The sequence below is a fragment of the Dermacentor andersoni genome, chromosome 2 (genome assembly GCF_023375885.2).
Source record: "Dermacentor andersoni chromosome 2, qqDerAnde1_hic_scaffold, whole genome shotgun sequence".
Classification (NCBI taxonomy): Eukaryota; Metazoa; Arthropoda; class Arachnida; order Ixodida; family Ixodidae; genus Dermacentor; species Dermacentor andersoni.
The window spans coordinates 218,176,672-218,320,850 of NC_092815.1; the positions used below are offsets into that span (position 1 = coordinate 218,176,672).

General features: G+C 45.7%; 1 protein-coding gene and 2 pseudogenes across 2 annotated transcripts; 1 reads left to right on the plus strand and 2 right to left on the minus strand.

Moving 5' to 3' along the window:
- Positions 1-20,868: 20,868 nt before the first annotated feature.
- On the minus strand, positions 20,869-111,673 carry LOC126540009 (COMM domain-containing protein 8-like). Of its 2 annotated transcripts, none has more exons than XM_050186830.3 (5): positions 111,326-111,649; positions 101,790-101,933; positions 93,234-93,380; positions 76,630-76,776; positions 20,869-21,016 (listed from the first exon to the last, which is right to left on the minus strand). In XM_050186830.3, exons 1-5 carry the CDS (start codon positions 111,392-111,394, stop codon positions 20,993-20,995), a joined length of 531 nt encoding a protein of 176 aa, XP_050042787.2. In that variant the 5' UTR covers positions 111,395-111,649; the 3' UTR covers positions 20,869-20,992. The 2 variants fall into 2 exon arrangements, with proteins under 2 accessions (XP_050042787.2, XP_054931760.2); XM_055075785.2 differs by lacking the exon at positions 20,869-21,016 and adding an exon at positions 77,251-77,374 and having other exon boundaries at positions 76,673-76,776; positions 111,326-111,673.
- Positions 24,782-26,806, plus strand: LOC140216199 (uncharacterized; annotated as a pseudogene).
- LOC140216200 (piggyBac transposable element-derived protein 4-like) lies at positions 70,549-71,430 on the minus strand (annotated as a pseudogene).
- Positions 111,674-144,179: the final 32,506 nt, after the last annotated feature.

A 144,179-nucleotide genomic window follows, 5' to 3' on the forward strand; every position in this document is an offset into this window, starting at 1 on the left:
GTGCGTGGCACGAAAGAATGAGAAAAACTCTATTGTTGTGCGTGGCACAAATGAATGAGAGAAACTCTATAGTTGTGCGTGGCACGAAAGAACGAGAGAAACTCTATAATTGAGTATAGCACGATTTAATGAGAGAAACTGTATAGTTGTATGTGGCACGAAAGAATGAGAAAAACTCTATAGTTGTGCGTGGCACGAACGCATGAGAGAAACTCTATAGTTGTGCGTTGCACGAAAGAATGAGAGAAACTCTATATTTGTGCGTAACACGAAAGAATGAGAGAAACTCTATATTTGTGCGTAGCACGAAAGAATGAGAGAAACTCTATAGTTGTGCTTGGCACGAAAGAATGAGAGAAACTCTATAGTTGTCCGTTGCACGAAAGCATGAGAAACTCTATAGTTGTGCGTGGCACGAAAGCATGAGAGAAACTCCATAGTTGTGCGTGATACGAAAGCATGAGAGAAACTGTTTAGTTGTGCTTGGCACGAAAGAATGAGAGAAACTCTATAGTTGTGTGTCGCACGAAAGCCTGAGAGAAACTCTAAAGTTTAGCGTGGCTCGAAACAATGAGAGAAACTCTATAGTTGTGCTTGGCACGAAAGAATGAAACTCTATAGATGTGCGCCGCACGAAAGCATGGGAGAAACTCTATAGTTGTACGTGGCACGAAAGCATGAGAGAAAATATAGTTGTGCGTGATACGAAAGCATGAGATAAACTATATTTGTGCGTGGTACGAAAGAAAGAGAGAAACTCTATAGTTGTGTGTGGCACGAAAGAATGAGAGAAACTTTATAGTTGTGCGTGGCACGAAAGAATGTGGGAAACTCTGTAGTTGTGCATGTCACGAAAGAATGGGAGAAACTCAATAGTTGCGCTTTGCACGAAAGAATGAGAAAAACTCTATAGTTGTGCGTGACACAAAACCATGAGAGAAAATATATACTTGTGCGTGGTACAAAAGAATGAGATAACCGGTATAGTTGTGCGTGGCACGAAAGAAGGAGAGAAATTCTATAATTGCGTAGAGCACGATTTAATGAGAGAAACCCTATAGTTGTGCGTGGCACGAAAGTATAAGAGAAACTCTATGGTTGCATGTAGCACAATAGAATGAGAGAAACTCTATAGTTGTGCGTGGAACGATCGAATGGGCGAAACTCTATCATTGTGCTTGAAACGAAACAATGAGAGAAACTCTATAGTTGTGCATCGCGCGAAAGCATGAGAGAAACTCTATAGTTCTGCATCGCGCGAAAGCATGAGAAATACTCTATAGTTGCGCACGGCACGAAAGAATGAGAGAAACTCCATAGTTGTGCGTGCCACAAAAGAATGAGAGAAACTCCATAGTTGTGCGTGGCACGAAAGCAAGAGGGAAACTCTATAGTCTTGCGTGGCACGAAAGCATGAGAGAAATTCTATAGTTGTGCGTGGCTCGAACGAATGAGACAAACTCTATGGTTGTGCTTGGCACGAAAGAATCAAAGAAATTCTATAGTTGTGCGTGGCACGAAAGCATGAGAGAAACTCTATAGTTCGGCGTGGCACGAAAGCATGAGCGAAACTCTATAGTCTTGCGTGGCACCAAAGCATGAGAGAAACTGTATAGTTGTGCGTGGCACGAAAGAATGAGAGAACCTCTTTAGTTGTGCGTGGCACGAAAGCCGGAGATAAATTCTATAGTTGTGCGTGGCTCGAAAGAATGAGAGAAACTCTATACTTGTGCTTGGCACAAACGAGAGAAAATCTATAGTTTTGCGTGGCACGAAAGCATGAGAAAAACTCTATAGTCTTGCGTGGCACGAAAGCATGAGAGAAACTATAGTTGTGCGTGGCACGAAAAAATGAGAAAAACTCTATTGTTGTGCGTGGCACAAATGAATGAGAGAAACTCTATAGTGGGGCGTGGCACGAAAGACCGAGAGAAACTCTATAATTGAGTATAGCACGATTTAATGAGAGAAACTGTATAGTTGTATGTGGCACGAAAGAATGAGAAAAACTCTATAGTTGTGCGTGGCACGAACTCATTAGAGAAACTCTATAGTTGTCCGTGGCACGAAAGCATGAGAGAAACTCTATAGTTGTGCGTGGCACGAAAGAACGAGAGAAACTCTATAGTTGTGTGTAGCACGAATGAATGAGAGAAACTCTATTGTTGTGCTTGACACGAAAGAATGAGAGAAACTCTATAGTTTTGCGTGGCACGAAAGGCTGATAGAAACTCTAAAGTTGAGCGTGGCTCGAAAGAATGAGAGAAACTATAGTTGTGCTTGGCACAAAAGAATGAGAGAAACTCTATACTTGTGCGTGGAACGAAAGCATGGGAAAAACTCTATTGTTGTGCGTGGCACGAAAGAATGAGAGAAACTCTTTAGTTTTGTGTGGCACGAAAAAATGAGAGAAACTCTATAGTTGTGCTTGGCACGAAAAATGAGAGAAACTCTATAGTTTTGCGTGGCACGAAAGGCTGATAGAAACTCTAAAGTTGAGCGTGGCTCGAAAGAATGAGAGAAACTATAGTTGTGCTTGGCACAAAAGAATGAGAGAAACTCTATACTTGTGCGTGGAACGAAAGCATGGGAAAAACTCTATTGTTGTGCGTGGCACGAAAGAATGAGAGAAACTCTTTAGTTTTGTGTGGCACGAAAAAATGAGAGAAACTCTATAGTTGTGCTTGGCACGAAAAATGAGAGAAACTCTATAGTTTTGCGTGGCACGAATGCCTGAGAGAAACTCCAAAGTTGAGCGTGGCTCGAAAGAATGAGAGAAACTCTATAGGTGTGCATGGCACTAACGAGAGAAAATCTATAGTTGTGCGTGGCACTAAAGCATGAGAGAAACTCTATAGTTGTGCATGGCAAGAAATAATGAGAGAAACTCTATAGTTGTACTTTGCATGAAAGAATGAGAGAAACTTTTTAGTTGTGCGTGGCACGAAAGCATGAGAGAAACTCTATAGTCTTGCGTGGCACGAAAGCATGAGAAAAACTATAGTTGTGCATGGCACGAAAGAATGAGAAAAACTCTATTGTTGTGCGTGGCACAAATGAATGAGAGAAACTGTATAGTTGTGCGTGGCACGAAAGAACGAGAGAAACTCTATAATTGAGTATAGCACGATTTCGTGGGAGAAACTCTATAGTTGTGTGTGGCACGAAAGAATGAGAGAAACTCTATGGTAGCGTGTAGCAATATAGGATGTGAGAAACTCTATAGTATTGCGTGGAACGATAGAATAGGTCAAACTCCATGATTGTGCTTGAAACAAAAGAATGAGAGAAACTCTATTGTTGTGCGTGGCACAAGAAATGAGAGAAACCCTATAGTTGTGCATGGCACTAAAAATGAGACAAACTCTATAGTTGTGCATTGCACGAAACAACGAGAGAAACTCTATAGTTGTGCGTGGCACGAAAGAATGAGAGAAACTCTATAGTTGTGCGTGGCACGAACGCATGAGAGAAATTCTATAGTTGTGCTTGGCACGAAGGAATGGGAGAAACTCTATAGTTTTGCGTGGCACAAAAGGCTGAGAGAAACTCTAAAGTTGAGCGTGGCTCGAAAGAATGAGAGAAACTCTATACTTGTGCGTGGAACGAAAGCATGGGAAAAACTCTATTGTTGTGCGTGGCACGAAAGAATGAGAGAAACTCTATAGTTGTGTGTGGCACGAAAGAATGAGAGAAACTCTATAGTTGTGCTTGGCACGAAAGAATGAGAGAAACTCTATAGTTTTGCGTGGCACGAACGAGAGAAAATCTATAGTTGTGCGTGGCAACGAAAGCATGAGAGAAACTCTATAGTCTTGCGTGGCACGAAAGCATGAGAGAAACTATAGTTGTGCATGGCACGAAAGAATGAGAAAAACTCTATTGTTGTGCGTGGCACAAATGAATGAGAGAAACTCTATAGTTGTGCGTGGCACGAAAGAGCGAGAAAAACTCTATAATTGAGTATAGCACGATTTAATGAGAAAGACTGTATAGTTGTATGTGGCACGAAAGAATGAGAAAAACTCTATAGTTGTGCGTGGCACGAACGCACGAGAGAAACTCTATAGTTGTGCGTTGCACGAAAGAATGAGAGAAACTCTATATTTGTGCATAGCACGAAAGAATGAGAGAAACTCTATAGTTGTGCTTGGCACGAAAGAATGAGACAAACCCTATAGTTGTGCTTGGCACGAAAGAATGAGAGATACTCTATAGTTGTGCGTGGCACGAAGAAGGAGAGAAACTCTATAATTGCGTATAGCACGATTTCGTGGGAGAAACTCTATAGTTGTGTGTGGCACGAAAGAATGAGAGAAACTCTATGGTTGCGTGTAGCAATATAGGATGTGAGAAACTCTATAGTTGTGCGTAGAACGATAGAATAGGTCAAACTCCATCATTGTGCTTGAAACGAAAGAATGAGAGAAACTCTATTGTTGTGCGTGGCACAAAAAATGAGAGAAACCCTATAGTTGAGCGTGGCTCGAAATAATGAGAGAAACTCTATAGTTGTTCTTGGCACAAAAGAATGAGAGAAACTCTATACTCGTGCGTGGAACGAAAGCATGGGAAAAACTCCATTGTTGTGTGTGGCACGAAAGAATGAGAGAAACTCTATAGTTTTGCGTGGCACGAAAGCCTGAGAGAAACTCTAAAGTTGAGCGTGGCACGAAAGAATGAGAAAAACTATTGTTGTGCGTGGCACTAACGAGAGAAAATCTATAGTTGTGCGTGGCACGAAAGCTTGAGAGAAACTCTATAGTTGTGCATGGCACGAAATAATGAGAGAAACTCTATAGTTGTACTTTGCATGAAAGAATGAGAGAAACTTTTTAGTTGTGCGTGGCACGAAAGCATGAGAGAAACTATAGTTGTGCATGGCACGAAAGAATAAGAAAAACTCTATTGTTGTGCGTGGCACAAATGAATGAGAGAAACTCTATAGTTGTGTGTGGCACGAAATAACGAGAGAAACTCTATAATTGAGTATAGCACGATTTAATGAGAAAAACTGTATAGTTGTATGTGGCACGAAAGAATGAGAAATACTCCATAGTTGTGCGTGGCACAAACGCATGAGAGAAACTCTATAGTTGTGCGTTGCACGAAAGAATGAGAGAAACTCTATATTTGTGCGTAGCACGAAAGAATGAGAGAAACTCTATAGTTGTGCTTGGCACGAAAGAATGAGAGAAACCCTATAGTTGTGCTTGGCACGAAAGAATGAGAGATACTTTATAGTTGTGCGTGGCACGAAAGAAGGAGAGAAACTCTATAATTGCGTATAGCACGATTTCGTGGGAGAAACTCTATAGTTGTGTGTGGCACGAAAGAATGAGAGAAACTCTATGGTTGCGTGTAGCAATATAGGATGTGAGAAACTCTATAGTTGTGCGTAGAACGATAGAATAGGTTAAACTCCATCATTGCGCTTGAAACGAAAGAATGAGAGAAACTCTATTGTTGTGCGTGGCACAAAAAATGAGAGAAACCCTATAGTTTAGCGTGGCTCGAAACAATGAGAGAAACTCTATAGTTGTGCGTGGCACGAAAGAACGAGAGAAACTCTATAGTTGTGTGTGGCACGAAAGAATGAGAGAAGCTCTATAGTTGTGCTTGGCACGAAAGAATGAGAGAAACTCTATAGTTTTGCGTGGCACGAAAGGCTGAGAGAAACTCTAAAGTTGAGCGTGGCTCGAAAGAATGAGAGAAACTCTATAGTTGTGCTTGGCACAAAAGAATGAGAGAAACTCTATACTTGTGCGTGGAACGAAAGCATGGGAAAAACTCTATTGTTGTACGTGGCACGAAAGAATGAAAGAAACTCGTTAGTTGTGTGTGGCACGAAAAAATGAGAGAAACTCTATAGTTGTGCTTGGCACGAAAAGTGAGAGAAACTCTATAGTTTTGCGTGGCACGAATGCCTGAGAGAAACTCCAAAGTTGAGCGTGGCTCGAAAGAATGAGAGAAACTCTATAGGTGTGCGTGGCACTAACGAGAGAAAATCTATAGTTGTGCGTGGCACTAAAGCATGAGAGAAACTCTATAGTTGTGCATGGCAAGAAATAATGAGAAAAACTCAATAGTTGTATTTGCATGAAAGAATGAGAGAAACTTTTTAGTTGTGCGTGGCACGAAAGCATGAGAGAAACTCTATAGTCTTGCGTGGCACGAAAGCATGAGAGAAACTACAGTTGTGCGTGGTACGAAAGAATGAGAAAAACTCTATTGTTGTGCGTGGCACAAATGAATGAGAGAAACTCTATAGTTGTGCGTGGCACGAAAGAACGAGAGAAACTCTATAATTGAGTATAGCACGATTTAATGAGAAAAACTGCATAGTTGTATGTGGCACGAAAGAATGAGAAAAACTCTATAGTTGTGCGTGGCACGAACGCATGAGAGAAACTCTATAGTTGTGCGTTGCACGAAAGAATGAGAGAAACTCTATAATTGCGTATAGCACGATTTCGTGGGAGAAACTCTATAGTTGTGTGTGGCACGAAAGAATGAGAGAAACTCTATGGTTGCGTGTAGCAATATAGGATGTGAGAAACTCTATAGTATTGCGTGGAACGATAGAATAGGTCAAACTCCATCATCGTGCTTGAAACGAAAGAATGAGAGAAACTCTATTGTTGTGCGTGGCACAAAAAATGAGAGAACCCTATAGTTGTGCATGGCACGAAAGAATGAGACAAACTATTGTTGTGCGTGGCACAAATGAATCAGAGAAACTCCATAGTTGTGCATGGTACGAAAGAACGAGAGAAACTCTATAATTGAGTATAGCACGATTTAATGAGAGAAACTCTATAGTTGTATGTGGCACGAAAGAATGAGAAAAACTCTATAGTTGTGCGTGGCACGATAGCATGAGAGAAACTCTATATTTGTGCGTTGCACGAAAGAATGAGAGAAACTCTATATTTGTGCGTAGCACGAAAGAATGAGAGCAACTCTATAGTTGTCCGTTGCACGAAAGCATGAGAGAAACTCTATAGTTGTGCGTGGCACGAAAGCATAAGAAAAACTCCATAGCTGTGCCTGATACGAAAGCATGAGAGAAACTGTATAGTTGTGCGTGGTACGTAAGAATGAGAGAAACTCTATAGTTGTGTGTGGCACGAAAGAATGAGAGAAACTCTATAGTTGTGCTTCGCACGAAAGAATGAGAGAAACTCTATAGTTGTGCGTGGCACGAAAGCCTGAGAGAAACTCTAAAGTTTAGCGTGGCTCGAAACAATGAGAGAAACTCTATAGTTGTGCTTGGCACGAAAGAATGAAACTCTATAGATGTGCGCCGCACGAAAGCATGGGAGAAACTCTATAGTTGTACGTGGCAGGAAAGCATGAGAGAAACCCTGTAGTTGTGCGTGATACGAAAGCATGAGATCAACTGTATAGTTGGGCGTGGTACGAAAGAAAGAAACTCTATAGTTGTGTGTGGCACGAAAGAATGAGAGAAACTCTATAGTTGTGCTTGGCACGAAAGAATGAGAGAAACTCTATAGTTTTGCTTGGCACGAAAGGCTGAGAGAAACTCTAAAGTTGAGCGTGGCTCGAAAGAATGAGAGAAAGTCTATAGTTCTGCTTGGCACAAAAGAATGAGAGAAACTCTATACTTGTGCGTGGAACGAAAGCATGGGAAAAACTCTATCGTTGTGCATGGCACGAAAGAATGAGAGAAACTCTATAGTTGTGTGTGGCACGAAAGAATAACAGAAACTCTATAGTTGTGCTTGGCACGAAAGAATGAGAGAAACTCTATAGTTGTGCGTGGCACGAACGAGAGAAAATCTATATTTGTGCGTAGCACGAAAGCATGAGAGAAACTCTTTAGTTGTGCGTGGCACGAAAGCATGAGAGAAACTCGATAGTCTTGGGTGGCACGAAAGCACGAGAGAAACTATAGTTGTGCGTGGCACGAAAGAATGAGAAAAACTCTATTGTTGTGCGTGGCACAAATGAATGAGAGAAACTCTATAGTTGTGCGTGGCACGAAAGAGCGAGAAAAACTCTATAATTGAGTATAGCACGATTTAATGAGAAAAACTGTATAGTTGTATGTGGCACGAAAGAATGAGAAAAACTCTATAGTTGTGCGTGGCACGAACGCACGAGAGAAACTCTATAGTTGTGCGTTGCACGAAAGAATGAGAGAAACTCTATATTTGTGCATAGCACGAAAGAATGAGAGAAACTCTATAGTTGTGCTTGGCACGAAAGAATGAGACAAACCCTATAGTTGTGCTTGGCACGAAAGAATGAGAGATACTCTATAGTTGTGCGTGGCACGAAGAAGGAGAGAAACTCTATAATTGCGTATAGCACGATTTCGTGGGAGAAACTCTATAGTTGTGTGTGGCACGAAAGAATGAGAGAAACTCTATGGTTGCGTGTAGCAATATAGGATGTGAGAAACTCTATAGTTGTGCGTAGAACGATAGAATAGGTCAAACTCCATCATTGTGCTTGAAACGAAAGAATGAGAGAAACTCTATTGTTGTGCGTGGCACAAAAAATGAGAGAAACCCTATAGTTGAGCGTGGCTCGAAATAATGAGAGAAACTCTATAGTTGTTCTTGGCACAAAAGAATGAGAGAAACTCTATACTTGTGCGTGGAACGAAAGCATGGGAAAAACTCCATTGTTGTGTGTGGCACGAAAGAATGAGAGAAACTCTATAGTTTTGCGTGGCACGAAAGCCTGAGAGAAACTCTAAAGTTGAGCGTGGCACGAAAGAATGAGAAAAACTATTGTTGTGCGTGGCACTAACGAGAGAAAATCTATAGTTGTGCGTGGCACGAAAGCTTGAGAGAAACTCTATAGTTGTGCATGGCACGAAATAATGAGAGAAACTCTATAGTTGTACTTTGCATGAAAGAATGAGAGAAACTTTTTAGTTGTGCGTGGCACGAAAGCATGAGAGAAACTATAGTTGTGCATGGCACGAAAGAATAAGAAAAACTCTATTGTTGTGCGTGGCACAAATGAATGAGAGAAACTCTATAGTTGTGTGTGGCACGAAATAACGAGAGAAACTCTATAATTGAGTATAGCACGATTTAATGAGAAAAACTGTATAGTTGTATGTGGCACGAAAGAATGAGAAATACTCCATAGTTGTGCGTGGCACAAACGCATGAGAGAAACTCTATAGTTGTGCGTTGCACGAAAGAATGAGAGAAACTCTATATTTGTGCGTAGCACGAAAGAATGAGAGAAACTCTATAGTTGTGCTTGGCACGAAAGAATGAGAGAAACCCTATAGTTGTGCTTGGCACGAAAGAATGAGAGATACTTTATAGTTGTGCGTGGCACGAAAGAAGGAGAGAAACTCTATAATTGCGTATAGCACGATTTCGTGGGAGAAACTCTATAGTTGTGTGTGGCACGAAAGAATGAGAGAAACTCTATGGTTGCGTGTAGCAATATAGGATGTGAGAAACTCTATAGTTGTGCGTAGAACGATAGAATAGGTTAAACTCCATCATTGCGCTTGAAACGAAAGAATGAGAGAAACTCTATTGTTGTGCGTGGCACAAAAAATGAGAGAAACCCTATAGTTTAGCGTGGCTCGAAACAATGAGAGAAACTCTATAGTTGTGCGTGGCACGAAAGAACGAGAGAAACTCTATAGTTGTGTGTGGCACGAAAGAATGAGAGAAACTCTATAGTTGTGCTTGGCACGAAAGAATGAGAGAAACTCTATAGTTTTGCGTGGCACGAAAGGCTGAGAGAAACTCTAAAGTTGAGCGTGGCTCGAAAGAATGAGAGAAACTCTATAGTTGTGCTTGGCAGAAAAGAATGAGAGAAACTCTATACTTGTGCGTGGAACGAAAGCATGGGAAAAACTCTATTGTTGTACGTGGCACGAAAGAATGAAAGAAACTCGTTAGTTGTGTGTGGCACGAAAAAATGAGAGAAACTCTATAGTTGTGCTTGGCACGAAAAGTGAGAGAAACTCTATAGTTTTGCGTGGCACGAATGCCTGAGAGAAACTCCAAAGTTGAGCGTGGCTCGAAAGAATGAGAGAAACTCTATAGGTGTGCGTGGCACTAACGAGAGAAAATCTATAGTTGTGCGTGGCACTAAAGCATGAGAGAAACTCTATAGTTGTGCATGGCAAGAAATAATGAGAAAAACTCAATAGTTGTATTTGCATGAAAGAATGAGAGAAACTTTTTAGTTGTGCGTGGCACGAAAGCATGAGAGAAACTCTATAGTCTTGCGTGGCACGAAAGCATGAGAGAAACTACAGTTGTGCGTGGTACGAAAGAATGAGAAAAACTCTATTGTTGTGCGTGGCACAAATGAATGAGAGAAACTCTATAGTTGTGCGTGGCACGAAAGAACGAGAGAAACTCTATAATTGAGTATAGCACGATTTAATGAGAAAAACTGCATAGTTGTATGTGGCACGAAAGAATGAGAAAAACTCTATAGTTGTGCGTGGCACGAACGCATGAGAGAAACTCTATAGTTGTGCGTTGCACGAAAGAATGAGAGAAACTCTATAATTGCGTATAGCACGATTTCGTGGGAGAAACTCTATAGTTGTGTGTGGCACGAAAGAATGAGAGAAACTCTATGGTTGCGTGTAGCAATATAGGATGTGAGAAACTCTATAGTATTGCGTGGAACGATAGAATAGGTCAAACTCCATCATCGTGCTTGAAACGAAAGAATGAGAGAAACTCTATTGTTGTGCGTGGCACAAAAAATGAGAGAACCCTATAGTTGTGCATGGCACGAAAGAATGAGACAAACTATTGTTGTGCGTGGCACAAATGAATCAGAGAAACTCCATAGTTGTGCATGGTACGAAAGAACGAGAGAAACTCTATAATTGAGTATAGCACGATTTAATGAGAGAAACTCTATAGTTGTATGTGGCACGAAAGAATGAGAAAAACTCTATAGTTGTGCGTGGCACGATAGCATGAGAGAAACTCTATATTTGTGCGTTGCACGAAAGAATGAGAGAAACTCTATATTTGTGCGTAGCACGAAAGAATGAGAGCAACTCTATAGTTGTCCGTTGCACGAAAGCATGAGAGAAACTCTATAGTTGTGCGTGGCACGAAAGCATAAGAGAAACTCCATAGCTGTGCCTGATACGAAAGCATGAGAGAAACTGTATAGTTGTGCGTGGTACGTAAGAATGAGAGAAACTCTATAGTTGTGTGTGGCACGAAAGAATGAGAGAAACTCTATAGTTGTGCTTCGCACGAAAGAATGAGAGAAACTCTATAGTTGTGCGTGGCACGAAAGCCTGAGAGAAACTCTAAAGTTTAGCGTGGCTCGAAACAATGAGAGAAACTCTATAGTTGTGCTTGGCACGAAAGAATGAAACTCTATAGATGTGCGCCGCACGAAAGCATGGGAGAAACTCTATAGTTGTACGTGGCAGGAAAGCATGAGAGAAACCCTGTAGTTGTGCGTGATACGAAAGCATGAGATCAACTGTATAGTTGGGCGTGGTACGAAAGAAAGAAACTCTATAGTTGTGTGTGGCACGAAAGAATGAGAGAAACTCTATAGTTGTGCTTGGCACGAAAGAATGAGAGAAACTCTATACTTTTGCTTGGCACGAAAGGCTGAGAGAAACTCTAAAGTTGAGCGTGGCTCGAAAGAATGAGAGAAAGTCTATAGTTCTGCTTGGCACAAAAGAATGAGAGAAACTCTATACTTGTGCGTGGAACGAAAGCATGGGAAAAACTCTATCGTTGTGCATGGCACGAAAGAATGAGAGAAACTCTATAGTTGTGTGTGGCACGAAAGAATAACAGAAACTCTATAGTTGTGCTTGGCACGAAAGAATGAGAGAAACTCTATAGTTGTGCGTGGCACGAACGAGAGAAAATCTATATTTGTGCGTAGCACGAAAGCATGAGAGAAACTCTTTAGTTGTGCGTGGCACGAAAGCATGAGAGAAACTCGATAGTCTTGGGTGGCACGAAAGCACGAGAGAAACTATAGTTGTGCGTGGCACGAAAGAATGAGAAAAACTCTATTGTTGTGCGTGGCACAAATGAATGAGAGAAACTCTATAGTTGTGCGTGGCACGAAAGAACGAGAGAAACTCTATAATTGAGTATAGCACGATTTAATGAGAGAAACTGTATAGTTGTATGTGGCACGAAAGAATGAGAAAAACTCTATAGTTGTGCGTGGCACGAACGCATGAGAGAAACTCTATAGTTGTGCGTTGCACGAAAGAATGAGAGAAACTCTATATTTGTGCGTAACACGAAAGAATGAGAGAAACTCTATATTTGTGCGTAGCACGAAAGAATGAGAGAAACTCTATAGTTGTGCTTGGCACGAAAGAATGAGAGAAACTCTATAGTTGTCCGTTGCACGAAAGCATGAGAAACTCTATAGTTGTGCGTGGCACGAAAGCATGAGAGAAACTCCATAGTTGTGCGTGATACGAAAGCATGAGAGAAACTGTTTAGTTGTGCTTGGCACGAAAGAATGAGAGAAACTCTATAGTTGTGTGTCGCACGAAAGCCTGAGAGAAACTCTAAAGTTTAGCGTGGCTCGAAACAATGAGAGAAACTCTATAGTTGTGCTTGGCACGAAAGAATGAAACTCTATAGATGTGCGCCGCACGAAAGCATGGGAGAAACTCTATAGTTGTACGTGGCACGAAAGCATGAGAGAAACTATAGTTGTGCGTGATACGAAAGCATGAGATAAACTATATCTGTGCGCGGTACGAAAGAAAGAGAGAAACTCTATAGTTGTGTGTGGCACGAAAGAATGAGAGAAACTTTATAGTTGTGCGTGGCACGAAAGAATGTGGGAAACTCTGTAGTTGTGCATGTCACGAAAGAATGGGAGAAACTCAATAGTTGCGCTTTGCACGAAAGAATGAGAAAAACTCTATAGTTGTGCGTGACACAAAACCATGAGAGAAACTCTATAGTTGTACGTGGCACGAAAAATGAGAGACACTCTATAGTTGTGCGTGGCACGAAACCATGAAAGAAAATATATACTTGTGCGTGGTACAAAAGAATGAGATAACCGGTATAGTTGTGCGTGGCACGAAAGAAGGAGAGAAATTCTATAATTGCGTAGAGCACGATTTAATGAGAGAAACCCTATAGTTGTGCGTGGCACGAAAGTATAAGAGAAACTCTATGGTTGCATGTAGCACAATAGAATGAGAGAAACTCTATAGTTGTGCGTGGAACGATCGAATGGGCGAAACTCTATCATTGTGCTTGAAACGAAACAATGAGAGAAACTCTATAGTTGTGCATCGCGCGAAAGCATGAGAGAAACTCTATAGTTCTGCATCGCGCGAAAGCATGAGAAATACTCTATAGTTGCGCACGGCACGAAAGAATGAGAGAAACTCCATAGTTGTGCGTGGCACGAAAGCAAGAGGGAAACTCTATAGTCTTGCGTGGCACGAAAGCATGAGAGAAATTCTATAGTTGTGCGTGGCTCGAACGAATGAGACAAACTCTATGGTTGTGCTTGGCACGAAAGAATCAAAGAAATTCTATAGTTGTGCGTGGCACGAAAGCATGAGAGAAACTCTATAGTTCGGCGTGGCACGAAAGCATGAGCGAAACTCTATAGTCTTGCGTGGCACCAAAGCATGAGAGAAACTGTATAGTTGTGCGTGGCACGAAAGAATGAGAGAACCTCTTTAGTTGTGCGTGGCACGAAAGCCGGAGATAAATTCTATAGTTGTGCGTGGCTCGAAAGAATGAGAGAAACTCTATACTTGTGCTTGGCACAAACGAGAGAAAATCTATAGTTTTGCGTGGCACGAAAGCATGAGAAAAACTCTATAGTCTTGCGTGGCACGAAAGCATGAGAGAAACTATAGTTGTGCGTGGCACGAAAAAATGAGAAAAACTCTATTGTTGTGCGTGGCACAAATGAATGAGAGAAACTCTATAGTGGGGCGTGGCACGAAAGACCGAGAGAAACTCTATAATTGAGTATAGCACGATTTAATGAGAGAAACTGTATAGTTGTATGTGGCACGAAAGAATGAGAAAAACTCTATAGTTGTGCGTGGCACGAACTCATTAGAGAAACTCTATAGTTGTCCGTGGCACGAAAGCATGAGAGAAACTCTATAGTTGTGCGTGGCACGAAAGAACGAGAGAAACTCTATAGTTGTGTGTAGCACGAATGAATGAGAGAAACTCTATTGTTGTGCTTGACACGAAAGAATGAGAGAAACTCTATAGTTTTGCGTGGCACGAAAGGCTGATAGAAACTCTAAAGTTGAGCGTGGCTCGAAAGAATGAGAGAAACTATAGTTGTGCTTGGCACAAAAGAATGAGAGAAACTCTATACTTGTGCGTGGAACGAAAGCATGGGAAAAACTCTATTGTTGTGCGTGGCACGAAAGAATGAGAGAAACTCTTTAGTTTTGTGTGGCACGAAAAAATGAGAGAAACTCTATAGTTGTGCTTGGCACGAAAAATGAGAGAAACTCTATAGTTTTGCGTGGCACGAAAGGCTGATAGAAACTCTAAAGTTGAGCGTGGCTCGAAAGAATGAGAGAAACTATAGTTGTGCTTGGCACAAAAGAATGAGAGAAACTCTATACTTGTGCGTGGAACGAAAGCATGGGAAAAACTCTATTGTTGTGCGTGGCACGAAAGAATGAGAGAAACTCTTTAGTTTTGTGTGGCACGAAAAAATGAGAGAAACTCTATAGTTGTGCTTGGCACGAAAAATGAGAGAAACTCTATAGTTTTGCGTGGCACGAATGCCTGAGAGAAACTCCAAAGTTGAGCGTGGCTCGAAAGAATGAGAGAAACTCTATAGGTGTGCATGGCACTAACGAGAGAAAATCTATAGTTGTGCGTGGCACTAAAGCATGAGAGAAACTCTATAGTTGTGCATGGCAAGAAATAATGAGAGAAACTCTATAGTTGTACTTTGCATGAAAGAATGAGAGAAACTTTTTAGTTGTGCGTGGAACGAAAGCATGAGAGAAACTCTATAGTCTTGCGTGGCACGAAAGCATGAGAAAAACTATAGTTGTGCATGGCACGAAAGAATGAGAAAAACTCTATTGTTGTGCGTGGCACAAATGAATGAGAGAAACTGTATAGTTGTGCGTGGCACGAAAGAACGAGAGAAACTCTATAATTGAGTATAGCACGATTTCGTGGGAGAAACTCTATAGTTGTGTGTGGCACGAAAGAATGAGAGAAACTCTATGGTAGCGTGTAGCAATATAGGATGTGAGAAACTCTATAGTATTGCGTGGAACGATAGAATAGGTCAAACTCCATGATTGTGCTTGAAACAAAAGAATGAGAGAAACTCTATTGTTGTGCGTGGCACAAGAAATGAGAGAAACCCTATAGTTGTGCATGGCACTAAAAATGAGACAAACTCTATAGTTGTGCATTGCACGAAACAACGAGAGAAACTCTATAGTTGTGCGTGGCACGAAAGAATGAGAGAAACTCTATAGTTGTGCGTGGCACGAACGCATGAGAGAAATTCTATAGTTGTGCTTGGCACGAAGGAATGGGAGAAACTCTATAGTTTTGCGTGGCACAAAAGGCTGAGAGAAACTCTAAAGTTGAGCGTGGCTCGAAAGAATGAGAGAAACTCTATACTTGTGCGTGGAACGAAAGCATGGGAAAAACTCTATTGTTGTGCGTGGCACGAAAGAATGAGAGAAACTCTATAGTTGTGTGTGGCACGAAAGAATGAGAGAAACTCTATAGTTGTGCTTGGCACGAAAGAATGAGAGAAACTCTATAGTTTTGCGTGGCACGAACGAGAGAAAATCTATAGTTGTGCGTGGCAACGAAAGCATGAGAGAAACTCTATAGTCTTGCGTGGCACGAAAGCATGAGAGAAACTATAGTTGTGCATGGCACGAAAGAATGAGAAAAACTCTATTGTTGTGCGTGGCACAAATGAATGAGAGAAACTCTATAGTTGTGCGTGGCACGAAAGAGCGAGAAAAACTCTATAATTGAGTATAGCACGATTTAATGAGAAAAACTGTATAGTTGTATGTGGCACGAAAGAATGAGAAAAACTCTATAGTTGTGCGTGGCACGAACGCACGAGAGAAACTCTATAGTTGTGCGTTGCACGAAAGAATGAGAGAAACTCTATATTTGTGCATAGCACGAAAGAATGAGAGAAACTCTATAGTTGTGCTTGGCACGAAAGAATGAGACAAACCCTATAGTTGTGCTTGGCACGAAAGAATGAGAGATACTCTATAGTTGTGCGTGGCACGAAGAAGGAGAGAAACTCTATAATTGCGTATAGCACGATTTCGTGGGAGAAACTCTATAGTTGTGTGTGGCACGAAAGAATGAGAGAAACTCTATGGTTGCGTGTAGCAATATAGGATGTGAGAAACTCTATAGTTGTGCGTAGAACGATAGAATAGGTCAAACTCCATCATTGTGCTTGAAACGAAAGAATGAGAGAAACTCTATTGTTGTGCGTGGCACAAAAAATGAGAGAAACCCTATAGTTGAGCGTGGCTCGAAATAATGAGAGAAACTCTATAGTTGTGCTTGGCACAAAAGAATGAGAGAAACTCTATACTTGTGCGTGGAACGAAAGCATGGGAAAAACTCCATTGTTGTGTGTGGCACGAAAGAATGAGAGAAACTCTATAGTTTTGCGTGGCACGAAAGCCTGAGAGAAACTCTAAAGTTGAGCGTGGCACGAAAGAATGAGAAAAACTATTGTTGTGCGTGGCACTAACGAGAGAAAATCTATAGTTGTGCGTGGCACGAAAGCTTGAGAGAAACTCTATAGTTGTGCATGGCACGAAATAATGAGAGAAACTCTATAGTTGTACTTTGCATGAAAGAATGAGAGAAACTTTTTAGTTGTGCGTGGCACGAAAGCATGAGAGAAACTATAGTTGTGCATGGCACGAAAGAATAAGAAAAACTCTATTGTTGTGCGTGGCACAAATGAATGAGAGAAACTCTATAGTTGTGTGTGGCACGAAATAACGAGAGAAACTCTATAATTGAGTATAGCACGATTTAATGAGAAAAACTGTATAGTTGTATGTGGCACGAAAGAATGAGAAATACTCCATAGTTGTGCGTGGCACAAACGCATGAGAGAAACTCTATAGTTGTGCGTTGCACGAAAGAATGAGAGAAACTCTATATTTGTGCGTAGCACGAAAGAATGAGAGAAACTCTATAGTTGTGCTTGGCACGAAAGAATGAGAGAAACCCTATAGTTGTGCTTGGCACGAAAGAATGAGAGATACTTTATAGTTGTGCGTGGCACGAAAGAAGGAGAGAAACTCTATAATTGCGTATAGCACGATTTCGTGGGAGAAACTCTATAGTTGTGTGTGGCACGAAAGAATGAGAGAAACTCTATGGTTGCGTGTAGCAATATAGGATGTGAGAAACTCTATAGTTGTGCGTAGAACGATAGAATAGGTTAAACTCCATCATTGCGCTTGAAACGAAAGAATGAGAGAAACTCTATTGTTGTGCGTGGCACAAAAAATGAGAGAAACCCTATAGTTTAGCGTGGCTCGAAACAATGAGAGAAACTCTATAGTTGTGCTTGGCACGAAAGAATGCAACTCTATAGATGTGCGCCGCACGAAAGCATGCGAAAAACTCTATAGTTGTACATGGCACGGAAGCATGAGAGAAACCCTATAGTTGTGCGTGATACGAAAGCATGAGATAAACTGTATAGTGCGTGGTACGAAAGAAAGAAACTCTATAGTTGTATGTGGCACGAAAGAATGAGAGAAACTCTATAGTTGTGCTTGGCACGAAAGAATGAGAGAAACTGTATAGTTTTGCGTGGCACGAAAGGCTGAGAGAAACTCTAAAGTTGAGCGTGGCTCGAAAGAATGAGAGAAACTCCATAGTTCTGCTTGGCACAAAAGAATGAGAGAAACTCTATAGTTGTGTGTGGCACGAAAGAATAACAGAAACTCTATAGTTGTGCTTGGCACGAAAGAATTATAGAGTTTCTCTCCTTCTTCGTGCCACGCACAACTATAGAGTATCTCTCATTCTTTCGTGCCACGGACAACTATAGAGTTTCTCTCATTCTTTCGTGCCAAGCACAACTATAGCGTTTCTCTCATTCTATCGTGCTACGCACAAATATAGTTTCTCTCATTCTTGCAACGCACAACTATAGAGTTTCTCTCATGCGTTCGTGCCACGCACAACTATAGAGTTTTTCTCATTCTTTTGTGCCACGTACAACTATACAGTTTCTCTCATTAAATCGTGCTATACTCAATTATAGTTTCTCTCGTTCTTTCGTGCCACGCACAACTATAGAGTTTCTCTCATTCATTTGTACCACGCACAACAATAGAGTTTTTCTCATTATTTCGCGCCACGCACAACTATAGTATCTCTCATGGTTTTGTGCCATGCACAACTATAGAGTTTCTCTCATTCTTTCGTGCAAAGCGCAACTATAGAATTTCTCCCCTTCTTTCGTGCAATGCACAACTATAGAGTTTCTCTCATTCTTTTGTGCCCCGCACTACAATAGAGTTTTTCTCATGCTTTCGTACCACGCACAACTATAGAGTTTATCTCATGCTCTCGTATCACGCACAACTATAGAGTTTCTCTCATGCTTTCGTGCCATGCACAACTATAGAATTACTCTCATGCTTTCGTGCCACGCAAGACTATAGAGTTTATCTCATGCTTTCGTGCCACGCACAACTATGGAGTTTCTCTCATGCTTTCGTGCCACGCACAACTATAGAGTTTCTCTCATTCTTTTGAGCCACGCACTACAATAGTTTTTCTCATGCTTTCGTACCACGCACAACTATAGAGTTTCTCTGATTCTTTCGTGCCAAGCACAACTATAGAGTTTCTCTCATTCTTACGAGCCACGCACAAGTATAGAATTACTCTCATGCTTTCGTGCCACGCAAGACTATAGAGTTTCTCTCATGCTTTCGTGCCACGCACAACTATGGAGTTTCTCTCATGCTTTCGTGCCACGTACTATAGTTTCTCTCATTCTTTCGTGCAAAGTACAACTATAGAGTTTCTCTCATTCTTTCGTGCCATGCACAACTATAGAGTTTCTCTCATTCTTTCGCGCCACGCACAACTATAGAGTTTCTCGCATGCTTTCGCGCGATGCATAACTATTGAGTTTCTCTCATTGTTTCGTTTCAAGCCCAATGATAGAGTTTCGCCCATTTGATCGTTCCACGCACAACTAGAGAGTTTCTCTCATTCTTTTGAGCCACGCACTACAATAGTTTTTCTCCTGCTTTCGTACCACGTACTCTAAAGTTTCTCTTATTCTTTTGTGCCAAGCAGAACTATAGAATTTCTCTCAGTCTTTCGAGCCGCGCACAACTATAGATTTTCTCTCGTTTTTGTGCCACGCACAACTAGAGTTTCTCACATTCTTTCATGCAAAGTACAACTATAGAGTTTCTCATTCTTTCGTGCCATGCACAACTATAGAGTTTCTCTCATGCTTTCGTGCCACGCACAACTATAGAGTTTCTCTGATTCTTTCGTGCCAAACACAACTATAGTTTCTCTCATTCGTTCGAGCCACGCACAACTATAGCATTTCTCTCATTCTCATCAGCCGAACCAAGGCGCAGCCAAGGGTATTGCTTTCGCAATCTTCCAGGCTTAACCAAGCTAAGCCTTCAGCGAATTTTTTAATCTTGGTTCTTATTTTATCAGTTTCACGACATGAAAAAGTGTGCAGAGCTATGGAGTTAGGTAACACACGGTCATTTAACGATAATTTTTATTATCGTCATCATATATTTCATAGTGATCACAACTTGTAATGAAGTAATCACTCATCGCAGTTGCAACCTCAATTACGCAACGACAGCTGCATCAATGTCGGTGGCGATTATGTAGAAAAATAGAGCAAGGTGTATAGTTCATGATGCCATGGCGTAATTTTTTTTCAATGAAGTTCCCGCGTGAAAATAAATCACGATACTTACTTTCGGAACGTCCCTCGCAGTATTCGGATAGGCGGATATCTGTGTTTCTCTATTTGCACCGAAATTACCTCTTTTTCTCTCTTGTATTCTTATATTTGTGGTTATTTTTGCAACTGCTCGTGCAAATACGATAACTGCTCTGCTTAACCTTCCTACCTTTGCTTTCTTCTTGACTTTCGGAATTGCTTTGTACAAATATCATAACATCCGGCTAACGGATTATTTAAATCGGATATCCTGAATATGCATTTCTTGAAATCCGGATAACCGGTTTCAAACCGTACATTTGCCAAGCCAGGCGGAACAAGGGTCGCATGCACGACTGAGGCTTGCGAGGGCACGGTGCTTTCCGGCGCAGCTGGTACGAGTGCACTGAAGGGGCCGGCGAGAATATCTGAAAATTGCCCACTAAATCCGAGGCATTCTTTGCCACTGGAAAGGCCATGGGTAGACGCGCCCAAGCTAGGAAAAACAAGTAAGCAAAAATCAAGCCACAGCAGGGCCAAGCAATGCTTCTCGGAATTTCTCGGAATTTCTGTAGGTTTTTTAAACACGAAGGTTATACGCAAGATTTTCAATTCTGCTTTCTGCAATCGGTATAATTCAGCTTTAAAAATAAAACAAACATCATTAGAATCGGTCCAGCGGTGGTCTAATAAGAGCCTTACTTCTCACATTTAGCCGAGTCGGAAAATATTGAGCTGGCCTCGAACACGCACAAATCGGTACGAACACAAAAACACGGGAAAAAAAGAAGACGCACGATGGGGTCGGCGAAAGGAACGCACACGCTTCGTTGCTCCATTGAATTTCGAAAGAGATCAGGGGCATTACCGTCAATGCAGACAATCGCAAAATTGACGAAGGAACACTCAAATAATAGGTCGTCTGAGTAATATAACGCATTTAGCGATTTTAATAATGAACGTACACCCATGGTTTATTTATTTGGCGGCTTCCCGTGACTTCGGCCTTCAGCACCAAGGTCCAGTTCTCGTGCTTGCAGGCTCATCACAGCCTAAACTGCGTCACAGCCTGCGAAAAAAAAAAAAAAAAAACACGCGCATCTTGAATAGAAACTTCAACAGTGAACCCACTTTGCGGGATAAACTGCTCAAACTGTTGGTGACGCGTCATGCTAGGCCGCTAACCGAGACTCCTGAACACGTACTGCCATCACACCTTATTCACACCGCATCGACAGTGTACATAATCCGAGTTTTCCAAGAATGTATAACGAAAAAACCGTAATATCAACCAGCAGTGAAATCACATGGGCGCTGGTGAGAGAAATCTTAATGATAGGTAGGGAGGTTAGCCGAGCAAAAGGTTTGGCTTGCTACTACAGTTCTATAGTGTACAACAATAGATCAAATAACGAGGAAAGAAAGAACGCAGACCCATGTAATCGCACAAAAACTTGTAAACGGGCAGCAGTAAGCAGCATCATCAATAAACACAACGTCAGACACCTCTGTGATGGAGCCAATAGGGCAAACATGGATAACATCCACATGCATTTTACTTCGCCAGAAAATTGGCCATAGTGCCCCCTCTCATCCGGCCATCAATGTTAAATTTGACCTCTGTTGCGTTCATAGTACTCCCACGGTTACGAACGAAATTCTGCGTTGTTCGTAAAACATAATAAAGCTACAGACCACTTGCATTTGTAATTTAATGCAATGGCCGTAATCAGTTCCAACACTCCGAACTTTGCTTACAAATTACCCGTAACGTGCCCTAAGTTTTCGCCAAATATAAAAAAAAGATGCGTTGTTTAGTTCACCGAGGAAACCGGAGAAACCAACCATACTGATGACACATGAAAACAAGATCAAAACGACGTTTCAGTAATTATTTCCAACCCATGTAATAGGTCCAGGAACGTGAAAATTATGTTACACATAGCACTTAAGTTATGGAGTTTTACGTGCCAAAACCACTTTCTGATTATGCGGCACGCCGTAGTGGAGGACTCCGGAAATTTCGACAACCTGGGGTTTTTTGACGTGCACCTAAATCTAAGTACACAGGTGTTTTCGCATTTCGCCCCCATCGAAATGCGGCGGCCGTCGCCGGGATTCGATCCCGCGACGTCGGGCTGAGCAGCCCAACACCATATAGCCACTGAGCAACCACGGCGGGTGTTACACATTGCACTTACTATGATCTACATTTCCCCTAAATACAACCATGTTCTAACTCACTCTTTTCTCAGTGCATTGGGAAACGTAGCTCATAATGGCTGCGCGACCATTTCAAACACTTGCTAAAAATTTTTTATGCATTTAGTAGCCGTAGTGGCGTAGTGGCATTGCGATGTTAAGCTCGAGAAGGCGGGACGTCTGGGTCGCATTTAGATGGAGGCGAAATGCAAGTTGAACGCACGTGTGTGTTGTGCATAGGGCGCACATTAAAAAAAACCCTAGGTAGTTAAACTTACTCCGGAGTCCCCCACTACGGTATGCCTCATAATCATATCGTGGCTTTGGCAGATAAAACGCCTGAATTTTCTTCAATCAATACGCATTTACCTCTTTCAAGAACTTGTCATGGCGTTCCTACATGTTCGCCAAACTTGACCATGGTGACCGCTGCAGTAGTCTAAATTCTGCGCCGCTCGTAAGGAACACTAATAACGCGCCAGAGCGCTTGCATACGTAATTTATTGCCAAGCGCACATTAGGCCACCGACTTTGAGCCTTGTATAAACATCCCCGTTTACCTCCCTTACTGTCACCAAACAAAGAGAAGCTTCCTCCTTTACTTCACGAAGGACAGCTGGGGGAATTAAGCTCATATCAGGCACGAGAAATGGAGAAAAAAAAAGCGAAGGTTAAGTAATTATTAGCAAAGCTTCCAATGAGGCCAGGAATCTCAACGTTCTGTGACACACTTCACTTATCATGAGCCCCCTTTCCATGAAATAAAATTTGGTGCAGCCAATATTTATCCAGGGACATTGGGAAGCATAGCTCATAGCGGCCATACGACACTTTGTAACAATTCATTTTTTACAAGGCTGTATTTTATCCACAAGCATTTTATTTCACACAGAGATTTGCCATATTCTACGCAGATTCGCAAAATTTGACTTGGGAGTTATTTGTAGTAATGCCAAGGTAGCCGGCTTATTTTTGAGCCGCTCGTAACACACACTCATAACGCTTCGGGGCATTTGTATTGGCAACTTCAGAATCCGTAACTCATGCCGGCAACACTGTCGATATCAAGAAAGATAAAAGACAGCTACGACATCTAAATTCACGGCGGCTCTTTCGCTTGGTGCTGTGCTCAAATTTCTCGTTTGTGGCGTAGAATTAAAGTGTTTCGCCGAAACCGAAAGTGTCCTTGATGGCAACTTTCTTATTCTGATCGGTCTCGGGTATTTCAGCGATGAGACCGCCGAAATTGCTGCGCCGTGCGTGCAAACGTGCCTGGCGGGCAATTTCTTTTTGAAGACCAATTCAAACGAGCCGCACTCCGAAAGGTGCAATCGTTTGTCCGCAGCGTTGCTCCACGATAGTTGACTGTTTTCGATCTTCACAAGCAACTCACTGTGACTCGTGTTACAGTATATTATATATATATATATATATATATAAGCACTAAGTCTGCCGTGCGTTCAGAAGGTAAATATCGATAATGTGCACGATAGAACCAGGCTAAAAACTCATGTTACCAGGTCAGTGTGTCTTGGGATAGAAACAAATGAGAGTTGTTTATGAGTTGGCGTGCACCATTCTCTTTCCATTAGCTCATCATTTTAACAAGGTCGTCTGCGTCTGATGATTGGCGCTTGTTCCTGCTCTTAGTACGCCGTGTTCGAGGTGGGGTCTAGGCTTGGTAACACAGGAGACGCCCGCCACCTGTAGGACTTCTCAAACTCGGGTGAAACTTGACAAGTAAATAACAACCAATCGGAGGAAGTTCCGTTTCATCAAATATGCTTCCAAATGTAGCGAGTTTCTTTTTCAGCAACGTAACATGCATTAGTGTAAATGCATTGACTTGGAAATTGAAGAAGCGTTGTTTGGGACGTGGAGCTCGCCAGCAAGAAGCGACTGCCCCGCGTTGTTGCTCTGATTCGAAGAGTCCCGACTTTCGCTGTGCCCCAGGCGATAAGTCAGCTCGGGCCTACGTGCGAAATGTATTCGCAGTTCCTGGCTTAATGGCTGCCTAAGGTCAACAGCGTGATTCCAGTATTGCCATTCTTATTGCTGGCCCACGGATAGCCTAATGGTAAAAGGGGGGACGCGGCTTTCGCATCGTGAAAAATGACCGAAAAACCGATTTTTCGAAAATCACATTTTCAGTTTTTATAACCCTTTCTCTACCTGATTACAAAATATCTTCCCTGAAAACCGCTTAGAAGTGCTTTAAAAAATTTGTTGTATCAGCCACGGCGACGAGAAGTTTTGCGGAAATCGCAAAAAGACGGTGTTTTTCAAGCCACGATATCTCCGTAACGGCGCAACCGAGCGCCGCCATCTTGGTCGCAACAGAAAGAGCATTTCTTCAGCTTCAAATCTGCCGCCTTCCCGGCCTCCTTCAAGCGAAAACAAACGCAGAAAAAAGCAAAAGTTTCGAGGTCTCGCGGATGTTCCCAATTGGCGGCGCGCGGCCCCGATGGTCTCCGCAGCGGTTGCCCCTAGCAACGGAGGTCGAAGTGCCGCGCGTCGTCTGCTCTTCCCGCAGCTACGTTCTCCATCGCCCGTATCACGAGCCTCCCCATAGTTTCGATAGCAGCTTCGAAGCTCCGTGGCGTAGTTTCGCGTTTGATCTCGGCTCTGATCATGGATCGGCGACGACTCGGACCCGCGACCAAGCACCTCGCGCGTGGATGAAACGCAGTCGAGATTCGGCAGTACAATTCAGGCTCACTTGGAACCGCACTACATATCGATAGAAGCTTCTCGTGGGCGAGCCGAGACAGTGCAAGCATCACTCAGTTCTGTTTCGGCGACCGAGAGAAAAATGAAGCTCACAGGTGAGAGAGGAAGTTGTGCCGATGTGGAGCTGGCGGATGAGTTTTTGGTAGTGCAGGTCACAGCATTGAATGCTTTGTACAAGAATGCCTTGTGCCAAGAATGCTCTCAGCCGGGACTGACTGTTCATTTGGGAACAAGGCACGGATAGGCTGCACGAATGCTACTGACCAGCAATGCCTGCGGCATTGTTTCAAGTGAATGGTCATCGCCGCGAGCAGAGGGTGGTAAGGCTTTTGACGTGAATATGCGTGCAATGCAAGCAATTAAAACCACCGGCAGAGGGGCAATTGCACTGACTGACTTTTGGTCAGTAATGAACGTCTCACACAGAGACTTGCACCATAAGACATTCCAAAGACATTTGAAATCAAAATTCAGGCCTGCTGGTGAGATGGCTGCGGGAAGTCTCTTTTCTGATGCTGTGGCGGCCGTGCGGAAAATTTAGAGCGAAATGGACCTGGCATTCACAAAAAATGTGACGGTAGTCTACGACGGGACATGGATGACACGTGGTCATGCATCCCATATTGGTGTGGGCACAATAATTGAATTTTACACTGGTCTGGTGCTTGACTGCGTTGTGCTCTCGAACAGATGCCATGGATGCACGCTTGGTCCGAAAGAAAACGATGAAGGCTACAGTGAATGGAAAGAGAATCACGTGTGCCAAAAGAACACCGATGCAAACTCAAGCAGAATGGAGGTCGAGGCAGCGTTGATCTTGTTCAGAAGGTCACTGGAAAGGAATGACCTCCGCTTCACATCTATTGTTTGTGATGGGGATAGCCGTACTTTCCAGGCCTTTTGTGAAGACAAGGCTTATGGCTTCATTACATTCAACAAAGAGGACTGTATCAATCACGTGAAAAAGAGGATGGGTACAGCCCTGAGAACACTTGTCTCAAAAAGCAGAAGTAAACCAATTGGAGGGAAGGGTGGCCTGACCCAAGACCTAATAAAAAAGCTCACCAATTATTATGGCATGGCCATACGTAACAATAGTGAAGTAGATGATGCAAAGGGCCATAATGGCAACCTTTTATCACATCACTTCAACAGATAAGGACCCTCATCATGAGCTCTGCCCTCCAGGACCCCTGAGCTGGTGCAGACACCGGGCTGCAGAAGCTGAAGGTAAAGCTCCGCCAGAACATAAGTACAAATTGACAACACATGTTTCAGCTGCGTTGCTGCCTGTGTATCAACGCCTCTCGGATCCTCAGCTACCCAGCCGTTGTCAAGGCAAGAAGACTCAGAATGCAGCTGAGAGTCTTCACTCTGTCATTTGGTCAATTTTACCAAAAGAGCAAAATACTTCATTGATCGCAGCGGAGACAGCTGTCAATGAGGCAGTCTGCAAGTACAACGCCGGAACGCTTCGTGCATACAGACAGTTTTGTGCCTCACTTGGCTTGAAGCCAGGAAAGCATTCCCTTCAAAGAGCTGCAGAAAAGGATGCCCTACGAAAAAAAGAGGCATCGAAAAAACATCAGATGAAAGGCCACATGCCCAAGAAGCCCCGCTGTGCTAAGGACACCAAGGAATACAATCCTGGTGCATTTTAGAAGAGTGGAGGCAAGGCAAAACTTTGAAGGCCTTTTTCTCAAAACTGTGTTTTTGCCTTTCTGCTCAGTTTGCGGAGCTGATTTCTTTGTTACCGTTTGGCCTATTCTGACAGTTTTTTTTTGTCTTGTTCCTTGGGCTACAGTGCAGGTCGTGACATTCTTGCTTTTGGGCCTTGACGTTTTATAAACTTATGATGTGGCTATTCGTTCACCCCGAAAGTGTGCTTGATACGAAGGTAACATAAAAAATGGCACTCCAAAAAATTTGTGTTGAAAAAAAAAGCAAGAATGCCACGACCTTCAGCATGCATTTAGCTATGCAATCACTATTAACAAGCCTTCTATCACGTTTCTTAAGTTCCCCAGGCTCTTCACAAAGTTCGAGGCTGAAACATTCTGCTGAATCAAATTTAATAAAATGTTCTCAAGATATCACTCTGAAACTTTTATGGAAGCATCAGGGAGACATTCTAAACACTTGTGCCAATTTTCATCAAAATCCATGAAGAATAAGGAAGTTGATTTTTAACAGCGTGGTCAGAATATCGGCTACGCTATTCTTAAGGAGATCCAACACTGGCCATGATTACACACGCAGTGAACAATATGTATTAGCACTGTCATGTAACAAGGCAAGAATTATTGGTTCGACATTCCTACGGACTCGCCCACGTGGGTTACTAAGTTGGCTTTCTTGGAACAACACTGCCTGGTAATAAGCTAACTTTTCGATCGTTTTTACTGCTGCCCTGGTACAGGTGTTAGATACTTTTTAAAGAAACAACCAATCTATCCTAAATTCTGGGGTTTCTACATGCCAAAACCAGCTACTTTGACCACCTGGGTTCTTTAAAGCGCACCCAATGTATTAAAGCGCACCAAGCTCTGGCTAGCCCACCGTTATCAGCAGCACCTAGCCCAATTCCTGTCCTCGGGAACCTGCCTAACCCACCGCCATCCACCTAGCTTCAGAGATTGTTTTTGGCACTTGCTTATAAACAAAATGTTTGAAAATAACCCAGCGTAAACCACTTAGCTACACGAAAAATTCCTGCTTGTATTTTACTTGTAACTGTTATAAAACTGTCAGTATACTTCTGTTATTATTTTCATGGATAGGACTCTTGGTTGTTGAACTAATATATTTCTATCACATTTTCTTTTCGCAAAAGTGCCACTGGCAAAAGATTCGCGGTAATAATGGCTGCGTGCTGTAGAGACAGCGTATTTACAGTATCCATCAAGCTGAAGGCGGTGGCCAAAAGCTGGCAGTGGCTGTCCAGTCGGTTTAGGATTTGGAGCAATTTTTGGAGCTGGAAAAATGTCGTTCTGGAGCAGTTTAGGAGCAGCCACATCAGCATTTTGTATCAATTTTGGAGCAAAAAAAAGGGCCTTTCTGGAACACTTGAGTAGTACGGCAGTAATCTAGCCGTTTGGTGAAGCCTGTTGTTACTGTGCAATCAGTAAGCGCTGCTCAACAGTGAAGCAAGACACAAAGCCAACAGCGACCAATTGAGCTTGCCTTCCCACGGACGGTTACCATGCACGGTATGTTGCAAATATTTTTATTTGGGTAGGCAAGAAATTTAATTTTGCGAACAATTAAATAAAATTTTGCAGGCCGAAAAGAACAGATATCCGCCTGGCTGCAAGACAGACATCAAATTATAAATGAGCTAGAACAATTTGCGCCGTCAATTTGACACAAGACAATTCATTTGGTGCAAGACAAAAAGTGATGGCAAATGTGAATTTTAAATGACAAAAATGCTTTGATATGATTTACCACACTAGACGAAAAATGCGCAGTTTCGCCCGAAAGGAGAAGCACCGATTAGCTGCCCAGTAGATAGCTGGGCAAAGTGAGGATAGTAGATTTAGTGTCCCTATAAAATTGTAAACATTCGCTTACTCACTAATAACAATGATAGAATGCGTAAGCGTGACTGAACGAGGACGTAGAAGAAACAGACACACAGAGACAGCGCTGTTTTTGTGTGTCTGCTACTTCCTACGCCCTCATTCAGTCGCGCTTACACATTCCATCATGGATCCAAAAGAAACCAGTCCGCCGACGTGCTTTAACTAAATTGACAAGTACCGTGTCAAGCGCGCACATGTAAACACGAACACATCTCGCTCGATGAGGGCGGAAACTCGCTGTCAAAATGCTGGTGTGAGGAATCGCGGCAGCAGCGAGCCAATTGTCCTCCGTGCACCTCTCGCTTCAACGCAAACGAAACGTCGAAAGCACAGCGCATACGAAGCTACAGGCACTATGCGCACTCTGCAAACATCCCAAATCGCTTTGAAGATGAGGTCCGCGCGGATGCGCACTTTGGCCACGTCGCAGATCGCTTTCAAGACACACGACCGCCGGCAACGCGTCCCTACGACGTGCGCGAAAGGCGTCTGGTACGGCGTCCGCCAATCGTCTGCCCAACGCCGTAGTAGGCATCGCGGTTGTCTCCACTCTGTACGGAGCGGTGGCCGAGGGGGACGTCGAGGCACCCTAGCAGCCGCCTCAGATAAACGCCCTCGCCTGAATGCCTCGTGTGCGACAGGTGAGGAGAGCCTCGCAAGATTGAACCGCTTCGCCGGCTCGTCTTCGCGCGCTTTCACTCGCACATACAGCATGTGGCATTCGACGACGATTTTATCGCCCCTGGACTTTGTGCGGAACCTCACGGCGACGCCGACGACAAAAATGTGTCCTTTCACTCCATCGTCGTCTTGTTCGCGCTGTTCCCATTATGAATGTATACCAACTCTCCAAACTTTCCACTTTAAGACAGAAATGCGCCTGGAGTGTCCATATATTTGTCATCGCAATGAAAAGTGGATTACGCCCAATAATAATGCTAGAAGCTCAAGAGACTATGCGTCCACGAACGGCATCAAGATGTAATGCCGCCGTACAGTGTGCCGCAGAGATGGTGAAGGCGGTGGAGAAACCGTACCAACCCGTACACTCGCTTTCTTTGTGAGGCGGTTTGTCGACTTCCCGTGCCTTATATGGCTTCTGCGAATAAATACGAGTCGATTTGGGGTATCTCGTCGCCAAATAACATTTACAAATAAAATACAAGCAGGAATTTTTCATGTAGCTAAGTGGTTCATGCTGGGTTATTTGAAAACAATTTATAAGCAAGTGCCAAAAGCAATCTCCTGGGAAGCTAGGTGGATGGCGGTGGGTTAGGCAGGTTCCCGAGGACAGGAGTTGGGCTAGATGCTGCTCCCAAGGGCTCCGATCACCACAGGCACATCCGAAATAGCTCTGAAGGCCTATCGCTGCTCGCAATGTGACAGGAGACGGCGGGTGCATACGTGTTTAATTAAAGAGTACAATCTGTGTCCCGTGACAATAGCCTCTTCCCACTCTTGGCATGCTTCATCGCCTAACACTTCTTTGTCGAGCCGCAGCTGACTTTCAGGAACCAGCGTTACGCAGCGCGCCGTGCTTTCCGAGCTTCGAAACTATCGGGTAGGATTATACATAGGTGGAGTCGGCGCCACTGCTAATAGCGGCGAATAGCAAGAAGGCTGGTAGCAAAGGTCGAAGCAGCTAGCCCTAGCCGTGTTGGTGGCTGCAGCCGCCAGCGGATCTGCGTGCAAGTGCGCCTGCTTGCTCGAGACAGCGACAAAAATGTCGTTGGTGGTTCCTTCGATGAACGCTGTTTCGCGCCTGCGGCCATGGCAAAAAGTTCGCAAAAGCAAACAGCGAAGGGTTTTTGCGTCCGAAATTTCAGACGTTCTCATACAATGACTCTATGGGCTACCGTGGAGGTGCCGCGAAGGCGTCCGAATTATCGGGCCTGTCCAAATAATCGGGCGTCCGGAAAGTCGGTTATTGACTGTAGCTGCAAAATCCTACTGAAACTATTGCCTTGCCGTGAAAACGCGAAAATACCGCACTTTCGCGCAGTTCGCGAAAATGGCCCTTGAGTGTGCACAGCCAGCAGCAAACAAGTTGAAATATAGCAACATGGCGCAAATGCGCAATTGGACCACCACTGCTGGCAATGGTATTGACACGTGGACTTCTACGGGTGAGCGCTTTTCACTGTCTAACGAATGTTATCGCTCAGCGCGGAACGCACCCGCATGTATCAGAAGTTTCGGGTGTGTTATCGATGGTGCTGTTGTCTCCGACGCTTGTGTAATCTGATTGCAGGTGCGACGCCAATTGTGTAGAACTTTCTGGAAGACGCGCTGGCACCAGCGATTACTCTGGAAACTTAGATGACTCATGTATTAACTGCGACGCGCTTGACAGGCAGTTGACATTCGACGATCGCCGGCTGTGCTCGGCGCTGTCGCGGTTCTTTGAGTGTAGCCGGTTTACGAGGACAGATTCGCCCGTAAAACGATGATTTCGTCATTCCCAGTTTTGCTGCTTTTTCAACGTCACCGCCACGTGATATCTGGTGGAGGTGCTCGTGCGTTCACGTACAGAAAGCCCCCGCAAAGCCACTATCCAAGCCCGAAACTTCAGGACAACACAAACGTCGCCAATGGCGAGAGAGCTAGCCATAGACACCAAGGACTGCTTCCTGAATACGGCCCTCTTCCAGAGAAGACCAGAGGGAACAAGCCCAAGTTAGAAACAGCAATGGCTGCTCCAGCGTCCCCCATTTTACTGCAACAACCTCGGAACCCACCAACCTTCCATTGATCATCGCATGAAGACCCAGAAACGTGGCTGGAGATTTGCGAAGGAATCGCAACTTTCAATAACTGGTACACCGACAAGCTGCGGCATGTATACTTCGCCTTAGAAGACGCCGCCAGAACGTGGATTGAGAACTGGGAGTTGATCCTGACGACATGGTACCTGTCCCGTAGCGGCTTCCTGCGGACATTTGCGAGCTTCGCGCGACAGGAAAGGGGCGAAGCTATGCTAGAAATCTGAGTACAGCTACTCAACGAGATCATCGCGATTTTCACCGAGGAGACGACGCGTCTGTTCCGCCACGCCAATCCAGATATTTATTTATTTATTATTTATTATTTACCAGCATCGCCCCGTAGGGCATTATAGCAGGGAGGTTACAAACTTGAATGAATACATCAACAAATTATTTCAACGCGTGGAAACAAGCATCATTTTCTGTGATGTATACAATGCTCGATGGCAAACTGTTCCTATCTCGAACAGTTCTAACAAAAAAGGAATAATGGAAGGCGTCACCTCTACAAGAAAATTACCTGACCTTCAAACAGTGGTCAAGTCGGTTAGATATATAGTGTGGTGCCTGGATATATTGTTCGCGGTTTATACCTGTTTTAGAATAATAAACATCGTGGAAAAATTTTAATCTGATATGCCTTCTACGATTCTTCAGCTCTTGCCATATAAGTTTAGGTTTGCTTTCTGTCATGCTAAGCTGCCGGCTATAGTTACCAAGAACACATCTAACTGCCCTATTCTGCCTGAGCAGAAGAAAATTAGGTTCCTCATGCGTGGGGTAAAGCCGTCATTCCTCATGCCTCATGCGTGGGGTAAAACCGTCACTGCCCAAGGCCTAAGACTAAGGCCGGCAGTATCCTGTAAATAAAAAAAAAACTAAAATAATAAGACCTCTTCGCCGGATTGATACGCAACCCGCCCAGGACTGTTGCTGAATTTGTTTCCGAAGCCACAACCATTGAGAATACGCTTCACATGCGGTCAAGGCAATATAACCGCCAAAACCACACCGATGTTCAAAGCACTCGGCAGTGACTACATGCGAGAGACCATCTGAGCCGTTGTTCTCGAGGAACTGCGGAAGCTCTTACGAAGCTCGCAGCCTCAAGTAGCCTCAATGGCCGACATAGTCAAAGAAGAGGTTCAGCGATCACTTGGGGTTATTCTAGTGTAACCGCCACCGCCACAGCCCCATCCGAAAGCGATTACCTACGCTGCCGTCGCCCACCGCCAGATTCCCCCACCACGCCAGGGCCCCATGACCGCCGCCACCTCGCCCACCAGTCGGCCAGCGAAACGCCCCGAGGAAGACAGACATTGGGCAAGCTCCCGACCACCGCGCGCTCTGCTACCATTGCGTCGGCCATGTGTACCGCCGATGCCCATACCGCGACTTGGTACTGTGAGAGTTCGCCGTCAACGCGCCGTGTCCACAGCTTGGAAAGCGCTTTCGTGGAATCGCAGACTAGCTCGCCGCCACTCAGTGGAGTTCTCGACGACCGTCCCGTTCGCCGTCACCAGGCCGCTACCTGTCGCCGCAACGCCGACCATACGCTGGCCAAGCCCGGGGTCGTTCTGCGAGCTCATACCCGGAAAACTAAAAACAGCAGCCGATGGAGATGCGGTTCATCGAACTGACGAAGATACTTGCCACCGCCGAAGACGTCGAAAAGACTATCTCGACGATACTTCAACGAGACGCCCCATGAAGCCTAGAAAGAATATGCCGACAAAAGAAGACCTGACGACGCGACGTTCCAGCCACATGTCAACACGACAAAGCAGCGACCCGACGCCGAGACCTAACTGCAACGCAAGGCAAAGAACTACCCACCTCGACGTGCTCCTCAATGGCCATGCCGTGCCATAGTGGACACAGGAACTGACTAATCCGTGATGAGTCGGTTGAAATCCAGTTTAAATTAAGACTGCATGCGAATGCCCTCAAATCTGGACAGCTGGAGGACACCTAATAACCACACTGCACAGCCAGAATTACGGTTCATGACCGGACCTACCCTGCCACCATCGTTATCCTCCAACAGTGTTCATGAGACGTCATTCTCGACATGGAGTTCCTGAACCAACACGGAGCAATCATCGTCCTGAAGTCAAAGTCGATGACACTGTCGAAAAATCAAGCGATACCGCCGGAGAGCTATCGTAGTCACCACGCCTTGAGTGTCATTATCATTATCATCAACATCATCATCATCATCATAATCAGCCTGGTTACGCCCACTGCAGGGCCAGGGCCTCTCCCATACTTCTCCAACTACCCCGGTCATGTACTAATTGGGGCCATGTTGTCCCTGCAAACTTCTTAATCTCATCCGCCCACCAAACTTTCTGCCGACCCCTGCTATGCTTCCCTTCCCTTCGAATCCAGTCCGTAACCCTTAATGACCATCGGTTATCTACCGTCCTCATGACATGTCCTGCTCATGCCCATTTCTTTTTCTTGATTTCAACTAAGATGTCATTAACTCGCATTTGTTCCCTCACCCAATCTGCTCTTTTCTTATCCCTTAACGCTACACCTATCATTCTTCTTTCTATAGCTCGTTGTGTCGTCCTCAATTTAAGTAGAACCCTTTTCGTAAGCCTCCAGATTTCTGCCCCATACGTGAGTACTGGTAAGACACAGCTGTTATACACTTTTGTCTTGAGGGATAGTGGCAACCTGCTGTTCATGATTTCAGAATGCCTGCCAAACGCACCCCAGCCAATTTTTATTCTTCTGATTATTTCAGTCTCATGATCCGGATCTGCGGTCACTATCTGTCCTAAGTAGATGTGTTCCCTTACCACTTCCAGCGCCTCGCTACCTATCGTAAACTGCTGTTATTTTCCAAAGCTGTTAAACATTACTTCAGTTTTGTGCAGATAAATTTTTAGACCCACCCTTCTGCTTTGCCTCTCCAGGTCAGTGAGCATGCATTGCAATCGGTTCCCTGAGTTTCTAAGCAAGGCAATACCATCAGCGAATCGCAAGTTACTAAGGTATTCTCCATTAACTCTTATCCCCAATTCTTCACAATCCAGGTCTATGGATACCTCCTGTGAAAATGCTGTGAATAGCATTGGAGAGATCGTATGTCCCTGCCTGATGCCTTTCTTTATTGGGATTTTGTTGCTTTCTTTATGGAGAACTACGGTTGCTGTGGAGCCGCTATAGATATCTTTCAGTATTTTTACATACGGCTCGTCTACACCCTGATTCCGCAATGCCTCCATGACTGCTGAGGTTTCAATTGAATCAAACGCTTTCTCGTAATCAATAAAAGCTATATATAAGGGTTGGTTATATCCCGCACATTTTTTGTATCATTTGATTGATAGTGTGAATATGGTCTATTGTTGAGTAGCCTTTAGGAAATCCTGCGTGGCCCTTTGGTTGACAGAAATCTAAGGTGTTCCTGATTCTATTTGCGATTACCTTAGTAAATAGTTTGTAGGCAACTGACAGTAAGCTGATCGGTCTATAATTTTTCAAGTCATTGGCGTGCCCTTTCTTATGGATTAGGATTATGTTAGCGTTCTTCCAAGATTCCGGTACGCTTGAGGTCATGAGGCATTGCGTATACAGGGTGGCCAGTTTTTCTAGGACAATCTGCCCACCATCTTTCAGCAAATCTGCTGTTACCTGATCCTCCCCAACTGCCTTCCCCTTTTGCATATCTCCCAAGGCTTTCTTTAGATCTTCCGGCCTTACTTGTGGGACTTCGAATTCCTCTAGATTATGCTCTCTTCCATTATCGTCGTGGGTGCCACTGGTGCTGTATAAATCTCTATAGAACTCCTCAGCCACTTGAACTATCTCATCCATATTAGTAATGATATTGCCGGCTTTGTCTCTTAACGCATACATCTGATTCTTGCCTATTCCTACTTTCTTCACTGCTTTTAGTCTTCCTCGGTTCCTGAGAGCATGTTCAATTCTATCCATATTATACTTCCTTATGTCAGTTGTCTTGCGCTTGTTGATTAACATGTAAAGTTCTGCCAGTTCCATTCTAGCTGTTGGGTTAGAGGCTTTCATACATTGGCCTTTCTTGATCAGATCTTTCGTCTCCTATGATAGCTTACTGGTATCCTGTCTAACGGAGTTACCACCGACTTCTATTCCACCCTCCTTAATGATGCCCATAAGATTGTCGTTCATCGCTTCAACACTAAGGTCCTCTTCCAGAGTTAAAGCCGAATACCTGTTCTGTAGCTTGATCCGGAATTCCTCTATTTTCCCTCTCACCGCTAACTCATTGATCGGCTTCTTATGTATCAGTTTTTTTCCGTTTTCTCCTCAAGTCTAGGCTAATTCGAGTTCTTACCATCCTATGGTCACTGCAGCGCACCTTGCCGAGCACGTCCACATCTTGTATGATGCCATGGTTAGCGCAGAGTATAAAGTCTATTTCATTTCTAGTCTCGCCATTCAGACTCCTCCACGTCCACTTCCGGCTATCCCGCTTGCGGAAGAAGGTATTCATTATCCGTATATTATTCTGTTCTGCAAACTCTACTAATCCCTGCTATTCCTAGAGCCTATGCCATATTGCCCCACTGCCTCGTCTCCAGCCTGCTTCTTGCCTACCCTGGCATTGAAGTCTCCCATCAGTATAGTGCATTTTGTTTTGACTTTAGCCATCGCGGATTCCACGTCTTCATAAGAGCTTTCGACTTCCTGGTCATCATGATTGGATGTAGAGGCGTAGACCTCTACAACCTTCAATTTGTACCTCTCATTAAGTTTCGCAACAAACCTGCCACCCTCTCGTTAATGCTATTGAATTCCTGTGTGTTACCAGCTATATTCGTATTAACCAGGAATCCGACTCCTAGTTCTCATCTCTCCGCTAAGCCCCGGTAGCACAGGACGTGCCCGCTTTTTGGCACTGTATATGCTTCTTTTGTCCTAACTTCACTGAACCCTATTATATCCCATTTACTGCACTCTAATTTCTCCAACAGCACTGCTAGACTTGCTTCACTAGATAACGTTCTAGCATTAAACGTTGCCAGGTTCTGATTCCAATGGCGGCCTGTTCGGACCCAGGTATTCTTAGCACCCTCTGCTGCGTCACAGGTCTGACTGCCGCCGTGGTCAGTTGCTTCGCAGCAACTTGAGTGTGCTCGATGATTAAGTAAGCATCCCGCCAAGCCCCAGCACTGTTATTCCCGTTGGCAAAGAAACACCCGCAGACGCAGGCGTCATCAACGGTGATCAACGTCTACTCTCGGTCGTGAAATTTGCGTCGCAAGAGGGATCGCTCGGCAGCACGGAGGAAAACCGAAAGTGATGCTAACTAACTTCAGCCAGGAGTTCAAGTACGTCAACAAGGGCACGACGATCGCATACATAGAGGAAATTGAAGAAACCAGCAATGCCTTCGTCCTATCGAATTCTGCCACATTGATCCCGACGATCGTAGTTCCCGAAATCTGTCTTCGACATTGATCCAAGTCTCCCCATGAGTAAGCAGCAACAGCTCAAAAATTTTTATCGACTGCTTTTCTATGTAATCGAGGGTTCGATGAACACCAGCTGCAAAGTACCACATAATCAAAGAGTGCGCTCAACCACTCCGCCAGAGCCCTTACTGAGTTCCGACGCAGGAACGTGAAGCTATAAGGCAACAAGTCGACGAAATGCTGCGCGACGACATCACCCAGCTGTCGAAAAGCCGGTGGGCGTCTCCAGTAGTCTTCATGAAGAAAAAGAATGGAGCCCTGCATTTCTGCGTCGATTATCGTCGACTAAACGAGGTTACAAAGACAGATGTATACCCCCTCCCACGGATAGACAACGCATTTGACCGGCTCTGCAATGCTAAACACTTCTTATCCATGGATCTCAAGACTGCCTACTGGCAAATAGAAGTTGGCAAAAGGGATCGCGAGAAGACCGCCTTCATCACACCAGACGACTTCTATGAATTCAAGGGCATGCCATTCGGATTGTGCTCGGCACCAGCGCCACTCCAGCGCATCATGAACACGGTGTTAGCAGGATTGAAGTGGCAGACCTATCTTGGTTTACTTGGATGACGTCGACGACCGAAAAGGAATGCGTCGCCATTATTTGAGCTACAGAGAAATTCCCCCCCTATATGGCAGGCCGTTCAAAGCCGTCAGCGACCATCATGCGGTCTGTTGGCTGGCGAAATTAAATGACCCTTCAGGACGCTTGGAGCTGTGGAGCCGCTGACTGCAAGAATATGACATCACTGCAATCTCCAAGTCCGGAAGAAAACACTGAGATGCCGATTGCATATCACGCGCCCCCATTGACCCATCCGACGCAAGAAGACGAGGTTGACGTCGCCTTTCTTGGAATAATAGGGGTGGAAAACTTCGCTGAACAGCAACAAGCAGACCTGGAGCTAAAAACATCATCGTGTATTTGGAAGGGAGCACTGACGTTGTCCCTGGGGCACTTAAGCGAGAGCTGTCTTCGTTCTCACTTTAAAACAACCTACTCATAAAGAAGAACTTCTCAATAGTCCGCGCCAACTACATACCTTCTTCTTGTTCCCTCAGCGGTGCGTTCAGAAGCATTGCACGCCCTACATAACGATCCGACCGCTGGGCATCTCGGATTCTCCCGGGTGCTATCGAAGATACAGGAAAGGTATATTATTGGCCACACCTGACCGCTGACCTTGCCCCTTACGTCAAGACATGCCGAGACTGTCAGCGACGCAAGACATCCCGGCAAGGCCAGCAGGATTACTACAGCTGGGGCCCTACAATGCAAAACTATTCCAATATATTTTTATTCCATTCTCCTGACGTCAAATTTGTATAACCGCCTACGCAAGCATCGGGCGGTAACCTGCAGTGTTGTCTGAACAGACCAATCAAACGCTCTCCTCGTTCATAGGTCACCTTTGTTTGCTTCAAAAACGAATAACATTGCCTACACTGAGCGGCTTCTCTGATCTAATTCGCTGACAAGATCACGGTGAGGAGCACGGTCAAGCGGAGAGGGAATCGATGGTGCCGGCGTCTGCGATTGGTCTGCTTTCTCTTGCATAGCTTCCAGTGGCTGGTCGAAAGTCGCGGCGGCATGCAACGGAAGCTTACGAATGACGCTAAAACAGATCCTCAGCAAAGGAGAGTTGACATAACGAGGGCGTAAACACGCTGAAAGTGCTCGAAAATGGCCACGCAAGAAGTTTTATAATACGCAAATAAACCCATGGCTCTCCGGCAGGTGCGAGTAGCCAGTGCTTGAGCGATCAGCGGCAGCCATCTTTTATTATTTTCGGAACCGGGCAGCCTGTGGCTATTAAGAAGAAAATTCTGTTTTGTTCGGCATATTAATGCATCTCTAACGCGTACACGTCACTTTGACGTAGTGAGTTATCGTGGTTTTGTTACGTCGCGTCACAGGCAGGTGAAGTGGGTGCAGCCCTAAAACTTTTAACCAATAGCCGAGGTCTAACGGCGAAAAGGCGTCGAATCTGAAATAACTATTTTTCTTTTGTTCAGTTTAATCATGCATCATCAGTGTGTACGCATCATATTAGATAGGGAGCTATCGCGGTTTTCGTGACGTCGCGTGACAGACAAGCGAAGTGGGAGTGTTTCAAAAAAGTTTTTGACCAATCGTGGAGGCCTGATTGAAGAGTTGGAATACAAAAGTTTGGAATAGTTTTACGTTATAGCCCCCCTGATCAAGCCTCCTTGTCACGATCACTGTTTCAGCAGGTCGGGATGAATTTGTTGGGGCCCTTTCCGACGTCGACATCCGGAAATAAGTGGATCGTCATGGCGACGGACCACCTCACCCGCTTCGCTGAAACGAAAGCTCTACCGAAAGGTAGTGCTGCCGAAGTAGCGAAATTCTTTGTTGAGAACATCCGGCTGCGACATGGCGCCCCAGAAGTCCTCATCACCGACCTTTACAGTGGAGCTAACCCAAGCGATTCTGCAATACAGCAAAAAAAAAAAGAGCCACAGGAGGCCAACTGCCTACCACCCGCAGATGAAGTGTCTTACGGAGCGCCTGAATAAGGCCCTCGCCTACATGCTAGCAATGTACGTCGACGTCAAACACAAGACCAGGGATGCCGTTCTGCCGTACGTAACCTTTGCTTACAACACGACGGTGCAAGAAACACAGATCCCGCTGTTCAAGCTGGTTTACGGCTGGAATCCGATGAAGACTCTCGACGCCGTGCTGCCGCATGTCACCGATGAAAAGAATCTTGACGTCGCCACCTATCTCCAGCGCAGCGAAGCCCGACAGCTCATCCGCCTGTGGATCAAGAACCAGCAGAGGACCGACAGCCGACACTACAACCTTTGACGACGTTATGTCGTGTACCACCTCGGCGACCGCGTTTGGGTTTGGACCCCAATACGCCGACGAGGACTTAGTGAGAACCTTTTACGCCGCTATTTCGGACCTTACAAGTTCATCCTACACATTGGCGCACTCGACTATGAGGTCGTGCCAAACGGCATTTCTCTATCTCAACATCACCACTTACTACCTGAAGTAGTGCGCGGCGCCAAGCCCAGAGTGGGCTTGGCGGCACATCAAAGTTGGTTCATACTTACCAACCGCTCCGTTTTGCCGTACAGTTCATTGGCCTAGCCTCGATCAGTCCCCTAGATTTTGCCCTTGGAAGCCGTGCTGATTCCATTGCTTTGCTGCCGAACAGCGGTGACTTCACATACTCTCCTGGACCCATCCTGTGCTTCGTGCGATGGCCTTCTCTGGTTCACGCCACTGTGCCTGCCGTGTGCGTAATTGTATCAAGCCCTGTAATCAGCCATTGGTGACCTTCCTTCCACCGTGGTATCTCAATCCGGGTTCCTGTTCCGCTTCTGCTACTACGTCATCATTTCCGTTAAGACAACATATATTGCCTCCCCAGCACCACCCCGCTTTCAGTGGACTTGACGGCACGTCATCGATGGTTCATGCTGCTTTTTGCCATGCGGTTCCTAGGTTTGGCGTCGATCAGTCCCCTAAATTTTGCCCTCGGAAGCCGTGCTGATTCCATTACTTTGCTGCAGAACAGCGGTGACTTCATGTACGCTCCTGGACCCATCCCGTACTTTGTGTGACGGCCTTCTCTTGTTCACGCCACTGCGCCTGCCGTGTGCGCAAACAAGATATGTTGCCTCCCCAGCGCCACCTCGCTTTCAGTGGGCTTGCGGCACGTCAACGATGGTTCACACTTACCTACCGCTCCTTTTTGTCATGCAGTTCCAAGGACTGGATTTTGCCCTCGGAAGCCGTGCTGATTCCATTACTTTGCTGCAGAACAGCTGTGACTTCATGTACGCTCCTGGACCCATCCTGTACTTCGTGTGACGGCCTTCTCTTGTTCACACCACTGCACCTGCCGTGTGCGCAAATGTATCAATCAAGCCCTGTCGTCTGCCGTCGGTGATCTTCCTTCCACCGTGGTATCACAACCCGGGTTACTGTTCTGCTTCTGCTACTACGTCATCATTTCTGTCAAGACAGCGCTTGTCCTGTCTAGCCTTTGTAGATCGTCCTTCCCGTGCTATGCTTCCAGTGTAACTATGTATTACCAACGAGCCCAAGCCTATACTCTTCTGGAGACAACATATGTTGCCTCCCCAGAGCCACTCCGCTTTCAGTAAACTTGGCGGCATGTCAACGATGGTTCATGCTTACCAACCGTTCCTTTTTACCATGCAGGTAACTATAGTCGGATACAACTTTAGAAAAAAGGGGAGGCCCCGCCCAGATGACCGAAGCGCGACAGCCGATTGCCTCCACGACTAAAATAGTCCCGCTCGAGAAATCGTCCTCCTGAAACGCGTAATTTTCGGTATAAATAAAGACTTGTATTTTGATGACTGGTTTAGTAGAGCTCCCATGAGCTACAGCACATGCCGGATAGCGACAGAAAAATAACCCCGTGCCTTCTACAACGCTGCCCGTCGTCTGCTCTTTAGCTTCATTGCAAGTGACAGAAGTAGAAAGAGCAGCTCTGCAAGGCTTTTGCGCTTGTTCACATGTACACAGCGTATCTACTACTCGTTTTCCAAGCTTAAAATGAATCAGTTGCTATTGAAAAAGTACTTATATAAAACAATGCATTTATCACCACCATTACAAACCTTGGGCGAGAATACGGTCGAGGAAAGATGGTACAAAAATGCTTCATTCATCGTTTTAAATAAATACTCTTGATTTGAAATAGCATAAAATTTATGTTTTTTGGTTTTGTGTTTTCACAATTTTTTTTCCTTTTCATTATTATTTTTCTTTTTTGCAAGCTTGCAATCTCACTAGTTCGCGCAAGGCATTGCGTGCGAGTTTTCCGCCGTGGAGCCCAGCGACTTCGGACTTTGTTGCCGAACGAGCCTTGTGCCGCCTCGATGTCCACACCACGAAGGAGCCTCGACAAGAACAAGAGTGGCCATATCCTGAATAGCGATTCACGCAACATGATCCTCCACTGCTACACGTATTGGCGTAACAGGGCGCCTGAATATAGCGCGAAGGTCACGACCAAGTTTGTCGCTGGGATGCTCGGTCCGACGAAAACGCAGCGACACAGTACACGAACACACCCACCGCTAATAGCAGGCACCAGTCTTTGGAAAACTTTTATTGCGAAAGCAATACTGCTCGCACTTTCGGCCCATCGGTGGTCGTGGCGCCTCCTTACACAGCTGCGCGTCACGTGACCGTGTGAAGTCACGCCATACCGAGAGACGGGGCCCCAGCTCGCGGCATCGATGGTGGAGGCGAAGCCTTGCGCGCCGCTGCCGCGGCGCTACCGAGAGAGGGCGCTCGCTGGTGTGACGTCACGGGAAGTCAATGCTGGACCTTTGTGAGCAACATAACCTCGTGATTGTAAATACAGGGCCTAAGTGTGAAGGACAGATCACGTGGGAAGTGGGAAACCGGCAACCGACCATTGATTACTGTCTGATGACAGAAGAAATTCATGATAAATTGAGAGAAATGGTCATCGATGAGGAAGGGTTTACCAGCATAGGAGTGACCATAAACGCATCATTTTGAAAATGGTATATGTAGTTGGGAAAGAGAGCAAGGAGAGCGAAATGGCCACTCCAAATTTGAACGCTGAACAAATAGCAAATACAGTCACTAGAGTTGAGGAAGAACTTGCCAAATGGCCAAGAGTGGGAATATGGTGAGCTTCTAAGTGTAATAACGACAGAAATACGGAAAGAGAAACAACATGTTCGTTGGAAAGGAAAAAGGAAACCGAAAAGCTGGTGGAACAAGGAGATACGAGAAGCGATCGCCGAACGACAGAAAGCATCTCGAGAGCACAGGCTGGCAAAGAAGGCGCAGTTGCCACAGGATGAAGTAACCAGTAAATGGGAAATATACCGGGAGAAAATGTCTATGGTTCAAATACTGGTGCAAGCAAAATTAAAAAGTGAAAGTGAACGTTGGTTGTCAGAAATACGTGAGAAAAAGAAGGCCGCACATAGAATATTTTGGAACCACATAAAATTATTAGGCAGGAAGTCAACAACAATACAACAACATATCCTAGACGAAGATGAAAACAGACTGGAAGGAGAAGCGGCAATAAATTACATCCGAAAAATAACAGTCGAATCTTTCCAAGGCAATGACGAGGTTGTACTTGATGAAAAAAAGAGCATGAAAGAGACCCAAGTGAAAAAGGAGCTGGTGCTGACAAATTTAAACTGGAAGAAAGCGGAAGAGAAAATTCCTAAGCGCACAGCCACAGGGCTAGACGAGGTTCCCGTTAGGCTGATAAATGAACTAGGACCACAAAGTAAGGAAGCTCTGGTGAAAGCAGTGGAAAAAAACTTCAAAAGACAGACGAATACCAGACAGTTGGCGACAAAGTAGAATGAATTTAATTTATAAAGGTAAGGGGGAGAAGGACAGAATTCACTCGTATAGACCATATAGATCGGTAATATACAGGCTAGCAATGCAGGCAATCAAATTAAAGCTTCAAGCATGGGCAGAGAATAATGGCATTTTAGGAGAGCTTCAGAATGGCTTCAAAATAGGTAGGCGTTTGGATGATAACTTGTTTGTTCTTACTCAGTGTATTGAAATATCAAAAGCAGAAAGCAGACCGTTGTATGTGGCCTTTTTAGACATTACAGGAGCCTACGACAACGTAGACCGTAACATTTTGTGGAATATTCTGGAAGGGGAAGGCTTGGGCAATGATTGTCTACAGCTTTTGAGAGAGATTTACCTAGAAAATACCGTTTGCGTTGAATGGGAAGGGATGAGGAGCGAGGAGAAAGTTCATATCAACAAGGGACTGAGGCAGGGGTGCCCTTTATCCCCGCTGCTGTTTATGATGTACATAGTGAGGATGGAGAGGGCGCTAGAAGGAAGTAATACCGGGTTTAATCTCTCATACAAACAGGCGGGTACAGTAATAGAGCAGCAACTCCCAGGTTTATTTTATGCGGACGACATTGTGTTGCTAGCTAACAAGCAAAGTGATTTGCAATGTCTGGCTAATATCTGTGGAAAGGAAGGCAACAATTTAGGTTTGAAATTTAGTGTTAGAAAATCAGGTGTTATGGTATTCAATGAAAACAGTGAACAGACAGTGGAGATACAGGGCCAAGAAATACCTCGGGTAACAGAATATAAATACCTTGGTATATGGATAAACGAAGGCAATGGATATATGGAAACAGGAAAAAACCATAACAGTCAAGCGGAAGAGAAATGCAGTCATAATGAAGCACAGAGCGCTATGGGGATACAGTAGGTACGAGGTGCTCCGGGGTATGTGGAAAGGTGCAATGATTTCAGGACTTACTTTTGGAAATGCAGTTGTTGGCTTGGAATCAGGGGTACAATCAGGACTTGACGGGAACCAAAGGTCGGTGGGTCACCTCGCATTGGGTGCTCACGAGAAGACTACAAATGAAGCTGTGCAGGGCGATATGGGCTGGACTAGTTTTGAAGTGAGGGAAGCTCGCAGTAAAATTGAGTATGAAGAACGGCTGAGGAATATGGAAGAAAGTAAATGGGCTGGGAGAGTTTTCAGGTATCTGTACAGGAAAAACATTGATTCACAGTGGAGGAAAAGGACTAGGAAGCTTAGCAGCAAGCATGCGGCCTGTAGGGTGGGCAAGACAGCAACAAAGAAGGTCAAGCGGAAAGTCATAGAGGCTGAAATAATCTCATGGGGGGGGGGGGGGGGGGGCAATGGAAAAGAAACCTGCCATGAGTAACTACTTAAGAGGAAAAAACGAAATCAGGAAAGAAACAATTTATGATAACTCAAAGGGAAGCTCATTACTTTTCGAAGCGAGATCGGTATGCCTTAGAACACGCACCTATAAAGCGAGATATAAGAAGGAAGAAGAAGGATGTGCTTGCTGCGGTAAAGCTAGGGAAACTACGGAGCATGTTTCATTAGAATGTGAGGACGTCTACCCAGCGGTCGATTTAGGCACCACTGGCCTCCTTGAAGCCCTTGGGTTCAGAGGGAGCAGTGGTAAAGCAAACATGTCCGCAATAGACATTAGTAAGAGGCGACTGGAGGATTGGTGGAAGAAAATTAGGGAAACGACAAAAGGCGCAGACGTACAAAAGCACAGTTCGCAATAGGGGATCAGAAAATTTGGGCGTGGTAGTTCAGTGTTTTTTTTTCTTTTTTCATTGTATAACCTAGGTAGGATATTAGGCGGTATAGTAGCAAGAGCTTGGTGGCGCAACCCACCGCCCCGTTCCAAAGGGGACGCTCATATCCATCCGTCCGTCCGTCCGTCCGTCCGTCCGTCCGTCCGTCCGTCCCGTCCCGTCCCGTCCCGTCCCATCCATCCATCCATCCATCACGCCAGACCGAGAGACGGGGCCCCAGCTCGCGGCATCGATGGTGGAGGCGAAATGGATAAATGGGACTACAGCTCGGCTCCTCGCAGTGGTCGGCGCGCTGCCTTGCGCTATGTCGGATGATGTATAGCCATAAGTTGAACAAAGGGCCACCATGTCCACACCATCAGCCGAACCAAGGCGCAGCCAAGGGTATTGCTTTCGCAATCTTCCAGGCTTAACCAAGCTAAGCCTTCAGCCAATTTTTTTCATCGTAACTTCACTCGGGAGCGAAATAAAACAACATGGAGCAAACACGCAGGATGCGTGTTCGTAGCGGTCGCCGCGGGATCCTGTTTTCAGGCAAAGAGTAGCGCAGCGCGCCAGCGATGCTCACTGCAATGTTCCTTCGCCGGATCACGGCTCAGAATAAACGCACACGGCACAAATGCCGCGTCGTAAGCTCGCAGTAATATTTCCGGCATGATAGACCATCACAAACAGTTCTGGAATTCACTCTGACGAGGGGCTGATGCACACAGCTGACGCGACCTCGCCCAGTTCGAAGCGCGGGCGGCCATCTCCGTCGGCGGAGTCACCGGCCATCCGACTCATGACGTTAGTCCAGAGTGCGCGCCCATTGGTGGGTGCTCGTGTGCTTCCGCCTCGGAGGAGCAAACGCCCCCTTTTTTCTAAAGTTGTATCCGACTATAATAGTTACTCTCTTTTTCTGAGCGAACTAGTTTTAGAATGTTGCTCGTGCTGCCGTGCCCACATTCAATTTGCACCACTGTTTATGAGTGTTCTTGCATTCTGTTTGACTTGTTACTAATGTCTGGTGATGTTGAATCGAACCCGGGCCCCTTTCATGCTGCTGATGCGGCAAACTCTGAACTACTTCCCATTTTATGACAGCTTCATTCCGGGCAGTCAGCTATTCTAGACCACCTTAAATCAAGTAACCTTGTCAGACCACGAAAATGATTTCTTGAATTTAACTCTAGATTGGCCAAAATCGAAACTGAATGTACAGCACTCGCAGCTACCAAGGCTGAAATTGACACACTACGTTAGACAACTGCTGCTTGGCTGGCCCATGTGTCTGTTCTGACTGCCCGCGCTGACAACAAATCTCGTCGTTGTAACCTTGTTTTCTATGGGCTAAAAGATTGTCCGAATGAAACCTGGCGAGAGTCCGAAAAACTAATCATTGATCACTGCATCCAGCACCTTCAATCTCCTATTCAACCACGTGAAATTAAACCACTAATTGTTAAATTCGCTCACTTCAAAGATAAAGACCACATCCTTTCACTAGCTAAGAAATTCAGAGGAACAACTTTCAGCATTTTCGAAGATTTTTCCCCCACGGATCACCTAGCTCGTAAGCACCTCACTGAATGCGGACGAACAATATCCCGTTTAATCTGTGTTACGACAAACTTGTCCCCAGTAACAAAACCTACATTTTCGACTAGCAAGCCGATAAGTTAGTTGAATGCAAAGCTTAGCAATTACCTAAGTCGAAGTCTCATTCCACCCCTCCTAGTCCTATTGCTTTTTTGTTCACTAGTATCCGCAGTGTCATTGCAAAGCGTGATTCTTTATGTGGCCTCATCAGCTCATCTTCAAGTAATGTTGTTTGCCTAATAGAAACATGGCTTAATTCATCTGTTCTAGATTCTGGGATCCTGCCCCTCCTTCCCTACTTCGACATATTTCGTAAATATCGAGCCGATGATACTTGTGGTGGTGGTGTCATTATCGCCACGAGTCATCATCTACGTTGCATCCCGGTTACCATATCCTGATCTCTTGAACTACTTTGGCTTTATTGTATCGCATCCTTCCCACGAATCCTTCTGGGCATTTGTTATCGCCCTCCTTCTGCTGACTCTTCATTTTTGCCGCCTTTCCATGATGCCTTATGCAAGATAACTACTTCATATCCTAACACGCCTGGGCTACTATTAGGCGATTTTAACTTCCCATTAATCGATTGGTCTAATCTATCTTCCTCAGTATCAAAAAATAACATGGCTAGCGAGTTCGCGAACACCTCTCACATTTGGATTAACCCAAGTTGTCAGTCATCCCACTCGCACTACAGACCGTTCCTCTAATATCTTGGATTTAATACTAACTTCACACCCTGATAACCTTTCCCCTATCTCGTACCTGAATGGCCTCAGCGACCATAAAATACTGCATGCTTCTTTTTTGTGCTATATATCCAATCAAACAAAAACTAAAAAAGAACACTCACGCTTTACGACAAAGGCAATTATGATGGCATGGTCCGATATATAAAAACTTTTTATGATATATTCACAGGTGATTTCTATCTTTGTTCACTTGAGTCTAACTGGTTACTGGTTAAATCTGAATTCTTGCGTCTGGTTAAAGTGTACATTCCTACCATAACAATTAATGAACGGAAACAATTCCCATGGTTTAACAACGCACTAAAATGACTGAACAACAAGAAAAAACGTCTCTTCCATTCTGCAATCCAAACTTAAGTGAGAGAAATATTACCTTGTGGTCAAACAATATGACACGCAGGTCGCAGAGGCCAAACGTGTTTTTTTTTTTTCAACCACGTTGCCCTCTATGTTGCCCAATAACCCAGAACGTTTCTGGCAATGTATTAATCCCCAGTGGGTCAACACTGTTTTTCTATGTGACAATTCTGGCTCCCCAGTCCCTGAAACCGAGGTCGCTGAAGCATTAAACACTGCATTCTGTTCTGCTTTTACTAGTGACTACCCTGAAATTCTCCCCATATTACCACCTTCGACTTATCCCTCTATGGCAAACATTACTTTTTATGTGAAGGGAATTACTAAAATCATAGATTCCTGAAAAAATTCGTCCTCGTGTGGTGCTGATGGCACTAACTACAAGGTTTTAAAAAGCACTAAGCACATTAGCAGTCTTTTTCTAACGCTAATATTTCAACAGTCTCTCACAACGGGATCAGTCCCCATTGACTGGAAAATTGGCAAAATAATTAGTACCATCTTTAAAAAAGGCGACCTTACAAAGCCTAGCAACTACCATCCAATTTCCCTCACCAGTGTTTGCTCGAAAGTAATGGAGTATGTTATACATTGCCACTTTCCTGTCATCCAATTTCTTTCATTCTAATCAGCATAGATTTCGCAAGCTCATTCTTGCAACACACAACTTCCTCTGTTCCTACATGATTTGCATTCTCATCTCGATCGCAACATCCCCATTGACGGTATCTTTCTGAACTTCGAAAAAGCCTTCCATAAAGTGTCACATATTCTTCTTCTGCATAAACTCTCGCACCTTAATCTTCACCCAGACATCTTTAATTGGATCCATGAATTTTTAACCAAGCGCTTTCACTTTGTTTTCGCTAACTCAATCTCCTCAATCCCATCGCCTGTACTATCTGGTGTGCCCCAAGGCTCTGTTCCTTGGGCCTCTCCTCTTTCTGATTTATATTAATGACCTTCCACTTATCATCCAACATACACCTTTTCGCGGACAATTTCGTTTTATACCGACATATAACTAATACTTTAGGTTACTTCGTTCTTTAGGAAGATCTCCTCCAAATCCAGGCATGGTGCAGCAAATGGTGCACATCCCTCAGTATCAGTAAGTGTTCTCACATGTGCTTTCATCGACGTCTTAATTATGTAGTACCGTCCTACTCCCTAACATCTGCACTTTAAGACAGTGTGAAACATTTAAATACCTAGGTGTGTATATATCTAGTGATTTACCTTGGACCCATCATATTGTCACAGTCGGTAATGTGGGAAGAGGACGCTGATGGTGGCCTTGGAGACGACGAAGAAGAGTTTAGTGTTATCGCTGCTCCACGCTTGCTGGCTCATTCATTAAAAGTCATCTGTGAATAGACGCACGCTTCTTCCTTCCCATAACATTATTGGTGGAGGTGCTGGGTAATCACTTGCGCAAGACGGAGCTCGGCAGCGGATGTAACCTGGCCTCCATGTCATCCGAAGGAGAGAGTTCAACCACGGCCCCATCGTCGCCACCGATGGTCATCCTGGCCCAGCCTCACGGCCCTGGCATGTTTTCCGGGATTGACAACGTTGACGTCGATGACTGGTTGCAGAATTACGAACGTGTCAGCGCACACAACAGGTGGGATAACACGCTTATGCGGGCTAGTTTAATATTCTACCTCAAGAAAACCGCACGGGTCTGGTTCGAAACACACAAAGAAGAGATTACAAGTTGGGACCAGTGCAAACAGGAGCTTAGAGATTTGTTCGGCAAGCCCGTCGGTCGCCAACGTGCTGAAAAGGACCTTGGGACCCATGCACAGACGTCAACTGAATCTTATGTGACATATATCCAGGACGTCCTCGCTCTTTGCCGCAAAGTGGATAACAATATGCCAAAGGCAGACAAAGTCAGCCACGTTTTAAAAGGCATCGCGGACGACGCGTTTAACCTGCTTGTTTACAAGAACGTAACAACGGTCCATGAGATCATTAACGAATGTCGCTGCTTTGAAGACGCGAAGAGTCGCCGCATAGTTCAACAGTTTACGCCTCTACCTAATACTGCAGCTTCATCGACGTGCGAAGACGTTTGTCCACTGCGTGAGCCCACCTCCTGCGAGAACGTCGTACGTATTGTTCGGTGAGCAATCGAAGCAGCGTCTCCTGCCACGCCAGTGACACAGTGCTGTGACAATTCCCGACCGCTTGTCTCTCTCATCCAGTCGGTCATTCGCCAAGAACTTGCCAATGTGGGTCTTCCATCCATCTGCTCCGCCAGCCGTCCTGACTTTGCTTCGTCTGCTGCCTCTGCCCCTGTTCACCGGAGCCAATATGGTCCATATCCGAGCTATCGCAACCCGGCCGAGTGGTGCACACATGACGATAGACCCATCTGCTCTTACTGTGGACGTGTGGGCCACATCTGTCGCCACTGTCGAAATTCCTGGCCAGCCCACTCTCGACCAAGCTTTCCCGCCTACCGCCGCTCCCCACTGAATCCTCGCCCGCGATCACTATCCACCGAGGTTGAAGACCCACCTGACAAGCTCGAGCCACCACGACTAGACGCTCGCCATCACCACATACTCGCCGCTCCCATTCGCTCCAGCTGCGTCGCTCTCCATCCCCAGCTTACCGTCGCCGCTCTACGACGGGAAACTAGCTGAGGCAGCTCCTGGAGGTGATGTTGCTCTAGAACCCCAGCCTGAAATTCCTCTGCTGACCCTGCCTATTAATCGAAACCTTCTGGACGTCGACGTGGATGGTTTGCCCGTTACAGCACTCATCTACACTGGAGCCCAAATTTCCATCATGACTGCGGAGCTTCGAACGCGCTTGAAGAAAGTACTTACTCCTGCTCCGACTCGACTGCTCCAGGTCGCCGACAGTGGAAGTCCGGCTGTGCTTGGAATGTGTACTGCTTGTGTCAGTGTCGCCGGTTGCCACACGTCCATATTGTTTAGTGTGCTCCTACGTTACCCTCACAATGTGATCCTCGGACTCGACTTTTTGGCCGCCCATTCTGCTCTGATTGACTGTTCAGCCGGTGTTGTACAACTTGACCCACCCCTACCTGTTCCCGTTGACCTTCCTGCTCAAGCTCCAACTCAGCTTTGTTCCGCGGATTTTATTTGCCTGCCATCTCTAGATGCAACCTGCATCCCTGTTTTAGCCTGCCCATCTGCCCTTACTCCTGCGATTTCAATCCTGCTTTCTCACAATGTTTCCTTCCCACACCATCTGCCCTTACTCCTGCGATTTCAGTCCTGCTTTCTCACAATGTTTCCTTCCCAAACACCATCGTTTCTGTTGCGGACAATCAGACATGTCTTCCCATTCTATATTTCGGACAGTGCCCACAAGTACTTCCTCAAGGCATGTCTTTTGCCACGTTGTCACCGTCGCACCAATGCCAAATTTGCATTCTATCTGTTTCGCCGTCTTCGACCAATGCCCATTCTGCGCCCTCTGCATTTGCCCCAACCGACCACTTTACAAAATGATTGCACCGGACCTCTCAACCCAACAAGCCGCTGAGCTCCGCGGCCTCCTCGAGTCCTACTCCGACATTTTTTACCTGAACAATCTCCCTTTGTGTCAAACCTGAGTTGTGAAGCATCGTATAAATACCTGCGATGCAGCACCTGTTCGCAGACGCCCGTACCGGGTGTCGCCCTCTGAGCGACAAGTTATCCAGAGTGAGGTTGACAAGATGCTTGCCAAAGGGATTATTGAACACTCTTCCAGCCCGTGGGTGTCCCCTGTTGTACTCATCAAAAAAAAAAAGAAAAAAAAAGAAAGAAGAAAAAAAGCAGGATAACAGCTGGCGATTCTGCGTTGACTATCGTCATCTAAACACAATCACCAAGAAAGATGTATATCCACTTCCCCGCATTGACGATGCTCTGGATTGTCTCCACGGTGCCACTTATTTTTCATCATAGACCTTCGCTCTGGATAATTGCAAATTGCCGTGGATGAAATGGACTATGAAAAGACCGCATTCGTCACACCAGACGACCTATATCAGTTCCGGGTAATGCCCTTTGACTTTCTGCTTGACGTTCTTTGTTGCCATGTTGCTCACCATACTGGCCGCATACTCACTGGTAAGCTTTCCAGTTCTCCTCCACTGTGAATCAATGTTTTTCCTGTACCTGAGCACTCTCCCAGCCCATTTACTTTCTTACATATTTCACAGTCGTTCTTCATAATCAATTTGACCTCACTTCAAAATTTGTCCGGCACAGCTCCACTTGTTCAGTTTCATTGAGTGGTGCCGCGTTGCTCAGCACCGCCTGTGGTGAGCGGTGCGACACTGGAAAGGTGGGAAGACCGCGAAATTTAAACTTCGTGCACACGCTGCCGAAAGCCGCACGTATATCCGTTATTCGCCGTTTTTTGTGTACATGAAGGTACAAGCGCGGTCCTCGGTGACGTCGCAAATACTTTTTGCGGGTTTAGGCATAATAAAGGAATAGGAGAGTACTTTCATGCTGCCGTGTTAACCAGCGGAGACAAGCTGTACGCTACTTCACATGCTCTCTCCGTGAAAGAAGTGGCCGGCCTGAACGCTCACGCGATGTGCCATTCCCAGCAGGGAAAACAACTGTACGAGGTCATCCTGCACGTGAACAAAGCCTACTGTGACCCTAACATTGAAGTCACTAAACAGGCACCCTGAAAACGTTGTGCTTCTGATAGGTTGACCGATTTTTTAATCGACGCCTCGCTGTTGGTGATGCATGCTTCATTTCACTCCAAAGCGCTGTAAGCCACGGCCTATCATTTGATGCCCATGTCACATAGTTACTTTAGATCGCCATACAGCTCAATCCTGGCCGGGTACGGCTGTACGGTCATTTTGGATCGCGATTTTGCTCGATATGCATTCAGTCGATCGCGATCCGTGCATCGAGTTCAAGCTTCATGACTGCGATCGTAGGCTGTTGTCACCATCATGCCAAGTGAGCAAAACTAACTCGATTCGAACTGTTGAACTGCGTAGCAGTGCTGGATCGAATCGAGAAATTTGATCCGGTCGGGCGCGATCTTGACTGAAAGTGACTGTGTGACGTTCTCTGTGCTTCATCGTCTGGCACGACGCCAAATGAAAGCTTTTGCGGTTTTGAAGCAGTTGTAAGCGGTCCGTCATGGCTCACTGCTAAACAGAGAAGCGGGACTTACTTGCCGACGTAATGGGCACAACAAGTCGCTTCGCGCCGCTAGTGAGACAAATGAGCCCTTAGTTATCAGGCCTTTTTATTCGTCAAACTATTCTCGTCAGCTTGCTGCACTTTGTAAACATCCGGAAATAGCGTCGGGTTGCTGTCAGGATGACTTTCGATTGTGCTTTTTTCTCCATTGACGAAATTATTAGAGCATATATCCTGGCATTTGAGACCCATTCGGAGAAATCCACAGCTGAAAAATCATATTTATTAACCAGGATATTAGAAGGTATGATTTCACTTGCAAATTTGTTTGCTTGCTATGCGCTTTGCTTTCTGCAAGGCGATTTTGCAAATGCAAAGTCGCAAGAAAAATCGCATTGTGTGAAACTGCGGCTCTGGCACCAGCAGCTGAAATGAGTATCATCTCTTAATCAGCGCTTGTCAGCATAAAATAAGCTTCCTCGGCACAAAATATTGCACAGCACATACGCCAGTGGTGTCTTGATTAAGGTAGCGCTACACTAAGCAGTTGTCAAATCAGCACAGTCGTGACAAATGTCTCTTAAGTGTTGAGCTATGACCACTGGCGTCGCACAAGCTGCAAAATGTGCACGTGTAGCATGATTAACAAAACAAACCCTTCTCCGAAATATGATGACAGACTTACTTTGCTCTCCTCACATCTGCGATCCATTTCTTTCGCCGTTCTAGTTGCTAAGGCCTGCCAGGAAACATCTACCAATTTATCTCAGGCTGGCCTTCGTGGCTGTGAATCTAATGCAACAGTATCTCCGGTTCCACTCGTTCTTTTTTGTACCTCCGTAATTTTGATGCTTGTCCATGAAGCGCATGCCACTGCACTGCTGCAAGATGTATCAAAAGAAAAAAGCAGGGGGAGGGTTAATCATCAAAGCAAAACGGCCACAACCGTGGCCGACACGAAGTGCAGTGTGCGTGAATACGCGTTGAGCCGGCTGAGACGCAGAGTCACCTTTCCAGAACTGTCGCATCGCTGTGGCAGGTGGCACCAAAGTAGCCACTAACTCGACTGTACGAAGCCTATGGCTTCTTTGTTCCATGGTTTCGCATCTTCTTCCGTGGACTCCGTTAGCTCCACGGTTTCGCGTTTTTGTGCGCTTGCCATACTGCGCTCGCATTTTAACCGAGCACCGTCCACGCTAATGGAGCGTTTCCGCTTCAAGAACCGCAGCCGCCAGGAAGGAGAGACCCTCGGGCAATTCGTTGCTGCGCTACGAGGATTAGCGAGTGCCTGTGCCTTCGGGGACCAACTGGACTCGCTGCTCCGGGACCGTTTCAACTGCGGAATCAACAACCCCGCCATGCAGACGCGACTCATGGAGCTTCCCGACCCGTCGCTGGACGATGCCGTGAAGGCAGCGCTGGCAATGGAAGCTGCCGCCAAGGACGCCGGCAAGATTTCCCGTGCGACTGGCTCACCGTCGGCGGAAGCGGCAGTCAACAAGTTCGCGACAAAGGGCAGTACCTGCGGTCACTGTGGTGGTGCCCACTCCCCTTCACAGTGCCAGTTCTCTCAAGCACAATGCTGAATGAAGTGGGAGGACGAACAGCAAGCAGCAGCCTGATTCAAGCCCAAGTACAACACAAGCCCGCAGCCAGGGTAGCCGTCGCAAGGGTACGCGGCGGAGGCATGCGGCAGCAAGCTCAAGTTCTTCCGCGGCCAGGCTCCACGTCGTGGCCAAGGACCCGCCGATTTTCGGCGGGTCCTCGTCTGTGCCGCCATACATGGTGACCGTCGAAATCTGCGGGCACCCCATTTCCATGGAGCTGGACACGGGGGCCAGCGTGTCTGTAATGGCCGGGAAGCTCTTCAAGCGGACTTTCCCCGGCGTGTCCGTCGAGGCTTCGGGCGTGATGCTGCGCAGCTCCTCCAGGCAACTCTCCCAGGTCTAGGGTCAGGCACAGGTCAGCGTTCGTTTTGGTGACAGGGAGGCAACCCTTCCCCTTTACTTAACGAAGGGGTCGTCGCCGACGCTGCTGGGCCGAAACTGGATTCATGTACTGGGCATTCGTCTGCCAGAGTACCCGGAAGCCAGCCTGCATGTGGTGCAGAGCTGCCAAATCTGCCAGGAGCATCAGCGAGCCTCGCGTCATGTGGAAATCACCCCCTGGCCGTTCCCACAGATTAAATTAAATTATGGGGTTTTAACGTGCCAAAACCACTTTCTGATTATGAGGCACGCCGTAGTGGAGGACTCCGGAAATTTCGACCACCTGGGGTTCTTTAACGTGCGCCTAAATCTAAGTACACGGGTGTTTTCGCATTTCGCCCCCATCGAAATGCGGCCGCCGTGGCCGGGATTCGATCCCGCGACCTCGTGCTCAGCAGCCCAACACCATAGCCACTGAGCAACCACGGCGGGTATTTCCCACAGAGACCCTGGTCCCGCCTACATGTGGATTTTGGGGGACCCTTCAAGGGCCATTACTTCCTGGTGGTGGACGCCTTTTCAAAGTGGGTGGAGGTTACACCCGTCACCACTCCATCAGCAGGCGCGACCATTGCAGCGCTACGACAGATCTTCGCCGCCTAGGGGTTGCCAGATGTCGTGTCCAACAATGGTCCTGCTTTCGCCAGCGCAGAGTACCTGGCTTGGCTGACGAAAAACGGAATCCGCCGGATGATGGTTCCACCGTACCACCCTGCTTCATATGGTGCAGCCGAGCGGGTGGTGCAAACCATCAAAGACAAGCTCAAGAAGAGCCAGACTGGGGATTTCCAGACGCAGATTGCCCGGACACTATTCCAGTACCGGACCACACCTCCCAATGTCACTGGCCGTGCCCCCTGTGAGCTCCTGCTGGGTCGGATGGTCAAGACACCTTTGCACGTCTTGTATCCGGACCTCCGATCCACAGTGCTTTTGAAGCAGCTGAAGCAGAAGCTGGCTGCTGACCAAGGATGCCGTCCCGGGCCTTTGCCAGAGTCGGGAGCTCCAGTTTTCGCCAGGAACTTCCGTCCTGGCACACCCTGGTCTGCCGGACAGGTGGTGTCTCCTGCCAGCGCCTCATCTCTGCTCGTGCGCATGCCAGACGGGGCCATGTAGCACAGACACGCCGACCATGTCAGGCCTCCCCTCGGGACCTGGCCAACACCCCCGACTGCCACTTCTGAGTTCCAGCCCGCAGGAGAACTAGCGGCAGCACCAGTCGCTTCCAGTGGAGTACCACCTACCTCGGAGGCGGCAACCGTAGCCAGTGGTGCGGCACCCGTGGGACCGGTGTCAAGCCCGGCACCACTCGCAAGGCCGACCACTACGGACCCTCCGGATGGAGCGAGGCTGGCCCAGGCAGCACCCGGCATTGCCACACCCGACCCGTCAACACCGGTGCCCAGGCGGAGTACTTGACGGCGGAGGCCACCAGACCGTTACTCGCCTGGGTAGCAGGCACCGTTGACCCAGCTAGGGTGGACGTAGAGCCTCATAGTGTGAACTTGGACGTTTTTTTTTTTATTTAACAAACAAACTGGGGGTAAGGGGTTGTAGCAAGTATGCGACGCCCCCTCGGACATCATCTTGGTTCGCCCGCCAAGCTCGGCGGCCTGCTATAGCTCGGCAGGCAACACTGGTCACCGCACCACAATAAACACCGACGAGCACGGCAGCTCGCCGGTCAGTAATCAGTCAGCACCACCACGCTGCGGAGCGTCTGTCTATCGGAGGGTGCCAGAAGCCCTCCCTTGTTCACGACCTGGGGTGGATCGTGACAGTGGTGTACCACGAAGGATCCAGCTGCAGAGCAGTGCTGGTCGGGCTCGTCACAGCATACGTGAGCGGGTGGAAAACAGCGATCAAAGCTGTGCTTCATTCTGCCCAGGACCTGTACTTGTGGCCTTCGTATTTGTCCCAAGCCTTGGCACCACCTCGAAGCCACCCCGCTGCAACCTGCTACACAGTGTTGTTGGGCCATGCATGGTGAGCACCAAGCATGTTGGCTGCTTCCACCCACAGAATCGAGCCACTGTGAAATCCGTGGAACTCTGGCAGTTCTGAGGCAGCCAAGCATGGCAAAGAAACTGGAGGTGGCTGAAATGATACAGTTCAGCTGCTGCGACAGCGCGAGATGGCTCGTATGACATCCGTCGAGCTGCCAGCTGAGTCGCCTGGTGAGCTAGGGGTGGAACCCGTGCACCATGAGGCGGCGGCAGCGGCCGTAGTACTCAGCGCAGCCAGACCAGTGACCAAGGGAGCATGAACGGCACCCGTTGAGCCAGGGGAGTGCGTACGGCATTTCTTGACGACCCAGAGGTGGATGGGACGTTTAGCTGTTGTGTCAGGATAGACAAAACCCAGGCAAATTCGGTGGTGCAGTCCTGCTGTGAAGTTGCCGTGGAGGCTTGGACGCCGTCCCTGGGTGGTAGTGACTGGGAGCCCGAAAGGATTCGGCCGCTTTGAAGGGTCGCGGACCGGACCGGGACGTATTAAGACCCAATGGCTCCATGTTTCGCAGAGACGAGATAGACACAATACTAGTTCCTTGGGCAAGCTGTCTATTCCTGCTTCATCGTCTTCTCTCTGCCCGCGCCTGCAGTTCGAGCGTGCGACCCCAAGTGCGTCTTTCTCTTCATTACAATATACATATATATGTATACATATAGTGATGTAAAGGAGGGCAAGGAGTGGGAGAAACCCCCCCCCCCCAAATAAATTTCTGGCTACGCCACTGTAGTCCGAGAATACCGACAGTATTGTGTGTAAGGCCGGAATTTCAACAGAATCTCAAGCACGTGGGAAGTCACGTTAAAGAGGCTGCATACAAAGCCTACATAAGGCCATTAATTGAATACTCTTTCCCTGTGTGGAATCCGGCCCATTTTGTGCAAATTAATGAGTTGGAACACATACAGTCCAGCACTGCAAGGTATGTCCTGGGGAGAGACAACCTGTTCAATAGTGCAATGGATATAAAAATAACTCTATGATGAGCTCCTTCAAGGAAATGCCACAAAAACCTTAGTTTGAAGCTCTTTTACACAATATACAAAATCAAACTGGAATCACCGCCCCATCATATTGGTGCTCTCCGTATTACTTATCTACCCAAAGAGACCATATGTTTAATGTTCAGGAGTAGTACAGCCCTCTGGGCCGTTCTTTCTTTCTTTTTTCGAAAGTAGTCCTATTAGGGTTATTATAATTACATGAAGGTATAATTACACGAAGCGCGCACACCACCCTTCCGATGCCTTGAATGCATCGATATGCATCATCGGTGCAAACCTTTCGGCTTGCGCCATGATAAGGGGTCCACTCAATGGCAGATTTGCATTACGCGAGTCGACCACCCACCGAAGCAAAGCCTCTTCCAACTCTGGATGAGCTGCTGTTCGCAGACGCTTTCGTGACGCTCGAAACTTCTCGCTTTCGAACGCCTGAAGAATCTGTTCTTCATTTTTCACATACGTGCTCAAGGTACTTCTTTTCACGTCGTACTTCTTCATGGCTTCTTGTCGAAAGAGTCCGTCCTTCAGGGCCCGCAAAATTTCCACCTTGGTAGCCAAGTCCTTCGCCTCGTATTTCGGCCGCTTCGCCGGCGTTGCCATCGGCGGAGAATGCAGTGACACGGGCGCACAACAAAAAAGCACCAATAAAGTTCAATAACTGAGCTGCGCTAAATCCAGCGGTCCTCGGCAAAACTATGGTGGCTATAAAGGGGAGGTGTGATGACCGCGGTGCCCTTCCCATAGAGAGGGGGGGATCCCATTGTCCGTGACTGCTGCTAGGGCAATACAGAGCGCTGCCGCCTGGGGCGCCGTCAGCTTTTCTGCGGAGAAGGCAACGAGTACGGCTAGACAGCGCTTGGGCGCCGGATTTTCACGGTTTGTTTTGTTGCAGATTGTTGCGTGTGCTGCTTATTTATGACTGCTGTGGGCTGATGAAGATGCCTTCAACTTCAAAGAAAAAAAATCAGAGGTGTTGCTTCTTGCCAGGGTGCGATTCCGGTTACAAATCTTGTTCAGAAAAAGTGTCCCTTTTCCGTGCGCCTACTTGCCAAGAACTGTTTTTGAAGTGGGCCTGTGCCATTCCAAGGGCTGACAAACCGCTGCAGGAGAATTCAGCTGCTTGCGCAAAGCACTTTGACGGAAGGTAAGTAGTTCTAGCATGTTAACGTATGTATAGCCGGCCAAATCTTTAGCTAGCTTATCTAAATGCTGTTTTCTTTTTCTGCTTTCCAGCGCGCTATGACGGAACGAACTTGCGAAACAGTCGATGGTAACTCGTGCTCACAAAGCTCGTGAAGATAGTATAGTCATTTGTTAGGCGCTGGCGCACAGCAAGTTACCGCTTGCGCACGCTAGTTAGAGATTTGGTTGGCTATACCTTACTGCTTTTAAAACACGTGGTACAAACACAAACGATGCTCTACAGCTGAAGTACGAGTGAGAGGCACTCCTGGAAAATGAGAAGCAGGATGATGTATTCCCCATGGAGGCTGTTGAAGTGGCCGTGAACCATGCGGACTATGTTGAAAAACGAAGCGATGCTCGCTTGGTGTACTACATTGCAGGCTACGGGGCCAGGAAGCGTGTTCTCTCAACTAGCTGTGCAGCATGCAGGGATGCCTGCCTTGTGCCAAGAGACTGTGTCCCAAAAGAACTCCCAGCTGATGCCTCCAAAGAGTGGGACTTGGGTGGGCTTCTCTACCCATCGGAGTCATTGTATCGTCTGATTCAAGCTCTTGAAATCAGGCTAACGTATGAATTTAGCAGAACGCGTCTGCATTCTAAAGCTGCTTTCAGCATACTCGAGAAAGTGAGCACAAATGTGCCACAAATTGGTTGTGGGGAACATTGCCTGAAACTTACAAAATCAGTGGTCAGGTTTTTCTGCCTTACCAGAATTCACTTTCTTTTGAAGAGCCTCAACGAGGATATGAATGAGAAAAAAGGCAAAAGAACAAAGCCTTGCGTGATGTGAAACAAGCAGCAGAATTGGTGAAGTACAATCTGCTTTATGCAATAAAGTTTGCTTGTCCAGAAACATGCTGCTTTTGTTTATCTGGTTTTTGAATTGCAGTGAGAATGAAATGACTCCAGGACGTTGCACTACAAGGTATGTCATGGTTTAATGCTGATTTGGCAGGTGTAAACCAACTTAAACGCTTTCGTACTAATAACGCCCACAACTAAAAAAAAAAAAAAAAAAGCTTGTGGCAAGAATAAACATCCCGGGTGATCCTAGCAGTTATCACGCTGACCTCGGAGAAAAAAGAGTACAATTGCACCTAACTCGTGCAAAGAGCATTATATGATAGATAAGCTCCTCGGCTGATTTAGTGGCTTAAATGTGGAATTTCAAAAATGCCTGCTCACTCTCTCCCAGCAGAAAACTCGGTTGTGTTACCCCGTATTCGAAAACAGCATGATAACCGTAGCGCAATACAGTCTTTGCGATGTCTAAAGGACTGCAGTATCAGCTAAAATTTCTAAACATCAGTGAAATGCGTTTCTACTACAGCATTCTCTCTGCACACGCAGAGGACGGCCGCGCGCTGGCGGCGCCCCGACGACAGCGCTGCCCTGCGACATTCACGCGAATGGGGGCCAGTTTTTCCTGGCCGGTCATGACACCTCCTCTTTCTAGACACCATAGGCAAAACAGCGTGCAAGGACGTAGTGCACCAACAGCAACAAAGCGACAAAATGGCCCCATCGATAATGCCGACACTTGCAAAAACAAGGAAAAGCACCCATCCAGCCACAAGTTGAGCCAATTGGATTGGATTGGCCAAGTATCAGCCACTTGATGTCAACGGCGATGCTGCGTTTGGGCAACGAGGCGTTGGTTTGGGTATTACTCTTGTGCCGCGTTTGCCGTATTTTCGTTTTTGAGCCTCAGTGGCTGCCCGAAATCGTCCGAATTATCCGAGGTGGGCTGGAACCCGTCCGAATTAATGAGAGTTTCGTCCCATAGACTCCTATATATAATTGTAGGAACCAGGCGCGAAGGTCGAATTATCGGATTTTCCGAATTAACGGAAGTCGAATTAACGAGCTTTCACTGTGTGTGTGTATATATATATATATATATATATATATATATATATATGTGTGTGTGTATATATATCTTTCTCTTTTCTTTTCGAAAGTAGTCCTATTAGGGTTATTATAATTACACGAAGGTATTTCGCCCTCGTCAGCAGCAGTCCTTGAGATAGTTATTCTGGCTAGCTTCCCACGCTATGCGTGCCGCGCTCGCACCTGTTTAAGCTTTTCCTAGACGCTAGAGCTATACTATGTCCGCACAACCTTGAGCGATCGTAACGCACGTTTTCTGCACTTGGCCGGCAGAGAAGGGAGGCTTTGTTTCGGCCGCAAAGCCCTCCATGTCTCAGTAAGGTGCCTGGTGGTGGTCTCGTGAGGACGCTGCCCTTTTGGTGAGCGTATATTCCCCTCATCTTTTAAAAAGTTCAATACTTACAAGCATTTGTCTCGCAAACCATACTTAGTTCAAGGGAATTTTCCACGTCTCAATAATTTCTCTCGTCGTATTCGAGTGCTGATTGCCGTGTTATCGTTTGTTAACGAAGCTTTCCCTCAAGTGTAAATATTTTAAGGCAGTTTGTTGTATGCGTATCATGGCCACACACGCTTATATCGCCTTCTGTTTCGCTACCGCGGGTGCACTTTAAAACCACGGCGCTGCAATTTTGCTTCAGAAACTTTCCTTTCCTTTCTTCTTCTCCTCCCTTAAACTGGCTCTCTTAACTACTACATGCACAGACAAAGCAACAGTGCTCGCATTCAATCCCATAGATGAGATGAATATATATATATATATATATATATATATATATATATATATATATATATATATATAGAAAATTATCAGTCATTGCACTCGTAGTACAGCCCTCTGGGTCGTTCTTTCTTTCTTTTTTTTTCGAAAGTAGTCCTTTCAGTTTCAGTTTCAGTTTATTATTCGTTCATAACAATTTGTTACAAAATATGGTATACAGACAAGGGTCCCAAAGTCAGAGACTGCACCGGGACCCTTGGATTAGAAGTTATACAAAAAAATTAAGTGGAATACAGAGCAGAGAACCAAAATTATGAAATAAACAAAATATAACCAAGAAACTGAGTGACGACACATATAAAACACAAAAGGAAGAGGAAAGATGCACAATCAATGGTAATTCCACAGCTTCTAAATAGCAAAATAACATTGTAGGAAATTAATCAGACAGCAAATAATTCTTGAGTTCATATTTGAAAGAGTACAAGGTAGTTGACAACTTAATGGAATATGGAAGACTGTTCCAAAGTTTAAGCGCGCAAAAAGAGGAAGCCATCTTTCCGTAATTAGTATGACATAAAGGCAACAAGAAATTTCCTTGTGCTGCAAACCTTGTGTTATTGGGATTAAAAAGGAGATCAGAACTAACAAAGTTGTAAGAAACTTGTTGAGCTAGTAATTTGAAAAATAATATAGCTAAATGATAGTTAAACAAATCAGTAACTAATCAGTAAGAATGCGGTTTGTACGCAGTTGTGAAGAGACGTTAGAGAAAAAATGGCTTCACGTTATAATGCGGATAGCCTGATTTTGAATGTGCTGAATAGAGGAAAGATGACAATGATAAGTATTACCCCAAGAAGCAATACCATAAATGATATGACTATGAATGAAAGCGAAGTATAACGATAATAATGCTTCTTTGGAAAAAAATGCACGTTATTTGAGTAGTGCTCTAATGCCAAATGCTGTTTTTTGTTTGATGTGTGCAATGTGGTTAGTAAACTTAAGGTGGGGATCTAATTTGATGCCGAGGAAAGAAACACAAGTGGAGGCAGGAATGTCATGCCCATTCAGAGTTATGGTCGGAGAGCAAGGTAAATGTCTCTGTGATGACTTAAATAACATGAATTGCATTTTCGTAGGGTTTATAACTAGAAAATTGGCGTAACACCATTCAGTAATTTTTGACAGAACACTGTTTAGTTTCAATGTTAGCAAAAGTAATGATTTATCCGAGACGCCAACAGTCGTATCGTCGGCGTATAATATAGGTAGGGTATAATTAAGGCAGTTAGGTAAATCATTTATATAAATGGAAAATAATAGTGGACCTAAAATCGAGCCCTGAGGCACTCCTTGGTTAATAATTTTGCTTTCAGCGAAAGCCCCGCCTGCGTACACTGTTAATTCACGATTGAACAGATAACTTTTTAATAAATTAAGAGCTGGACCAGAAATGCCAACAGACTCCAGTTTAGTAAACAAAGCTTTGTGGTTTATTGTATCAAAGGCTTTAGTAAAGTCTAAAAAGACCGAGCCAACAAAGTATCCGAGATCAAGTGAATGTCGAATATAATCAGTTAATGCTAGCAAAGCCAAGTTAGTCGAGCTTCCTGAACGGAAACCGAACTGACAGGGTTTCAGGAGGCTAAATTTGTTAAGGTAAATGTTAATACGACGAAGTATTAATTTTTCTACAACTTTACTAATTGAAGGTAAAATACATATGGGACGATAGTTGGCGACTTGAGCTTTGTCACCCTTTTTATGAACAGGAATGACTTTAGCTTTTTTTAGACTTCAAGGGTATATACCGGTCTTGAACATAAGGTTAATTAAGTTACTGAGAGCATCAGAAATAGTCGGAGCAACAAGCTTTAAATGAAATGCGGAAATTCCATCAAAACCAGGACTTGTGTCCTTTAAGTTGAAAATCTCAGTAAGGACTTCTTCAGATGTTACCGGAAACAAAAAGAAAGATTTATCGCATCGGCTCGTATGATAAACAGAAGGAACATGGGTAGTATTATAAATTTAATAAAAGTGATTACTGAACGCACGAGCAATGCTAGGTGGGTCAGTGATAGTCACATTATTGTAGATTACTTCTTCAATGGAACTGCCAGAACGCAGTACATTCAGAAACTCGTTGATAAGTTGCCATTGTTTTTTTGGATGAAACTTATTTTTCATTAATTCATTTTCATAATATTGCCTTTTAGATTTCTTCAATAAATTACTCAACATGTTGCAATATTTCTTATAGCGTAATGCTAAATTCACATTGAAAGGCTGTTTTTTAGTCTTCCTATACATGTTTTCTTTTTTCCTCATGCTCACAAGTAGCCCATTAGTGACCGAAGGATTATGCGGAAATTTAAATTTCTTTTTGCACTTAACAGTGACAGTGTTAGCATGAACAGCTTTTAAATGTAAAGAGGAAAATAACTGAAGCGCTTCTTCTGGATTTAGTTTGGTAGCTATAACTGTCCAGTCAATTCTGTCAATTGCATCAACAAAATTTATAATATCAAGACGAGACGTAAGATAACAGGGATCTGACGTAGGAGGGTTAGATTTGAACGTGACGAATACAGGGTAATGATCTCATTTGTCTATGTCAATTACACCAGACTCTGGTGAAGGCGAAATATTAGTGAGCGCATGGTCTAAAAGGGAGCTGCTTCCTTAAGTGGAAATCCTGGTGGCCGAAGTTATTAATTGCTCAAGCCCAAAGCCAGAAAAACAGTCTGAATAAGCGCATACAGTACTATTGTCGACATCGAGCAAGTTAATATTTATATCACCTACAATTAGGACAGGCTTGTTTTCACTAGTAATTGTTTCAAGAACTAAGCTAAGGTGACGAAGGAAATCAGGTATGGAAGAAGATGGAGAACGGTAAATAGAGCCAATAATAATAATTTGGAAAAGACAAGGCATTGGTTTCGATCCAAACAGTTTCGAAGTGAAACAGATCTACGGAAAGGTCCAGTCTACGTTTATATTTAATGTGGGGTGCGACGAAAATCGCGCTACCACCATGTTGATATGCAACACGGTTACAATACTCAGCCTGATAGGCACGGAACCCGTATAAATTGCTATCAGCCGGGCCAAGCCATGTCTCAGTTATGCAGATGAATGAAAAAGTGTGGGAAAGAGAGTCAATGAATGAAGATATGTTATCATGATTCTTACGCAAACTTTGTGCATTGAAGTGAAGCAATGAACAACCAACAGATTTAAGCAGTGACGTAGCTACAGAAGGTGAAAACAAAGACATGTTTGAAGGAATGATTGGATGCCTAAAACACAGACTAATCGCAAATCAGGTTAAGTGATGACGCTGAGGTCAGACTCAGAGCTTATGAAGAACACTTTGCTATTTTCAGTCTTGCGTGCTTTAATCTGACAGTTGTCTGTCCAAAGGAACTGCCACTTATGCTGCTTCTTTAGAGCAAGAGCTCGGCTGAACAGACGTTTGTTCTCAAATGTGAGGTGCTCATTGACATATATAGGGCTATCATTATTACCAGAAAGCCCAATCATGGAGGTTCTCAGGCGCGCCTTTCGAGCCTTACGAAGGAAGTCATTCTTCTTGACACGGGAGCAAAACCGAACGATTACATTTTTATGGTATGGGGTGATTCGCTAGCGACCCGATGAACTGTGTTGATGTCCGCCACATCAATTTGACAGTCAATTCCATCAGCGACAGTGCTCAAAATGGCAGAGCAATCCTCTCCTTGCGTTGACGGGATGCCTTTAATTTCAATATTGTTCAGCCTGCTGTACTGTTCCATTGATGCAATTCTTTTTGTCAGGGATTCATTTTGTGCTGTCAAAGCCTTGTTTGTAGCGGACAGTCCATCAAACGTAGTCCTCATTTCTTCATACTGCTGACTGATAAAGCGTACACTATCAACAAGTTCAGAAATATTGCCAGGGCCCTGCTCTTCAAGTTTTTGTACAATCCTTGCAGCAATCTCTTCAACAACAGAATCCAGTTTGCCCTCAAGCAAGAATTCGAGCCGCTCAATCTTTTTGCATAGCTCAGCATTAGTAGGCATCTCACAGCCGAAGAAGTAGACACAGCCAAAAACCAAAAACCAGTGAGCAGCAGTCGCAAAAAGAACCGTGACGTAAGAAAATTTCCTAGGAAAAATGAAAACCAACCTGCAGTAAGTAGAAGTAGCAGGAATTAGTGTTCGTTCTCGTTGTTGCGACTGCTGCTCAATGAAGCTGGAGCGACAGCGGATCCGTTTATATCCTCTCCATGCCAAGGTAGCGCAAGCGCAGCGTGGTCCAGGGAGGTGAAGCACGTGCCAGATGATTGTACAGATGACTCGATGATGAATGAACTGCGCAGGGCGCAGATGGCAGGAACCAAGCAGACACGAGGCAGCGGCTTAGAAGAATCTGCAGTCAGTAGAAGTAGCAGGAATTAGTGTTCGTTCTCGTTGTTCCGACTGCTGCTCAATGAAGCTGGAGCGACAGCGGATTCGTTTATATCCTCTCCATGCCAAGGTAGCGCAAGCGCAGCGTGGTCCAGGGAGGTGAAGCACGTGCCAGATGATTGTACAGATGACTCGATGATGAATGAACTGCGCAGGGCGCAGATGGCAGGAACCAAGCAGACACGAGGCAGCGGCTTAGAAGAATCTGCAGTCAGTAGAAGTTGCAGGAATTAAGTGTTCGTTCTCGTTGTTGCGACTGCTCCTCAATGTTATAATAACTATTATAATTATAATAACCCTATTAGGTTTATTATAATTACACGAAGGTATTTCGCCCTCGTCAGCAGCAGTCCTTGAGATAGTTACTCTGGCTAGCTTCCCACGCTACGCGTGCCGCGTTCGCCTAGCACGTGATCAAGCTTTTCCTAGTCTCTAAAGCCGCTCGAGTTCGCTCTTCTCCACGGGCGGCCATTTCTCCAAAAAAGTATGCCTTCCAACAAACATCAGTCCCTTTTCACGCAAGTATGAGGCTCGGAGCAGGAGCTATGGTGCTTCAAAGTAACCTGGGGCCTGACGAACCAACCAACTGAGCTATCTTTCCGGGCAAAATCCAAGGGTCACGAGTTCAAATCACCTGTTCCCTTCCTTTTTTTTTTCTTTTTTCTTCCCCCTTTTTAATGTCTTTTCTTTTAGTTTATCACTCTACGGGAACCCTCCTAAAAAAAAGAACAATATATATATATATATATATATATATATCCTCAATTATGTATGGCCACACATGTGCAGGTCATAAATACCAGGTTCTCTAGCCGAGTGCCATCCGTGCGGTATAACCGAGCTCAGATTGGTCCACCTTGACTGACCAAATAAGGCACCACTGTAATTTAAATGAGGCGTACAACTCCTGTGGGACCCGCCGTGGTTGCTCAGTGGCTATGGTGTTAGACTGCTGAGCACGAGGTCGCGGGATCGAACCCCCGCCACGGCGGCCGCATTTCGATGGGGGCGAAATGCGAAAACACCCTTGTACTTAGATTTAGGTGCACATTAAAGAACCCCAGGTGGTCGAAATTTCCGGAGTCCTCCATTACAGCATGCCTCATAATCAGAAAGTAGTTTTGGCACGTAAAACCCCATAATTAAATTTTTAATTTGACTCCTGCGGGGGCAGTAGAGTATCTGCCTCCCGTGCAAGAGGACCGTGATTCAAATCCCGGTGCCGCGCAATTCTCCACCGGAAAATAAAAAAAAAAAAAGAAAACCGTGTGTTGAGAAAATTGCACAAACAGGCCTGGAGTGCGGCCTAATCCCGGTGACCAGAACCGGTAATGCACTCTCTCACCAGAGCAGGATTGGCCACCCTGGTGCAGTACTTGGCCACAACCTCCTATATGAATACAACAATCGAACCCCGGCCCTCAGTCCCCAGCAGCCGCGAAGCAACTGACCACGGCGGCGGTCAGATCTGTGACGCTGCAGAGGGTGCTAAGAATACCTGGCTCCGGACAGGCCGCCATTGTAATCTGAATGTGGCAACGTTTAACGCTAGAATGTTATCTAGTGAGGCGAGTCTAGCAGTGTTATTGGAGGAATTAGAGGGTAGTAAATGGGATATAATAGGGCTCAGTGAGGATAGGAGGACAAAAGAAGCATATACAGTGCTAAAAAGAGGGCACGTACTGTGCTACCGGGGCTCAGCGGAGAGACGAGAACTGGGAGTCGGATTCCTGATTAATAAGGATATAGCTAGTAACATACATGAAGTCTATAGCATTAACGAGAGGGTGGCAGGTCTTGTTGTGAAACTTAATAAGAGGTGCAAGATGAAGGTTGTACAGGTCTACGCCCTTACATCCAATCATGATGACCAGGAAGTCGATAGCTTCTATGAAGACGTGGAATCGGCGATGGGTAGAGTTAAAACAATATACACTATACTGATGGGCGACTTCAATAGCAAGGTAGGCAAGAAGTAGGCTGGAGACAAGTCAGTGGTGGAATATGGCATAGGCTCTAGGAATAGCAGAGGAGAGTTATTAGTAGAGTTTGCAGAACAGAATAATATGTGGATAATGAATACCTTTCTCCGCAAGCGGGTTAGCCAAAAGTGGACATGGAGGAGCCCGAATGGTGAGACTAGAAACGAAATCGACTTCATACACCGTGCGAACCCTGGCATCATACAAGATGTAGACGTGCGCGGCAAGGTGCGCTGCAGTGACCATAGGATGGTAAGAACTCGAATTAGCCTTGACTTGAGAAGGGAACAGAAGAAACTGGTACATAAGAAGCCAATCAATGAGTTAGCGGTAAGAGGGAAAATAGAGGAATTCCAGATCAAGCTACAGAACAGGTATTCGGCTTTAACTCAGGAACAGGACCTTAGTGTTGAAGCAATGAACGACAATCTTGTGGGCATCATTAAGGAGTGTGCAATAGAAGTCGGTGGTAACTCCGTTAGACAGGATACCAGTAAGCTATCGCAGGAGACGAAAGATCTGATCAAGAAACGCCAATGTATGAAAGCCTCTAACCCTACAGCTAGAATAGAACTGGCAGAACTTTCAAAGTTAATCAACAAGCGTAAGACAGCTGACACAAGGAAGTATAATATGGATAGAATTGAACAGGCTCTCAGGAACGGAGGAAGTTTAAAAGCAGTGAAGAAAAAACTAGGAATAGGCAAGAATCAGATGTATGCGTTAAGAGACAAAGCCGGCAATATCGTTACTAATATGGATGAGATAGTTCAAGTGGCTGAGGAGTTCTATAGAGATTTATACAGTACCAGTAACACCCACGATGATAAGGTGAGAGAGAATAGTCTAGAGGAACTGGGAACTCCCACCATCTAAAGGATGATGGGAACACTGTCCTAGAAAGACTGGCCACCCTATATATACGCAATGCCTCATGACCTCGAACGTACCGGAATCTTGGAATAACGCTAACATAATCCTAATCCATAAGAAAGGGGACGCCAAAGACTTGAAAAATTATAGACCGATCAGCTTACTGTCCGTTGCCTACAAAGTATTTACTAAGGTAATCGCAAATAGAATCAGGAATACCTTAGACTTCTGTCAACCAAAGGACCAGGCAGGATTCCGTAAAGGCTACTCAACAATAGGCCATATTCACACTATGAATCAGGTGATAGAGAAATATGCGGAATATAACCAACCCTTATATATAGCCTTCATTGATTACGAAAAAGCGTTTGATTCAGTCGAAACCTCAGCAGTCGTGAAGGCATTACGGAATCAGGGTGTAGATGAGCCATATGTAAAAATGCTGGAAGATATCTATAGTGCCTCCACAGCCACCGTAGTCCTCCATAAAGAAAGCAACAAAATCCCAATAAAGAAAGGCGTCAGGCAGGGAGATACGATCTCTCCGATGCTATTCACAGCGTGTTTACAGGAGGTATTCAGAGACCTGAAGTGGAAGAATTGGGGATAGAAGTTGATGGAGAATACCTTAGCAACTTGCGATTCGCTGATGATATTGCCTTGCTTAGTAACTCAGGAGACCAATTGCAATGCATGCTCACTGACCTGGAGAGGCAAAGCAGAAGGGTGGGTCTGAAAATTAATCTGCAGAAAACTAAAGTAATGTTTAACAGTCTCGGAAGAGAACAGCAGTTTACGATAGGTAGCGAGGCACTGGAAGTGGTAAGGGAATACATCTACTTAGGGCAGGTAGTGACCACGGATCCGGATCATGAGACTGAAATAACCAGAAGAATAAGAATGGGCTAGGGTGCGTTTGGCAGGCATTCTCAAATCATGAACAGCAGGTTGCCGCTATCCCTCAAGAGGAAAGTGTATAACAACTGTGTGTTACCACTACTCACGTATGGCGCAGAAACCTGGAGGCTTACGAAAAGGGTTCTGCTGAAATTGAGGACGACACAACGAGCTATGGAAGGAAGAATGATGGGTGTAACGTTAAGGGATAAGAAAAGAGCAGATTGGGTGAGGGAACAAACGCGGGTAAATGACATCTTAGTTGAAATCAAGAAAAAGAAATGGGCAGGGGCCGGACATGTAATGAGGAGGGAAGATAACCGATGGTCATTAAGGGTTACGGACTGGATTCCAAGGGAAGGGAAGCGTAGCAGGGGGCGGTAGAAAGTTAGGTGGGCGGATGACATTAAGACGTTTTCAGGGACAACATGGCCACAATTAGTACATGACCGGGGTAGTTGGAGAAGTATGGGAGAGGCCTTTGCCCTGCAGTGGGCGTAACTAGGCTGATGATGATGATGACGATGATGATGATGATCTGCCAAGGACAAATTTTTAAAAATATTCTTCCTTTCCACGGACCAGATCGGAGTGGAATTTGTTACCAGCTGAGGTTGTGAGCCAAAACTTTGTTCATCAGTTTTACACTACGGTATGCCCCTCACAATAATGTCGCTGGTGCTGCGAGATTTGTTTGAAGGAAGAATAAAATTTATTTCCCAGCTCTTGCATTTTACACAAACGATGCCAATAAGACTATGCGAGCAGCAAATTTTTCACAAGGCCACCTGCAGTGTGGGCTCCGCTGACAAGCACCGATGGCTAGCAGCCGGCAAGCCTAGGTCACTTCGCCTGGGGAAGCAAGGCTGGTGACACTTGCAACACGACCGCATGGAGCTCTTAACCCATTTGCTTTCATGGCTTCGACGCCTGTTGCCACAAGCTGCATCATGCAACTTTTGCCACGATGGACTGCCGTATATGGCATCGTAAAGAAACCTCCATAACTCCGGCTATTACCTCCCACGTGAACCATTTTCGTTTTATTTTGTTTGGGAATGTCTTCCAAAAGCACTGCACGAGCGTGGAAAGCCTTAAAGCAGACAGGCATGCGAAGTGCCACTCCACATTTCTCACACTCCCACTAGCTCTCGCTCTTCTTCCTCTGGGCTTTACAATATGACATTATCTGGATGGATTTTGCTTGATTGTGTTCGGCGGAATCTGACAAGGTAAGGGAGCTCACTCACAGGTCTCAAGCCACATCGGTGATGCACCAACAGGCAATTTGCCTTGTCCCTGGTATCCCGGCAACACAGTCTTTTTGATCAGTTGTTCTGCCAGGTGGACTTTCCAGTCCGTACAGCTCACTCGCTTTCCTGGTATCTTGGCTGATAGGATGTAGCTGTTATGAACAGCAATGTCCATGATGTAAAAAATATCTTCTTGTATCCTTTTGCATACCTTCGCATTATAGGAAAAGAAGCAAGCTGTTGATCTTCCCAATCCACACCTCCCATTCCACGGTTGTAGTCCTGCACAACCTGGGGCTTCAAAACAGGCAGGTGATTCTGGCGGTTTTTCTTGCCGGTGTCAGTCACATTGGCTGTGTTGAGAGCATGTTGAGAGGCTTCTTGTCCTGCCATGTCAAGGCCATAATGCCTTGCAAGAAGGTCTTGTACTCCCCTTTTTTGAGCATCTGTTTTAGCTCCTTGGGCATGTTTTTACGGTGCACCCTAACGGCACCCACAGTGTTTGATCCTGCTTGGTTTATGTGAAGGAAAAGGACCATCGGCGAGACGATCGCCAACAAGGTTCATGATGGCGACCTCTCTACACAACATTCCAACGGTAGCAGTAGTTTGCTCACTTTTTTCTGTATAGACAGAGAAGTTCAGGCAGTAACCACTAGCAGACTCATACAGCTTATAAAGCTTCATGCCAAAACGGGCTTGTTTTGAGGGGTAGAACTGCATGTATGCGAGACGACCACGAAATTTCATCAAGCTCTCATCCACAGTGAGACCTTCTTCTGGAGAGTAGACACTACCTATGGACTTGATAGAGTTCAGTACAGCTCGTAGCCTCCCCAGCTTGACATCAGTTGCTGCAAGGTTTTGTCACGGAGATGTTGGGAGAGCGCCCAGAAACGTAGCCTGGGCATCACAAACAATGGTGTGCTGATCACACTTGTTTGTGACCAACATGCTGGACGCTTCTCTTTTTTACCTGGCTCATAAGTACACATAGCACAAAATAAGCTTTCATCCCCCCCCCCCCCTCCCGCCCGGTATCGCTTGGAAGCCTGTGTCTCCCTTGCATAAGCATTGGTGTGCCTTGCAATCATGTCCCAAAAATCATCTCCGAGGGGAGCGTTGAACAAACCCAAAGCACTGGGACTCTCAACTACGTTCAGCTCGATCGCTCGCTTGACTGCAGGACTTCCGCTAAAAGACAATTTAGTGACATTATCTGAACTGTATTTTTCCTCCCACTGTCAATCATTTCTTGGATTTTTTGAAGGTGGCAGGGAAGAGACAGGAGTGCCTTAAGATACACACACATCACTTTCACAATCCCTGCCATTATCACCGTCACTCTCATCGCAGCTACTTTCTTGGTCTGAGATAGCTTCTGGATCATCACCAGTCACTTTCATCATCACTTTGAAACACCATCTCGAGAATTTCCTCACACGTGAGAGCTTTCTTTTTTCGCGATGCCATGCTTCAGGCACAGCGAATGACTCGGCAAAGAAAGCGGAACTGCGAACTTCGTTATTTTTGCAAACAACCAAGCTCAAAAATAGTAGACAACTATGTCCATCTGGCGTGAAAAAGATGAAACAACCCAGCAACAGTGTAGAGGGAAGCGTCTTCTACCGGGGCCTCTTAAAGAAAAGTGCTTTTTCCGGAGGCCAGCAAACCGCCGGCTTATCGCACTTTGGCCTTGACAAAAGCGGCGAGCGGATCACTGTCTTTGGAAGCGAATGGGTTAATAAAGAGTCTATACTGGTCAGCACAACATGTACACAATTATCACAATAGATTTGATCTTGTTGACGCCGACGGTAGCTAAGAGCAAATAAGCGAGCCAGGATGATCGCTTGGAGACAGTCGGTCTAGCTAGCTGGTCGTCAGATCCGAGACTCATGATGCTTACGACATGACCGCATGGGGCTCTTAATAAAGCACCTATTACGGTCAGCAGAACCGAGTACACAATTATCGCAATACATTTGGCTTTTTTGATGCCAACGGTAGCAAAGAGCGAACGAACGAGCCAGGATGATCACAAGGCAGTTCAGGAAATGTTGTGAATGAATTTCGCCACCTTTTTTCTGGCATAGGCTGTATCCAGCACCACTGCTGCATGGTACTGCATGGCGGAGCGCTTTCAGTTGCCCAACTGGAGCGTCAAGTACCACTGGCCTTGAAGGAACAGCTTCGAAAGCAGCTGGAGCAAGAAAGCATATTCACCAAAGGGCCTACAGAATGGGTGGGTCTTCTTGCATGGTGCATAAAAAAAGACATTAAACTATGCATGTGCATAGACCCGCATAATATAATCAAACCCATTAAACGGGAACACTTCGCAATGCCAAGGCGAGAGGACATTGAGTCTGAGCCCATTGGAGCTAAAGTGTTCACGTGCCTAGGTGCTAATTCAGGGTTCTACCAGATTCCGCTGCACAATGAAACTTGGAGACTCTGCCCTTTCACGACGCCTTTCAGTCGGTGCCATTTTCTGAAATTGCCTTTGGGCAGCATGAGAAGTACAGTCGCCAACCGATTTTCTGGACCTCGCGGGGAACGAAATTAAGTCCGAAAAATTTGTCCGAAAAACAGTCCGAAAAATTTGTTCAGCCAAAAAAAAAAATTTATTAAGCTTAGAGCGGCTTAAAAGAATCTCTGGTAATGTCCTGCCTTATACTACGCTTGCAGGCGATCAGATTTCCTTGGATTTGCGCAAGACTTACGCCGTCTCCGTGTACAGTCAACAAGAGCATCACTGCATTGGCGATCTCCGCCAAAACGGATTGAAGAAACGAGCAATGTTTCTTCACACCACTTAGCTTTCCTGAAGGCACAGGTGGCACCGTGCACACAAATGCGAAGCCGCATGAGCACACGCAAGAAGATGTGACAACTTTTGCGAAAGACACCCGCTCTGCGGACACACCACGTGCACCATGTGCGGACACACCACTCCCACGTGAAGTGATTACGATGACAGTGCTGACCAAAATAACAGAGAAAAAAATAAAGTGGCGTCCCCTGGAACGTTTTGTCAGTCAAAGAAGAGCGGGCATGGGCTCCGAGATGGGAGGATGACGAACTCCTCCCAATCTTAACGGCCATAGAGCGGGCCACATGGAGTGAAGCCTGGCTAAGGAAGCAGAAAATCCAATATGGCAGCCTTCAATATCGGGAAGCATGGCTCGGAACGAGCGATTTAGTCTGGAAAATCAAACTTTAGGGCCTAAATTCGTCAAAAGAATCGGTTGCGAAAATGCATTATGAAGTGCATTACAGTGCACTTGTGAAGTCCGGAATGTCCATCAAGTCCAAATTTTTGGAGTCCAAAAAGCTGTCGGCAACTGCATTCCAAAAGGCCCTAAATTACATTTTTGAGACTCTACAAGGAAGAAAAGTATATGTCAATAAAATACTAGATTGGGGCTCATTAAGGCAAGAGCATGACAATAGACTGAGGTTGGTGCCAAAGACTGCAGAAAAAGTGAGGCTAACGTTCAACCCAGACAAATGCGTTGTTGGAGTCGCCAAACAGACTTTCTAGGGGACATAATTTCTGCAGAAGGCATCGGGCCGAGTCCTTCCTTCGTTCAGTCTATGCTGCATATTCCAGAGCCACGTGACAAACAAGCCACACAGAGAATGCTTGGTGCTGTAAATTATTTCGGCAAGTTTATTCCAACAATGACAGAAAGAACGAAGCTTCTGCGCAGCATAATCAACTATGCAGTGTTTGGATGGACACCAAACCGCGCAGAAGAGTGGCATCAAATATGCCACAGTTTGGGTAGTGAACCATTGCTGTCGGTTTCAATCCAGCAAGAGAAACAAAAGTTCTCGTGTGATGCGTCACGCAGTGGCATAGAATAGGTGCCGCACTCTTGCGGAGCCACAACGGCACATGGAAACCTGTCGCGTACAGGTCAAGAACACTTTCAGAAATGGAAAAATGTTACTCACAAATAGAAAAAGAAACAGTGGCCACTACATTTGGATGCGAAAAATTCGACCATATTGTGTACGACCACAAGGTTGCCATTGAAACTGACCATCGCCCTTTGATTGCTAGTATATGTAAGAAAGTGATCAGTGACATGCCACCTAGGCTACAGCGCTCTTTTATGCAATTGCTTAGATATGACTTCGACCTGCATTTCGTTCCAGGGAAGCAGCTCGTGTTCTCGGACATGCTGTCTCGAGCACCCACTAATGGGTGCACTGTTGCTGTTAGCACTGATGACGTAGAAGTGCACGCCATAAGTGCAGTATCTTCACTTCTCAGTGACGAAACATGGAAATGTGTGGGTGAATCAATAAATGGTCCATTAAAACCCTTTTCATCCGAGCTTTCTCATGTTAAAGGTGCCCTGTTCAAGGGGTGCCAGATCATAACGCAAAGCAGTATGAGGCAAGACGCTCTGAAGAGGATTCGCGAAGGTCATTTAGGCTCGTTGTCTCGTCTTCTGTCCTCACATGAGCTCGGAAATTGAGGTGTTCGCTTGGAAGTGTCCTGCATGCAAAAAGTATGCATATAACCAAATGAAGAAGCCATTTATGATGCGTCCCGCTCCAGACCAGCCTTGGTATTGTGTAGGAATCAACATCTTTCACTACAGCAGCGAGTCTTACGTGTGCGTCTATGACACCGTATCCGACTTCCCAGAAGTAGAATGCCTCCAAGACACTACAGCCAGAACTGCCACTGACGCAACTAGCGCTATCTTTGCTCGTTATGGCATACCAATGGAGGTTCCCTTAGACAATGGTCCTTAGTTTTCTAGTAGAGAATTTGCCTCATTTTCGCACACTAATGAGTTCAAATACGTTACCTGAAGTCCGGGATTTCTGCACTCAAATAGGCTATCTGAAGAGGGAGTATAGGTGGTGAAGAGGCTGCTAAAGAAAATTACCAAAGCTTGACAAGATTTCTGGTTGGCATTTTTGGCTTACAGGGCCCCTCCTGTGGAGTGTGGAGGGGCGCCGGCAGAGATCCTCCAGGGTCACCAACTACGGTCCCTGCTGCCTGACTACCAATGTGGACCCGCCCACCGAGTCATCTAGCATCGTCAGCTTCAAACCGCTGCGCGGTCGCTAGGAGCACCCCACGAAAGCAATGTCGTGCAAATCCAGACCGGCACGTGGGCCACGAAAGCACAGGTTATGACACTGTCAACATACCCAAGGCCATGCCATTTCATTGCGCAAAACCCTTTGGCACAATCACAAACACTTGCTACTGACCGGGGAAGCCTTCCAACGTGACTTCATTCGCAATGGCAACAACGCAGAACCCGAGTGCTCAGCATTTGCTCAGCGCCAAATAATAGTGATATGGCAGCCGCGGATGTACGTGACAGTTTGCCGCAAACACCAGCACCGAGGAGGCCACTGAGGCTACCAAGGCTACCAAAATGACTCAAGTATGGTAAAAACTTTGAACAGACTTCCTAAGTTCACTGTGTCAGTATTTATATGCTTTACTTTTGTTACAATGTGTAACCTTGGGAGTCATCACTATAACACACCTGTAAATAACTGCACAGTTTATTTTATTTTCTTTATCGTAACAAAAGAGGATCTATCGTACGTCTGACACCTGTGCTACGCATGATAAGCTGAGGGACTCGTCTCCCTGGATACCCGGAACATGGTGTCATGCCTACCTTGTGTGCTGCCTCGAGGGAGGCAATGAGCCGCCCGACTTCAGCGACGCTCACTTCGATGCACACGGTGTCGTCGCCCATAAACAGGCTCAGGTTGGCCAGTGGCAGCCCACCCAGGCTCGGCACCGTGTCACTGCCAAACACCAACTGGAAACACCACAAGTGTATGTGTCATCTACCGAAATGCAAAAGCAGTGGACATGTGGGAACCATGAATTTGGGAACCACGATGCGAAGACCATTGAGAAATGACACTATATCATGCAAAAAATGGCAATCAGCAAAACCCGCCGATCACGGATAAATCAACGGATCTCTTAGGCATGTAGGGCCCTCTGCGCTGTACTTTTCGGCGATAAGGTAGCCTCGCCGCCTGCGGGTTTGTCTGACTGAGCCACGTTGAATGCTTGGTTGAGATAGCCGGAACTTCAAATCTTTCTACGATTTTTTAAAGTCTGACCATGGTGAGCTTGAATTTGACCTCCTCCAGTACACTACACCTGCAGGCTTGGGGTGACGCCTGACACTGGCAAAAGATGCCAAGAGCGAGTGGGGCTATACTAATCCTGGTACAACCAAATTGTGAAGGCCCACTAAACTACAACAAAGACACTCCCTCACCAGAACAGGAATTGGCCTCCCTGGTGCAGTATTCGGCCACTCCCGCCCTCATTGTTCCTACAATTAACCCATGGCCCTCAGTCCCCAGCAGCTGTGGAGCACCTAACCAAAGTGGCGAACAGACCTGTAACGCAGCAGAGGGTGCTAAGAATCAGGACCCGGGCAGGCCGCCAATGGAAACTGACACTGGCAACCTTTAACAGCCGAACTCTGTCCCGTAAGGCTAGCTTAGCAGGACTTTTTGAGGAATTATCAGACATTGTTTGGGATATCATTGGCCTTAGCGAGATTAGAAGAACTGGTGAGGCTTACACAGTGCTGACTAATAGCCATGTCCTCTGCTATAGAGGTCTCCCAGATAAGAAGCAGTACGGGATAGGATTCCTAATCCATAAGCACATAGCGGGCAACATTGATGAATTCTACAGCATTAATGAGAGGGTAGCAGTAGTGGTTATCAAAATTAATAAGAGGTATAGATTAAAGGTAGTACAAGCCTACGCTCCAACATCCAGTCACAATGATGATGAAGTAGATCAGTTTTAAGAAGATGTTGAATTAGCGATAAGGAAAGTGCAAAGCAAAAGTGGCAAAAAAGCAGGCTGGTAACATGCGATTGGCAACTACGGCATCAATTCAAAGAATGCTGGAGGAGAGATGCTGGTAGAATTTGTGGAAAGGAATAAGCTGAGAATAATGAACACCTTTTTCAGGAAGCGTAGCAACAGAAAGTGGACCTGCAACACTGCCCTAATGGTGAAACAAGAAATGAAATTGATCTCATACTTTCTACTGATCCCAGCATAGTGCAGGATGTAGAAGTGTTAAGTAGGGCAAAGTCCAGTGATCAAAGGTTAGTGAGGGCTAGGATTTACATCAATTTGAATAGAGAAAGAGCTAACATGGTAAAGAAGAAACAGGCCAACAACCTAAAGGCAGTAAGGGTAAAAGCAGACAAATTCCGGCTGGTACTTGCAAACAAATATGCAGCTTTAGAACAGAGAGATGAAGATCACATAAAGGTAATGAATGAAACCGTAACTAGGCTGGCTTCAGAGGCAGCAATTAATGTGGGAGGCAAGGCACCAAGGCAACCAGTAGGCAAGCTCTCCCAAATAACAAAGGACCTAATAAAGGAACGACAAAGAATGAATGTGTCCAACTCAAGAGATAAGATAGAATTTGCGGAACTGTCAAAACTGATCAACAAGGCAAAAATAAGTGATATTCGAAATTATAACATGAGAAAGACTGAAGAACCCATAAAAAACGGATGCAGCCTGAAATCAGTGAGAACGAAACTTGGCATAGGGCAAACCAAGATTTATGCACTGAAAGATAAGCAGGGTAATATCATCACCAGTCTCGAAGGTATAGTAAAGGCAGCGGAAGAATTCTATACTGACCTGTACAGTATCAGGAGTCCATTAGAAACAGTAATGAACATGATACACAAACTTCTCCTAGAACTAGCGATGAGGTGAGAAGGGCCTGACAAGACATGAAACGAGGAAGGGCGGGAGGAGAAGACGGAATAACACTCGATTTTATGAAAAATGGAGGAGACATAATGCTTGGAAAACTGGCGGCTCTCTATACGATGTGTCTATCGACTGCAAGGGTCCCAGAAAACCGGAGGAATGCAAACAGTATACTAATCCACAAAATGGGAGACGTTAAAGAATTGAAAGATTACAGGCCCATAAGCTTATTCCCCACATTATATAAAATATTCACCAAGATAATTTGCAATAGAATAAGGGCAACACTGGACTTCAGCCAGCTAAGGGAACAGGTTGGCTTCGAGAAGGGACACTCTACAATGGATCATGTCCATGTAATTAATCAGGTAATCGAGAAATCCGCAGAGTGCAATCAGCCTCTCTATATCGCTTTCATAGATCACGAAAAGGCATTTGATTCAGTAGAGATACCAGCAGTCATAGAGGCATTACTTAATCAAAGAGTACAGGCCGCTTACGTATTTTGGGTAATATCTACAGAGATACCGCAGCTAGCTTAATTCTACACAAGAAAAGTAAGAAGATACCTATAAAGGCAGGGGTCACACAAGGAGACACAACCTCTCCAATGCTATTCACTGCGTGCTTGGAAGAAGTATTCGAGCTACTAAACTGGGAAGGCTTAGGAGTAAGGATCGACGGCGAATATTTCAGCAATCTTTGGTTTGCCGATGACATTGTTCTATTGAGCAACACAGCAGACGAGTTACAACGAATGATTGAGGACCTTAACAGAGAGAGTGTAAGAGCGGGGTTGAAGATTAATATGCGGAAAGATAATGATGAATAGCTGGGCAAGGGAACAAGAGTTCAGGATGGCCAGTCAGCCTCCAGAGTCTGTGAAGGAGTATGTTTACCTAGGTCTAATAATCACAGGGAACCCGCACCATGAGAAGGAAATTAATAGAATAAAAATGAGATGGATTGCATACGGCAGACATTGTCATCTCCTGACTGGAAGCTCACCATTATCATTAAAAAGGAAGGTGTGCAATCAGTGCATTTTACCGGTTCTGACATACGGGGCAGCGACTTGAAGACTGACAAAGAAGCTTGAGAACGAGTTAATGACCGCGCAAAGAGCAATGGAACGAAGAATGCTAGGCATAACGTTAAGAGGCAGAAAAAGACCGGTTTGGATCACAGAGCAAACAGGTATAGCTGATATTCTAATTGCCATTAGGAAAAAAAAATTGGAGCTGGGCAGGTCACGTAATGCGCAGGTTAGATAACTGTTGGACCTAGGGTTACAGAATGGGTACCAAGAGAAGGGAAGCGCAGCCAAGGAGAGCAGAAGACTAGGCGGGGCAATGAAATTAGGAAATTTGTGGGTGCTAGTTGTAAACGGTTGGTGCAGGAGAAGGGTAATTGGAGATCGCAGGGAGGAGCCTTCGTCCTGCAGTGGACATGAGTAGGCTGATGATGATGATGATGTCAACAAAAACAGGCTACACTTAAAGAATGGCGACAGTGGCGAACACAGTTTGTGGTCATCGAAATCTGATCAGCGGGTCAAGCGCATCGGCTTTTATACATCAGTCATCAGAGGTTCCGGAGAAATCTATGGCGCCCGGCTGTCATCCAGAAAGTTCTACACCATGAGCATTGCACATACATGCGATTCAGGGTATCTACCAAGATGTTTCCAAATTCCCTGGGTTTTCAAGGTTTTCCCTGAGTGCATTTGCAAAATTCGCTGAGTGATGCAGAACTATGTTTTACATCAAGACGAGCTGAAACCACGTCGCCCGATACTGTCACTCTCTATAAGCATATGAAAACAATTAAAAGAATACTTAATTCAATTTCAGTACTAAGAAGTAGTGTTTATGTTATTCAAAAAGAGAATAGAAAGGATGGGTTAGTAAAACTCACAGCAAATAAAATGTCTTTGAAAAAAAATTGCACATCAAGTCGAATATCCTCAAATACGAATAAAAAAGAGATGCATACAGAAGGAAATATTTTCGAATATGAGCTATTTCTATCAACTGATAGCAAGCTCAGTGGAATGAGGCCGAACTTTGTCACAATTGAGATTCTCTCTCAACAGCTCGTAAGTCAACCACAACTGTCCTGGCATACTCTCAGCCCATGCACGACGCCTGAGTGTTGTGTTTCAGTGCTTTAAAGAGTTTATTTTGGTTTGAATGAGGGACACCTACATCTCGGCATCAGCCAACATTTTGTTTTTTGAGCTCAAGCTCCTTGAAAACGGTGGCAGCACACTTCCTTTCCCCTTCATTCCCAATGCATAGGTCCTTTCTGTTCTTGTAGTCCTTCTGCCACTCGTTCACCCCACGAACCATTTGAAGCATCTTCTTGGTCAGTTGCACAGTCCACGTGCGATTTTTCGAACTCCCTAGGGGTCACGAAAACGTCCGAAAAATCGGCCAGTTGGAAAAAATAAATTCGTCATTTACTGCCCTCAAGGGCTCAAACCGCCACAAGCACATCAGAAAATGCTCTGAAGGCCTGTCAGTACACATATTAGGCATATCGGTGCTCGTACAGTAATAGGAGATACCGGATGCTAGCGTGTATAATTAAGATATACATACTGTGTCCCGTGGCAATAGCCCCTTCTCACTCTTATGCTTCACTGCAATACTTTTGCGTATGCTACACCAAGTAATATTTCTGTAAAGAGGCGAAGCTGACTTTCGGGAACCGGCATTACGCAACACACCATGTTTTTCAACCTTCTAAACCAATCGAGAGGACCACAAAGGCCCAGTCAGTGCAATTGCTGACAGCAGCGAATTCTTCCAATGAAAAACACGACACCCAACGGCAAGAAGCTTAATAGTTAAAGTCGAAGCAGCTGGGTCTAGCGTTGCCGCAGTGGTGGCTATGGCTGCCAGAGGATCTGCGTGCGAGAGCGCCAGTTCGAGGCAGCGACATAATCAAAACGGCAGCGGTGGTGGCTTTGATTAATGCCGTTTCGGACATGCAGTCACGGCAAAAAGTCTGAAAAATCAGACGGCGAAGGGTTCTTGCGTCTGAAATTTCAGACGTTCTGATACACTGACTCTATGGGGTACATGGTGGTGCCGCGAAGCCGTCCAAATTATCGGCCATCCGGAAAGTCGGTCGTTGACTACACTGGAAACTCCTCCAGCCGACGACAGGGCGTCAAAGACGATTCATTACGATTCTTGTTTGTTACTCAAGCCAGCATTACCGCGACTTTCGGCCCTTTCAGCAAAATTACCGCTAATTTTCCCTCATAGAGGCACAAATTACCTGAGTTTTCCCTGAGTTTTTCCAGACTATTCAAAATCCCTGAGAATTCTCAGTTTTCCCGGTTGGTAGACACCCTGCAGATTACACAAGGTTCGGCGACAACAGACAGAAAAAAGAACCATCGATAACGTTCGAGAAACTTCCCATTCGTGCGGGCGCATCCCGTGTTGAGTGATAACATTTGTTAGATGGTGAAAAGCGGTTACCCAAAAAAGACAACTGTGTCAATGCTCCCCTCTCAAAAAAGCATCGTTCCGATGCTGCAAACCAAACAGGAGAGCTAAAAACTAACAGGACACTTATTAAACAAAAGTAACGAAGCAACAAAGAAGCAAAGTCCCAAGTAACACAGTCTAGAAAAAAGTTCAAAGTTCAGCTAAGTAAAGCCCCAAACTTCGTTAGTGCTCATAAATGGCTTAATCCGCACAGCATGGACTATTTCAGGTCATGAGCGGTGCCGCTGTGATAGCGAAATGCCGTCTGGTACGACCTCATATTCGAGTGGGCCAATGCGCCGAATAATTTTGTAGGGTCCAAAATAGCTGCGTAATAGTTTCTCAGTGAGTCCTCATCGGCGTATTGGGGTGCAAACCTAAATGCGGTCGACAGGCTGGTACTTGACGTAGTGTCGTCGAAGGTTGTAGTGTCAGCTGTCAGTCCTCTGCTGGTTCTTGATCCACAGGTGGGCGAGCTGTCGGGCTTCTTCGGCGCGCTGGAGATAGGTAGCAACGTCAAGATTCTCTTCGTCAGTGACGTGCGGCAGCATGGCGTCGAGAGTTGTCGTTGGGTTCCTGCTGTAAACCAGCTTGAACGGCAGAATTTGTGTGGTGTCTTGCACCACCGTGTTGTAAACGAAGATTACGTATGGCAGGATCGCATCCCGGGTCTTGTGTTCGACGTCGACGTACATGGCTAGCATGTCAGCGAGAGTCTTATTCAGGCGCTTCATAAGACCATTCGTCTGTGTGTGGTAGGCAGTTGTCCTCCTGTGGCTTGTCTGGCTGTATTGCAGAATGGCTTGGGTGAGCTCCGCTGTGTCCTAAACATCGCTACCCAGCACCTCCACCAGATGTCACGTGGTAGTGACGGTAAAGAACACAGTAGCAATACTGTGAAAGATGAAACTAACTTTTATTGGGCGAACCTGTGCCCACAAAAACAAGCTACACTTAAAGAATGCTGACATCGGCAAACCCAGTCAGCGGTCTGCGAAATCTGATCAGAAAGTCAAGCGTGTTGGCTTTTATACATCGGTCATCGAAGGTTCCAGAGTAATCGCTGGTGCCCGTGTGTCATTCAGAAAGTTCTACACCATTTGCGTCGCACGTACATGAAATAAGATTACGCAAGGTTCAGTGACAACAGACAGCCAAAAGAACCATAGATAACATTAGAGAAACTTTCGATACGTGCAGGCACGTCCCACACTGTGTGCTAACATTTGTTAGATGGTGAAAAGCGGCCACCCAAAAAAGACGAACAAGTACACGCATCAACACGCTAGCTTGCGAGTAGTTCGAAGAGCATCATAAAGATTACGCTTCAAATAGCCAAGTGTATGCGTGTGTGTGAGTGGGCTGGACGGAGCAGCAGCCATGCAGCCACTTCAAAATCCGTTTTCTTTTCTCGTACTGATTCTGGCATTCCTCGGCACCTGACAGCACTTGGATTCCTTTTACGAAGCTATCGTGGTGACTTTGTCACCGTGTTACGTGAGAGTTTAACACTACAGAGGAAACACCACGTCATCAACCTTTGACGCAGCGTACATTGTGCCTCACTTTGGCTGGGCATTCCCATCGCCTACAACACCAGTCAGCCGGATGTACTTAAGAGTGACACCTTCATCGGGCCACTCCAGTGGGCTGGACGTTTTCGTTTCTTGTACAGGTTGGTAAACGCCCGTCATTGCACACAGAGCGATCCAGTAATCTGTCTGCTGCTCTTCCCAGGCCCACTGGTGATTCTTGGCGATTTCTTTAAGCGAATATATGTTGTCAAATTCCTTATGTTAGCTGGGGATGTGGAAACGAACTCTGGTTCTGAAAAGGTGATTCTAGATGTCATTGCCGCCTTGTCGGCTAAAACTGACGAATGCCATACCAAGGTAATAGGGATGCTATCAGAGGTCCGAGCTAATCAGCAAGAACTAGAAGAAAAAGTTTCCAACTTAGCCAGTAGGCTCGCAACAGTTGAATCCCTGGTGGAATCATATGAAGCAAATCAGAATGGTGATGATCTTCCGAGAGTACAGTAAAACCTCATTAAACTGTACCCGCTTAAAGAGTAGTTTCATTTTAAAAGTAGTACAGTCAAATCCCCGACTCAGCGGTCATTGAACATGATGCGTTTTGTGTCCGCATAAACCGTACCAGCTTATTGCATATGTATTGGTTAACAAGTAGTGTTTAAACTTTTCGTCGCGCAAACACGGCGGCGCATCGCCTCCATCGGGCGGCCCAGCAGAACAACAAGCCTCAGAGATCGGAACAACAGCCTCGAAGCACCCTGTGCGTTCACGCATGAAGCCATATCAACATCAACATCATTTCGGCAATGTGCCAGAGAGCGTTGTGGCGTTGTGCATGCGAGAACTCGAGTTGTGCCGAAGCTCAGATAAAAAAAGACGCCGGATGCTCAGCATAGAAGAAAAAATAGACATTGTTCGTGCTATCAAACGTGACACGAAGAAGTTGGCGTTGGCATGCGACAGGAATCTGCTGTTGACTGCGGTGTGTGGCATTTGGAATGCGAAGAAGTTGCTCGGCAGCGCTTTTGCCACTGCGAAGGGATGTCTGCTACAAGGTTCGACTTTTCGCCATCATTGTCTCTGTTGTTGCCGAAGTGTCAGCTAGCGACAGTGATGAGGACGACACGGAAAGCAACAGCACGGGCGATACAGGCCCGACAGTGGAAGAAGCTGCGCACTACGTCAGCCTCATGAATGCTATCGTCGCGACAAGAACAGCACCCCGCAATGAAAAAGCCGCCCAGCGACTTCTGCAGCGCTACCGCGCACGTGCACGGAGAATACGTAACGCCAACAAGGAATCTGCCATGCGAGTGTTTGCCGAGAAGAGGGGGCTGGCTGAAAAGCTGGCTCGCAGCTTCCGTAAGTTTGAGGCCACTGTCGTCGCTGCTAGGCCGCCGCAGCATCAGACGAAAATAACACTTTTGTCGCGCGAAGTGAATAAATACTCCATGTTTTCTTCCCCTTTTATCGCACTCTCTCTGATTTCCGTTTTTGACAGGTAAGTGGTCGATCTCATGCTATTTCGGTTAAACAGTAATACTGTTTAGTACATACTTTTTCCGAGCTCCAGCCAACTACCGTTTAACAAGGTTTCACTTTGCTTGAGGAAGCTGTGCGAGACCAAACTGCAGCAATAACTTCTCGGTTGGATAAGCTGGAAGACCGCTCTCCCCGGGACAACCTGACATTCTATGGAATTCCTGACGTCCTAGCTGAGAATTGGTCCGAATCTGAAACTGAAATTCGAGACTGCCTTACCAGTTTACTACAGATAACTTTAATAGATGAAGCCATTTCCCACGCCCACAGGCTGGGTTCCTACGCAGTAAATAAACACCGGCCTATAATCATAAAATTCTCGTCCTCAAAGCATAAGCAAAAGCTTTTCACTGAGTAAAGAAAATTCAAGGGCTCTGGCATTTCTGTTAGCGAAGACTTCTGCCCCGCCACACGCTTGTGACATAAAAAGCTGATGGAATTTGGAAAGGCTAGCGGACAGAAATATAAGATACGCCTTAACCGTCTACAAATTGACAAAAAAAACTTACGTTTACTGTCCGGTAACTGATCGAGTCTGCGAAATCCACATCGACGAACTTCGTTCAACAAATTCTGTCCTAAATACACCTTCTGATAGCCCTAGCAATCCACAAACATAGCAGAGTCATGGTCTGGTGGCAAAAAATATTTATCTTTTGTATTGAAATATTCGCAGCGTATGCAACAAGCGGGATGCTTTATCTTCTGTCATCAACACATGCAGTGCCGATATTGCTATCTTGACGCAAACATGGCTTTCTAGGAAAATTGAAGAGCGTGAAATTTTGGAATGTGAGGGTGTTTACTGTTTCTATCGACATGACCGTGATGTGCGGTGTGGTGGCGGTGTACTTATCAGTGTTTGTGATTCGATTACCACTGCTGCCATTAAGCTTGCGTCACCGTTAGAGCTAGTGTGCACGCACATAGGCTTCGACTGCAACAATTTCATCATTTGAGTCATTTACAGGCCCCCTTCTTCACCTAACGCATTTTGTTCAGACCTTCCCGATGCCTTAAATAGTCAGATTTTACGGCTCCCTTCTACGCCATTAATGCTCCTCGGGGACTTTAACTTTACTGGTATTAACTGGCATACTGATCCCCCTTCAACCTAAGAATGCTGTTCTGAATATTCCATCAGCCTTTGCCTCGATTTTAACCTGCACCAGTTTATTCTGATGCCTACTCAATGTTCTGCACACTCGGCTAATATCCTAGATTTAATCCTCACTACATCCCCGGAATTTGTTTCGCCTCTAACTTACGTACCGGGTATTAGCGACCATTGTATAATCCAGTGTAATTTGCAGTTAACCATCCCGTCCGTTACCTCATCCAAATTTATTCGTGATTACAGTAATGCTGATTTTGCCGCTATTAATAACGAACTAGAACCTTTCATCATTGACTACATTCCAAGTTGCCACTCCCGATCGGTTGAAGAAAACTGGTCAATATTCAAAGAAAAAACCAACTCCTGAATTGACCGGTACATCCCGCAAAAACATATTTATTCCAATTCTCGCGTACCTTGGTTCAACTGGCGTCTTAAACGTTTACTGAACAAAAAGAAAACAGTTTCCAACGAACAAAAATAACTGGCAGTGATGAACATTGGAATGCTACACAATAGCACTGCGATACTACAAGAATGCTGTAGCTGAGTCGGAAAAAAAAAAAAACATTTTACCGTATTTACTCGCACAATGATCACACTTTCTTGTAAAAAAAATTTGACGCAAATTCAGGGGTGCGATCATTACGTGGGTGTGATAACAGAGCGACGTGACTGAGTTGGCCATCTTGTGCGCATGTCTTCTGTGTTAAACCGTGTGCCAATAAGCGATACATCGTGCCTACATAAACCCTCGTTTTTTGTGCAATAAAGGAATCTTGCAAAAGCTGCTGCTGCATCCACATCATTTATTACAGCGGGTTAAATTTCCCACAAAAAGAAACATTTTCTTTTTTCATCCCGCATTTGCTGCGGGATGACAAGCAGGCAGCTGCCGCTGTCAGTGCGGGGCACCAAAACGAAAATGGCAGCTGGCAGAGCAAGCCAAACGCGATTATTTTTCTTCTCGTGAGTACATTATGTGCACTGACACAGTTTCTTCCGTATCAGCAATGAATAATATCGTTAATATCGGCAAGTTTGCGACAATAACGTAGCCATGTTCACTTTGAGGGGACAGAAACAGATGGGCGCGCTTAGCTCCCAGTGACATAGAAACACATGGCGGGCATGCTGAAGAAACTGCGGCATTTGTCACCACTGCTATCCTAATACGGCATGTTTCCGCTAAGGGTGAGTGAATATGTTAGCTGCGTTACAAGCCTCGGCATATGAATGGGTACATTTCTAACATATCAGTGTAAATGTGGCCACTATCGTTGCCGTTCGCTATTTGTTGCGTGCCCACGAATGCAGAAGAGAAGAATCGAAAGGCGCCCTTTATTTTGTAGTTGTTTACCAAAACCGTTATGAAGCCTACAAATAATAAACCAGAGGCAAGTTTGGCTGTAGCTTTTTTTTTCATGGAAGTGCGGAAAGTGATGAAAGGAATGAAATGGGACATCTGCTTAAGAATATTGGGTGTGTGCAGACTGCTTGGTATGTCTTGAAGAGTCGTTCGCGTAGCATTTGACAGGTGGTAAGCACAATCATCATTAGCTAGACTTGGCCCACGACATATCGCTGCGACAAGTTCAGGGTGCGATCATTACACAGGAAAGAAAAAAATCGAATTTTGACAACAAAATTCAGGGGTGCGATCTTTACATGAGTGCAATCATTATGTGAGTAAATACGGTATGAGCACATGTTGCCTTCTTTCTTGAAAGACAGCCCACAGAAATTTTGAAGTGTGGTCAACGGTAAAAATCTAGTGCCATTGAACTGTGTGATCTCAACAACGAACCTGTTGATCGTAGCATATGTTGTGAAGTGTTGAATGACATGTTCATCTCTGTATTTTCGAATTCTGTGCTGTGCGCAAGTGCTGTTTTTCCTGATGTACATTATTTTCCAATGTTTCCTATTACCACTGACCTTGATGGCGTTGTAAAGTTGATACAGACCTCAAAAGTTTCTGCATGCACTGGAGTAGATGGTATCAACTCGAAATTTTTTAAGGGAACTATTACTTATTCATCTATAATTCTGCACAAAATCTTTGCTCAATCACTTCAAACCGCCATCCTTCCGAACGATTGGAAGGCAGGGATGGTGACTCCCGTACATAAGTCTGGTAATCATTACTCCCCACTTAATTACAGACCTATATCCCTAACCAGTGTTCCCTGCAAATTAATGGAGCACATAATTTACTTACACCTGGTTTCATTTCTCGAGTCACTTATTTTTTACCCCCTACCAACACAGATTTAGAAAACACTTTTCCTGCGAAACACAACTTTTGCATTCACTAATGATTTATTCCAGGCGATGGATCCTAACGATATTATTGACTGCATTTTTTTAGACTTTGCCAAAGCCTTCGATACTGTTTCACATGCATTACTTCTAACTAAATTAAGTAACCTCAACATTGATCCTAACGTGCTTGCTTGGATTAAGTGTTCTTTGTCTAACCATTCAAATTTATTTATGCTAACGAATGTTTCTTTTCCACTGGTCGAGCAACCTCCGGTGTACCGCAACGGTCAGTTCTAGGGCCATTATTATTTTGAATTTATATTAATGACCTCCCAGACCAAATTAAATTGTCAATCAAGTTATTCGCCGATGACTGTGTTCTCTATCGTGTCCTTTCTAACCCTGGCGACTGTGATACTTTTCAACCAGCCATCAGCACAGTAACATCATGGTGTTCTAAATCACAAATGAAGCTCAATTCTAATAAATATAAGGCGATGCATTTGTCCTGTGCTGTCAGAAATACCCCCCTTCCTACGTACAATATTAACAACATACCTGTAGAAAATGTTTCATCATACAAATATCTTGGTATCCACATTACACACATCCACATTACACCTGGAACATTCATATAAATTACATTTACGGTAACGCTAATCGCATGGTTGAGTTCTTACAGCGTAATTTTTCGTCGGCAACTGCAGCTGTCAAGTTACTTCTGTACAAATCCTTAGTGAGGCCTAAACTCGAATATGCATGCTCCATTTTCAACCCTTCTACTCTAAAGCTAAAAAATACCATCGAATCCATTCAAAACCGAGCTGCTCATTTTATTCTTTCTAATTATTCTCGTCATGCAAGTGTCTCGTCAATGAAACTAACCCTTGGTTTGCCTAACCTAGAGTCAGAGTCCTTCCATTTTTTTTTCTGGTCACGAAACTGCCGCCTCACTTTCATATAGAGCCAGCGCCCGCCACTAGAGGCGCAACCGTGCATGAGAGGGCATGCGAACGCCGCTACCGCTGTGGTTGTGTGTGGGGCAGCCTCGGTATTCTAGCTTTCTCAACTTCCTCAACCGTTGCTTTAGTTTCACGTAACTATTTTTAACAATGAAAATGTTTAAATTACTGCCTGAGCGTGTCTTCTGCCATTATATGAGCGCCCGGGACGAAAAAAAAAAGCCGCTCATAACATGGAGCTTGTGGCGGTCTCAGACCAAAAAAAATTTTTAAAATCTGGGATCTTAAGAGCCAGAACCGCGATACGATTATGAGGCACGCCGTAGTGGGGGACTCAGGATTAATTTTGACCACCTGGGATCCTTTAAAATGCACCTAAATTTAAATAAACATAAATAAATGTCTGAATGAGATTTAGGTAGGATTAATGCAAGACAAACTTCGCTACTAAATATATTTAAAATGCACCTAAATTTAAATAAACGGGTGTTTTGCATTTCGCCCCCGTCGAAATGCGTCCGCTGTGCACGGCCGGGCGGTCTCGGTCCAGATTTCATCATCACCGTTTGCCTCAACACTTCGGTGGGCTCCGCTTTTTAATATTTGCCTGAAATTGAACACCGCGCACCCGCCGTGGTTGCTCAGTGGCTATGGTGTTGGGCTGCTGAGTACGAGGTCGCAGGATCGAATCCCGGCCACGGCGGCCGCATTTCGATGGGGGCGAAATGCGAAAACACCCCTGTACTTAGATTTAGGTGCACGTTAAAGAATCCCAGGTGGTCAAAATTTCCGGAGTCCTTGACTACGGCGTGCCTCATAATCAGAAGGTGGTTTTGGCACGTAAAACCCCATAATTTAATTTAAACACATTCGCAACAAAGTGCCAGTGGTCCCACTTATCACCAGATGCAAACATATGGGATGTTGCACCCCCGCTTACCCGTAAGTAAGCGCCAACTCTCCGTGGCGCATAGCGCCAGATTGTTCGCCGAGCACAGCTGTTCACTTTCTGTTAAACTGTGGCAGAGAAGGACTCTTACTGTGGGCAGTATCTAATAAGATCAAAAGAATGAAATTGTTATTGCAAAGGGCTGCTGCCGTAGAATACTTAATAACAAAGAAAAGGAAATGGAGCTGCTCCGTCCCCTAAAGATTTCTCTGCAAAGCGGTGCCATTTCTGAATGAGATTTAGGTAGGATTAATGCAAGACAAACTTCGCTACTAAATGTCTTTGGTGCGGCTTTTAGCAACGGATTAAGGCGAATGTGAAGTGTTAGGGCTTGCACAGTTGAAACTAGCTGTATCGTAATTAGGCAACTGCCTTAGCAAGCAGTCGTTTAGAAGTGTCAGAAAGCCCAGCACTTATTCACGCTACTCGTGGTTCCAACGCAGAAACGACGGGACTAGGTATTTTGGTTCTTAATGCGCAACTATTTACAATATGTTGAAAACCTTATAATTCGATTAAGAAAGGAAATGGAATGTGTTGGTGCAAAAACAACATACAAGCACGATCATTTATTTATCATGTAAAATAAGCGGAGCGAAATACAGACATCACAGAGGCGTCGGGTCACGAATGGTCCACCATTCACAATGCAAGAAGTTTGTTAAAAGCATGACACTGATATAATAAGCATAAAGAAATAACATCAAACATGAGATATATGCATTGGGGGGCAGGAAACAAACACCAGCCAACAAATGGCAATAAATACAGAATGCATAATCGATTGTTTCTATAAACAAGAAAGTGTAAAGCATAAGCATTTCATAACATATGGCAAAACAACTCTCTAAACGAACACAAGTAGCCACATCACAAATGCAGCAATTTTTTTTAGTGGCTCGTTAGAGATACCAACATCCTACTTCTTCAGCTGTTATTTGCAACACGTGTTCGGCATCGTTGTCCCACCCCGCCACTTCAACTAAACAGCCCAGCACTCGAGAAATAGCGCAGCGCATGCACATAACGCACCCGATCACTCAGCTCGCCTCGCACTGCGCACACGCTTCGGTACGCGAACGATGCCCTCTGTGGCACAGTGGCGCCGCGTCGCGGCACCTTTGGGTCGCATATGAACCTCTCCTATAGCGTGACGGCGAAGTTTCGTGACCAGAAAAACATGGAAGGACTCTGCTAGAGTTAAGTTGTAAATACTTTCGCCTATGCCTTTTTCATAAGGTTTATTACACTAACGAAACACTTAACGATGAAGTAATCTACGCGCCATCATACATATCGTCACACACAGATCATTGTTTTAAAGTTGAAGTTCCCACTTGTCGCACCAATGTTTATTCTTATTCCTTTTTACCACGAACTATGAATGACTGGAACTGCCTCCCTGCCTCCATCACTGCCATTTCTGATGCCATAAACTTCAAGAATATTGTCAACGAATTTATTTGTAATAATCACCACTCTTCTCTGTAATGCCCCCGGGCATTGAGAGCATGATAATAAATAAATAAAATATATAATAAATATGACTTGACCATGAAAGAGTTGGTGTAAGATAGACACCTAGATAGTTATATGTATAAGGATTTGCTGGAAAGAGAACAATTGTTAAGCATATAGTTAAATGAAGAACTCATACATTTACGACTAAAGGTAATCACCTTACATTTATCTGTATTTAACGTTGTTTGCCATGAGGAACACCAATGGAAGATTCGATCAAGGTCTTGTTGAAGAGCAATATGGTTATGATGCGCTTGAATTTCTCAGTATACGACGCAGTCATCCGCATATAACCGAATTGTCAATGAATTACCTGAGGGAAAGTCATTTATGAAAATGAGAAATAAAAGCGAACCCATTGTGCTACCCTGAGGTACACTGCACAGAACATTAGACGTATCAGAAGAGTAGTTGTCAATGGCAGCAAACTGTTTACGGAATGACAAGAAGTTTTGAAGTTATGAGACAGTAAGGGAGTCGAGGTTAAGGCAAGATAGTTTGGCAAACAGACGTCTGTGAAGAAAACTGTCAAAGGCCTTCGAAAAATCTATGAATACACAGTCAGTCTGGGAATTACCACCGATGTTTGCGTGAAGGTCGTTAATAAATTCAAGTAACTGTGTAACAAGGAAAGACCTTTTCTAAATCCATGCTGGTTATTAAAGAAGGAATTATTTTTTTCAAAGTGTTGTGCAATGTTAGTATTTTTCCAGAGACACTTGTTAGAGACGTATGGACACAGGAAGCAGCAAATCCGAATTATGATCACTCTTGGACGCCCAACACAGCTTCCAACCGGAAGCACCTTCCCAACCTGTAGGACTAACACTTCTTAGATGTTTCAACTGATCGCGTCATAGCCATAATTCAGCAGTGGATTTAAACAGCTGCTTTGCAAAGAAGCTATCAAACATTGACTTCAAAAACACAGGGCTCTCTTAGAACAACCTCATTTACCTAGTGCAACAACACTACCCCAATGAGATCCTGTGATTTCAGTCAATACACAATTTCATAAACAACAATCAAATTCTGCATGCAGAGAAAGGACATTCCATCTCAAGTTAAAAAAAGGAGGGGGAAAAGAAATCTGCTGAAATCGCCACACCTTGACACTCCAGTCCAGGTCGGTCAAGGCACGAGCTCCAATGTCATCTGTCTTGTGCAGCAGCTGGTGACGAATGTCCTCGCGTCGACTTTGAGTCACCTTGCGCACCACGGCTTGGTGAGTGGCCGGCAGGACATCCAGCAACCTCTGGCAGAGAAACAAGCGCCGTGCATCACCCACTTGACATTTATTTCATCGTAGCTCTATTTTATTCAAACGCCTAATCAGCTTTTAAAGCCCACTTCTTTTCCCCTTAGATAAACTGAACTGAGGCTGGCTACCAACCAGTCATTCCTCTGCCAGGCTGCTGAGCCTTTTGCATCATCAAGCTGGTTCCCGTCGTTAACCATTTCATCTTCAGCATCGCCAGCAATGTCATCTGCGAAATGCACAAGGTTGAAAAATTCTCCACTGATCCTTAGCACCTTGAATGCAGTGGAGTCATACTTCTCTGCTTTCTTTGTGATGGTCTCTAAGATATTCAGTTACTCAAGTACCTCAGCTGCAGAACAGAGAGCACTGTTGCATTACTACATGGCTGTGGCTACATTATTACAATACTACAAAAAGCTTGGCAGGGGCAGTTAACTGCTAATACAGAACCAAGGCAGGGCCACAACTCTAATGCTTGCGTGACATCTGTCATCTCTACCGAGTACACCTCTCACTAATTTAATGAAGGCAGCATATTCAAGTTTATTATATATTCTGCAGACGTCTCAGTTACCTGAACAATGGCATAGATGCAATCCATTGTTGAATATCCCTCTTTAAAGCCACCATGCTTTCTGGGTTGAATGAAGTGAAGTGCTGCCTTCAATAGGCGCAAGAGTTGAAGCTAGGCGAGTTGGTAATGGGGGCATATTGATAGTGTTCATGACACAGGAAGAAAACAAAAGGCAATATAAAAGCACTCAACTAATTTTATTTTCATGAAGACAGGGTGCATAGAAAATAAGGAACTGTCGCGTTACAAGCCCACAATAGCCTTGCCTTGTTTTCAGTTCTTTGCGAGAATAAAATTATGTGATTGCTCTCTGAACATCATACAGCTGCCTGGCTAGCAGCCTGACGCCCTGTGACATCCTGTGGTATGTGCTGTTATCTTTGTACTGGGCACAGAGTGGCCATGGAACAAGGATGGCCGTCTCACACCACATCTCTCTTTTCTGGCCTGTTCACTCCCTGTTTGGTGTATCCAGCAACATTTTTTTTGACAAACACATTTTCGGGGTGTGCCAACGGGATGCAATCACACTTAGTGACCGTTGAGCATCCTGGCTTTGCCACTTGAAGCACACTTAACACTTTTCCGGAGAACTGCCAGCACTACTTTCTAGGCACAGTGCAGATAACACCTGCCATAAAAGCCGACTTCACCCGTGTCGTCACCAGTGGACATGGAAGCACATGAAAGACAGCAGCCTTGCACCTCATCTTCCTATTTGTGCAGATTGGTTGTAATTCAATGGTGCCTACTCTTGCGTTCTGGCTTTGAAACGAGTTCACCACTAGCACCACGCTGTGCCCAACATTGTATGCTGCTCCATGTTCCCTTCCCCTCTACTGGAAATAAACTGAGTCTACGTTTGGTCCCCGTCGAAGTCACATGTCTCCTTTCTGTGGCGCTTTGCACCCCAGCCATTATGACCGCTCTGTAGGCCTCCCCTTGGCCGGCGTCATATCGACATCACTACACTACATTGCCGATGAGGTAAAACCTCCGACTACTACTTGTATCTACATTCCTGCTACCAACACCATGCGCGATACTCTTCCTGCCACTTCGTCTACTTCACTGACAACGTCCGCGTTGACAACAGCTTTACTGTCCGCTGCTCCTGCCATGGTGTCATGTCACCACCATTCCTTGCTATGCCAGCTACTCCTGCTGTACCTTGGCTAATGTGGAAACGGTCGTTTCAAACGTTTCTACAGGCAGCCAGAGGTGAGGCACTAACCCGGACGAAAAGACGAAGGCCGTTCTACTGAGCAACTTGAGCTTCGAGGGGCGGCGTTTGTATTATGACCTTGCGTTGCAAGTGGACCCAGCCACTGCAACTTTTGAAGACATCCTGCGTACCTTCGACAAACATTACGAAGATAGCACCAACTCTCTGGCACATCGCATCATCTTCCGTGACCGTAAACAGCAGCCAGGAGAGTCTTTTCAGGACTTTGTCACTGCGCTACATAGGTTGGAGCCTGTTTGCACATGCGGCGCTTGGCATAACGAATCCCTTCGAGACTAAATCCTACAAGGTGTCGCATCCACAAGGATTTGAGAAAGGCTGCTCTATGAAGGACCTTCAATAACGCTAAAGAAGGCGAAAGAAATTGGAAGAAGCGTCCAGCAAGTTCACAAAGAGCTTCAAGTCTTCAACAGTTTGCCCGTGCATCGCGTCTCGACACAGCGTCAACATGGCGTCGCTAACCTTCACCTTCGTCGCCCGAGTGCTCAAGGTGGCAGTCCTCGCCAACCTTTTTTTCTCGACCCAATGGGTTCAAGATGATGCCCAACAACATAGCAGGAAGCCGTGATCTGGAGAAACTGGCCAAGATGGTGCCCAACAAGAATTTCACCAGTCAAGCTGCTACAGTCCATTGCTACCAGTGTGGATCAACTTGGCACATAGCATCCGATCCAGGCTGTCTGGCTAAGTATGTTACCTGCCATGCGTGCAAGAATGTCAGTCATTATGCTACAGTTTTCCATTTGAGGAACCGAATGCATCGACCGTCTCCAGCACGAGCTCAGCTCACTTCCTCTTCTGCTGCTGAAGCAAAATAAGCAAGTACAGTCTCATCTGTGCTAACAATTCAAGCACCAAATTCCCATCCGGCAATAATTTGTGCTGAAGTCTTTATTGCAAATACTTCACTCAGGTATCTTGTAGATACTGGAGCTACAGTGTCTCTGATGAAGAGCACTACGTATGAAGAACACTTCAAGAATAAAAACAGTGTCCTGTGCTCTTCACACACTCGTCCTGTGTTGCGCTGTTCCTATTTTTATTCTAAAGATGAACCAACCAGCCCCATTGAACACACTGTTAACACTGCAAGGGTTTCCCATTGTCTGCTTCGAGTCTCCGACTCAAGAACTACTCTTAGCAACAGATAATAAATTCAGGACAATTCTCCTCGACGGTTGTGCACCACAATAAGTCTGCAGCAGTGACATTTCACGTCACAAACTAGGGTACTTCTCTTCTAGGCCTTGACCCCATTCAAGCTCTGGGCATCGAAATTCAAGGATCTTCGCTCACATGTCAGCAAGTGTGAGGAATTCCAGCTGACTCAAGTGTCCAGTCATCATCTTTACCGCACCATGCTCCAGCAGAATTCGCTACGTTCTCAGGACAACTGGGACTTGGGGAGGGCTTCATCCATGACGTTCATCTACAAGCTTCAGTGCAACTAGTCTCAGTGAAACTACATCGTCTACCTTTGGTTCTCTGTGTGCAAGTCTCTGCCGAACTGTATCGCCTGGAGTCAGCTGATATCGTCAAACGTGAATCAGTGTCTAAGTGGATTTCCCCACACCCCGCGGTTCGGAAGAATGATAATTCCATTCGACTTTGCGTCGATCTCCGGGAACCCAACAAGGCCATTGCAGTCAACGCTTTTCCGCTACCAAGAATTGATAACTTTTGTATAGACTTGCTGAGGCCAATGTTTTCATTCCTACTGATGCAGGTTTTCCTGCTGCACGTACTACATTACAACCTCCTCTTTCACCCCCGTGACCGGGTTCTTGCTCCGCAGAAGAATCTGCAGAGCTTCCAGCTGACATTCTGTCCCAGCCTACAACGTCTGAAGGAACTCGAGACACCAACACACTTTCCAGCTCATCTGCAAGTAACAATTCTCTTAGACCTTCTCCCCAACAACCAGTCTTCCGCAGGTCTACATGAAGTAAACAACCCCCGGCATGGTTTAAGAACTATGTCACTGATTGGCTCTTCTCTTGATTTGCTTGGAAACGTTCATTTCACTCTTCTCTAAGCCTCCTAAAAAAATAACTGCATCATCCTTACTGCCGTGCTAAAACAGTTCCTTCACTTCTACTTACAAATTTATGCATTACTGGTGACATCGTTCACATTGCTATGATTATCATGTTATTTTAACGTTACTGCTTTCAGCATTTCAGGAACTTGAATCAGACAGGCTTCTATTCCCATTTTCGACAGAGGTTTCAACCCTCCAATGTGGATTCAGCTCTTATGTTCCCATTTTCTACAGAGGTTTCAACCCTCCAAAGCGAATTCAGCTCTTCTGCTAAAAGTGTTCCTTGCATACCCGTTAGGTAAATGACAACCTTCAATATGGGGAATTTCTTGCAGTATAAATGTGCAATGTGCACATCTCCACGTTTCGCTATGGTAAGTGACTGTTATACGAATTTGTTTCTTTACAAGAAAAATGTCTCTCCTATGTCACTAAGGTTGTGTAGTATCTCTGAAAAGAAGGGGCACTTCTTTCTTGCCTCTTGCAGCTTAAACGTGCATTAAGCACACTTACGAAGTCTACTTCGGTCAGTTGGCCATCACACCACTCATGCTCAGAGCAAATGAGCCACCCATCCTTGTATCTGAGGCAGATACATGGGTGTCTTTTTTTTAAGTGCAATATGTATCGTGTGTCAATGTTTATAATTTCTCAAACTAGTAAAGCAAGCTTCGTTGCTTGGTTGTCCCAAGATGGGTTACAAGTGTCTTATTTAACTTTGCTTTTTTGCTCGAAGGCGGCCACGCGAGACGATCTCGCAGAAGCATGGATCGGTGCACGCGCCGCACGGCACGTCCGCACTGCTTGCTGTCCCGACCCAAAGAGGCAGCCTGTTCTCCCCTGCGCCCCCAAGTAACCCTGCCGTGAGGCGGCGTTAGCAGCGCAACACTCGCACTGTGCCCCAACCACATCGACCGCCACGGGCATCACGCAGGCCACGCGGCGAAGGCGCACCGCAGGAGCTTTGCAAGAAAACAAGATATCTGGGCACGCGTGATAGTCACGCATCCCCACATCCCCCCAACCTTAAATCACTACATATTCCAGCGAAACATGTGACACGGTCTAACATTAACCCGTGCTTCACGAACAAGATAGTACATGCAACAGTGGCTGCGCTGAGGAAATGTCCACACGCTGTCCATAGCATGCGAGCCGACATTGTCCTTGGGTACACCGCTGGCGTCCGCCGATCACAGCAACAGCTTTGCAGACTCGACGGCACGATTCCAGGCCAGGACTCCGGAAACGGCGACGCAGTAGTCAGAACGAGCAAGCGTCGCTTGCGCCGACGCGCCCTGCTGGCAAGAGCCGCAGTAGCTGTTGGTGACCGCTGGCTCTTTTCTCCGCCGCCAAGGGTTGCGAGCTGGATACAGGCGGCCGCCGCCGAAGTCACTGCGCCGAACTCGCCACAGCATCAACATTGCCCGGTGGCTCGATGTGCAGACGATGTGCAGGTGACAGCAAGCCACGGGTGACTCCAATTACGCTGCGTACACTCAACACACTCAGCAAACACTAAAATAGTGCAAGGGAGAGGAATTCTGCATGCGCATCGCCCACGTGGTACGATGTTCAACTCGGCTAGCAAAAGATTGGGCAGCGGTTGGTTAGCGCTCGCGCCACTGCGTGTGCCGTCTCGTTGTGGTTATCGTGCTTCTCCAACGCATCGTTGCCCGCGTGCGCCGGGAACCACTTGATTCTAACATACTTATTCTCTCGTTGCAGGTCAGCCGGGCACAGAACGCGCACAGCCTCACCACACACTCTGCCCTTGGCATAATTCCGCACTGCACTTCGCAAATCACACAACACCGTTCGGCACCCGGGGTCGGCAATGGCCAGGGCAATGGCCACCTTTTCCACTTGACACGCCTCTCGGACCCGTAAGCTCACCGCTGCCCTTGTCGCGACGGACAACGCCCGACAATTCTCGTAGCACAGGGCTGCTCGATAAGAAACTAAAACGAAACTTGGTATGTGCCCAACACAGACTGTAAGCGCTGTGCTTCAGAATATGTGCGATAAATGCCTTGCAGGCCAGTGAAAGTTGTGCCTTGTTCCTGCTTTTGACAGCAGACGATGCATTTACGGCACGCCATGCAAAGCAGCCAGGGTGGGAAAGAAGCGGCTGCTGTGAGTGATTGAGAGGGCCTCCCTATTGCAGGCATCTTATCTATGCATCTGAAGGGCACAGGTGAACAAAGGTTGGCGGTTTGCAGAGCAAGGATGAACAAGGCTTTCTTTTCTAATTATTATTTGTGGATCTTTACGAGAGCAGGTGCGGTACACCGTAAAAATTGTTTACATAGAAGGGCAAAAGTAAGCAAAAATAAAAACAGTATATTATAGTGAATGAATTTGTTAAATGTCAAAAGCAGAAAGTTGATGAATAACACAAATGATTTAGAAGCAGAACAGCAAACCCTAAATAGGACCAAAAAGGCAAAACAAGAAGAGATAATACTACACATGTAACAAACCCTGAATAGCACACACAAAAAAGGCGCACACACACAGCTAAAAATCATTCTAAGTATTTCTTAAATGAAGACAATGAATCTTGGGTAACAAAATGATCGGCAAGGCTATTCCATTCAACAATGCTTCTGGGAAGAAAAGAGTACTTAAACAGTTATTTCATGGAACTAAAGGTGTTATTGTAAATGAATGTCATTGTTTGGTAGCATAACCTTCAGAGTAAGTGTTAATATTGTTGCAGGAAGAAAGCAGGCCCACGAATGTAAAATAATGTATATTTACAACTGAGGTTAATGGCGTTCAGTCAACTGCCAGACTTCGTCTTCCTCTCGTCCAATCCAACTTCTTCCTTCCCTTCTCCGTAACATCACCCTCCCGGCGGAGTCGCTCCGTCCCGGTGCAAGTTATAGAGCCTCACTTAATGGGGGGACATGGGGCCTGAGCCTGACGATGTGAACAACATAGCTGGTGACGTTGGGAGGCACTGAAGGCTGACCGACTGAGGCGATCTCGTAGGTCACGTCGAACAGTTGGCGTAAGATCTGGTACGGACCAGAATAATGGGAAAGTAGTTTTTCTGACAAGCCGACGCAACGTGAAGGTGTCCAGAGAAGGACAAGGGAACCAGGTGAAAAATGGGAGTCTCGGTGCCGAAGGTCGTAGCGTCGCTTTTGAGAGGCTTGCGAGACTGTGACGCGATGACGGGCGACTTCTCAGGCCTGGGCGGTTAAGTCAATAGCATCGTGAGCGTAACCAGTGCTGGGTGATTATACTGCGGAAGGTAGCAACGTGTCAAAGGGCAAGGTGGGGTCGCGGCCATACAACAGGTAAAATGGTGAAAATCCGGCAGTAGCGTGACGGGACGAGTTGTATGCGAAAGTGATCAATCCAACAATATGTCACCCCTCTCTCCTTCCACCTCTACGCATCTAAGTGCACCGCACTGCGCTCTCGCTGCTTAGTCCGTGCTGAAGTGAGAGGCCACACAAAGGTCAATTCGCTCCATGATTAGCTCGCACCTGCTAGTGCTGATAAAGAGTTTCCAGGTCACTGCACAAGACGTGTTCATGTTTGCATGCACGCACGTGATACAGTGCTTGTTAATTTAGTAAGCAAATGTTTAAAAGCTTATACGGCCTATAAAACAACCATCCTTACTTTTCATTTGGCTTTCTACTAATTTGCTATCGCAATCAATGCTTCGGGCAAAACTGCGACTTTTTTGGTTTATTGCAAATTAAGTGTATTGTTAATTAATCTTTCTTTTTCCAAATGAGAGAAAGTTGTACTTCTGTATGGAAGAATGAGGTGCACGGTACTGTAAAGAACTTTTCCTTTTTTAGGTCACGGCAAATGGGTGCGCGTTACAATTGAGGATGCTTAGAATCAAGCAAATCAGCATGTGCATGCCGGCAACAAGAAAATGCGTCAGGCAAATAACGTGCCCAGGTAGTTTTTGCATCTATCTGAATATTTCTGTGCTTTAGAAGTGCTCGGGAGTGGGATGCAAAACACGCTCAGGATGTCACCAACGGCTGCAGACTGGAAAGGCACGCTCCAACCGTGCAATGGAAATAATCCACAACACAAAGCTTTGCTTATTGTCCCTAATTTGCAGCACTGTGCACAGGTGACTACAGTAACTGTGTTCGAAAGGCAAATGCGAGTTTATCATGCACGCATTCAAGCAAGCCAGAAACGGATGCCAGGATGAGTTGAAAGTATTAGATGACGCGTGCAATTGACATATTTCTCTTGGTACGGTAAGTTCGTCAAAACAGAAACTGTTCAACAAGAAAATTTATCAAATACAGTAGAGCACGAGAACTCAAGACACAACATTTAGGAATGGACAAAAGCCAAGCAGCGCTATGTCATTACTTTGCAATGTAAATTCAGAGCCAAAATGCATCAGTACTTGTGGGGCCACCAGGAAGAAAACAGAAAAAATGAATTCCGGCACTTTGTCAGGAGGCATTTAATAACTGCAAGGAGCTCTTGAGGGATTGCAGCTGCCACGGTCCCCACGTCAAACCCGATTCCTACCATCACCGGCCTTACCTCATCAGGGTCAAGCCGGCCGAAAAAGTCCCTCCAGGCACTGCAGGACTGCCAGAACTCAGTAAGTGACCACACCTGGGAATAGAGGTGGAACGATGGCCCCCGCTGCTGGCCACACAGGCTGCTCACTATGCAGTCCAGGTACTGGCAAAGATACAACAGAGCACTACAGAGGGGCGCAGCCAACCAGGGATGAACTTGAAAGGCTGTGCTCATATTCACATTCTGTCTTCTCCAGCAATGTTTTCTCATTAAATTGGAACTGATAAGTCTGTCAAACTAGTAAATATATTTGCTCGCAGCATTGTGAACAAGGCTGATGAGTTTTAAGCAATTACATTATCACTGAGTTCTCACACCACCGTAATCTGCATGGAGACATATCTAGCCCTAAATCATTACCAGACACTATAACAGATGTCTCCACTGAGACACAAGAGCCACCGAGAGATTGCTTGCAGAGTGGTATACGCATAGATGTGCGAAGGGTGCAACAACAGGGGGCACCCCTGTTGAGTAGCGCACCCTTTGAAGTCAATGCCAAAAGTCAACAATTGTGCTAAAGCGCAACTACTTCTTGAGCCCCCACACAACCTTAAGGCTTAACACACATTTATGTCGCATAGCTCTGCCATTACAATGGCACCACAGCCAAAATCGTGTACGTTGCTGCATGTTGGGCTCTCCGAGTGCCAATGCCTCTGAAGTATGACAGTCAGAAATCTCACCTGTGCTCCGACACAAAGTTCGGCACCGAAATTGTGCAGCATCTTACTCAGTTTCATCACCGACTTAATATAAGGTGAAGCATATTTTACGCTTCATATTTTGCAATCCTCTGTCCATACACTTCAGTAGCTGGGTATGAAAGTATAGCCTGCAGTGAATTAAATGCACAGGTGACGAAAACTTATGTGTAAATGAAACAAGGCATAAGCTTTGCTACAAGAAAAATAGTTTATTACAAAAACTGTGTTCAAGCGATGACCATGGCAAAGGAGCCACAACATTTCAAGCCTTTGACACACGATCTCAAATACAGTAAAACTAAACCTTACACATTCACATCACAATGCACATCCACCCGATGCACCCAAGGGTGCTCAGACAAGTGTGAACCTGAGCCTCATACAGCTAGCCTCAGCACATGGTCTTTCTTACTAGCAAATATCAAAGAAATAAAACAATCTCACTTTCTGCCACATCTTGGTTTAAATGAATGAAATGCCCTGCATCAAAAATCAGAACCATTTTAATCATATATTTTCATTTTCATTGTGATTATAGTGCCTTGTGCAGAGAATGTATTTTTACAAGTTTGTTGTTTATTATTTGGTAGTTTGTTGTCTGCTGGCAAGGCTGCCTGGAACATGGAATTTTGTTTCAGGTGGTTTTGTGGCATGTTTGTAGACACACAATCATCAACATGATATCTGGACAAGAAGGTAGATGTGGCCTAGTAGGTTATAAATTGACAGATTAAGAAACAGTGCAGTCAAGCAGGACTAAAGGAGCATGATGTTGTGTCGGCAGCGGCAGGCAAGCGGGGGGCCCCGACGGGCGAACGCGTGGCTAGCGCCGGCGCAGTGAAGGAGACTCGGAGCTAACTGCTCCCGATGAAAACCGGAACGAAGACTCGGCCGACCCGCGGCCGTTTATTTCTAAAAAGGACTTCACACGCCAGATGACACCTCCTCATTGGTCCTAGCTCGTCACATGACAGAAGGGGGTGCGCCATCTAGCTAACCAACTACAAAACATACATGTACGATAACACAGAGATCTGACAGGGGGCGATGCTATACTACATCATCCCCCCCTGGAAACAAAGTAAGCATACAGTGAAACGTGCACACATGACGCGCACTTAAGTCCAAGGACAAATTCAGTTCGTTCCCCCCCGCGTTCACACACATGTGCACCAGATGCACACAAGGCACGCACTTAAGTCCACAACAAATTCAGTCCGTCCCCACCCAAGTTCACATACACGCGCACCAGTCTTGGGCACCAAAACACAGGCAGTCACTCAAACAAAGTCTGACAAGGAACACGGCACAAAACTCACTGCACCGCAACAAGGAGCACTTTTTATACCCGTGTTAATGAAACATGTGGACTGTCTCCTAAATGTCACAACGAGGCCCTTAGCCATAGCATTTCGAAGACGGAAATACACTCTACACTACAGAAACAAAATCATCGAGCCAACAAAATCATCGAGCCACGGAGGCCGTTTTCTGTCACGATGAGGACGCGTGCGTACCTCAGAAAAACTTTGGGGGTTGCGACGCGTATCGGTCGACTTTAAAGACCCAGTCGTCCCACTATTATTTACCTCCCCCTGGTTGGAAAACTGAATGTGGTTGTCGCTCAAAGCTGAAGAGGGTTGCCCAGGAAGCTCCTCTCGACGTCCCAACAAGTCCTGGGAGGCTACCAATTCCCCAACGGAATCAGAGACGACTGCTGACTGTGTAGACTCGGAAGTGATACAGTCAGACGCACAACTTAACTGAAGCTTATGACTATGAGAAGACGCTGTCACTACAGACAAGTCATCGGAATGACTATCCAAGTTTGAATATGAGTACAAAAAGTCCCTATTACTTGTACACAATGAACTACCTGCTGGATCCTTCATCACTACGGTTAACTTAGACACATGCCACGTTTGCCCATCACTGAGTAGAAAAGTAGATGGTCCTATCTGGGCCTTGACTTTACGAGGTTTACTGTACTTAAAAAATCCTTTCCTGTTAAATCTTATTCTGACGGTGTCTCCCACCTTGATACGAGTTGCCTGAGCACCTCTACGTTTGTCTACGTACTGTTTAGTCTGCCACTGTTTCTGCAAGACCCTTTCTTGCACTTGAGACACAAGACTGTCCTGTTCCCGTAGATCAACACAGAGCCGCATGGTTCCATCCTTCTTGCGAACCACCACGAGTGGAGACACCCACTCAGTAGCCTCGATGCGCTCGATGACGTCGCAGTCCTCGAGACGTCGCAATTCATGTGTGACCTGGTCACGCAGAGCCAGGGGTAGTCGGCGCAACTTCGAAGATACTGGTTTCGCATCTTGCTGCCGATGAATTCGGTGCACAAAGTTGTTGACGAGACCCAACTCGTCACTGGAAAGGTGATCAAAACCCGGAGGCACACCTGGGGGGCTCTGTACTGAAGGAAGCGATGGTAGACGGCATGTCAGCGACGTACCGTCGATCTGTATGCCCAAGCGTTGGATGGCGTCTAAACCCAGCAATGATGTTCCTGTAGTCGTTACGTGGAACGTGACGGAGCATGACTTTTGGAAAAACTGGACAGTGGCTTGAAACAGGCCTTGAATTTCGATGCGTTGCTTGGAGAGATTTTTCAAGTCCACTGTTTGTGACAGTCTGTGCTGTCGACCAAAGTGCTTTCCAAAATCTTGGACCGTCATCATTGAAACAGACGCTCCCGTATCCACGAGCAGTCGCATGGAGACGCCGTTCACTACGACTGGAACTTCCAACTCTTTTTTAGTTTCAAAAGCACTTACCGTCAAGACAGACGCGGACGGCTGCCCTGCGGAAGTTGAAGACAGCGTCTCTGCGGAAGAGACGTGAACAGTACGGGTTTTTCGGCATACTGATGCAAAATGGCCCAACGTGTGGCAGGCGTTGCACCGCCGGTTCCTTGCTGGACAATTCCTGTACGTTGCAATATGTTTCGTGCTGCCACACCGATCGCATGCACCACGGTTCCCGGAGGAGCCCTGTGCGAAATGTCGGTCGTCTCGGCGGCTTCTCGGAAGAAGTCGGTCGTCTCGGCGGCCTCTCGGAAGAAGTCGGTCGTCTCGGCGGCCTCTCGGAAGAAGTCGGTCGTCTTGGCGGCTTCTCGGAAGAAGTCGGCCATCTTCATGGCCTCCCGGACTACGTCGGCCATCTTGGCGGCTCCCCGGAAAAAGTCGGCCATCTTGGCCCGTCGACGGAACGCCAAGTTGAGATGCCTCGATTCTTCGTACATTTTCGGAGCCGAACGCGCGGTTCACTCGATGCAAGGCTTCTAACGAGCGTCCAATTTCTTCTGCCTTATCCAGGGACAGGGTTTCGCCATGAGCCAGCAACTTTTCGCGAACGCTGACGTTCGCTACCCCATGTATATTTGGTCTCGGACGCGCTCGTTGTAGGCTGTGCCAAAGTTGCACTGTACCGCCTTCTCCTTCAATGCGGTCACGAATTCCAGGAATCCTTCTCCCTCGAACTGCTTTCGACTGGTGAATTCGTGCCTTTCCGCCAGGACATTTGTTGACGCGGCGAACAGCCGGTCAAGCCGCTGCAAGAGTCTCGGGAACTCTGACGCTGGCGGGACCGCATCACTTGACGTTGACGCTGCGCCGGTCGACTGCCTTGCTGCTTCGCTTGAAGCTGACGCTGCGCTGGTTAACTGCCTTGCTGCTTCCTGCTCCTCGTCAGCGAAGTACTTCCGTTGTCCCTCACGCCCGAGAGCGCTGACGAGCGCGGACGCTCGTCGCGCGTCCGTCCAGTCGCCACCGCCGGCCGCTTCGAGGTGGGCCTGAAAAATTTTTTTCCATCGATGCCATGGAATTAACGGTGGCCCGGGCAATTCAAGAAAAACGGGAAGGTTCACCGTAAAAGAAGCCATGTCGGGTAGCCTGCAGGAGACAGTGCAGGAGACAAGCCGGAGCTCGCAGCAGGAATGGGGCAAGGAAGAACAAAGGGGGCGAGAAGGCCTAGGCTCGGAAGCCTCGCGACGCCAAGTGCGTCGGCGGCGTTTGCCTGCCGTGCGGACACGGGAAGGGTCGCTTCACTTACGAAGCTCGTTGGTTTCCCGGGGCTTCGGTCGGAACCGTTGCGGGAATCCCATCCTCGTCGCCAAAAGATGTGTCGGCAGTGGCAGGCAAGCGGGGGGCCCCGACGGGCGAACGCGCGGCTAGCGCCGGCGCAGTAAAGGAGACACGGAGCTAACTGCTCCCGATGAAAACCGGAACGAAGACTCGGCCGACCCGCGGCCGTTTATTTCTAAAAAGGACTTCACACGCCAGATGACACCTCATTGGTCCTAGCTTGTCACATGACAGAAGGGGGTGCGCCATCTAGCTAACCAACTACAAAACATACATGTACGATAACACAGAGATCTGACAGGGGGCGATGCTATACTACACATGACAGCACTGGCTATCAGCTGGTGGTTTTATTCAAAGGAACAGAAATGTGCGCAAGAAAAATGGTGGGCAGCAATGCAGACCGCCAACGCCAAAAAAGAAAGGAAGGAAAGAAAAGCCGTGAATTATGAGGCACCAAATGAGGCAGCAGCTGTGACAGACTGGCCACTATCCCAAACTGCATCCCCCAAGCTATCTGAAGGCACTTGTCAACAATGCAAAAGAATTAAAATAAAACATAAAGGTGCTTAAAATATTTAAAAAGACTTTGCTGTTTCTATAAATCATTCAGTATTGCTTTGTCATGCTAACATGTCAGCCTAACTTTGCCCTGGAAGAGCACATTACGGAAGATTGTGCTAAAGGACCCAGAACATTTGATTATTTGTGTTGAACCTTGCATCATACCAAAATCATTAAGCTAGTCTGTATGGCCTTTGTTCGCCCAGACTTTGCTTAACACTCTGGTCCCCTGACCAAGGGTACCTCCATTTTGGGCACAGAATAAATTCAAAACGAGGCTGCTAGTTTTTTATAATGCAACCATTCCAGTATTAGTAAACTTAAATAAAACTCCAGCCATTGCATATTCCGTCACTCTTTTGGGCCTATTTATAAAGACTGCCACGTAGATTCCCACTCCTGCGCTCACACAATCGATTGAGCATTAAATGCATTTTTTTAAAGAAGCTTTGTTTTCATCTGCCATGCCATATGCCATTGCACTTTGTAACAGTACCATCCAAATGCCATAATCTCCATCACTGACCATGTCATTTCTGTGAGCACTTGCGCAAACATTTTCTCATTGTGCAAATTATGCATTTTCTTCAATTACGACAGCACAGGGTGTGTGTGCACTGAAGCTCGGCTGCGGTGCCTCGGCGCAGGCTGCCCCGTTCGTAGTCGTTCCTCAGCAGACGTGTTCTGCCGCTGTGCAAAGGTATCTTGCTTGTCATATGTGGTTCCGCCTGGACACGAAAACTACGATTAAATGTTTCAATGCATGTGCTGCGTGAACTTGCCATATAACGAACTGGGTGGCGTAGGTGTGAGCTTCGCCTAAATACGTCCATAGATCTCCGACTATGGGCTTGTGTGTCAGGATGCATTAGCAGTGCATGGTGTGGTTCCCAAGCTTCTTCTAGCAGGTCAAGAAACCAGCACCACTATGTCAGCATTCGAGGGCGGTTTTCTATGACATGCTTACGTAGCCGAATGTGTGAACAAGCATCTGAATTTAAGGGCGAACAGTATATTGAACTCTGTTGGACTTCAACAACAGCCCATATTCCTGCTGCGACTCTTTCCTAAATGCACGAAGGTACCCTTTACAATGGTAAGATGAACAGCATATCACTACGGTATTCCACAGGCTGGTGTAAAAGCACAATCGCATGTCAATGGTTTTCCCAGCATTCATGGCAATGCGCAGGCCTGACTGCAACGATCAAGCTGGGCATGTGGCTTATTGCTATTCGTTGCCTCGTCGATCAGTCGATTCTAGACTAGAAAATGGCACTGGTAAAATGGCGTGCTAGCTAATAAGTAACTTTTTCACGTTTTCGAACGACGACATTGTCACCATGAAGAAGTTTAACTTTTTGTGATTAGGAATGTGATTGAACTCTCGAAGTTACGCGCTTCAATGGTTGCGATTGCAATATTTTGAATAGACTGCAGCTCAGCGTCACACACCGTTGACATTTCACGCCCAGCGGACTACATTGATTTCACATTCTTAAAGGGCCACAAGCTGCTCGCAGTCAACTTGATTACAAAAAGGGCACAACCATGCGTCAACTCACCGTTCATTTATTTGGCTCGGTGGTGAAGCGAGGGCTACTTCCCGCAGACAGCATGAGCTTTGCAAAATCACGGCTGCTTACATAGTAGGGTGCATGAGTTTTGAGTTGGGCCGACTAAACGCAGAGCTAGAACTCATCTTTCCTCCACTGTAAAAGCTACCCTCCTCCATTTTGGAAGAAGATAATGCAGGCACTCAAGCATTCATTCATGCTGAAGCCTGACGGAGTTCAATGTAAGAGCACAATACCTGCACGGCTCGAATAGCAGATGTTTGTTCACACATTCAGCTCCGTAAACACATCGTAGGAACCCACCCTTCAATGCTGACATCGTTGTGCTTGTTTCTTGACCTGTTATAACAAGCGCGTGAACCACACCATGCACTGCTAATGCTTCCTGACAAGCAAGCGCATACTCAGAGATCGATTGACATATTTAGGAGAAGCTCACACCTACACCACAAAGCTCACTATATTGTACGTTCACACAGCACAATCAGTAAAGCATTCAATACGAGTTTTCTTGCAGAGGCAGAACCACATGCAATACAACAAGATACCTTTGCACACCAACACAAGGCAGAACACGTCTGCTGAGGGGCAACCACAAATGTGGCAGCCCTCTGATAGTGAAATGTGGCTGGGCCCTTTGCACCAGGGGGAGGGGACAAATTGAATATGCCCTAGCCAAGAATTAAACAGGGAAAAAAACCATTCCACAAATGCACACACAGGCACTGCAGTGCTTTTCCACCGTTAGCGTATGCGTCGCCACAGTTCCACCACATGGTCCTATCACTGCCACGCGCCACCACTGTCCAAGCCCCGCTCTGGTGATGCGGACTGTCATGTACTTTGCTGCACTAGCCGCCTCACCTCTTTCATGTTGTCGCGCTGAGCCAATGGGATCCGCAAACCCCAGTGCCAGTCTGGTACCCTCTTGTTGGTGTGGACAGGCACAGTGCACTCGGCAGAAGCACTGCCACATTCAAGCTTCAGTGCATACACAGTTTCTCACTACATTGGCTGGAGGGAAACCTGGCGCTGCTGCACTGTGGTATGCATGGGAATGATGGCATACTGTGACATCAGATTGGCCCCGTTTTCAGAGGGCCAGGTTGCCTTGAAGATGCATCTGGCTAGCACCATTCTGTCCACCACAATGATTCCCTTCCTACTGAAATAGCATGCAAAAAGCTCTTTTAGCTTTATTATAACACAAGAACACGCTTTGTTTAATTAAAAGGCCTTGTTATTGGATGTACAATTACAGCAAGTACCAGCAGGCCGCTGAAGTTGGAGGACAGACAGCGAAATTCGCATTCACTCTGGAACAGTTTGTCGTCTGTTCTTGCTTTTCTTCGCTTGGTTATGCATCGTAGGTGAATAAACATCGTTGGAAGATGTAATATGGGTGAATGAAAACCTTTTATAAGGATTTCACTTTAAGAACCCATTATTTTTGTAGCCATATCCACGTTTTTAGACGAAGCCCCTCACAACATCAGCCAACACAAGCCTCGCAGTCACATATACTGTCATTCCCATTACGGCACAGCGCCACTTAGGAAACTCCTATAGACGGTAGCGACAGATTTCCCTCTAGCTGTCATAGTCAGAAACTCTATGCATACACCATAGAGTTTAATACAATAATTACTAGATGGAACTCTGGCACTGGGATCGTTCGGCCACAATGGGTTTGTCTGATCTTGGTACTTGTGGACTGAGACATTCTTGTGGCTTTGTATATTACGCTTTGTCTCTCTTCATCGTCCTAAATTTCCATGCGATCTACTTGTTTTCTAAGTGCAGAATACTCTGCGAACACTCACAATCGCTACAAATTGCAGCGGCTCAACCTGTTGAGGTGGCCATATTAAAACGCGCCTGTAGACGCTGGCTTGACCGCGAGAAATTCATACGGGCGTTCTACGCCGCTTGTCGAAGCTTGCGTCCGTGGCGCAAAGATATTAAAAACCGGTGGCTACACAACCCTTCTCATTTCTACGTCTCGTGGCTATTCATTCGGCACTGAATTACATACTCCGCAAATTAAAGATCACTGCGCCTGCTCGTCATAACGATATGCAAGAGCTCTGATATCGGACAATTTCCCGTCACTACACAACAATGACAGCCATGATGCGAAGCCCAAGCAGCGCAATACAACACAAGTTGAGTGCCGGGCGACTATGCGCGCGCAAGTCAGGCGACACTGCTTATTTCCTATCGCTTTCAAGTGCACCGGTAACCTTGCATGCTTTCTCAATCACACAGAAGCCAACAAGGGCCCAGCATCAAAATACTGCCGAAGAGCACGCATTGTGGGGCTCACGCCCTGTCCACTTTTACTGTTGTCCGCGTGTTTATAGCGCGGCGCACCCTTATCACAAGATGAACTTCCACCAACTCTACTTCACAACACACGGCGACACGCCATCAGCTGGCCTACGACAGCTCCAGCGAAAACGCCTACGGCGCTAGGCTCGTAGACACTCAGTAGTTTACAGTCATCAGTGTAATTTGAGTTCATTCAAGAAGAAACAAGTCAAACTCACTTTTTCAGCTCTTTCAGCTGGGAATTTTGACAGCAAGCTTAAGCAAGGAACATTTGCGGCCGCCGCCATCTTTGCTAATACTAGAGTGTAGTATCACTACAGCTAGTACACTGTACTGTCACTACTACTGTCTGCTACTAACTACTACTTTTATAGTACTAGAAATTTAGAATACGGTTGAGTGGGACTAGCGGTTGAGGCCAATAACGTTGGCTGGAGCGGCCATAGAGTTTCTCACTATATTACGTGGAGGGAAATCTGGCGCTGCTGCGCTGTGCTATGCATGGGCAATGCCTCCTTTACTAGATGCCAGCCGCGTTGTCCGTAAACTCGGTTCCTGTACAGTGTACTAGAATATTGTACTATTCTAGCACACTGTAGTTCCTGGCCCTCTCCCTTTTCTCTCCTCCGCGAAAAGGCAACGAGCGCCTCTTGTGGCGGACGTCTGGAACCAAGATCACGTGCTGCGGCCTTTGAGATTACCATGGCGTCTGTTGTCATCTCGGAGGCCCGCGATAACGCTCGCTAACAGACGCCCGCGCATATAAAGCGCCGGCGGAGCGCGTGCGTCTATTTGTCGTACAAAAATCCCTCACGTGACCTGATCCTAGGTGCCTAGGGACAGCATCGTTTAGGGATTTTTGAGAAGGCGCGATGCTGGCGCCGAACGACGCCGTGGCGTGTTCGTCCTCGGCATGATGGTTCTCTGGACCGCGCGTTGTTCAACATTGTATATGTGATTGTAGTACGTGCGTTGCTTGTGTGTTGGTTGTAGGTTCTGTGTTACTTGGCGGAAAGCCGTGAGTAGTGGCGGTGCGGCAGTGCGGCTTTGGCCTCGGTGAGCTCTGGTAGTACAGAATCTGCGTTGTGTGACCCGTGCTTTCTTGAGAACCGGCGGTGGTGACGAATGAAATATCGAAGTGGCCTAGCGTCTCGGCAGCGAAGTTCTGCGAACCGCGATGTGGCGTCGCCGTGTCCGACTTTGCTTAATGGACATCGAGGCATGTGCTGCTCGCTGCAAGTCATGTAAATGCAACTGCGTCGACCGCCCACTGTTCAGCGCTGAATGTGTGTTTGGTGTGCTGTGCTTGAAACGATTGATGCAGCCGTGCAGAGGGGGTGGCGAAGGAGCAGAGTGGCTTAGGGGCTCCGTTTGCGTGTTCACAGACATGTCTCATTAGCGGCTGTCGCGGGATTGTGGTGTGCTAGCCCCTTGCCTAGTATGAAGTTTACGACGCTAACACACAGCATGTTCACGTTTTTCCGCGCTATATGTCATTTGCATGACGGCCGAGTTGAAAACGAGACGTATGTATGTGTTCTTTGCGTTTGTGTGTTGTAAATTACTTTCTATTGTGGAAGTTCTGGGAGTCTTATTACGCAAGGAGTGCGAACGTAAACATAAACACATGTCTGTGCGAATCAGCTACCGTATGTTGCGACGCTCTTCCGTGTGGTAGACTGATGCATGGTGCGCGTTTATTGCTGTACTGTTGTAAAACCATTTGTTTATTCACTCAATAAAAATGTACGGCTTCTTCGCCGCAGTACATTTTAATTACTCGGTGAAGCATACTAAAGGTGGGAGGGGGCCGCTATCAGCCAGCATAGTATGTCCACTTAGGCGACCCGAGAGGCGGCGGGTGCGCGAGTGTATAATTAAAGAACTCTTATTATGTCCGGTGACAGTGGCCCCTTTTCACTTTTAGTATGTTTCACCGCAGTACATTGCTTAGGCTTCACCCCGAAATATTAGTGTATTGCGAGAAAGATAATCGTAAAAAGCCTAATTATGCAACGTTTCTTTCGTACCTTGCTACACCGCAATACAGGGGTGTAAATAAGCATCATGCAGTAAAGCATACTAAGAGTGGAAAGGGCACATAGGTTTACGCTGTGCTTATTATTTTCAATTGTGACATAATTTGCAAGTGCATCTGTGCTCGTGGTAAGCTTCATTGACAATTCTTTGTACATTACAAATTAATATTGCAGGGAAGCTTACTAAAGCACATTCGCCATTATGGTATGTGTTATTCACCTTCAATGCAGGAGCACAATGTGGATTCTTGCCCCTGCTTTTGGCTGGACTGCACATGCTCTTTGAGAAATGATTCATTTCATTGATTCATTCTTTGATTAAGCGCGAGACCTAGCAATGGGTAGCCCAAATATAGATTTGAGAACACCAAAACGAATTCAGCAGTAAGAAGCTAAAGCGTTGTTTCGGTGTAGAGCAGTGGCCAAGTCTGGATATGAAAGAGGAGGAAGAAAAGCCGAGTATTTCCACTTCAACACTGAGGCACAACTCCCACAAATAAATACGACTCTTACTTATTTTACTTTTAAGATTACCGACTTGCATTGGCAAGTGTAACAAATGCTGCATGAAGTAAGCTTCCTGCGCATATTTCACCAGCTACTGCATCATTGTTTCACATTATGAGTGAAACTGCAATTTTCTTTATGCCACAACATGCCCAATCTTGTGTTTTGCAGTAGGATGTTAGCAGTGCTATTAAGGCACTTAAATACTCATGCATAGTAGTAGAGAGAAAAAAAATAAGAGTAAGAAAGCAGTGGCTTTTCGTGCGTAGACTATGCATACACCTGGTGATCTTATGGTCATTTTTTCCCTATCTGCCAAACCATTCTAAACAAGAAAAGTTTATAAACAATTAGTTTATACACAGACCACAACTAAACCACAGGCATCGTTGGTAAGCAAAGTATATTTATTCGGTGACATTTTCTGCAGCCCTGCTATTGGGCTTTCCTTCCTTCATTTTCACCTGTGCAGATTCATTAAGAAGTGATGAGACAGTTTGACAATTTTAATCGCTGAAAGCCTTAACGAAGCCTTTTTCAGGTTGTTTATTCTTGGTTTCAGACTCTGCACATTGCATGTTTTCTGTGTTTGTTGCTTTTTCTTTATGGGTAGGGCATGTCAACATTTTTTACACATGTCAAGTATGTGGTGCCATAGACATTTCTTAGATGGAGTCTTGCCCTTTCATTCTGTACAATATGATGTCGTTTTTTGTTGTGTCCAAGGCCGTTTTACAGCGTGATTGTAGCATTTTGCTAAGTTTTGCCTCTGTCACCCAAGCTTGAAAGATTGCTACCCACTGCTGGTGGCATGACACATGTGACATTTCTTGAAAAGAATATTAGGTAAATTTTGGTGTGGGTGGGAATCATACCCGGGCCTCCGGAGTGCGAGACAAGCACACTTCCCCAATGCCACGGTTGCTCCACGGTTCTGATGGGCTAAATGAGCGCCCAGTGTGTGCATCCTTGTGCACGTCGCGTCGCAGCGCTAGTGCGTGCGTCGTTGTGCACGTGGCAGTGCAGCCAATGGGTAGGAGGTGACGCCACGTCATGAGCGTATAAAGTGAGTGCATATAATAAAAAGCATTAATGTCCAATTAAATGTCGCTGAGTGGTCTATTGAATTATGAACTCCTTGTGGGCATATGAGGACACTAAGATGCTTGGCACATTTTCATTTGGTCTCACCGAGGCACAGAAAAGCGGCCGAGAGCTTGCACAGACAAGGAATGTGGACAAAAAAAAAAGCATTTCAGCAAAAGGACTAATGCTTTCGCATTCCCACACATAAGCAGTCAGTCATAAGTGTCCCTGCCGAATTTATTATATCAGTATTGCCTTGCGTGGGGCAATTCCAACTCTCCCATTATTGTAATTGCAATTCACTGCTGAATCCTGTGATTGAACCCTTCACTGATATATAGGGTGTCCCAGCTAACTTTGGACAGAGTTTAAATATATGCGAATTCCACACAGCTGGACAGAACCAAGGTAATATTGTTTGCCGACACTTGGAGATACTCACATTACTTCTTTTTCGTTCTACCTAAATACATTAGTCCTAATTAATTAATCAGCTTCTCAAATATTGTTGTTAGATTAAAAGTGTCAATGAGAAAATTGCCATAAAAGGAAGTGTGTCACTTATCCTGTGCACTGGTTCTCTCTTCGAATTGCAATTTGTTGCCTATATTTGCTCTTTTGTTGCATTTCAGATTAGGAATGGCTATCATAATTGACATTTAACCATATTGCACACAATGTGGATGATATGTAATTGCTATATATGGCCACCATAAATATAATAGAAGTTAATAATTCAAGAATAGTGCCTTTGCATGGTGATGCAGCCATGAATTGTGGCTATAAGGTACCAGCACTGCAGGTAGCACTGTTTGTGCAGAATATAGTTCAACTCTGCTACTTTCAAACATCATTGTTTTCATCTGCATTTATATAGCTCCAGTTTCTATGAACAACACACATCTGGTGGAAGAGTGGCTTGCACCTGCAGTTGGGTCCAATTAATAGCCAAATTTCTGCCCGTTTTCATGTTATTAGCATATTAGTAAAGGCAGTCGTTTTTATAGTAGCCTGGTTGCCCAGTGTAGAAGCCGCTGCAGGGTGTCAGGATCTCATACACATCTTCAGCTTTGCAGGGGACACAGCATCTGGCACATAGTTTGTCACAGGCCATGTATTCGGGGCAAGTTGAGTTTACTCACTAGCAAAGGTAAAACCAAGCTTGTTGGATATGAAGTAAACCACCTATATACTCAGTGGCCTTCTTCATTTCGTGTGACATATGTGGTTATAGCGACCCTTGTTTTAAGCACTTCTTGTCCAGCAGCGGTCGTTTGCTTTTGAAACACTCAGGATAGCTTTCACCAAGCTGGACAGGAATAACACTGAAAAACCAGCAGATGTTAATTGTCGCACTTATCATGCGAAGCTTCGTACAGTATGATGAGGGCGTAAATAAATGAGGGTGTTCCTTAAGGCCTTGTAGCACATGTCACAAGTTTGGAGGAACATGATTTATAGCACTTTTTTGATCGCATGCCATATGTTTAGCACGTGTGGCCATGGTTGAAGTGCGGTGCAAGGTCAAGAAAACAGATATCTATGAGCAGCACCCTGGTAAAGGAGACTCTGGGAAAACTAGTGGGAAGCCTGTTAAACATCTGGTTGACCCACTTGCTGACTTCATCAGGCAAAGTATGATAAAGAGAAGGAACTCATCAACACATCAGGTTTTTGCATATAAACACTGTGCTAAGGTCATAACACACCAACAAGTCTTAGTGCGCAGGCTATGCATGACCAACTACATATGCCTTCTGTTCGGACAAAGAACTGCTCATTGTAACTAATGAGGATGGAGTGGACAAAAAAAAAACAGCAGTTCCATTAATTTTGTTTCACTGGTATCAACAGTGTTTTGTAAGTGTGCATCGCCATACTCCCCAATGGCTTCTTGGGTGACATCAGCAAGGACCAGCTTGAGGCTAGGGGTAATAGACTTCCTTACAAGCTAAAAATGCATGCATGCATGGAGGACACATTGCGTCCAAAATGTATGCACTTCACAGGGGCACTGGAGAAGGAATAGATTATTGACAGTAGGCAAAGACAAGCTTCTCTGCTACTAAACACCCAGCACTGTTGCCATGTAATGACCTCTGAAACAATCCCTCTCAAAGAGGAAATCATCTTTGTGTATCCATAAAGATGGCACATGGGCAAAGCCCCTTCAGTAATGCTGCCAGCTTCAAAAGCCCACTTTGCACATCCTGAATGCTTCCTTCTTACGATTTTGCTGGGTGCAAGCATTCTACTGTCCAAAAGCTGTCATTGAGAGCACTGTTGGTTTGGTGGCAATACAGTTCAGAAGCAATTGCAACAAACCTCCCTTCCTAGTTGGCCTGGATGCTCACGGTGCTTATGAAGCAGCACCATGAGGCAAGCAAGGTGAACGGATGCCTCGAAGCCCTTGTTTGTTTATCACACTGTTCTGTTAGTAACAACCATGAGACTTGAAACCAATAAGCTCAAGTTCGGCACTCGCGTGGTTACTGCGGAGGATCCATAAAAAGCACAAAAACAGAAAATTCAGGGAAAGGATAAAGCACCATTTAACACTTAGTATTGCTGCAGCCCACCCCCTTCTTTTATTTTGTCTGGTCGTGCTACAACTTTTTACTATAGATAGGCATGAACTTAGGTGATGTTCCCAATCAGTGTCCAATTTTTATATATACTACGTGCTGGTTCAAAGAGGCTCGAAACACTGCAATGGAAGCTTCAAGTAGAAAAGGTGCCTGGAAGAAAGAAAAAAAAAGCTGTGCTGCAACCATCTCGGCAACATCTTGTCCCCTTAATAAAAATTGTGCTTTCATATCACTTCATACTAGGCAAGGAGCTAGCACACCACAGTCCCGCGACAGCCGCTAATGAGACCAAGACGGGAGCACATGTCTGTGAATGCGCAAACGGAGCCCCTAAGCCACTCTGCTCCTTCGCCACCCCCTCTGCACGGCTGCATCAATCGTTTCAAGCACAGCACACCAAACACACATTCAGCGCTGAACAGTGGGCGGTCGACGCAGTTGCATTTACATGACTTGCAGCGAGCAGCACATGCCTCGATGTCCGTTAAGCAAAGTCGGACACGGCGACGCCACATCGCGGTTCGCAGAACTTCGCTGCCGAGACGCTAGGCCACTTCGATATTTCATTCGTCACCACCGCCGGTTCTCAAGAAAGCACGGGTCACACAACGCAGATTCTGTACTACCAGAGCTCACCGAGGCCAAAGCCGCACTGCCGCACCGCCACTACTCACGGCTTTCCGCCAAGTAACACAGAACCTACAACCAACACACAAGCAACGCACGTACAATCACATATACAATGTTGAACAACGCGCGGTCCAGAGAACCATCACGCCGAGGACGAACACGCCACGGCGTCGTTCGGCGCCAGCATCGCGCCTTCTCAAAAATCCCTAAACGATGCTGTCCCTAGGCACCTAGGATCAGGTCACGTGAGGGATTTTTGTACGACAAATAGACGCACGCCGGCGGCGTATTCAGCCGCCGCTGCCACTTCCGCCGGAAGTTGAAAAGGCAACGAGCGCCGCCTCACGGAATTTGTGCTGAACTAACTTCAACTAACGGAACCGCCGCCGCAATGGAAAAGCAAGCAACGCGGCTGGCATCTAGTAAAGGAGGCATTGGCATGGGAATGCCGGTATGTTGTGACTTCGGATTGGCATCGTTACAGTGTAACATACGAAAGTGTCTGCGTTCACCCGGTCGACGGAACGCAGGCGATAGGTTCACCCTAACGTCACGTCCGGGATGTCGCATTCATTCTTTGTTTTTTGCGTCCGTGATGTCACATCCTTTGGTTTTGGCGGCAGAATGGCAAGCTCAAAGAGGTACAAAGAGGAGCTACATGGAGCTACGCTCAGACAACTGCACAAAGATGTGGATCGTTTGTTTGTGGGATCGTGGGGTTTGTGCTATCGTAAGCTATTGAAAGTACTTCCTTTTTCCATTCGATGTGCTTCTACTATGCAAACCTACGCTTTCGGCTGCCTGATACTTCATTTCCAGGTTCCTCACCAGCTTATTTTCCTTGTGACGCATCCCACGGACTGCCGCACCGATCAGCCAGTGCTACAAGGTCTCCTCGATTTGGCTGCACCTTTCGCACTAGTTCAGAAAAGTGTCGTGCCAGTGCAGCCAACGCCTCCTATAGTATATTATAGGAGGCGTTGGTGCAGCGCTAGAAGCAGAGTTCTGGGGCGCTATTCTGGACATTCCGCCATTTTCTTCGGTGCGTGACGTAGGCGCGACGCAAACAAAATGGCGCTGGTGGCCCAGTTTTGCTTACGTAACGTGACGTTTCGCCTAAGAAACTGAAATGAAGGCACTGAATGTAGCGTTATCGGTGAAGCAAAACAGTTTTCCTCCGCAGTAAAAATAAAGCAGCTATCTCAAAGCTTATGATTATTCCGTCGAAAACGCTTCTCGCTTTCGTCGTCTGCTGCGTACAAGCCATCGTCTGCTTGAATAGCTAGGATGCGTGTCCCCGAAAAATGGAATGAGTCATCGCATGTTGGCGCCAACGCGCTTGTTTTCTTGCTTGAGACAACATACGCGACCTACCAGTGGTGATGCGCGCACGTTCTAGGCCACGTTATCGCTATCTCGTGAAACGCAAGTGACTCAGCCCGACTCGGCTGGCTGAGAAACGGCCGATATCACCGATAGCGTTGCGCGCGCCAGAGATATCCACTAGAGCGACGCAAGCGCCGGCGCTGCCATCTCTTGTTCATTTCGCTGGTTACTCGCACCGAGGGAGGAAACTTCAAGTCGCCGCCTTGCGTACATTTCTTTTTATAAATTAGAAAGAGGCCGTTGTCATAACTTTTGATTGTGCGAAAAGGCATTAATCTTGATTACAATACAAATGCAGCAGTGAAAAGTGGACAACATTGCCGAAAGTTTGCTATGTTCAACCAATATTATTTCGTATAAACGCGTTCTTTTAAAAAATGATGGCCCCAAACACAAATGCCAACACCACCCGAGAGCGATGCAAATACTATGAGCACGCGTTATGAACAAAAGATTTTCGTGGTGCCAAACGACGGGGAAAATGTGGCGATACGCATTCCTCTCGGCTGCCATTGCATATGGCTGCTCATTAGCATAATTCGCGCGGCTCGTCGCAGCAAAAATTATGGCGGAAAATCTCAGCAATGGCGGCCCAGCGCAACGTCAGGCATCGTCAAAATGACGTTTACGAAACAGCCCTTCCTGTGACGCTCCTCACGAGATATTCCTTCAGCCAATCCGCAAACTGGCATGGCGCATATCTTGGATCGCCACCACATATTCGCGCAATTGCAGATTCATTGCACTGGCTTCTGCACGCCACCGCTCACATTCTTTTTGAAGCGCTAACATCGCAATATAGCTGCCAAGGACCAAAAAAATGTATTAGTCCATAAAATTTGCAGCTCCACGTCACGTTTCGTCATCTTGATGAAAACGCAAAATTGCATTTTGCAATACTTCCGCTTCCCGGCACAAATTTCAAAACACGTGACCTCTCGACAGCCAATCAGAGAGTAAACATGGCGGATAATGGCGGCCGTGCAGCCGCCATGCGTGTCCAGAATAGCGCCCCTGATGGATGGATGGATGGATGGATGGATGGCGGCTATACCCTTTGTAACGGGCGGCGGCTGGCGCCACCTAGTCTTTTGCTCCCCCTCCTATTTTATTATTCTTTTTTTTTCCTTTCTTTATATCCTCTTTTCCTTAACCTAGTTTTCACTTTCCTCCTCCCCCCAAAATAGCTATCTAAAACAGTAGAGGAAACATTATCTCCCCGATTTATGGTATTATCTATCCCTTGCCTTCCTCCACCAATCCTCTAGCCTCCCCTTCGTTACTACCACTCTTTTCTCGTCTATTTGCCCTCGTTTCCCGGGAAAACCGAATGCCCCTTCCATATCTGCCACTGGTCCCTCTGCCAGGGTCGGGCGAAGGTCTGTGCATATCAGCACTATATGCTCAGTGGTCTCCATTTCGGCTCCGCAAGCTGTGCACCGAAGGTCCACGTATTCAAATTTAGCCCTGTATGTTTTCGTTCTCAAAACCCCCGTCCTAGCTTCGAATAATAGTGAGCTGCCCCGCGAGTTATCAAATAACAGCTCTCTCTTAATCTCCTGTTTTTGTGACCTATACATTGATAGCGCTGGCTTTCCGAGCATTCTTTCTTCCCACATTTTTCTTTCCGTCTCCTTCAAATCCTTTCCCACACTAGAACCACGTTGGACCCCCTCCACGGAGCAAGAAATATTTAGGAGTGGAAACTCCGCTGTTTGCGGCGACCAGAAAAGGTCACAAGCCCGCGGATATATTTTCATGCTGGCGGCACCTAGCGGCATGGGAAGAAATTACCGCCGTTTCGGTTGCCAGGGCAACCGGTCGAGCGTGTTGCTCCCGTTCGGCCGCGCGCGCCTGACTTCTACTGAGGGCACTCTCGCGCGCTTCTTTACCGCTTGTAGCCCGAAGAGCAACTGCTGCTACGCTTCAGCCATTTGAGCACAGTAAAAAATAAAACGCGTTTTCCATGACAGCTATAAGATGATACGTAGCTTCTGGTTGTAGCCAGGGCTATCTTGCTCCGTGGCGGGCGGTTTTCGGCTTTTTGGGCTTGCGAAACTGATGGCTATCTCGTTCCTAATCGCTCAAAGGGCGACCGCTTGTTTCTCGCTCTAGTGCGCTTTGCTGGACCAAATAAAAGTTTATTCACTCACTCACTCACTCACAGGGGTGCGCGTAGGAAGGATGCCGCCGTGCATGTGTTTCGTTCCTTTTCTTTTTTTTTAAGACTCGCGAAAACTAGTTGCCCTAGCTGCTTGGCGATAAGAGGAAGATTAGCGGAAGTTTGCCACACGTGTTGCTTTTTTTGATGGGCACACAACAAAACAGTTTTCTTGAGTGCGCGCACCTACGCAGTTCGATTACGGCGTGCCCGCTGAAGCAAACACCCGTGTCGTCTGCTTGTCGTCTGCTTTGAGCGGGCGCCGCCGGAGTGAGCGCCGGAGCTGCCGGAGCCGCCGAGCCGCCTGCCGGGCGCTGCTTTTTTTTTTTTTTTCCGCAGCGGCTTCTACGACGCGCCGCATGGTGCCGCCACTGCATAGGGTAGCGTCGGCGCATGCAACAATTGTGACTTTATCTGGTCGCCCGCGCTCGCTCGCGCTGACGGGAGTTTCACCTCCTATATGTCTTACTCCGTGACCCCCTCCCTCGGCTGTAGGTATCTATTCCTCAGCTTCCTCGTTCTGAGTGTCCACTTTGTGTTCAAACTTTTCATGTACAGATATTTGTACACTTTTCCTGCCCACCTTTTTTCCTCCAGTGCTGGGAGTCTCTGTTCAAATTTTAGTTTACTTATTGCCTCTCTACCTTCGAATGACGTCCATCCCATGTCCCCCTGCACTCCCTCATTAGGGGTGTTCCCGTGTGCTCCTAAGGCCAACCTGCCTACACTTCTCTGTCTCGTTTCCATGCATGCCTGAACTTCCGATTTCATGCACAGTACTGAATTTCCGAATGTGAGGCCAGGTACCATAACCCCTTTCCATATATACGCCTCTAACCACCTCGTACCTATTATAGTTCCAAAGTGCCTAGTGTTTCATTACAGCTGAGTTCCTTTTCACTTTTTCAATCGTAATTTTGTCCTGTTCTTCCAAGTACTTTTTGCCCTCGTTTAACCATATGCCCAAATACTTGTATTTTTCAACATGATCAATCTTAGTGCTTTGTATTTTCAATGGTTCCCCCCTTTCTTCATTGTATACTATTATCCCAGACTTCTCTCTACTGAATTGCAGTCCCAATTTTTCTCCCTCCTCTCCACATATGCTCATTAGTTCCTGTAGCCCTACTCGGGTGTCAGCAAGCAGTAGAATATCATCTGCATACATCAGTCCGGCTAGTACTTGAGCTACCTTCTGCCCTTCCAGCATATAGCTTATGTCAGTTCCTATTGTGCTCTGTTCTAATCTCTTTTCCATTTGGCTCATGTAAATCATAAAAAGCAGAGGCGACAATGGACAGCCCTGCCTAAGACCTCTTCTTATTTTGGCTGGCTTTGTAGTTTCCCCCTCCCATGTTATCTCTACCTCATTATATGTATAAACTTGTAGGAACTCAATCATCTTTCTATCTAGACCATATTCCCTCAACTGGCTCCATAACTTTTCTCGGTTTACATTATCATAGGCTCCTCTAATGTCTAAAAAAGCTATCCATAGCGGTTTCTGCCTGGCTGTCGCTATCTCTATGCACTGTGTTATAACAAATAAATTATCATCTAGCCTTCTGTTCCTTCTAAATCCATTCTGCAGTTCTCTTAAGATCTCTTCACGTTCTGCCCATTCCTCCATTCTCTTTTTCACCATCTGCATTGCTACTCTGTATATGACTGATGTGATAGTTATTGGCCTGTAGGATTTAATTGTTGTCCTTGCTTCCCTTACCTTTGTAAACTAATATCATTCTGCTTGATTTCCAGTCCTGTGGAACATCTCCTCCAACTACTATTTGTCCAATAAGTTGCCGTAATTTTAATTTACTTTTCTGGCCTAATATGCTTATCGATTTCATAGGTATCTGGTGTGGTTTAAACCTGTTGCCAGCTTTGCGGGTCAATGTTGCCAGACTGCCTGTCAAATTTGATGGGTAAAAACACCGTCAAATGTAGCGAAGGCAACGACGCCGTTTCCGAAGCGCTAGAGTTACCAGATCACACGCGCGCAGGCTCCCAGCTCCCGACAGTACCGGAAAGCTGCTGCATAACCCGCGCGCTTTCGTATCGCTTGCTTGTTGTGGGCCCTGTTCTCCGACAGTACGAAGCGCTTTCTTTCGCTGCACACGCTGTGGCTGGTCCGCGCGGGACGCGGCTTTCGCTGGATCTGAAACTGAAACGCGTCGCCAAACATTTGAGGCGCGATATATCGCTGCGCGCTCTCGCTACAACGTTAGAAAGGGTTGCATTCTCCTTGATTTGCACAGGCAGTCTCCTGAGGATTACGCTGCTCGCAATAAAGACTTTTCTGAAACGTAGACGCGTCGCATAACACTTGGGGCGCAATATATCGCTGCGCTCTCTCGCTACCACGCTAGAAAAGGGTTGCATCGCCTTGATTTGCACAGGCAGTCTCGTGGGGATTACGCTGCTCGCAATAAAGACTTTTCTGAAACGGAGACGCGTCGCATAACACTTGGGGCGCGATATATCGCTGCGCGCTCTCGCTACCACGTTAGAAAAGGGTTGCATCGCCTTTCTTTGCACAGGCAGTCTCCTGGGGATTACGCTGCTCGTAATAAAGACTTTTCTGAAACGGAGACGCGTCGCAAAACACTTGAGGCGCGATATATCGCTGCGCGCTCTCGCTACAACGTTAGAAAACGGTTGCATCGCTTTAATTTGCACAGGCAGTCTCCTGGGGATTACGTACGCTGCTCGCAATAAAGACTTTTCTGAAACGGAGACGCGTCGCATAACACTTGGTGCGCGATATATCGCTGCGCGCTCTCGCTACCACGTTAGAAAAGGGTTGGATCGCCTTTCTTTGCACAGGCAGTCTCCTGGGGATTACGCTGCTCGCAATAAAGACTTTTCTGAAACGGAGACGCGTCGCATAACACTTGGGGCGCGATATATCGCTGCGCGCTCTCGCTACCACGTTTTAAAAGGGTTGCATCGCCTTGCTTTGCACAGGCAATCTCCTGGGGATTACGCTGCTCGCAATAAAGACTTTTCTGAAACGGAGACGCGTCCGGGGCGCGATATATCGCTGCACGCTGTCGCTACAACGTTAGAAAAGGGTTGCATCGCCTTTCTTTGCACAGACAGTCTCCTGGGGATTGCGCTGCTCGCAATAAAGACTTTTCTGAAATTGACACGCGTCGCATAACACTGCCTGTACAAATCAAGGCGATCGATGCAACCCTGTTCTAGCGCTGCAGGGATAGCGCGCAGCGATATACCGCGCCCCAAGTGCTATGCGACGCGTCTCCGTTTCCTAAAAGTGTATTGCGAGGAGCGTAATCCCCAGGAGTCTATACTTGTGCAAAGAAAGGCGATGCAACCCTTTTCTAGCGCTGCAGCGAGAGCGCGCAGCGATATATCGCGCCCCAAGGGTTATGCAACGCGTCTCCGTTTGCGAACAGTGTATGGCGAGCAGCGTAATCGTCAGGAGACTGCCTGTGCAAATCAAGGCGATGCAACCCTTTTCTAGCGCTGCAGCGAGAGCGCGCAGCGATATATCGCGCCCCAAGTGTTATGCAACGCGTCTCCGTTTGCGAACAGTGTATGGCGAGCAGCGTAATCCCCAGGAGACTGCCTGTGCAAATCAAGGCGATGCAACCCTTTTCTAGCGCTGCAGCGAGAGCGCGCAGCGATATATCGCGCCCCAAGTGTTATGCGACGCGTCTCCGTTTGCGAACAGTGTATGGCGAGCAGCGTAATCCCCAGGAGACTGCCTGTGCAAATCAAGGCGATGCAACCCTTTTCTAGCGTTGCAGCGAGAGCGCGCAGCGATATATCGCGCCCCAAGTGTTATGCAACACGTCTCCGTTTCCGAACAGTGTATAGCGAGCAGCGTAATCGTCAGGAGACTGCCTGTGCAAATCAAGGCGATGCAACCCTTTTCTAGCGTTGCAGCGAGAGCGCGCAGCGATATATCGCGCCCCAAGGGTTATGCAACGCGTCTCCGTTTCCGAACAGTGTATAGCGAGCAGCGTAATCGTCAGGAGACTGCCTGTGCAAATCAAGGCGATGCAACCCTTTTCTAGCGTTGCAGCGAGAGCGCGCAGCGATATATCGCGCCCCAAGTGTTATGCAACACGTTTCAGTTTCAGATCCAACGAAAGCCTCGTTCCGCGCGGACCAGCCACAGCGTGTGCAGCGAAAGAAAGCGCTTCGTACCGTCGGAGAACAGGGCCCACAACAAGCAAGCGATTCGAAAGCGCGCGGGTTATGCAACAGCGTTCCGGTACTACAGAGAGCTCGGAGCACTCTGTGCGCTTCGAAAACGGCGTCGTTGCATTCGCTACATTTGACGGCGTTTTCCCCTGTAAAATTCGGCAGGCAGTCTGGCCGCATTGACCCGCAAAGATGGCAACAAGTTTAAACCACACCAGTCAGAACTCTGCCGCGCTAGTTCTTGAAGTGCGAGTGTAGCGCGACGCTAGCGCTTTCGGTGCAGCGGTCAAATCGAGGACAAAAGTGCAGAAACGTACAGGCCTTCGTCTGCTGCGACTGGGTTGCTGTGGCTTTTCTTTTGTTGGTGTGTTATTTTGTTGGTTTGTCATTATTGTCATTATTCAGAGGCCGTGTCTGCTGTGCCCGGGGCACAGCAGACGAAAGGTGCCCGAAACGTCTACGGTCACCTATGACGTCACGTCCGCTATAACCCATGATGTCACTTTCTCTCATTTCCATGGCGTCTGTCTTACGGAGCCGGCTACGCTGCGAAGCGGTTCGTATTCCGTGCTCACTTAAAGCGTGAGTAATTCATCTTTCCACGCTATATGCGTGTAATAAAGGATTGGGGCTGTGAGCTGTTTGATGCGTTACCATTAGGTACCTTGTGCGCATATTTTGCCTCATGACCGCGTCAAATTGCAGCCGGCATGTGGAATGGGCCGTAGCATCTTATATGGAGCTGCTCATGTGAGTGGTATTGCCTCCATTAGGATCGTCAGTGCGTGCACAGAACCATTCAGTAGTCTGATTCAGGGGAGCGTGCGCGTAAGAACGAGGACGTAAGAAAACACTGGCATGACGAGCTGTTCCGTCAGATCGCGTTACATCGCGCTTTTTTTTAAGACCATCTCGCTCGAGCGAGAGGATCTTAGAACAGCATTACTACTGCTTTTTTACAGCTTTGCTGCGGCTCATTTAATCATCGCCTGCATTCTTTTAATAATACAAATGGCATCGCTGCGCGGAAGAGCGTCTCTTGAAGTTTCCAAACAAGAGCCAATGCCACCGTGCCTGCTGCATACACGCTTACCTTTTCTAACGCAGCTACGACGCTGCACTAGCTCTGCTACTGCGTGATACAGGGTCACTGTGATAATAAAATTAAAAAGAACAAACGAAATTAATGCAGAAAATGTCAAACGCTGCCAAGCGTGATAAACGGACCTGCCTCGCTAGATGAGTTGAAGAAATCGGCGTCCTGAAGTCAGCTTCGCCAAAGTAGACTAGTGTTACGCGGTGAAGCATGTCAGAACTGAAGAGTGACCGCTTACACCGACATATATAATATGTGTTCCTTAATGATGTACGCGTGCACCTGCCGTCTCCTGTTACATTACGCGCGCCGAGCCGCCTAAGTGTACTGGCCGGCCTTCAGCGCTATTTCGGACGTGGCTGTGATGCTTTGAACCGTTGGTTTGTCGACCTCGTAAGCAAGTTAATGTTTACACAGCCATTTTTTTTTCTGAGCTGTTGATTTCTTCCACAATAGCTACGTCATTTCGTAGTTTCCTGTCCAACTGCTTTGGTCATATGCGAGTCAAGGTGTTCTCTTTAGCCGAGCGCAGTTTTCGAAAGCGAAACGACGCTTTTGCATCAGCATATAGTGCCGTCGCCCATATACAACACAGTCAATCAATGTCGTTTTGTATGTCACTGGGAAACCACCGAACGCGGGGAACTCACTCGCACGCGGGGAACTGCATAACTAGCCATGGGATTAGCGTGCCTCTTGGGAAGCTGCTTTGCATCAAAGGCCAGGTACCCTTGCTATGCTTCACCGCAAAACATTTTGTATGTCTAACTGTTTAACCTATTTGTATTGCGGTGAAGCTAACATTACAGAACCAAATTTCGCAACGCTTTTTAAAAAGGACTCCTGAATCTCTACCAGCCACTACCAAACGCTTGTCGGTACGTCTCTTGGTAAAGATCCAGCTAAATCTCCCCTGTTGGGAGTGGGGGGGGGGGGGCTCACGTATATGAAAACTGCCAAGGAAAGCAGTTGCCCTGATGAAGGCACGCTCCCCTGTCGAAACATTTGCACCAGCCTGTTCGACCACCGTTATCACCGCAACATATTTGTGTGTTGCGGTGAAGCATGCCGATATCGGGAAAGATTTACGTGAATCTGGAATGTATGGTTTCTGTCAGCGACGAAGCTAATGTTCTACTCTCAACAAAGCAGATTTTCGCGGCAGGATGCATGATGTCTTGAGAATTTTTGTTGGCTAAAGCCATACATGCCAGGTTAGCTCTTGTCACAATAATACGCTTTACCGCAATACACAAGAGGCTTCGCTGCAGGACACGCCCGCCATAGTTAGCCAAAACCTTACGTGACCGTACACTGCAAAACGCTTCCTGTATTGCGGTGAATCATAATAAAGCACATTTGTCAGTTTAGAATGTAAAGACCCTTGCCCTTCGCTTTTGTAATATTATGACTCAGTTTAATGAGAACACGTATTCACTGCTAAAAACATCCACATTGAAATAGAGATATGAACACTGATGGCAGCCTGTGTGATGTTTTATCCCTTTACTTTTTTGTGTACCTGTCACGCTGCCATTATTAAATTTTCCTGTACTTTGTAAGGTGCTGACGTACATAACATTACATCACAAGGAGCCACTGTGTAATTAGTGTTCAAGGACCAGTGTGATGGCTTTTCTCAAGAAAGGTTTGGGTTATGTTCTTGTGAAGGTTTTTTTTAGAGAGGTAGCTTTCTGAGAAGAAATCAGATGTCAGGAAATAGACCTCAATGGCACAGTAATCTTGGCTGCCTTTTGCTCAAACGTGCCCTAGACATAATTGAGTGATTTGCACTTGCCACTGGACAGCAGCCTTAGCTTGGGAGACCAGTGATATGGTATATTTTATCAAACTATGTGACACATAGCATTACCAGTCCGAATAGAGACCTGTTTAAATGTTTGTCACCTTTAACACCTAGATTTTCGACCATGAATTCAGAAAAATCTGTAGCACATTTAGAACCTAGATTTTAAATGCTGTATAAGTTGGCTTCTTGTTCACTGCAGCTGTGCTCTGCTTCTGTCCAAACGGGAGAGCACTTCTGCACAGCTTATTAGGGAACATTCTTATTTACATACCTTCTTTTTATTTATCTCGCCTACAATCACAATCAAATGTTTATAGCACATGAATGTGCTGTGCATGAATCTTAACTTACAATGCCATGTTCAACAGCACAGTGCATGTAGCTTGTGTTGGTTCATTCAAGCTAAGCATTGCTACAGCCTTTAACTGTAGGTATCATGGTATGAGAGCAGAGAAATGGATATGCAAAGACAATTGGGCACATTGAGACAACATCTTTGTTGTGTGTGAAAAGCTGACAGATACACAATGTGGGGAGAACGCACGCACTTTCATATTTTCTCGCGCTCAAAAAAAGCCGGAGGAATAAGGTTTCTTCACTGTGCCATAGAAACTATATGTTTGCTCTCAAAGGTAATTCTGATTCATTGGATATGTTCCTGTGCTGTGTTTATTTTCTTGAGTCTGTTTTAGTTTTTGCATGTTAATGTTTCAAACTCGTTTTTATTTTCACAGACTGAACATCCGACATCTTGGTTTGACTTCCTGGTACAGGATACTTGCACTTAGCATGGAGTGATGAAGCAGAGCAGTGTACTTTTATTAAATGTGCAGATTTTAGCAGTATAACAGCCGTTCATTAAAAAAATACATGTGTGCTGAAAATAAAGTGTTCTTACCGACATTCCTCGTTGTCTATTTATTTATTTATTAATACTGTCAACCCTCATAGAGGGTCATAACAGAGAGGACAATACAATTACATAAATCAAATATGGACAATGTCAATGTACGTAAAGTTGCTTAACACTTGTCAATTCACAGTGAATAAGATGTTCACTTGAATGCTGCTCAGCACACTTCTGACATATATCAAAATACGTACAATGAATATCAGGTTGCACATATCACTTGGCACATCAAAACTAATTTGAAAATTCCCATAAATATGCCTCAGCAGCATTTTCAAAGTCGGTGACATCTTTTAGGCTAACAATAGCGTTTGGCAATTGGTTCCACATTTCTATCACACCCAAGAAAAATGAGTGTCGATATGTATCACTGTTGGTACGGTCCGGCTTTATGACGTAGCCGTGGTTAGTTCGCGGGTATCTTTTGCCTGGAGCATGTAGATATTTGAGCTTATCAATCTTAAGTTGATCCTGCATTATTTGATAAAGCACCTTCAGCCTACATTTTTTCCTACGTACCTCAAGAAGATAGAAGTTGCAACGCTGTAACATAAGTGTGACCGATTCCTTCCTTCGGTATGTCGAACAAATAAAACGTGCCACCAGACCCTGTATCCTTTCCTACTTCCTCTTAAGCGTCACTTGATGGGGACTCCAAACAACGGCTGAATATTCTAGTATCATCCTAATGAAGGCGGTGTATGCAATAAGTTTTACAGTACGCGATGCATGTTCCAGCTTTTTTTTCTCAGAAAATATAACTTTTGATAGGCAGTCATGCAGACGTTATCTATATGTTGGTTCCATGTCAAATTTGCTCGTATTCCTGTATTCTCATCAGCAAAACCACTTATACGGGGAACTGATCTTGATAAGTGCTCATGAGCATTTTAAAGAACAGCCTTGAACCCTACTCATGTACTGGTAAAATTTATAGATGCAGTGAAATTGAAACAGAAGGCAAAATAGCAAACATGATGCAGTATTTGTCAGACAATTATGTCAGCCATTTTTGCATAAAACAATTTACTTAGAGCATACTAGCACTACAAAGTACCCATCTTTCTTGTTAGGCATACGTTACCACAAGCTCTTTAAATGTGGTCACAAGAGAGATGCTGGCTTTAATGAGGAACTATAGAGGTTAAAGGCAGCCATGAAAATGTATTAAGAAATAATGCAATGCATATCATTTACTCAGTTCAGAGAGCTTCCAAAGTTGCCATAAGGCCTTGATAGCTGTGGATGAGGGAACAGTTGTAGTCCAATTGGAGTATGAGAAATGAACATTAAGATCGAAACAAGTAACAACTCGTAATGCAATCAAAAAATCTTGCTATCGCTTTAAAAAGACAGTGAAATGAAATTAGTGTGGCAATTTCCTTTTCCTTCATTTAGGTTCAACATACTTATTTTAGTAACACAAAAAAGCAGAGGCGTGAAGCACATAAGAAAGATGCTAGTCTGTTTTTATATTCTGCCTTCTCTAAATTCAAAGTTCAGCAAAGTTAACTTAGAAAGCTACAGTGAAGCCATTGCATCTGCCTGTATGGTGTATAACAGCAGCAATCGGCAGCCTAACTGCTTGGGTTTACAGTGCCTTATTTGTATTGTATACCTTTTAAGTGCTGAGCTATTGGAAGATTGATTAAGGTGGCCAACATGCTGAACCAGTAGTTTACTGAGTAAAATACATGGAGAAGGGTGGAAAGATAGGACAGAGCACAGGGGATGTATTCCGTGTCCACCTAGTGGAAATGTCCATTTCATCCGCTGCTGAAGTTCTGATTGGCTGGGCTGGGGTATGCACGAGAAGGAGACATGCTTCCCCAGCTAATTCAGCAGAATAGGATATGGAAATGTCCACAAGATGAATACTTACAAAGCTATTTAATAAAGTACTTCTGTAACCAACATGCCTGATATGCCATCCTTGCTTTCAATGTCTGTTTGTGCATGAAAAGTTTTCCTGAGGGTGTGTGCCTTGAAGCCCGTAGTGGTAATCACAGGAAACGGGGGTGGATCCAGAGTAGCACCAAAGGGCAAGCCTTCATCGAAACAAATATGGAGGGAAGTGACTGCATGCTCAAACTTGCCAGCTTACAAGTTTGCCAAGACCAAGTGATATCAGAAGTTGATGAAGCCTACATGGTTAATGTATAACCGCTTAGACCAAAATTATTTAGATACTTTTTATGAGGACTACGTATTTACTGGAAATCTCAAAATAATTATGTTAGTGCAGAATACCTTCCACTAGGTGTGACGTCCTTGAAAGAATGGAAATGTTTGAGTTGTACTTGTGTGGTGCATGAAGTTACTTTAAAAAAAATACTCAGCAATGGAAACAAAATGCAAGGAGTGGTATTTGAAATAAATTGCCCCCTCCTTAATGCTAGATGAATTCAAATAATACTAATATTAAGCAAATGAAGATCGGGCATACAAGATAGATGCTTCGGCTCCCACTGCAAAGCCTTGTTCGCAAAGATTGTGAACAAAGCTCCAGTTGAACCAGTTCTTATTTTTCGTTTTTACGGTTAGCATCTAACTTTAAACTACTTACCGTGCCTCTTTTGACCAAACCAGACAGGCTGCCGTCAAACTCTTCACTACTTCAATGGAAATAATTGGAGGTTGGCAAATACATTTTTCTAATAGGAATAGTAGGTAACGAATAGTCAAACACTGATGCATACAGTTACAGCAGGCATATTTATCTTGTAATTAAGCTCCATGCTTATATTGTCTAGTAAAAAAAGGACAGCTATCAAGGAAGATTAGGATTATTTTTAAGCAAAAGTAATTATACCCCATATACTTGAAGCAGATGTAGTGCTTCTGAAGAATCACGTCCAGACTGCACACACTAAAACATTAAGCTGGGATATTCAAAAAGTCAAGTACATGTTTTGCTCGCCAAGTGACTTTTAATGTGCTCAATTATGTAAAGTGTGCTATTATAGGATTAATGTAATTTGATAACGTAAAGAAAGAACAAGCCAAGATCTCTTGCTTCATATATATGCACTGAATCAAGAAAGTATTTAAGGAAGAAGAACACCAGAAATAAACACAAATATTTGTGTGCTTTCTGGCATAAAATAATTCTCATGTAAGCCACATAACATGCTTTCCAAAGCATCCCCTACCTTAACTTAGAGCTGCATCACATGAAGGCACTTTCTAAGAACACACATGCTTCATGATCATTCACTGTGTTAGTGACTCCCACTGAAGTAGACTGAGAACATATCTGGGCATTACATTCAATAGCTGATGTAAAGTGAAAAGACTGCTGCTTGTAGGTATGAATGAACCAAGTGAATAAGAAATATAAGTTCTCAAACTTCTAGTAGTAAGTGTGGCAGCACTTAAGAAGAACATATTGCAACTAAAAATTGCAACACATGATGAAATAACTGAAATAGCTAGGGTGAGTTTAATAGACCAATAAACAGGAAACTGCAAATTCTCAACATTTCTGAATACTTTTCTTCACATGTACTCACCTCATAAGTATGACTTCCCTTAATGCTCGAACCTCTGCCTTAATTTCATAATTCCCCATTCTCGCTGCTTCGCTTATGGTGATTGACATCTAGCACAAAGGTTGGCAAAAGTAGCTGAGCATGTGCATGTGTTGTGAGGCAAGCTGCCCACATCTGGTAGCCGCATGCCAATTTCTCAGAGTAGATGAAAGGGAAGCCTTGAGGGTAAACCATAGAGAAGACGGATACCTTGGTTCAATGATAACTGAAAACACCAACATGGAAAATTTGGACAGCCCACAGAATCAGCAGAATTGACATAGTTTGGAAAAACTGAAAAGATGCATTATGATATTTATGTTACACAGGTTCCAGTCAAGTTGAAGATTTTCACTGTCTAATAAACTTATAAGACAATACACGACCAGCAATACTGCATGGAACCTAAACAATTTTAATAAAGTCACCTAGAAGTCAGGATGGAGAAGTGACTGAATTGAGGATGCTAAAATGGATGAGGTGGAGGCAGATTGTGAAGACAGGTCTTAAAAAATTAACATTCAACACACACTTAAGTTGGCAAAGATTGGACTCAATGTTCAAGAAGAAATTGACTAAGATAATTGATTGGTATACATACAGGAGAGAGCAGCAACAATACAGCAGAGATAACTGTCATGCAAGAGGAAAGGATGTCAGTCTAAAAATTAACATTTGATCAGAAGAATGGTTATGCATGGGCTCAGGCTCACGTACAATTCTGTATGGTACGCATGATGTCAGAGCTGCATCGCATAAGGAACTGTGGCCTTACATGCCTCGATTGTGAAATGATGTGGGCCAAGAGTGGAACAAGGATAGCATCAAGAGGGGGCCTCCTCCAAAAGGAGAACGGTAGGGAAACGGGGCGAGATAGATTTTCTACGCAACAGATACAGAGTCATATGAGTCATAGTCATAGAAACCATGACCCAAGGAGCTGCACAACAAGGTATATAAATTCAAATATCTATACAGTTAGGCCTCAGTATAACGAAATTCTCGATATAGCGAAGTATTTAACTTTTCATAACCTCTTCTCCATAGAACACCATGCATTTAGAGCCTCAATATAACGAAGTGTGTTTGTGTGCAATTTCAATATAACGAAATTTCGCTTCTGCCGCAGAGGAGTGCCAAGACAATCAATGGTAACTTCCGCGGACGCACATACTCAAATGATAGAATTACAAGCGGCTGCTTGCAAACGCACCTCTCGAACTGTGAGCAGCGCGACAAGAACAACAGCTTGGAGCCGCATCATGTTCCGTATAAATTAAGTCCAAGTGCGATCAGATCCTATCGCGCCCCGCGCACTTGTGCTTTAGGTGCGAGTGAAAGAGTGCGAGAGTGAGACAAGAAAGATGGTGGCTGCGTAAGTGCGGCCTTCCCACGCGAGCAATGGCAAAGTGGGGAAGGAAAGCGAGCTCGCGGTAACGCGATCAAGCGCGCGCGAGGGGGCGGAGTCGGGGGGCAAGTTGGCGCGCGTCTCGGCCATGACTACGCGTGGCTGTAAACGCGACTGAGCGCATACGCAGCCGCGCACCCTGCTCTAGAGGTAATCTGCTGCGTGTGGAAAGAGCGGGCATGCCAAGACGGCGTGGCACCATGTAAGCTGTTTTCCCGTACGTTTAGTATAGAATGCTGTGCAATCTCGAGTTTTGATGACTCGTTGGAACGGGAAGCAGACGAAGCATTCCCTCCCAGCTGCCGGCGCTTTTCATGATAGCGTCGTCGCAGTGCGACCGGGCGACGCTTTGGGGGCGGAGTGCACGCGAAAGCATATGGCGTCACTTAATTCGTACGTACCGCTGATGTGAAGATATCAACGTGGCATGAAACCGTATCATTCATCGCTGACTCCTATATTCGTCAAAATAAAATGTTTTCCAACTCAAACTTACTTTTTTTTTATTGCCCAATATTACGGAAAGTTGCATGGCCCCTTTCCATGCAACAAAAATCGATCGGCGACTGTACTCATTTGCATAACAGATCGAATTTCAATACAGGGAAATTTCTATATAACGAAGCGAATTGCCGATTTTACCTACTTTGTTATATCAAAGTTTAAGTGTATAACGAAATTTCCTGTTCTCTACACGGGGGCGGCATGTGGGCTTGTTCGTTGATCATCATGGAACGGCATGTAGTGTAGCGCAGCAAGAACAAGAACACAAGAAGAAATGAAACACAGACACAAGCGCCTAATTATGTCTGTGTTTTGCTTTTTCTTGTGTCCTTGTTTTCGTTGCATTACACTACATGACATTCAATACTTTCACTGTCACATTCATGAGCACAGAAAGCCTAGAATCAACTAATATCTTGCCCGATTTGCCATAATTAAAAAGAAAAATGTGCGTATAGTAGGTCTAATTGAGTTGTGGCGATTTTAGTATCACTGACATATGGCTTTTAGGAATGTTTAATCGTTTCTTCTGTCAAGGCAGAGTACATGCTCAACTGCTACAATAAGTGTGAACGTAGGCAAAAACGACATTTTTGGCTCTTGCATCAATTTTATGGCATGTTGCGTGATCTAATCAAGTGGTTTCAATTTGACGAAGTTCTCGATTTAACAAAATAAAACCTCACATGCCAATAAAATTTATTAACTAGACTTACTGTACTTTATAACCAAAGTACTGTATAACTATAAGCAGCTACAGCCGCCATGAGTGGCGAGCAGAATTGAAATGAAATTGCTTTAGTCGAAACACGCCGAGCGCTGCTGCTAAAGTACGCGCCACATGCATTGGGCGACTGCGGGAACCGCGGTACCACACGCAGTTGTTCAAAGCAGCACATAAAAGTGCCGCGGGCTCAAATTGGTTAGTAAATGCATTCGGAACCAGTCTTTAGATTACTCAATTGATATATCAGCCACACACTCGCATAGCACGGCCACGTGGCAAACGCGGCCATGCGGACGCTTCACAATGCACGGATCGGCTGGTTGCAATATTGGGGCACTCTATGGGCGCATGTTTAAAGCACAGCGTTTTTTGCCTATCGCGTGATCGTTGCGGGTGCTCCATGGCTGAGTGTATTGCATGGTACAGAATTGGCCCCAGTACCAAAAGTACACAGGTAGGGTGGTCCGTGTAGATGAAGCGTGAACGCGAGCTCAACATAACCACGTCGTCATTATTCTGTAGCGATTATTTATGCGAAAGCGTCAAATGGCCCATTGAGCAAAAAAGCCGGCGTCTGTCGTCTCAGCGAAACAGCACCTCAAATCCCATTGGCTGCGACCACGTCACGAGCGCACCTCGACGAAACAGAGCGGGTGAAAGGGTACACCTGCTGTAGCTATAGTGCACCAGGTGTTGCGTGAGGGGAGACGGCGTCGCCACGACGCCACGTCATCCTTGCTCTCGCAAGCCGCCGCCCGGTCCGTATCTCCCCCCTCCACTGGGCTTAACTGCTGCGCGTGCCTGCCGGCCTTGGTGGCCACTGCTGTTTCCTGGTCTCTGGTCATGCAGCACGTCGGCGGCATGCGGTGTTGGCACCGCAGGCTGCTGCTGCTTGCTAGCTCGGGCCCAATTTAGCTCTAGGGTGCATCACTTGCAGCGTAAAACTCGAAGGACTGCTCAGCGGCGTTCTATTGGGCAATAATGCTTTCGCAATCACAACTCAGATAAGACATGCTTAGCTGTCATCATATGTTTTTCTTTAGTTGCCAAGTGGACGCATCATTGTTCACCATTCACAGTCTTCAATCTGTCGTCATCATTGCATTGTCATTTCAAATTAGTTGTCATATCACGCTGTCGGATGCTGCCGCCTTCATGCTGTGTAGTAAATACGCAGTCGTTGCCATGCATGCACTCATCATCCGAAAGTTGTTATGCCTCAATCGTGATGACTAGAATTGTCATCCCATCGTCGATCATGCCATCGTTGTCACCGCATCAGCATTGTACTGTTGTCGGCATTCAACAGATGCATTACACAGATTAGGATTACCTTTTCAGCTTCTAGAACAGAATGCACGTGGTGATCTACCGCAGTAATATTATGAGAGACACTTGGGCGGAACAATTGCTGGCCTCAATTGCCAAGCCTCCCTGTAACATCATTTATTTCAATCTCCATAATAATCCTAAATTGTGTCACAAAACTTCTACAACAAATGTCAACATGGTTTCCATAAGACCTTGTCTCTCATAAAAAACACAACTATATTGTCATGTTCACTAACTTGATCTCCTCCATTGAACTTAGTTCTTGCGTTGAATGGATGCTTTTAGCGTTTTAAATTCTGCTACTTTGTGCCACTGCCTCCTTCTCCTGAATGAGCTAACTTAATATTGATCCACATGTAATTACTAAAATTCACTGAATGCTTTCTTCATGACTAAACACAATTTTTATGTTAACAACTCCAATTCACAAATCTGCCTTTTGTCACTTCTGGCATGCCACAATGCTGAGTGTTTAGGCCCTTGATTTTTCTCATTTTAGATCTGGCAACAAACTTAACGTAGAGAACTAAACTTTCTGTTGATGACTGTGTGTTTTGTCGTGAAACTACCAAACTCTGGCAGGTTCGTTTCTGTTCAAACAGACTAAACAAATGGCCCACTGAGTAAAAAAGGCAGCGTCTGTCGTCTCAGCGAAATGGAACCTCAAATCCCATTGGTTTGACCACATTGCGAGCGTGCTTCTATGGAGCAGAGCGGGTGAAAGGGTACATCTGCCGTCGCTCTAGCGCGCCAAATGTTGCGTGAGGGGAGAGGGCGCCGCCGCAATGCCACGTCATCCTTGCTCTTGCAAGCGGGCGCAAAGTCCATATCTCCCCCCCCCCCCCACTCGGCTTAGCTGCTGCACGTGCCCAGTGGGGCAATGTCTCCACTAATGTCTCTCCGGAGTGCCATCACTAGTTAAAAACCTAACATCAGTACCCTAGCAAAAAAAAAAACTGATAGAAATTTCTATAGTCTCTTAGGAATATGTATAGGTTGTACAGGTCCTTCTAAGAGTGATATATATTCCTGCCTGACCCATAGAACTCTTTACCAGACTGGCAGGCAGCAGATAGATCTCACTGTGCTGCCTACAAGCCCAAATAGCATGATGTACGTATCAGTCTTTTAAACCCAGATAGAGATCATCATATGACATACAGAAATCTGATTGAGGCACTGACAAAGCATGTTAGAAATAGCACACATGCGGGTGCCCACACGCCTGAAGAGACGTTTTTAAAATGAACTGAATATACAACCCTGAATGCATTGCCTGCCACGTGAACAGATTAACAAACACAGTTGGGATATTAGAGTATCAAATAAAAATGAAGTGTGTAAACTGTGCAATTATCAAAACTTTTTACAGCTTGTATGCAGATATATTATCCTAAACATGTTTCAACATAAATTAAAGCACACGTTTTCAAAGCACAGCAGCGTTACTTAGCCTGTGAAACTACATTGCGGAAGTTGCATGAGAAAAGTATCAGTCCATCTTTGTAGCAGGTGTGCTCCAGTTCTTTTAATACAAAATTACATTTACAAATATTGCGAGACGGATGTGCAACATTTAATGCATATTCAAAACAGAATTACTGTCATCATCATCATCATATTTATGTCCACTGCAGGACGAAAGCCTCTCCCTTCGATCTCTAATTACCTCTGTCCTGCGCCAACCGATTCCAACTAGCACCCGCAAATTTCCCAATTTTGGCGCACCACCTAGACTTCTGCCATCCTCTACTGCACTTCCCTTCTCTTGGTACCCATTATGTCACCCTAATGGTCCAACAGTTATCTAATCTGCGCATTAGATGACCTGCCCAGCGCCATTTTTTTCTCTTAATGTCTATTAGAATATAATCTATACCCGTTTGCTCTCTTGTCCAAACTGCTCTCTTTCTGTCTCTTAAAGTTATATACTTAGCATTCTTCGTTCCATCCCTCTGTGCACGGCCCTTAACTTGTTCTCAAGCTTCTTTGTCAGTCTCCAAATCTCTGCGCCATATGTCAGCACCCATAAAATGCACTGATTGTATACTTTCCTTTTCAATGATAATGGTAAGCTCCCAGTCAGGAGCTCACAATGTCTGCCGTATGCGATCCAGCCCATTTTTATTCTTCTGTGAATTTCCTTCTCATGGTCAGGGTTTCCTGTGATTAGTTGACCTGGGTAGACGTACACCTTCACAGACTCTAGAGGCTGACTAGCGATCTGGAATTCTTGTTCCTTTGCCCGGTTATTTATCATTATCTTTGTCTTCTGCATATTAATCTTCAGCCCCACTCTTACACTCTCCCTGTTAAGGTCCTCAATCATTTGTTGTAACTCGTCCGCAGTGTTGCTGAATAGAACAATGTCATCGGCAAACCGAATGTTGCTGAGGTGTTCGCCGTCGATCCCTACTCCTAAACCTTCCCAGTTTAATAGCTTGAATACTTCTTCCAAGCACGCAGTGAACAGCATTGCAGAGATTGTGTCTACTTGTCTGACTCCTTTCTTCATAGGTATCTTCATACTGTTGTAATAAAGTTTATTTACAAAAGCAATACAAAGCACTTTCAAGACTGTGGATACTAACTATAGGTCTAACATGTCAGGCTGAGTTTGTGAATGCCATAAATTAGACACTACCAACGTGATTTCATTAAAGCTACTTTCTGGGCTAGTTGGTGCATACTTGATTTGAAAATTATGACAACGCTAATGCATCCATCCACAAAGGAACAAGGACAAGACACAAGCAACATGACTACAAACCGACTAGGGTCTATTTTACACTCCACTATCTAAAGAATAAGCAAGCAACTTTAGCCACATTTAAACAAACACATAAGAGGAAGAACACAGACTGAAGTACCAACTTCACCATGTCCATTTGTGCTCACAGATGCTGGATAGAACGCCAGGTCTAATTGGCACATGCTTTTATCATATTACAATTTCATATGAAGCTATTTTCTTTAGACCATGCACTTTTGCATTCATCCCAAAAGTGTTGTGATATGTGACAGAACACAAGTGAGCTTGTGCAAAAAGAACAAACTGGCATGGCACACTGACAGGAAGCAAGGAAACAGGACAAGCATCACTATTGGTGCAAGATCTACAGCAATATATCAGAACATGACAATACAGCAAAATTATTTAAGCAAAAGTGAGTACAGATCTGAGAACTTATTCAGGTAAGAACACGGATTTACCATTTTTAAAACCACATAATCATGAACAAAAACAGCTAAACATCAGTGCACATATTGCAAAATCAGAAGACACAATTCTTCACTGGGTGCTAGTTCAACCACCGCACCTCGAAATGTGTAAAAGTAGTTTAACCTGTGTAGCCTTCAGCATGCGAAAGCGAAGAAGACTATCAGAACAGGCTTCATATATAGTGTTTGGAGTCTGATTCAAACCGTAATACACTGTTAAAATAAAATTTCAGAGTTTGCTTGTTTCATTCAGAAAAAAGATAGTGTCTTAGTCATGCTGCCACAGTTAACGGATAAACTTGCACCAGCTACATTGAGTCAAAGGAGTAAATAAAGTGAGGCAGACAGATGCATGGTGTGAAAATGATGCTGTTGTATCAAGTAGCATAACGGCTCACTTAACATTCAGCTGCTTTCCATGCCTCTGCATACAGACTGAGAAGCTTTACCTCTTCACCATCTGCTAGTGAAGCACTGTTTGTTTACTGTGATCACCCACTCAAGGCAGTCACGTGGTTAAGTAGGGCCCTTCGCTACATGTAAGGACACCGACCCGAAACTGTGCATAAGTCCTGTAAAATATTGTCATTTTTTGGCTACTGCAGCTGTTCATCAGCAGCTGCATCACCACTGCCAACATGCAGACCATGCAATTTCCCAAGCACTTAATCAACAAGAGTACAATAATGAAGAGTGGCAAATTGGCCTAGCTGGTTCATTAGGAAAACAAGAAGCGATCACAAGAAAAAATAAACACTCTAGAATTTTGATGGCTCTGGCTTGGTTAATATATTCAAACATCAAAAAGCTGATTATCACAGAATGCCATAAAGTGTGGTGCACTGCTACCAACTGTTTTTTTTAAGCTATAACCTGTTATTACCAGACATTCATGTACCCAGGCTGAAGACATACTTTTCATCGTTGCCATGTCTTGAGCATGGGAATTAGTCTCTTTCATAAAGGTTTCGTATTATCCATTCAAAAATATTGTTGTCTATTTCTATAAACACATAAAGGCGCATAACTTCGCTGGGTGTTACGTAAACTAGTGGCTCCTCTCTTCTGACGCAGACTGAAAGGTGCTTTGCATGGATAACTTCAACAGGAAATAGTTTCATGCATTTCAGAATTATACAAGAATTCACTCCAGTAAGAATTCTACAAATGAGAGAAAACGCACTTGAGAAGATGACAAATGCACTGTTTTTAGTCTTTATAGTTCAAGTGTACTGGAGAGAGTGGAATGTTTGTTGGTTGATGACCATTCGCTAATATTCAGTGACACTTGTTGAGTCACAGCCACGGTTGTGGACTACAGCCTCTTTTTCACTTTCATCCAAGTTCAGGCACAGCTTTCCAGTGCCTAACAAAACTGTCTGTTGACCAGCTCTCCTCTCCTGTACACCAAAAAAACTCACTGCTTCTGGTGAAAGATTTAAACTAGCTTTAGCTGCCTGTAAATTTCGAGCAAGTACATAACATTCCAATATTTGTAAAGGAGCATCATTAGCTCCGCTGACCGATTTCACAAGAAGTTCATTTCCGCCTTCAAATACAAAAGAAGAATGCGACCAATGAGGTCCTAGTTTAGCCGCACATTTAGGAAGATGCAGGATTTGGTGTACATTGTATGTCATTGAACCCAATCCAAACAAAGACTGTGCTCTCACAACAAACTCCGAGAGATCAGATGATCTCATTATGGTCATCTGAAGTGACGGTGTCTAGTAGAAGTATATAGACACCCTCCACAAGCAAACTGGAATGTCTGACATACTTATCTGGCAAAAAGCCACGAAGGCATGGTAATGAATAATGAAGAACCCACCACTTCCATTCACTATAGCTTTCCAGATTATGAAGTCTAATAATCTTTGTGGTGTACGTGTGAACCAATTCGGTGGCTTGATTGCCAATAACCTCCTGTTTAAGGAGGCTAGACTTTGTTGTGAACCAATCTAAAAATCTTTTCTCTTTTAAATGTGATCACATTTTTATTCTTTTTAAGCTGTTGTATGGTGTATATTTGTTCCAACAATCTTTCCTTTCTGAATCCTGGGCACACCGTTCACTTTCTTCAAGCAAACCGTATGCCCCGGAGCGAAAGCGCGCGATACTAACGCTCGCTGCCGCCGTCACGTCGTTTGAAACAATAGTAGGCGAATTTCCATAACATAATTTCCATTTCCGTTCCATAATTTGTATGAGAGAACACAATTGGAACATAATGATCAGCTTCTCTGAGCAGTGATAATATTGTACAGTGGCCACGCCATCTTTCATAGGGGCTCACGTGGGCCGTCTAAGCGCTTGCTCTAGCGTTCCGATACGTGAGAGGCGCGCTGCGTTTCAAGGTATTTAGGCAGACGCTACGAGCTCAGTAGAACCGCGACAAATAATTGTGCAGCAGGTGTGAAGCTGTGCTTCTTTTGTACCACACTCGTACCGGAAGGCGGTGTTGCACGTCACGCTTACGGATTTCGTAACTATGGCGGCCGCCGTGGCAATTTGGGGCTCGAGGTCGTGGATACGATCCCTGCAGCGGCTGCATTCCAAAGGAGCGGAATGCAAAAACGCTCGTGCATTGAGCTTTGTATACACGTAAAAATTTCCAGGAAGTCAAAATTAATACGCAGTCCCCAACTACGACCTGCCTCATAATCAGATCGTTGGTTTCGCACGTAGACATCATAATTATTATTTTTTTTAATCCGTAGTGGGTCATCGTATACCATACGGTTAGTGTGATCGCCTTTTGTACCGTAGCGGTTAAGCGCGCCTCGATTTAGGTTGCGCCTAATGGTGCGGCGCACCGCAAAATATATTTCGCCTCTTTGGGATTCGCGGAGAACGGCCAACCGATAAGTCGCAGCTTCCGCGCGGTAACTGTACACGGATACACAGCGCAAATGAACAGAGGTGTGGTGACGACGTCGACAAACACAGCCGCCGACGGGCTCGCCTTATCGCCTATCACTACCAAAACTACCGCAGTAAGCATCTTTATCTAGCGTGGCGCGTTTCCGTTGAAGGCGTACTGTACAATTTTAATTGGCGATAACCGAAACATGCCACCGTTCTCTGTTGCCTCTTTGAGCTGGGCCGATCCGAATGTGCGTTGCTTGCAGAAGCGAAAGTAGCGCCACTCGGCGCGTTGTCGCCTCGAGCACCGTTTGCGCGGTGAAGAATGACGCGTGCATGAAGCTAGCTCACTGCGCAGACGCTACCGCGCAAAACGCGCAAGGGCGTGTACGCGACGTACACAAATCGCGTGGGATGATCGGAGACACGACGGAGCGGCTAGCTTCGAAGAAGCGGTGCATGTTCTCACTCGTACAGGCACGCTCACGCTCGCATCGCTCTCGGCGTATCTTTAGGTCATTCCTGCTGCTGGACTTCTACCCAAAGATTCGATATCTGCTTGCTGTCGGCTATGCACTGTCGCGTGGTCTTTGGTTCTGCGAGAGAGCCGGGAATATTTCTACCCGCTGTGAAACATCGCTGTGCGTGTCTTAGCTAACATTTGCCGTAACAACCAATTTCCTACTTTTCTAGACAGCACTCGTAAAGAGTCGCAAATTTTTACTTGCCAGTATAGTGTGTACTTCTATTTTGTGCGTAGTTATGTGCAGTGTGTGGCAGATTCTGAATCCGCACAATCTCATTTTCTGTCCGCATTCCCTTCTCGCAGGTTACGCATGCATGCAAATGCCCAGAGGCTAAAGTGTTCTACGTCAAGAGCAGCTTGGCGTCGTGCAAGAGACACCCGTTGATATGTGGCTGATTCACTAGCAAGCTCGCATCTGTGTTGCCACTCTCCATCAAGTGGGATTTTTAACTATTTTTTGTGCCGCTCTGTGGTGTACTAGCTGCCGCATGGACGCTGTGAAGGCTTACTTTCGATTTGCTCTGGCTTTTAGTAGTGAAGGATGGGCTACCTTTTGAGCGGAGGTATTTCCT

Excerpts from the sequence above, each read along its gene's own strand:
- LOC126540009 (XM_050186830.3), bottom strand. The coding sequence starts at position 111,394 with ATGGCGGCGGCCGCAAATGTTCCTTGCTTAAGCTTGCTGTCAAAATTC. Across the intron at positions 101,934-111,325 it reads CAGCTGAAAGAGCTGAAAAA|TACCTGGACTGCATAGTGAG; the intron begins GTGAGTTTGACT and ends TATCTTTGCCAG. Across the intron at positions 21,017-76,629 it reads CCCTCGAGGCAGCACACAAG|GCTGTGACGCAGTTTAGGCT; the intron begins GTAGGCATGACA and ends TTTTTTTCGCAG.